Source organism: Styela clava, chromosome 5, assembly GCF_964204865.1.
Source record: "Styela clava chromosome 5, kaStyClav1.hap1.2, whole genome shotgun sequence".
NCBI lineage: Eukaryota > Metazoa > Chordata > Ascidiacea > Stolidobranchia > Styelidae > Styela > Styela clava.
In genome coordinates, this window is record NC_135254.1 from 12,140,865 (window position 1) to 12,257,220 (window position 116,356).

The 116,356-nt window shown below is 33.7% G+C and overlaps 2 protein-coding genes across 4 annotated transcripts; one reads left to right on the plus strand and one right to left on the minus strand.

The window, feature by feature from the left end:
• Positions 1-2,080: 2,080 nt before the first annotated feature.
• On the minus strand, positions 2,081-66,014 carry LOC120344167 (uncharacterized). 3 transcript variants are annotated; one of them, XM_039413266.2, is made up of 98 exons: positions 65,846-66,013; positions 62,165-62,180; positions 59,939-60,109; positions 58,408-58,556; positions 57,563-57,658; positions 56,591-56,760; positions 56,334-56,479; positions 55,553-55,761; positions 55,154-55,257; positions 53,963-54,182; positions 53,343-53,471; positions 52,999-53,107; positions 49,875-49,921; positions 49,390-49,576; positions 49,084-49,184; positions 47,393-47,518; positions 47,066-47,239; positions 46,508-46,729; positions 46,021-46,149; positions 45,230-45,341; positions 42,988-43,025; positions 42,336-42,437; positions 41,935-42,061; positions 41,325-41,589; positions 40,674-40,877; positions 40,194-40,424; positions 38,997-39,153; positions 38,363-38,492; positions 38,063-38,154; positions 37,434-37,487; positions 36,566-36,604; positions 36,382-36,423; positions 36,124-36,200; positions 35,547-35,675; positions 35,085-35,192; positions 34,599-34,729; positions 34,041-34,179; positions 33,507-33,693; positions 32,664-32,787; positions 31,614-31,716; positions 30,218-30,422; positions 29,656-29,821; positions 29,018-29,165; positions 28,767-28,848; positions 28,449-28,640; positions 27,507-27,767; positions 27,042-27,283; positions 26,165-26,457; positions 25,895-26,080; positions 25,476-25,560; positions 25,003-25,150; positions 24,791-24,927; positions 24,455-24,633; positions 24,233-24,373; positions 23,368-23,566; positions 22,650-22,883; positions 22,349-22,568; positions 21,836-22,270; positions 21,528-21,760; positions 21,060-21,343; positions 20,612-20,797; positions 20,196-20,280; positions 19,705-19,852; positions 19,495-19,631; positions 19,159-19,337; positions 18,932-19,072; positions 18,080-18,278; positions 17,360-17,593; positions 17,058-17,277; positions 16,543-16,977; positions 16,235-16,467; positions 15,766-16,049; positions 15,322-15,507; positions 14,943-15,027; positions 14,449-14,596; positions 14,235-14,371; positions 13,900-14,078; positions 13,673-13,813; positions 12,811-13,009; positions 12,186-12,419; positions 11,884-12,103; positions 11,370-11,804; positions 11,062-11,294; positions 10,594-10,877; positions 10,150-10,335; positions 9,773-9,857; positions 9,281-9,428; positions 9,064-9,200; positions 8,702-8,871; positions 7,862-8,002; positions 7,196-7,382; positions 6,515-6,706; positions 5,394-6,287; positions 4,668-4,856; positions 3,776-3,901; positions 3,237-3,288; positions 2,873-3,025; positions 2,081-2,779 (listed from the first exon to the last, which is right to left on the minus strand). In XM_039413266.2, the coding sequence occupies exons 1-98, from the start codon at positions 65,904-65,906 to the stop codon at positions 2,649-2,651; spliced, it is 16,980 nt and encodes a 5,659-aa protein (XP_039269200.2). In that variant the 5' UTR covers positions 65,907-66,013; the 3' UTR covers positions 2,081-2,648. The 3 variants fall into 3 exon arrangements, with proteins under 3 accessions (XP_039269200.2, XP_077968600.1, XP_077968599.1); XM_078112474.1 differs by lacking the exons at positions 11,370-11,804; positions 11,884-12,103; positions 12,186-12,419; ... (7 more) ...; positions 15,766-16,049; positions 16,235-16,467 and having other exon boundaries at positions 65,846-66,014; XM_078112473.1 differs by lacking the exons at positions 20,612-20,797; positions 21,060-21,343; positions 21,528-21,760; ... (7 more) ...; positions 25,003-25,150; positions 25,476-25,560 and having other exon boundaries at positions 65,846-66,012.
• A 44,826-nt stretch (positions 66,015-110,840) lies between these two features.
• LOC120344216 (gap junction alpha-3 protein-like) lies at positions 110,841-114,360 on the plus strand. The gene is made up of 7 exons (XM_039413334.2): positions 110,841-111,005; positions 111,855-111,952; positions 112,191-112,328; positions 112,805-112,835; positions 113,098-113,222; positions 113,615-113,751; positions 113,954-114,360. The coding sequence occupies exons 1-7, from the start codon at positions 110,885-110,887 to the stop codon at positions 114,267-114,269; spliced, it is 966 nt and encodes a 321-aa protein (XP_039269268.1). The 5' UTR covers positions 110,841-110,884; the 3' UTR covers positions 114,270-114,360.
• The last annotated feature ends 1,996 nt before the right edge of the window (positions 114,361-116,356 follow it).

A 116,356-nucleotide genomic window follows, 5' to 3' on the forward strand; every position in this document is an offset into this window, starting at 1 on the left:
TAATCAAGTACACGATGCGCCGAACAAAAACAGGTTTCTAGAAATCGCCCCCTTCGACTTTTTCGCCCCCCTCTGTAGCGTTATCGCCCACCGGGGGGCGATATCGCCCACTTTGGGAATCACTGGTTTAAACTACAAGACTTAGTCGATCTCCAAAGTTTTCTAAAAAATGTACTATATTTATAGATTAATTTTATGTACGATTAACCGCTAATTATTTGGGCCGGAGTAATTTAGTATACCAAGCTAAGTGTAATATTAGCATAAACATTTATACTACATTAACAGGCTATGAATGATGCTATTTTACATCGCTTATCATTGATATATGAATGTATTCAGTCTATGAGCATGATTACATTCGTGAAGAACACTTGCCATCTCTTCTATGCGACAAAGTTTAAATTTATTACATGGCAATTTCAATGTAAAAACTCCGAGAAAATAATCGACACAGATTGCTCTTTTTCATTAGACGTTACTTCATTCGTATCCGTATTTATATTATGACTACAAGTTTGTATTTTTTGAGAATGCGAGGAAAATCATTACGGGATCACGATGATAATGGCCGCCATCGAAGAGTTCCTGGACCCGCCACTGTTTTATATGGGTATGACCAGCGTATGCAAGAAACACTGTTAATGTATGAACACATACGAAAGTGTGTTTGTATTTCAATAATCTGAAGACCTACATGTCTGTAAAGTGCTTTCGTATAACCATATCTACACTGTTTGAATGAGTATCATGTATTTCCATACATTTGCATCGATATGTATACATGTGAGTGTATGTCTGGCCATTTTACATGCTGGTATTTGCGCGTGATGTCCTCAATGAGGGTTTGGGAAATTCTTTGGGAAAGTCATTTGATCATGCAACATCATATTTATGAAACGAACTAAAAAATCAATATACTTACGTATATATGCCATTTGAAAATGTTGTTTTTTGTTCATGTAGTTAGCGATCATCAGTGGTTCTAGTAATGACCAGTGCATATAGACATACGTTACAAAAATTGTGTAGCTTTTGGGAATTAATGTACTCAACTCAACACATGAATACAGTCCGAATTAGAGTGCAATTACATGAAGGTTTGTAAAATAGAGTATAATAAATATTTTTGAATTGACTTGAGGAATCAGTAAATTTTACAGTTAAATATGGGTTTAAAAAGAATATTTGAATTCTTGGTATCCGAAAATATTCGTTTCTTGGCCGTCTTCTACTTGTTAACAGGTGTCATTATATACAAAATAGCGCACCATTTTTTAATAGAGAATGAACCATTATCTATAGGTATTTTCCGTTAATTTCCTCAGCCTATTGCTACACGCGGCCATAGTTCTATCTATATCAGTATCATTTTAATTTAGTTAGGCCCATATAAGAACATCAAGCCTCACAGTTGTTAAAAACCTAATTTAGTTAAGCATTATTGTTAAATTTCAGAACAAATCTGTAACCTCGAAATGACGTCAGATGTTGCAAGACGAAGATCTTATATGTCTGATAAAAACTGGCAAACAAGTTTTGACACGTTAAGTGTAGATAATGTTCAGTAATTTAGTTGATAATGCACATGCCGTAAAATGTTCATTGGACACGAAATGTACATATGGATCGTGTTGATGTTGATCTTGTTACAGTGATTTCAAAGTCTATTTCTTCGTGTTTAAGATGTTTATTATATATGCAAAAGTAGTGTTTACTAGAGTATAAAAGCATCTTTTTCACTTGGCGAGATTGAGAAAGGTTGTCATTTCTAACCTGGTTAAGGCACTCCGATCTGTTAACGTTTTGTGTCGTTGCATTCGAGCACTTAGACCAAATAGTTCGTGTAATGGTCATGTAATTATATAGAATCGAAAGCTGGATAGAGCTCTTATGGAGGTCGCGATACGATTCCAATAATTTTCCCTTTGATTTTTATGTATAAAAAACTATCCTGTCGATTATGTCATTTACCGACGTTTCCGCCTCAATTTTCGTGATTTTTTTTTAAATCTAGACGCGAATTATACGTCTCAGTTCGCCGTAAAATTTCAACAAGACACAAATATGAAACACAAAATTTGCAGCTGCTGAATTTTATTACGTCATTTGTGACGTGTTTAAACAATTGCACTATATACCAAGAAATTAAAGCCCATTTCAATGTGGTACATACCCGGCCTAATAAAAACAATTACCGAAAATGTAGCAATATATCAAATAGTATTTTTGCTTGTGATGATTATAAGGTTGAATCAGACAATAAAAGTAAAAATATTTTCTTGCGATATCATTTCAGAATTACATATACAGTTGATGAAATCTATACAATAAAAATATTCAAAGCGGGATTTCGCAAATCTCATTTTTAATGTGCGTGTAGTTTATCCATACGCAAATAACCACCAAATCAGAATGACAAAATCAAGGAAACTATAGACTAGATTTATCAGTTACATAACTTTTATTGCATTATTTTAGAGTTTCTTCTTTAATATAATGTACATTACAGTAACGCGATCAGTTAATGGGTTAATACACAATGAAGCATATATACTAATCAATGGGAAATTCTACATCTACAAAGCACAAACTATACAAAGAATATGATCAGATAATACAGAGCAAACGTTTATCATCTTATAGTATTATGGGCTGATGTCACTTGTACATTTGCAAGATCCGGCTTTGTTGATTGCTTCCATTTTCTGAGAGCCATCTTCACAGTTCATTATCACCACCGATTCTTCGATAGTCGGCTCGCAACAAGCACACATAACTGTCATAACACACAAAAAAAGATTTGAAATAAGAACAAACCAAAATAAATCTATATCAGTAAATAAATTTATATTTCATTAGTCTATCTTACCATCAGATGTTCCCGTTTTGTAATTAACAGTAACAGTGTTAGGGCAAGCCCCCTCACAAACTCCGATATCTATAGCTTCAAGAGACCAACAGTTTAATCCGCTGATTGTTGCCGTCAAGTTTTGTTTTTTTTCAACACGTTTACACAGCGTACCTGGGAAATAATAAGTAATTGTCAAATCAGTATTTTGTAAAAAAAAAAGGCAGGAGATGGTTAGGTATAACATTTGTACTTTCATTGTTACTGAAATACAGTCGGCACCACGAATTAAAAGGTTTGCATGGCCAAATGATGCATTTTAATAATTGGCCTGTAGACAGCTAATGCAATGGTGATTCGTTTAACAATGATGATAAACACTTACATTCCTTACAGCATCCGTCATACTGATCTAATCCTCTGACAACTCCACCACGCTGGAAAACAAATGAAATATTGAAAGATAAATAACATATTCTTCTGCAACACATGTTTGTCACACGTAGGTCGGCTAAATAAATTTAATATTTATTACAAAGAACCATAGAAACGAGGCAAATATTGTTGAATGGATAGAAATCAATTGACTGCATAGTCATTTTGATATTGTTCAGGTCCAGATCTTGCACATATATATTTATTTATCGTTTTATTTCATTTTTTAAATTAGAGTCAAATGAATCTATTATTCCGTTTTATAACGAATTATCACCAATTAAAATAATACAATATATTTATGCAATTTAGACTCTAGGTATTAATATCGAACACAAAATGATAATATGGTGATTATATATAAATGGACATTGAGACTGCGTGTGTTTTCACAGTTTGCAGAGTGTGCTCATCGTACGGCAAGCGCAGTTATAAATATAGCGATGGCATTTTAAAAACTACAGCAGTTGCCTTGATATATGAACTTACTCCTTCGCAATCGGCGACATCCACTGGTTCGCAGTCAAATCTAGGACGATTAGTGATGGTGGGACATTGACCTTCTCCTTCAGTACATGTGTATACATTGCATTCATTTGTCCAAGTCTGATTTGTCTGAAAATAAAATTATAGCTTGGTTACGCTACCATGATGTGACAGTGATTAAGCAGTAGAGAGTACAGAGAAAGAACAGCAAACAAACAGATATACGCTAAGACAGCGGTTTTTCTAGTTGTGTACATTAGCATAAGAATGCAAACATTAAAATAATACAGTTTAGTTACTTGCATAAGGATTTGGACATACACAAATTAGGTTTTTTCCCACATGCTAAATTCCATCCGAATTGAAAGATTAAAATCATTCGAAAAAAAGGAATTTTAGAATTACACTGGGTGGCACATCAATTTTGGTACATTTTAGCAGTAGTAGCATATACAAGTTTGATCAAACGTTCTGAACAATGTATGGAAAGAGTGTGCAACTTTTGTTACAGAAGAAACAGATATAAGTAAACTTTAAATTTAAACAAATTTAGTGAAGAACACATTTTTATAACATCAGGTATTTTGCTAACTAGTTTTGCTAATACGACAGTGGCACTCAATTATTGGTATACCTTTTGCGACCCAAAAGTAATAGATTGGTCACACGCATCAGATTAACTGAACTAAATGCTCGTTTTGCGGACACACTATTCAAAATTGGCACTTCTATGCGGGCCACACAATTTTTACTCTTGGGCAAATTTGGCCCGCGGGCCGCAGTTTACACATCCCTGAAATATTAAAAGCGGGGTTGCGCTGGTCATGCCACCAACCGCTTTTCTTGCATGTGTAGGCTGCAAATGATTTTTTTTTTCAAACAAATCAGGCCTCACCTTTCTTATAACAGCATCGCTGGATCTACAGTTGACACATCTGCATTCATATTTTGGACAGCACGTTGTACCTCCTGGTACTTCATATCTTTCATACAATTCATCATCGCAAGTAAATCCGTAATTCGAGCATTTGGTAGAATCACATGTACAGGTGAAATTCAGGCAGCATGGATCTGAACTTTCCAACTGTCATATAGTAATTTGATACTTTATTTATCCATACTATACAAATAAAAAATAGACCACATCTTGGATATGCAACTCCATCCATTGTAGTGGTTTTGAAACGGTGGGGCGCCCCCTACAAGGAAAGCGTAGACAATTTTTGAGGGGGCGTGAAGCTAATTGAAAAGAAAAATATATGGTCGATTTTATCTTGTCCGCCTTGTTTAGGATATCTATATTTGTTTATTGTTTAGAGATTGCAGGGATTTGTTGTCAATTTTATTATATTACTTTCGACTAGCCGTTAATTCCAACCTTTTGTTTGCTAGTTATTTTGAGGTGGGGTGCAAAAACAAAAAAATTCTAAAAAGGTGGTGAGGCTTAAAAAGTTTGAAAATTGCTGATTTATTGTAAAGAGGGTAACTGAATCTATATTCGCAAGTATTGACTATGGCATATATCACAATACTTTTAACTATTGTGTCATATATCCACGAGTGATAAATTGCTTTGGCGGCAAGAAGTACAGAAAAGTGCAAACTTCGTGGTTTTACTCACCCTATGTTTGACGAAGCCATCTTGTTTACATTCAAAATTTTTTGACATTTCACATATATCTTCTAAATCAGTATCATTCCGACAAACACAGGTATAATCCTTACAGCAATCTCCAGTATTGGGCATCACACTTTTTTCTATTGCCATCTGGCTAGGTAAACAATTGGCTGAGGAAGGAGGGAGGCAATTGATGGAAGTATCATTGCATTCGCATGAAAATTCCTCACAGCAAAGATTATTTTCCATGAAGTTACCAGTGGCTATAGCATGTTGATAAGGGGTTTTGCACGTTTGTGATTGAAAGTTTTCTTTGGTTTGACATTTGGTTGATGGGTCATCTATACCTAATGTACATTTATCGTCTGATCTACTGCAAGATTCCTTGACAGCACATCCCGAATGAAGTGTTGTCGTCAACACCTGTCCAACTTTTATGGCAGATCCATTTTGTGCTGTACATGAGTCACATCTACATCTGTAGTCAAAGCAGCAATATTGAGTATCAATAGTTTTATTTTGTAACATCTCCGCAATAAAACCGGGGTCGCATGGGTATTCGCATTCTTTGCATTGACATTCATAATGAGGACAGCAGTCAATAAAGTCAATTAGAGTTGATTTTTTGCTAGATGGACACTCAATACCATCATAATTTTCGCATTCGCTTCTCAAAACGGTATCATTAACGATGCATTCACACTTATATTCAGGACAGCATTGATAAAGTGATGGGAGTTGTTTAGCCGTCTGCAATGGCCCGCAATATTTTGTTGGGCATGTAGATTTTTCTGTATATATTGTTTTTACAGTATGACAACCATCTGTGCCCTTTACCTCGGAACAAACTTTTGTAACCTTACAGAACTCATCAGTTGCATTCCAAGATGTTCCAACCTGAAAATTGTGCGAGTAAAAACAAGTGTTAATTTCTCGGAAAGTTGACTTTGTTAATACTATTATTACTAGCATTTGGTTATTCATTCGGCTTTGTTTAGCCTCATTCAACTTGAAACCATTTACAGTAATAATAGGCTGAAATGTAGATTTTTTTATTTCAGTTTTCAAGTAACATTAATTCAAGGATAAGTGATATCAAACAAAAACAATTTTTTTTCAAATACCTCCACCATTCCTGATGGCGTTTCACAGTGTGTACATATACATTCTCCACAACATTTGGTGTCTGGGTCTTTATATGACATTGCGTATCCTTCGGGACATGATTCCACACAAGATTCTTGATATGTCTTATTTTGTGAACATTCACATTTTTCTTCTGGACAACATTCCTCTGTATCAGTATATGTCTTTTTCTGCATTGAAGATTTACATCTATTATTTCCATGTATGTAACGTACTTGCCAAAAAAGTGATTTCATAACAAGCCATTTTTTATAGTGAACGTATTTTTGTTTTAAGCAAACTGAATACCAATCAGATTAGGAATTTTGATAGGAGTTGCAGATGGCAGCATCATCTATCTGACCAGTCAATTTAATTAACATGTATGAACAAAACCCCTGGACGTATTCAGGTTAATTTATATGTAGTTGGGCACCAGTGAAGAAGCTACCAAACTAAAGTTACGTAAATCAAACGTCCATATTTTTGATTATAATTTAAAACATAACCAGTTGAAAAAATCAAACAGAGAGCGATGTGTCAGTGTACAACATTGTTCGGATGTCAGGAATTTCATTGATCATGACACGATCAATTAAAAATTGTCTGCTTGAATATTTTTGTCCTTGATTGGCTCTGTACATAGTAATCATAACTCAACAATTAGAATTGGTTCTTACCACATCCTGATAGATGTTGCATTCCAAGTTGCTTTCGTTGCATGTTTTATTACACACACATTCATACACTGGACAGCAGTCACCGTCTTTCCAACTTTTAATTGTGGGAACTTTGAATTCTGGACATGTTAACACTGGCCCGCATTTCGTGGGGTCACAGCTACACTTGCAGTCACAAACATTTTCACTGTTGACAGAAGATAAATGTAAATTTTAATTGGCATAGAAGTGAAGAGAACTCGCTAATTCCATACCAATCATTTAGAATAGATATACTGCATATTTTGTTCAGATAACATATATTTAAAATAACTTTCAAATATTCAAAGGCATATGTTAGACAAAAATATAACATATATAGAAAGCACATAGGACTTAAAATGTGTCAAGCTAAAACCTAAGAGAAATATGAAAGTATCGAAGAAGAAATGAGTAAGCACGCATTTCATTTGTGAATAAACCTGACCTTCAGTTTTTTTTGCTTTTTTAGCGACCACCCTTGTATATTATGGTGTCATCAAAAATTAAATTGCTAATTTGCAGAGCGCTGCCCAATTCGAAAAAGTTTTTGATGAAATAATTGTTTGATTTTACTAGCTTTATATCACAGTGTGAACCATTTCTTATAGTGATTTCTGATATTTGTTTCCTATTTTGAGGTTATACCTTGTCTTTGCAACCCAGGTCTCCAATTCGCACTTCACACCAGAGCAATCACAAGTACAATTGAAGTCAGGGCAACAATTCGTGGATGTAACCTCTGCTGTTTTTACTCTAGTATAATTTGCTGGGCATTTGTAATTTTCGCTGAAAAAGTAACAAAAAAAGAGTAAGCACTTTAATCGAAAAATATTTAGCATGTATTTTGATGAACGTTTTATAAATTGGCATCCATAAGACTCTTTAGACAAGTGAAACATTGAATATCGCTATTTTATTTTCATCTTATATGTTTTTTTTTCGTGAAAATCTAACACGGCAATGGTTTTCTAAATTTTTAAGAAACCCCTTCAAAAACAACCTTCAAAGTAACAAGAGAGCAAAGCTCAAAAATATGAACACAATTTCCAATAACTACCCACAGTGAAATGTGTAGAGAACAACCTTGGCAAATGATAAAATAACAGATCTCATAGGATTCATGAGAAACTTGGGAACAAATAAAAACAATAGGCTTCTAGCGCCAATAACAATCGATCACTGAAACGTTTACAGTAGTTAAAGAGAAAGGCGATATTTGAACAGCCTCAACAACAACAAGAAAAAGTAATTTTCTAACAAAAACAACATAATTAGAAAATAATACATAGGTCTACTTCGTGTCTAATAATACGAGAGTGAAGACTGCTGAAAACATGATTATAATATAAACCATACCGACTTATAGGCCAGAGGAGTGAGTAAACCCAGACATGAATATTAAATGATTGTTAGTTACAGACAAAACTGTCATCAGTTGAAGCATTGAACAAATTTTGTTAACTAAAAACATATAATTTCTCATACTCTTTGTCGCATTTTATTGTTTCCTTATCTTTGCAATGACAAGCCATTTCAGGACAGCATCGATGTTGCAGAGTGGAACCGGATTGAACCAATTCCATGTGTGTTGGGTCGGAACAATGTGATGTGTTACTTTTCCATCCATCACATATGTTTTTAAGTTCTTCGAAGGGCTGAGAATTGTAAAAGACAGTTCAATCACAAATTAGTATAAAAAAGTTGAATTGAAGTTTGACATTAAACTTAATTCTAGATTTCAAACGAACTATTAAAACTTGTATTTGGAAAATTACTAAACTTGTTAAATCAAGAAAAATACGATTTTGAAACATTGTTGAAACAAAATGGTAACAATCCTCCCATACCTTGCATGCACAAGTTTCTGCATCACAGCATTTCCCAGGAATCAAAGTTGTTGTTTTATTCTCAAATTCTTCATTGCAATCTTTTGTAGGACATGGATCTCGATTAACTTTATATTCAGGACAAAGTTTACCTACAACTGTAAATAAACAACGTATATCAAATTATCAATTCTTATTCCATGAAAAGACAGTTTTTATAAAAATGTTCAAATTTTACCAGCAACGCAGGTGTAGTTTTCACAATGATCATTGCCTTGAACAGTAGTACCAATGTCAGATTCTCCGAGATCTTCATCAAAACATTTTGAACAAACACATTTTGATATGGGACAATCTTTGTTCTCGCAACTGTTGGTATCATTCCGCTGTATTAAGAAGTACAATAGACACCTTTTAGCAATCGAAAACAATTTTTGTATATCTCCACACGTTCAACGTTAATAGAAATAATTAGAATAATGTGGATAAAAATATTCCCAAGCATTGTTGCAATAAATTACCAGCACAAAGTACAAAATTATCTGAATTAAATTAAATGTACCAATAACCAAATATTATGGCCAGCAACGATCATGAAAATTTTGACTACTTAAAGAGGCAAAAATTGAATAAAAATATTTAAAGTTATTGAATAGCACAAAGTTTTTTAGAAGCAAATCAAACCATTTCTACTTCTAATTTAAACTGATTGATTATGATTTAAACCAACCTCATAGTTGGTTTGTACTTCTGCAGGATAAATGCAATTATCATTTCCAGGAGAGTAGGTATCGCTACAGGAATTGTTTTGACATCTAAATTAGAAGTTTTTTTTTAGAAAATATATGTAGCAACTTGAAATGAAAATGACTAGAAATATTTTGACTCAGAACAAGGACAACTCTGAAAACGCATCAAACATTTTTTTGAATTAGAACACACATTGCTTTGCATCAGCTAGATAATGTTGGGAATTGTTGATCCCTAGTACGTTGAATATATTAAGCAAAATCAAACATATAAATTTGACGATTATAAATACCAAATAATGTCTAAATTCAGAGATATTAAAATGAAAACAACCTATGGTTCCATTTTGAGACTTACGTGTAAGTTGGACAACAATAATCCATCCACTGACTTTGATCAATTGCTCCTCCTTCTGGGTCGATTGTTACCAGTGTTTGATAACAATCACAGGGTTGTTTAGATGGGCAAGATGGCTTTTGTTCAGATATTTGATAGCAACCATCTGTGAGTTTGATATCTCCAGTACAAGTATAAAAGGTACAACTGCAATAGAAAAAATTATGTAAATCTTTCGTATTCTAACACAAGAATAAGTTTACATATAGATTCTATATTTTTAGATAGACGTAAATATGAATTTTATGGGCATTCGCGCATAGTGAGATTCTAAAAGAACAAATTATTTGCATTCCACTTGTAGGAGATTAATCACAAAAAAAAACAATAAACGCATCACTTTGTTGTGACAAACGAAAATGAAAAAAGAAAAACCTAATGCCAGATGTAAACCATGTTACTCACCCATCTTCTGAGTAGACTCCCGGTGCTCCTATATCGAGAAGCTTGTCACCATATGCACAAGATGTACATTCACATACTTTGTGTTCGCAACACTGGTCAACGTTGGGACAATCTTTGAATGCATTGACCCTTGCGTCAGTTGAATTTGCAACCGGAAGAGAAGCCAATGAGTATCCATCTTGGCAACTATCTGGGATTTTCAGAATGTCAGGACATAAAGTGTTATTGCACTTCACTTCTTCTCCATTATGACAGCAAATCTCATTCTGTGGATATGTGTATACGTGCTGAAAAGAGAAATGATGATAAAACAGATGCAAATAATATTAGAATAAATACTTCAGTAAACTTGATTTAAAAGAGTCGTAAAAGGAAAAGCTAAAAATATTTTGTGTGAGAACAAAAAAAAGAAAGAAAACTACTAAAAGATGATAGAAAATCTATCTAAATACAAATAAAAATACTTATCTTTGAGGCGAAAATGCAATAGTCCGGTATCACAATTTCGGGTACTTCAGGGCACTCCACTTTTACACAAGATTGTATTGGACAACAATTTCCATTACAGGCAGCTGTTTCATTCATAGGTCGAGGTGCATTTATCAATTTTTCACAAGGTCCACAAGATTTTATGGGACATAGTTCAGGTTTACATTCACATGTTGTTGAAGTAACACACCCACAAAATGATTTGGAGATTTCTAAATTTTGGAAGGTATTGTAAATAAAGTATTGCATTGATATCAATGGGATTGAAAAGAAACTAAACAACGTACCTTTGTCTGTGCAGCCTAGCGTTGTTTGACAATTTGACTCTGATGCTGGGCAACTACATGAATTGTTGCATTGCTTTTCATAATTTTCACAGCAAGGTTTATCCACGTCACTTTCCCTTACTCCAACAGTTTCACATAGTGTAGTATTGTAAGTTATATCGCTTTCATTAATGTTATCCTCAGAACAAGGTGAGCATATACATTTATAGTCGGGACAACACTTGTCCGAGTGTGATTTTCCCCCTGTTTGATCTTTATCAAGCAAAACAGCTGTGTAATAATTTGGACAAGAAGCGCTTGATAGGCAAATCCGATTTTGAATTTCACTCAAGGGATCCGAGCATCTACATTCCCCGGGACATCGTTCTATTGTATCGTTTTTCGACAGAAATTCCAATGGAGAGTGGCAAGTCCAATTTTGCGAAGAGCAAGGTTCTATTCATGAAAAAAAGACCATTAAAAGGACACTCATACTTTTAGTTCAAAAAGTCATCAATATATTTGATATACTTACTGCAACTGAAATCAGGACAACATCCTTCTCTGGGCAATGTTTCAACAGCATAAGAGCTTTCGTTACACTTTTCATTTTCGTAGCTACTGGCGGAGGTGAAATCGCAAGATACATTTCTCACATCTGTTATTATTTTATGACAACCGTTTGTCAACAACACTTCTGAACATCTGTGGTTTTTCACTAAGCAATTTTCCTTCGTTTCCCATGTAGAACCAACCTAAAATTTACAAATGTTCATTTTAACGATTAGCCGATCAAAACAGAGAATGATGAATGTTTGTAAAAATATAGATACATACCAACTTAGTTTCATTTTTATCAGTAAAGCAGCTGGAGCATTTGCACTGTATATCACAGCACATTCCTTGTGTTTGCGATGTCATTACTTTTTCCACATATGGTGTGTAACCGTCCTCGCATTTGTCTGGTTTTGTGGCATTGCACAATTCATGTAATAATGTAGAGTTAGAGTTACATCTGCATCTTTTTTCTTTTGCGCAGCAATCAACTCCGAGATTCTCGTACCAATCATACTGAAGATTGAGAAAAAATTAAAGCGTTGAAGGCTTTGTGTAAAAATGAATCAAATGAACCAGCAATACTAAACATAACTTGTACCGAAATATTTCTAACTTCAACTCATCTAGAAATCAAAAGTTGCTATCATGCTATAGATTATAGTGCAATATAAAATTTCTAAATCATGAAACTTGTATAGGTATTATTGCTATTATTGGCCTATGTATATAATGCATCAAGACTGAAACATGTGAAATTCATCTCAATTTATATATGGTATGAATACTGACTACCAATGGAAATAAAATTACATTCATAACTTATTGATAGAAAACTAGTTCTATCACCAATAATCAATATTTATTTCTCTTATACAGTAAATATATATATATTCATTCATTTCACCTCAATTTGATATTCATTACAATCTGCCGATGGAAGAGCTGGGCAGCTTTCTTTGACACAAACACATTCATACTCTTTACAGCAACCATCGTCTTTCGTTCCATTTTCAATACGTTCTTCATAAATTCCACAACTCTTAATATTTTCGGTACATTTTTCTGGTTCACATTTGCATTGGCAGTCGCATTGATCAGTTAAACTAAAATATTTGTTAAGTTTTAAAAATGCAACTGAATACAAATGATTTCTGCAAATCGAAGATTTCAAAATGTTTCGTGCACGCTATGTCGTTAATGTGGTAATTATTCAATGTTAGACCGCGATATTTCTTGAATGTGTAGTACAGGGTTGTCCAAGGTTGTAGGCGTCGGGGCCACAATTTTAATTTTGTGTTGTTCACGGGCCACATTAGTCTCAAGACATTTGATTATTATTTATCATGAATCAATATTTTTATATCAACACTTATGTTGCTTGTTGAAAGCTCTGACATCTAATGTTTCGTCACCCAATCTGTTCCTTTTATTAGATTTTAGACAATTTACAACGGAGAACATGCTTTCATAAATGAAGTGCTCTCGAACATCGACTGTCCACCGACTGTCTCAGCTTTATAAGTCACAAGTAAAATCAAGGACGTTAGTGATGTGATAATGTGAGAAGATTTTTTCGGTGATATTTTTGACGAAGCAATACAAAATCTATTTTTTTTATTTTCACCAATTGTTACCTATATCAGCTAATGTGACGCGAATCACGGATAACGATACAGCAGGACACATGTGGCCCACAGACTTAGGTTTGGACCAACCTTGTGTAGCATTTTCATTTTATGATATTTTCAAATAGCAGTTTGACTTACGCCTCAGCTACCCAGCTGTCGTATTTACATGTTACATTTGAACAGTCGCAGGTACATTCATAATCTGGGCAGCAATTTGACTCTGTGATGGCTGTCTTGAGACTTCTCCTCTGATAAGGAGATTCGCATAGATAATCAGTCCTACAAATAAATAAATAAATATTATAGATAAGTGATATTGAAGTAAGTTTTACTACCATAGAATAAGAATAATTTCATTTTTTTACCATTTTGGACATTCGTCTTTCAACATCTCATCGCTTTTGCATACACACTTCTTTTCAGGACAGCATCGGTGTGTTTGAAACTTGTCCTGTTCGTCCTCTAATACCATGTAATCCGGATTTTGACATGAACTTGTATTTATTTTCCAATTGCTACAAACGTCTTCTAACTTTTCATATGGCTGAGAAATATTTAAATATAGCTCAGTATTTATCGCTATCCCATTTGACAAATAATGCCCAACTATTATCAAACGTTCACAATTATTATTGAAATCAAAATGTTGCTGTACGTTTTTATTGCTTAACATTTTTTAATTCTATTTTTTCACAGTTACCTTGCACTGACAGGTCTCTTTGTCACAACATTCCCCAGGAATTGGAGTTGTTGTTTTATTCTCAAATTCCTCATTGCAATCTTTTTTAGGACATGGAACTCGATTAACTTTATATTTTGGACAAAGTTCACCATCAACTGTAAAGAATACATATATCAAATTATCAAATCCTTGTTCAGCAAACACATTTGTTATATAAATGTTCAAACCTTACCAGCAACGCAGGTGTAGTTTTCACAATGATCATTGCCTTGAACAGTAATACCAATGTCAGATTCTCCAAGGATTTCATCAAAACATTTTGAACAAACACATTTTGATATGGGACAATTTTTGTTCTCGCAACTGTTGGTATCATTCCTCTGTAATAAGAAGTAAAATAGAAATGTATTACAACTCGAAAACAATTTTCATATATATCTTCACACGTTGAACGAAAATAGAAATAATTAGAATAAGGTGGATAAAAATATTCACAAGCATTGTTGCAATAAATTACCAGCACAAAGTACAAAATTATCTGAATTAAATTAAATGTACCAATAACCAAATATTGTGGCCTGCAACGATCATGAAAATTTTGACTACTTAATGAGGCAAAAACTAAATACAAATATTTAAAAGTATTGAATAGCACAAAGATTTTTAGAAGCAAATCAAACCATTTCTACTTCTAATTTAAACTGATTGATTATGATTTAAACCAACCTCATAAGTGGTTTGTACTTCTGCAGGATAAATGCAATTATCATTTCCAGGAGAGTAGGTATCGCTACAGGAATTGTTTTGACATCTAAATTGAAAGTTTTTTTTTAGAAAATATATGTATCAACTTGAAATGGAAATGACTAGAAATATTTTGACTCAGAACAAGGACAACTCTGAAAACGCATCAAAATTTTTTTTGAATTAGAACACACATTGCTTTGCATCAGCTAGGTCATGTTGGTAGAATTAGTGATCCCTACTACGTTGAATATATTCAGCAAAATCAAACATATAAATTTAACGATTATAAATACCAAATAATGTCTAAACTCAGAAATATTAAAATTAAAACAACCTATGGTTCCATTTTGAGACTTACGTGTGAGTTGGACAACAATAATCCATCCACTGACTTTTATCAATTGCTCCTCCTTCTGGATCGGTTGTTACCAGTGTTTGATAACAATCACAGGGTTGTATAGATGGGCAAGATGGCTTTTGTTCAGATATTTCATAGCAACCATCTGTGAGTTTGATATCTCCAGTACAAGTATAAAAGGTACAACTGCAATAGAAAAAATTATGTAAATATTTCGAATTCTAACACAAGAATAAGTTTACATATGGATTCTATTTTTTTGTTGGAACTAAATATGAATTTTAGGGGCATTCGCGCATAGTGATATTCCGAAAGAATAAATCATTTGCATTCCACTTGTAGGAGATTGATCACAAAAAAAAATAAATAAACGCATCACTTTGTTGTGACAAATGAATATGAAAAAAGATAAACCTAATGTTAGATGTAAACCATGTAACTCACCCATCTTCTGAGTAGACTCCCGGTGCTCCTATATCGAGAATCTTGTCACCATATGCACAAGATGTACATTCACATACTTTGTGTTCGCAACACTGGTCAACGTTGGGACAATCTTTGAATGCATTCACACTTGCGTCAGTTGAATTTGCAACTGGAAGTGAAGCCAATGAATATCCATCTTGGCAACTATCTGGGATTTTCAGAATGTCAGGACATAAAGTGTTATTGCACTTCACTTCTTCTCCATTATGACAGCAAATCTCATTCTGTGGATAGGTGTATACGTGCTAAAAAAAGAAATGATGATAAAACAGATGCAAATAATATTAAAATAAATACTTCAGTAAACTTTATTAAAATAAGTCGTAAAAGGAAAAGCTAAAAATTATTTGAGTGAGAACAAAAAATAAGAAAGAAAACTACTGAAAGATGACAGAAAATCCATCTAAATACAAATAAAAATACTTATCTTTGAGGCGAAAGTGCAATAGTCCGGTATCACAACTTCAGGTACTTCAGGGCACTCCACTTTTTTACAAGATTGTACTGGACAACAATTTCCATTACAGGCAGCTGTTTCATCCATAGGTCGAGATGCATTTATCAATTTTTCACAAGGTCCACAAGATTTTATGGGACATAGTTCAGGTTTACATTCACATGTTGTTGAAGTAACACACCCACAAAATGATTTGGAGATATCTAAATTTTGGAAAGCATTGTAAATAAAGTATTACATTGATATCAATGGGATTGAAAAGAAACTAAACAACGTACCTTTGTCAGTGCAGCCTAGCGTTGTTTGACAATTTGACTCTGATGCTGGGCAACTACATGAATTGTTGCATTGCTTTTCATAATTTTTACAGCAAGGTTTATCTACGTCACTTTCCCTTACTCCAACAGTTTCACATAGTGTAGTATTGTAAGTTATATCGTTTTCATTGATGTTATCCTCAGAACAAGGTGAGCATATGCATTTATAGTCGGGACAACACGTGTCCGAGTGTGATTTTCCTCCTGTTTGATCTTTATCAAGCAAAACAGCTGTGTAATAATTTGGACAAGAAGCGCTTGATAGGCAAATCCGATTTTGAATTTCGCTCAAGGGATCCGAGCATCTACATTCCCCGGGACATCGTTCTATTGTATCGTTTTTAGACAGAAATTCCAATGGAGAGTGGCAAGTCCAGTTTTGCGAAGAGCAAGGTTCTATTCATGAAAAGAAAAGACCATTAGAGAACACTCATACTTTTAGTTCAAAAATTCATCAACCTATTTGATATACTTACTGCAACTGAAATCAGGACAACATCCTTCACTGGGCAATGTTTCAACAGCATAAGAGCTTTCGCTACACTTTTCATTTTCGTAGCTACTGGCGGAGGTGAAATCACAAGATACATTTCTCACATCTGTTATTATTTTATGACAACCGTTTGTCAACAACACTTCTGAACATCTGTGGTTTTTCACTAAGCAATTTTCCTTCGTTTCCCATGTAGAACCAACCTAAAATTTACAAATGTTCATTTTATCGATTAGTCGATCAAAACAGAGAATGATGAATGTTTGTAAAAATATAAGTACATACCAACTTAGTTTCATTTTTATCAGTAAAGCAGCTGGAGCATTTGCACTGTATATCACAGCACATTCCTTGTGTTTGCGATGTCATTACTTTTTCCACATATGGTGTGTAACCGTCCTCGCATTTGTCTGGTTTTGTGGCATTGCACAATTCATGTAATAATGTAGAGTTAGAGTTACATCTGCATCTTTTTTCTTTTGCGCAACAATCAACTCCGAGATTCTCGTACCAATCATACTGAAGATTGAGAAAAAGTTAGAGCGGTGAAGGCTTTGGAGACAGGTATAGGAAATAATGAGTAATTTTTTTTTTTTGAACAATGTTTAAATGTATCATCCATTTTCCATCAAATCAAATTTCATGTTTTGTGTAAAAATGAACCAAATGAACCAGCAATACTAAACATAACTTGTTTCGAAATATTTCTAACTTCAACTTATCTAGAAATCAAAAGTTGCTATCTTGCTATGAATTATAGCGCAGTATAAAATTTCTAAATCATGAAATTTGTATAGGTAGTATTGCTATTATTGGCCTATGAATATAATGCATCAAGACTGAAACATGTGTAATTCATCACAATTTATATATTAGGTATGAATACTGACTACCAATGGAAATAAAATTACATTCATAACTTATTGATAGAAAACTAGTCCAATCACCAATAATCAATATTTATTTCTCTTATACAGTAAATAAGAATATATTCATTCATTTCACCTCAATTTGATATTGATTACAATCTGCCGATGGAAGAGCTGGGCAGCTTTCTTGGTCACAAACACATTTATACTCTTTACAGCAACCATCGTCTTTCGTTCCATTTTCAATACGTTTTTCATAAATTCCACAACTCTTAATATTTTCGGTACATTTTTCTGGTTTACATTTGCATTGGCAGTCGCATTGATCAGTTGAACTAAAATATTTGTTAAATTTCAAAAATGCAACTGAATACAAATGATTTCTGCAAATCGAAGATTTCAGAATGTTTCGTGCACGCTATGTCGTTAATGTGGTAATTATTCAATGTCAGAACGCGATATTTCTTGAATGTGTAGTACAAGGTGTTCCAAGGTTGTAGGCGTCGGGGGCCACAATATTAATTTTGTGTTGTTCGCGGGCCACATTAGTCTCAAGACATTTGATTATTATTTATCATGAATCAATATTTTTATATCAACAATTCTGTTGCTTGATGAAAGCTCTGACATCCTATGTTTCGTAACCCAATCTGTTACTTTTATTAGATTTCAGACTCTTTACAACGGAGAACATGCATTCATAAATGAAGTGCTCTCGAACATCGACTGTCCCAGCTTTATCAGTCACAAGTAAAATCAACGACGTTAGAGATGTGATAATGTGAGAAGATTTTTTCGGTGACATTCCTGACGAAGCAATACAAAATACTATTTTTTGATTATCACCAATTGTTACCTATATCAGCTAATGTGACGCGAGCCACGGATAACGATACAGCAGGACACATGTGGCCCACAGACTTAGGTTTGGACCACCCTGGCGTAGCATTTTCATTTTATGATATTTTTAAATAGCAATTTGACTTACGCCTCAGCTACCCAGCTGTCGTATTTACATGTTACATTTGAACAGTCGCAGGTACATTCATAATCTGGGCAGCAATTTGACTCTGTGATGGCTGTCTTGAGACTTCTCCTCTGATAAGGAGATTCGCATAGATAATCAGTCCTGCAAATAAATGAATAAATATTATAGATAAGTGATATTGAAGTAAGTTTTACTGCCATAGAATAAGAATAATTCCAGTTTTTCACCATTTTGGACATTCGTCTTTCAACATCTCATCGCTTTTGCATACACACTTCTTTTCAGGACAGCATCGGTGCGTTTGAAACTTGTCCTGTTCGTCCTCTAATACCATGTAATCCGGATTTTGACATGAACTTGTATTTATTTTCCAATTGCTACAAACGTCTTCTAACTTTTCATATGGCTGAGAAATATTTAAATATAGCTCAGTATTTATCGCTATCCCATTTGACAAACAATGCCCAACTATTATCAAACGTTCACATTTATTAATGAAATCGAAATGTTGCTGTACGTTTTTATTACTTAAAATTTTTTAGTTCTTTCTCTTTCACAGTTACCTTGCACTGACAGGTTTCTTTGTCACAACATTCCCCAGGAATTGGAGTTGTTGTTTTATTCTCAAATTCCTCATTGCAATCTTTTTTAGGACATGGATCTCGATTAACTTTATATTTTGGACAAAGTTCACCATCAACTGTAAAGAATATATATCAAATTATCAAATCCTTGTTCATAAAGAAAGTTGTTATAAGTTTTTTAAATCTTACCAGCAACGCAGGTGTAGTTTTCACAATGATCATTGCCTTGAACAGTAGTACCAATGTCAGATTCTCCAAGGATTTCATCAAAACATTTTGAACAAACACATTTTGATATGGGACAATCTTTGTTCTCGCAACTGTTGGTATCATTCCTCTGTATTAAGAAGTATAATAGACAAGTATTACAACTCGAAAACAATTTTTGTATATCTCCACACGTTCAACGAAAATAGAAATAATTAGAATAAGGTGGATAAAAATATTCACAAGCATCGTTGCAATAAATTATCAGCACAAAGTTCAAAATTATCTGAAATAAAATTAAATGTGCCAATAACTGAATATTATGGCCAGCAACGATCATGAAAATATTGAGTGCTTAATGGGAAAAAAAATTAAATGAAAAGATTTAAAACTATTACCAAAAATATTTTTTATGAAAACATCAAACCATTTCTACTTCTAATTTAAGCGGATGGATTATGAGTTAAACCAACCTCATAAGTGGTTTGTACTTCTGCGGGATAACTGCAATCATCATTTCCAGGAGAGTAGTCATCGCTACAGGAATTGTTTTGACATCTGAATTATTAAAAGTTTTTTATTAGAAAAAATATATATATATCCACTTGAAAATAGAATAGCCAGCAATAGTTTGACCAGTGATAAATACTTGGCTTACTTTGAATAATTTTCATCATTTAAATACATACAACTGTAAAATTGCAGCGAAATATTATTGACCTCTAACAAAAATTATTATGCATTTGAAATAGTCTGTTGAAACATGAGAATCCTCACGTAGTTGGATATATCATGCGAAATTAAGAAAAAAAATTTGACAATGATAAATACAAAATATATAATTGCTAAACTCATGGATATTAAAAATTAATACAATAGTGTGACTTACGTATGAGTTGGACAACAATATTCCATCCACTGACTTTTATCAATTGCTCCTCCTTCTGGATCGGTTGTTACCAGTGTTTGATAACAATCACAGGGTTGTTTAGATGGGCAAGATGGCTTTTGTTCAGATATTTCATAGCAACCATCTGTGAGTTTGATATCTCCAGTACAAGTATAAAAGGTACAACTGCAAAAGAAAAAATTATGTAAATATTTCGAATTCTAACACAAGAATAAGTTTACATATGGATTCTATTTTTTAGTTAGAACTGAATATGAATTTTAGGGGCATTCGCGCATAGTGATATTCCAAAAGAATAAATCATTTGCATTCCACTTGTAGGAGATTAATCACAACAAAAAAAAACAATAAACGCATCACTTTGTTGTGACAAATGAAAATGAAAAAAAAGAAAAACTTAGTGTTAGATGTAAACCATGTTACTCACCCATCTTCTGAATATACTCCTGGTGCTCCTATATCGAGAAGCTTGTCACCATATGCACAAGATGTACATTCACATACTTTGTGTTCGCAACACTGGTCAACGTTGGGACAATCTTTGAATGCATTGATCCTTGCGTCAGTTGAATTTGCAACCGGAAGAGAAGCCAATGAGTATCCATCTTGGCAACTATCTGGGTTTTTCAAAATGTCAGGACATAAAGTGTTATTGCACTTCACTTCTTCTCCATTATGACAGCAAATCTCATTCTGTGGATATGTGTATACGTGCTAAAAATAGAAATGATGATAAAACAGATGCAAATATTAATAAAATAAATACTTCAGTAAACTTGATTAAAAAAAGTCGTAAAAGGAAAAGCTAAAAATAATTTGAGTGAGAACAAAAAAAAGAAAGAAAACTACTAAAAGATGATAGAAAATCTATCTGAATACAAATAAAAATACTTATCTTTGAGGCGAAAGTGCAATAGTCCGGTATCACAATTTCAGGTACTTCAGGGCACTCCACTTTTACACAAGATTGTATTGGACAACAATTTCCATTGCAGGCAGCTGTTTCATCCATAGGTCGAGATGCATTTACCAATTTTTCACATGGTCCACAAGATTTTATGGGACATAGTTCAGGTTTACATTCACATGTTGTTGAAGTAACACACCCACAAAATGATATGGAGATTTCTAAATTTTGGAAGGTATTGTAAATACAGTATTACATTGATATCAATGGGATTGAAAAGAAACTAAACAACGTACCTTTGTCAGTGCAGCCTAGCGTTGTTTGACAATTTGACTCTGATGCTGGGCAACTACATGAATTGTTGCATTGCTTTTCATAATTTTTACAGCAAGGTTTATCCACGTCACTTTCCCTTACTCCAACAGTTTCACATAGTGTGGTATTGTAAGTAATATCGTTTTCATTGATGTTATCCTCAGAACAAGGTGAGCATATGCATTTATAGTCGGGACAACACTTCTCCGAGTGTGATTTTCCTCCTGTTTGATCTTTATCAAGCAAAACAGCTGTGTAATAATTTGGACAAGAAGCGCTTGATAGGCAAATCCGATTTTGAATTTCGCTCAAGGGATCCGAGCATCTACATTCCCCGGGACATCGTTCTATTGTATCGTTTTTAGACAGAAATTCCAATGGAGAGTGGCAAGTCCAATTTTGCGAAGAGCAAGGTCCTATTCATGAAAAGAAAAGACCATTAGGACACTCATACTTTTAGTTCAAAAATTCATCAACATATTTGATATACTTACTGCAACTGAAATCAGGACAACATCCTTCTCTGGGCAATGTTTCAACAGCATAAGAGCTTTCGTTACACTTTTCATTTTCGTAGCTACTGGCGGAGGTGAAATCACAAGATACATTTCTCACATCTGTTATTATTTTATGACAACCGTTTGTCAACAACACTTCTGAACATCTGTGGTTTTTCACTAAGCAATTTTCCTTCGTTTCCCATGTAGAACCAACCTAAAATTTACAAGTGTTCATTTCATCGATTAGCCGATCAAAACAAAGAAGATGAATGTTTGTAAAAATATAAGTACATACCAACTTAGTTTCGTTTTTATCAGTAAAGCAGCTGGAGCATTTGCACTGTATATCACAACACATTCCTTGTGTTTGCGATGTCATCACTTTTTCCACATATGGTGTGTAACCGTCCTCGCATTTGTCTGGCTTTGTGGCATTGCACAATTCATGTAATAATGTAGAGTTAGAGTTACATCTGCATCTTTTTTCTTTTGCGCAACAATCAACTCCGAGATTCTCGTACCAATCATACTGAAGATTGGGAAAAAGTTAAAGCGATGAAGGCTTTGGAGACAAGTATAAGAAATATTGAGTAATTTTTTTTTTTTGAACAATGTTTAAATATATTATCTATTTTCCATGAAATCAAATTTCATCTTTTGTGTAAATATGAACCAAATGAACCAGCAATACTAAACACAACTTGTTCCGAAATATTTTTAACTTCAACTTATCTAGAAATGAAAAGTTGCTATCTTGCAATGAATTATAGTGCAGTATAAAATTTCTAAATCATGAAACTTGTATAGGTAGTATTGCTATTATTGGCCTATGTGTTTAATGCATAAAGACTGAAACATGTGAAATTCATCACAATTTATATATGGTATGAATACTGACTACCAATGGAAATAAAATTACATTCATAGCTTATTGATAGAAAACTAGTTCTATCACCAATAATCAATATTTATTTCTCTTATACAGTAAATATGAATATATTCATTCATTTCACCTCAATTTGATATTGATTACAATCTGCCGATGGAAGAGCTGGGCAGCTTTCTTTGACACAAACACATTCATACTCTTTACAGCAACCATCGTCTTTCGTTCCATTTTCAATACGTTTTTCATAAATTCCACAACTCTTAATATTTTCGGTACATTTTTCTGGTTTACATTTGCATTGGCAGTCGCATTGATCAGTTGAACTAAAATATTTGTTAAGTTTCAAAACATGCAACTGAATACAAATGATTTCTGCAAATCTGAAGATTTCAAAATGTTTCGTGCACGCTATGTCGTTAATGTGGTAATTATTTAATGTTAGACTGCGATATTTCTTGAATGTGTAGTACAGGGTGGTCCAAGGTTGTAGGCGTCGGGGGCCACAATATTGATTTTTTGTTGTTCGCGGGCCGCATTAGTCTCAAGACATTTGATTATTATTAATCATGAATCAATATTTTTATATCAACAATCGTGTTGCTTGTTGAAAGCTCTGACATCCTATATTTCGTCACCCAATCTGTTACTTTTATTAGATTTCAGACTCTTTACAACGGAGAACATGCATTGATGAATGAAGTGCTCTCGAACATCAACTGTCCACCGACTATCTCAGCTTTACCAGTCACAAGTAAAATCAAGGACGTTGGTGATGTGATAATGTGAGAAGATTTTTTCGGTGACATTCTTGACAAAGCAATACAAAATACTATTTTTTGATTATCACCAATTGTTACCTATATCAGCAAATGTGACGCGAGCAACGGACAACGATAAAGCAGGCCACATGTGGCCCACAGACCTAGGTTTGGACTACCTTGGTGTAGCATTTTCATTTTATTATATTTTCAAATAGCAGTTTGACTTACGCCTCAGCTACCCAGCTGTCGTATTTACATGTTACATTTGAACAGTCGCATGTACATTCATAATCTGGGCAGCAATTTGACTCTGTGATGGCTGTCTTGAGACTTCTCTTCTGATAAGGAGATTCGCATGAATAATCAGTCCTACAAATAAATAAATAATATAGATGAATGATATTGAAGTAAGTTTCACTACCATAGAATAAGAATAATTCCAGTTTTTACCATTTTGGACAATCGTCTTTCAACATCTCATCGCTTTTGCATACACACTTCTTTTCAGGACAGCATCGGTGCGTTTGAAACTTGTCCTGTTCGTCCTCTAATACCATGTAATCCGGATCTTGACATGAACTCGTATTTATTTTCCAATTGCTACAAACGTCTTCTAACTTTTCATATGGCTGAGAAATATTTAAATATAGCTCAGTATTTATCGCTATCCCATTTGACAAATAATGCCCAACTATTATCAAACGTTCACAATTATTAATGAAATCGAAATGTTGCTGTACGTCTTTATTACATAAAATTTTTTAATTCTTTCTTTTTCACAGTTACCTTGCACTGACAGGTTTCTTTGTTACAACATTCCCCAGGAATTGGAGTTGTTGTTTTATTCTCAAATTCCTCATTGCAATCTTTATTAGGACATGGAACTCGATTAACTTTATATTTTGGACAAAGTTCACCATCAACTGTAAAGAAGAAATATCGAATTATCAATTCCTTGTTCAGCAAACACATTTGTTATAAAAATGTTCAAATTTTACCAGCAACGCAGGTGTAGTTTTCACAATGATCATTGCCTTGAACAGTAGTACCAATGTCAGATTCTCCAAGATCTTCATCAAAACATTTTGAACAAACACATTTTGATACGGGACAATCTTCGTTCTCGCAATTATTCGTATCATCTGTCTGTATTAGAAATAACAATATTTGGCGTCATCACTCAAATATTTTATATTTTATCTATTTTGTGCATAGATTTAGTAAAAGTAATATTGCATTCAAAATAGTTTGATTCAATAATTCACAAGAATATTCGCTCCGAATAACCAACATAAATTATTTGATTTTAATGAAAGCATCAATTAACAATTTAATATGTAACAAGTATCATGAAAATATTGGCAGCTATTTGAAGCAAAAAATTGTTTTAAATAAAAAATTGAAGAAGCCACACACTTTTACAAACACATTTGTTTATCGATATTTTGAATTGATTATGATTTAAACCCACCTCATAAGTGGTTTGTACTTCTGCAGGATAACTGCAATCATCATTTCCAGGAGAGTAGTTATCGCTACAGGAATTGTTTTCACATCTGATTTAAAATACAATTTGTTCATTTTCAATATAATAATTGCCTCATATAAAAGTAGGAGTACCGTATGTAGCCATGTTGTCGTAGAAACTCTTCTCATTAACTAAGTTTCTAAATTGAACAATGTGAACTGCATAAATTTTCCCTCACATAAAATTTATTCTGTTTATGGTGTAGTTAAAGAAAACGTTTTGAAATTTGTTGTGAATAATATATTCGCAAAATTTGCACCAGTATAATTTCTTTGTGCCTGAACCATTTTCCACTTGCTGAAACTTTTCCTGACCGAATAGAAGAAAGGTTCCCTATAATATTAAAATATTATAGAACCTACGTGTAAGATGGTACGCAATATTCTCCCCACTGACTCTTATCTATTGGTCGTCCCTCACGTGGAGATATTGTGCTCATAGTTTGATAACATTTGCATTTGGGAAATGATGGAGAATCCGGTGTCTGTGTAGTATACTTGTAACATCCATTTTCTAGCTTAGTGTTGGTACATGTATATAATTCGCATCTGAAAAAAATATATATTTTTGTTAGCAATGTAACACTGTTTATGCGAGACATTGGTGTAAAATTGCAAACCTAATGCATTTACCCGTCGAACGAATATTTTTCATCTCCAATGGCCAAGCGGCTTCCATCGGACAACATGCATGAATCGCAAACGCAAATTCTGTGCGGACAGCATTCGTCAACTTTAGGGCAGTTGGCGTAATCGCGAATGGTCGAAATTGATGAATTAATCGCTGAAAGGGTCACTAATTTATATCCAGCTTGGCAACTTTCTTCTGCAAATTCATCACTGCACTTATCTGATAAACACTCAACACCGTATGCAGTACCACAACATTCTTCCAAATCTGTCTCAGAAAATCCCGTAGTAATTCTCTGAAAATTGCAAAAATAAATTCAAATAATAGCTTTGAAAATAAAATTCATTCAATTTTATTAAGTTGTACCGTTCATGTTTAATTCAAAATATTTTCATTCAGTTCTTCAATATTACTATTTTATCATCATTTATATATTAATCTAATTTTCCAAATTCATTCTCCTCTATAATTCAGTGGGTCCCACACTTTTTAAGTCACGCCCCTTTTAAGAATTTGTCAAGTCTCGAGCCCCACCTTAATAATAACTAGCTTACAAAAATCTACAAATAACAGATAGTGAGGCGAAAGTATGTTTTATTTAAAAACACGTTGAAAATATGCGAATATAACGTAAATATCTGAAAATAAGGCGGACAAGACCAAATCAAACAAATATTTTAATTTATAATTTGCTTCGCGCCCCCTCTAAAAATTGTTCACGCCAACCTTGTGGTGCGCACCCAACCGTTCCAGAACCACTGTACTGTATTTTGAATATATAATTAAGAAGCTATAGCATCAAACGCTCATGGCCATTTATTTATATTTTGTCAAAATATTTGTTTTTCCCAATTTTCAAATAGCAATGCAACAACTCACCTGTATAAAAGGACAAGAATCCGTTGGATAATCGGGCATCGTATTCTGTATAGGATCACACGGAATCTTGCTACAAATTTGTTCATCGCAACAAGACCCATTGCAATATTGATCCGGATCGATTTCAGGTTTTTGCATTGTTTCAGTAAAACATTTCGGACAAGGATCGAAGTTTTGAGGACACTTTGTTTCATCACACACACAATCGTATCTTTCAGTACATCCGCATAGTCCAGATATCACTGCGAAAGATTTATATAACATTAATTTGAATGGTTCAAAAATAAATCCGCCATTCTTTATTGAAATCCATTAATCACTAATTAACCTATTATAGTGTTGTTGATCGCAAATCAATAAATTACAAACAAATAAATCAATAATGAGCAAATCAACAAATTACGGATATTCTGTATTTGCTTTACAGAATATTCACTCTAATCTTGTTCTTTTGGCGACACTTACTTTTTCCAGTGCAACCGAAAGTTTGATCGCAAGAATTTTCTACTTGATCACACTGAGGATCATCCGGGCATCTGCACTCATTTCGAAAGCATCCAGGTGTTCCACCATCAGTCGATATTAAAACTTTAGGTAAAACACAAGGCGGGTCGTTCACTGATGTACACACACATTTTTTCTTTGCGCAACAGTCGTCGGGATTCTCCCCCTCTTCTAAAACAAGTGTTTCGTAGGAGTTGCATACTGGATCTTGGCAATCACAACCTAGAGGCAAAAATTAAGTTATATGATGTCAGTAAAGTATAAAATAAAAGTCTTTATTTTCATCACAATTTCCCATTGAATAGCTCATTAATTAATTATATCAGATTTGAATTTTGATAACTTCCCGAATTGTTATGATATAAATGGTAAAAATAAAGGGGTTGCAGTACACTGGTGGTTGAAAGCGTTTGACTCACAATTTTGACATTGCAGGTCGAATATCGTGACCTTAAATACAGCGCCCACAACCCTATTCTAAATATGTCAAATTAGGTGGGTAATGGCAAATCATGGAGTTTCCGATCGTTCCAACACATTTACTAGAATTCATAACGAATGCATATTGGTTACTGTGAATTTTGTATAGTTAATTAATCACTTTATCTTGATAGTGCGTTTGAATGAAACCTACGATTTTATATATTTTTGTTACTCGTACTTTGTATGAACTTGTGTTAAGGATGTATTCCATTATCTACTATTCGGAGCAATTAGGTTATAGATTTTGCATACATTTTCATATGGGCTGGGGTTGGGCAAAATCCTGGTGGAATGTTGTAAATGAGTATTCGGCGTGCTGTTATAAATTGTAACTAAAATCGTAAATAATCAACAAAATATTTTTGAATCGTAAAACTCATATGGGCAATTAATAAAACTGGAAATAAACAAAAAACACACATCTTTCTTCCACACATATATTGCTGTTTTCATCCTGTAGAACAGTGCCATCGGGACAGGCACAGCCACTTGCAGTTAAGGTTGAGTCGCAATCTCTTTGTAACAGCGATAAATCTTTATTTGAGCAGGTTCGCATGAGCTTGCATTCGGGCACACATTCTTCAAATTCTTGGCCATTTGGACATTCTGTGCCTGATTTTATGATGAAAAACACGGGAATCAAATTTTATTGTAACAATTATTATTTCTGTACAAATTCTAAGTAGGAATTGTAAAAAAAATTCAAGAAATATTTTTGAATCATGTATTGTTACTTACTGCAATTGAAGTCTTTACGCCACTTTACACAGTTACATTTCTTTGCATATGTTGCTATTGCATCCGAGTCACACACTGAACACTATAAATAAACAAATGGGAAGTGCTCAGATATACGAAGACGAAGGTCAAAGTGCTTCAAAAGTGTTCTAATGGATCAAAAAATAATACCCTGATAACATATTGATTTCGAACTTCATTTTCAAAGAAAATATTATTTGATTTATTAATTTTTTTGTAAATAAACTTACTTTTCTTGTTAATTCATTATCTTTCATACAAGACTCATAGTAATTGTCGACTGGTATAGAGCAATTAGCAAAGATATTTGATTTCAACACTTCACACGAACTTTTGTTACAAGGTTTTTTACAGTAATCAGGTATGTCATTTCCGTGTCTAAAAATAAAACAAGATTTATATAATACAACTTCGGAAAAGTAATCATAAAGGTTGTGTGTATTAATTACAGCGTGGTCATGAAATCAACTTATGCATTACAGTCTGACTGCCAGTGTTCGTTTTTAGTATCAGGTACAAGTAAGTACAGTAAGAAAAACTTACTGTCACCGTTATCGGTACTGTTTTAAATACCCTACGGTCCACACAAAGTGATCAGAGCACTGGACGTATCAAGTTCATATCACAGGTGAGATATCATGTTCCAATTCATACAAATCAATTCACAAAGAGGAGTGCTAATCTATGAACATTCCGATTATTTCAAAAATACCAGCTTTGTACGTTGCATCGGCTGCCTGCTCAGAGTCGTTTTCGGATTATATTTGAAAAGTTTGTTGTAAGAAAGATTGGAAAAGTGGAATAAGGGAAAATCTATTTCTATGAGTTTTTACTTTATATAAATAATAAGGTCAGTCTTAATTTATACCTTGGATCGGTACAATTCCAACATTCTTTGTGATCAGGAGGATTACATGGCAAGCACTCTTTGTCTGTTGCGTTATACTGCCAACTAGAAGTGAAATCTTCAAGATCAGTTGTGTTAGTTCCATTTTTTGTTTCAAAATCATCGTCCCTGGTATTAGAACACGTACCTACAATAAATATTACGTTGTTAATAAATACAGATCTAGAAATACCAAAATTGTATTTATTATATTCCATGGTAATAAGTATTGAATAGTTTGATAGTGTATAGTCTATAATGCTAAAATATATTTTTGTATAATAGCATGTTCTAAGGACCTAACACTTTTACTGAATTAAAATAAAAAAGTAGAAAACAAAGTTTAACACGATAACAATGATTTTTGTTGAAGGCACATGGGTCCAACATTTTAAATATAGAATGCTGCAAATTAGCCTGTTGATTTGACCATAAGCAATGAATTACCACAGTACCAAAGAATATTGACATACATAATATAATTTTTGTACCATAATTAGAAATACGAGAACCAGAATCTGTTATGTAATTTTTTCATACATACCACACAATCCAACGGTTTTATTAAACCATTTTGAATTCATTGGTATTTTGATGAAAGTATAGCCTTGTTCCTCATGTCCCTTAAACTCGAGGACAAGACTGAGTTCAGCAATTTGCAGGCGAAGGTAGAAATCTGGCATTTTTGTGACTCGAATTCCACCAGATTCCAACGGCAAAGCTGTCACTTCTTCATCATTGAGATACACCTTGAAAATAATATATACAATCACAATTTTCTGCAGGTTTCATATCACTAAGCCAGAATACATTAAGATTATCAGGTTTTACGAATCATAAGACTAAACGAACCAAGTGTTATAACGTGCACTGTCAATAAATTGCTTAGATCGGGTTTTCATTCATACATAAGGCGCATCTGTCTATATAACGCAACGAGTACTTTACTGCTTTTGATCGTACGCAATAAAACCCGATCCATACATTAGGTGCATCGACCTAAAAGGAGCACGATGGATTTTTGAGTATAAAAGACCATTAAGTGCTGTTTATGTCCGTAAAATATGGTAATTGCTCTTTAAAGAAATAAAACATGGGTGACACCGGTCTCTTTTTTAAATCTGATGCAGTTGTGGATTCAAAAATGAAGAGAATATTTGAATAGGGCACGATAAATGTTTCAAATACTACTTCAGAATCTCTGATTATTTATATTATTTGTAAGAATTTGGTTTACTATATTTACAAAAAAGAATTAGTAAAATTGTAATTATTGTCATTAAATAAGATTAATGGGTTGGAGTGTGGTCACAATTCTATTCCGTAAAAACAACAATTTTCATCATGTCTTATTTATTCAAAACGGTCACAAACTAATTATCTCTTTTTATAAGTTGAAATCAATTTATTGTTAGCACTAGCAGTTCTCTGTAATATAATATTTGTACAATTGTTCACATTGAAAATGAATTGAAACATTAACATTACAGAAAAAATTACTTGTTGGCTTTTGTCTAGTTCTGAACATAAGGCATAAGTAAATATATATATTTATCTGTAATGTGAAATGTAAAACATTCCAATTCATTTTCAATAAGAAAAATCGTACAAAATATTTATTATAAAGACCTGCTAACAACTAACTGATATTACCAAGAGATATGTGCTGTTCAGATGTGCTATTTGTGATTTTTGATTGATATATTTTTGGACAATTGTACAACCCTCAATTCTTAGTGGTTCAAATATCTTATGTCTCACTTTCACAAATTTTATTCTGTGATACAAGATATTAGAACCATTCAATAAAGCTGCTTTGATTCTCGCTACAATACCTTTGCAGTCAGTGTATACAGATGCACTAACATACAGGAATGAAGAAAGAGGCTGTAGAACACGCTAATGTAATCAACTATATAATCTTAATTTTTATCACTTACTATATTCCCAACCGCAAGTACAACCTTTGTTCCTTTCCATATAACTATGATTGACTTCACGCAACTCACGTCTTGCATAGTGGGAACACAATCTTGATTATCCCTGTGCCAGACAGAAACAAAACATGGTTACAAGTCAGGCATTCACGAGAAATCAAAAATTTTCATGTTTAGTGAAATATATATCGACGCGCTCGGCGATGGAGTCTCGCGAGATTTTAAATAATCATGGCGTTTGAAAGTTGAAACTGCTCGAAAAGATTTGAAGCAATTTTAGACATTGGAACTTGATTCTATTCTTGAAGATTGATAGTCCAAACGATGCACGATAATTGCAAAACGCAGCGGTGTTGTAATGGTCAATGCTCTTTTTGTTTTGTTTTATCTGCGTTTATAACTTTATGCAAATCGTTGTAGTGCCAGGTTTAAGCTATATACAGTTTTAGATGCACCTACTGCTTCGTTAAATTTTATCAAAATAATCAGAATGTTCAGATGTGGGCTATTATAAATAGGTTGTATGCGTGGTCTATTAAAGTATATCATAATATCATGGCATTGACAACACTATGATATAAAAAAAACTATTGCAGATTAAAATTTGAAAATTGGAGATACCGGTAATTAATTATTGCCGGTTTCTGATGTGAGGAAATCGAACAATTTCACATTATCAGAAAGTCACTAATCAATAACATCTACATTTAACAGTAAAGAATGCAAAGTGTGAAATCAGTGCAGTCTGTATTATCATAAAATATACGAAATGTTTTTAAAGGTTGTGAGTCATTTTTCCTTCTGTTCACCGAAAGATTGTACATGGAAATTATGTACATCACTGTACCATTGTTGCACGCTGAAATATTGATATACCTCTGAAATTAGGTAAAATCAAGGGAGATTATCGGTTGCTACCGGGGATACATTAGGCTAGGCTTATAGAATGTCACTACATGAATATAAAACCAATACCAAATTCATTCGAAGTGTTCGAACTGGTTATCCCTCGAGGAATTAACTCAACTTTGTGTTGTTTATTTTTGTACTTACGAGATTATCTCTAAATCGTCCGTATCTCGACTTTTCACAAGAGTATAATGACACATTCCTTGAAATGAATACCTCTTTCCGTCAAATGAAATATAGTGAGGGTCACCATATACCGTACACTCGCCTGGAAAATTGAGAATGAAATCATTTATCCTTATTTTGAAATGAGAGTTCAGAAACGGCACGGTGAATAAATTTTAATGAGATTATATCGCTTACTGAAAGGCAAAGAATCTTCCTCATGAGAAAATCGAATGCAGCCAAGTTGAACAATGTAATTGAAAACAATAAAAGGTTGAATTGGTAATATGAATTCCGTTTTGACAAAAAATGAAAAATTTGCACCCACAATAGATTGGAGTGATGTTTGAACATTGAGACAAATTAGTGTGAAGACGTTTTGTATGATCAATATCTTCCAAAACTATTATCTTCCAAAACAGAGGTTCTCAACCAAAACATGAGTTTACAACCAGGTGTGAGTTCGAGTTGGGTGTAAAAATTAATATTGATAGTGCCTAAATGGCATGTATGTGAATTCAACGCAATCAGTTTCAAGCATCCACGTTCACAATTATCCATTGATTCATTTTTTCAAAACCCAATTTTGCCCAAGATTATTATAAATTTTTTGTAGAAAAAAATGTAAAATATTTGAAGAGAAAATTACTTTTGAAATTTGTAAAAGCTTAAATAATGGAATAATGAAGAACCCCTTGAGCTGAAACGTAATCATTACATTAATAAACTGTGCTGCAAATCTGCTACACTATTTAAATCATTTGTTTAATCACATTACTATTCCTTTAAAATATAAACGATAATTTAAAAAAAAATCTTTACATTTGCATTGATGAGTTTTACAGCATCCGGAATCATCAAGAAATGAAGGGTAATGAGTAACTTCATCGTTCGTACATGGTTCGCTTGTGGGACATTCAATTTCGTCCCGTCGCACTATTTCGCACGCAGCATCACTACATTCGCAGTACTCGTCATAACAATTTTCTTCATTTATCAATGAACCATTCTGTTGAAATTGTACACGTTTTATTTCAATATTACTACATAAGTATCACCAGATCATTGCTCAAATATATTAAACGAAAAACAAAATAAGTAATTTCAATATATGCCGTTGGTAATGTGCTAGATTGTCGGAATATAGTGCAAAAATTACGAGTGATAAAACTTTTATATTAATCTATCAATGCCAGACACTAAAAAAGTATTGCTATGGAGACATTTCTGTTTATTGCTATTCAAATTTGAGTGGCGCGGTAGTTGATGGGGAAATCTAATTAGGTTATGAACAACAACAATTCCGTGGGTGACATCGCACCAATAAGGAAAATTTTATTTGTGTTAAATATTTACCACATATTCCTCTCCATTGTATCGGCAAGTTGGCAGACATTCTTCGACTGTACAGCACTCATCCGACAAATCCTGGTTGATTCTTGTACCCGCGAAACACGTTTTATTTGCTGGGCAAAGTATCGAGTTGCATTCACAACTAAATTATTAAAGATTATTTAGTTGCTTTTATTCTCTGTGGAGAGAAAAACAATTTGACTATTAAATTATGTTCCTCCAGATATGAGTAAACTGAGTTCAAATTTATGTTTGTGTTCAAAGTTTTTGAAATTATTTTAAATGCATCGAATTCCGCTGTTTTCAGTTTTTTTTACTTTTCATTTCTGATTTTTATTTTTATTTATTGTAAACTTTGAATTTCAGCACAAGAAATAATAAATAATGTTATTGCATTGAAAACGGTTTTCTACTTCTATATGTAGCTAGGTAATTTTCCAATTCTGTAGAAATACCATTTACACATTGAATAAAAATCTAGCATATATATATTGAGTTTTGATTCATGTGAAGCTCAGTGTCTCAGTGTCAGTTATAAAATTGAAACAATTGAAGTCTCACTTGTATTCAGAACAGCACTCTCCAGTTTCCGTTGTTTTTAAACTTTCGTAACGTCTACAAGATGGTGGTTCACTGCAATACTCTCTTTTGTCATGTGTTTTCTCAGCTTCGCAGGTAGTTGAATTACAATACTAAATAAAATAAATAGTTTAATAAGTCAATACATTTGAATCATGTTTTTACATATTTTGATTTTAGGGTCTCACATTGTCTTAAATGTATTAAATTTTTAAAAAAATTTGTCAAAAACTGTGTAAAGAAAATATACACTTATGATATCAAACATCAATCAAACATTGGGCAACATTATTATTAGATGGCATGATATCAAAAGGCAATGTAATTTGTGTATCTATAAGATATTTTCAAATTCATTCATTAGTTGATAATTCTTCAATGTATATAAACATATTTGAAGATGCAAAAAAAAGCTTCTCACATGAGTCAATTTTTCATTAGTTCGTATTACAATCAATTAAAACATACCATTTCAATACACCCATTATCTTCAGTCCAAGAGGACCCCGCATTGTACGACTCGTCTCCAACAATGCACCTTGCACACTGGCATTCTGTACAGCAATCTCTAGGAACCTATGTTATTTAAAATAACCTTAATATGATTCTAAACTTATAAAACCTAAGCAAAAACGAATCATTATCAATTTTCAATGCAAGATACAAAGTAAACAGCTCTAAACAAAATCCACTCGATAGAACAAAGTGACAGCAACCAAAAGAACTCTGTCAAAGATACATATTACTGAATATTGGATTATTCTTCAAACATTAATTGCAATATACTTTTAATTGAATAACTCTAATTATAAGTCGTTGATTTGTGAGGCTGATATCTAAACTTGAAAAAAACTTTTCAAAAATTTGGAATCTATTTCAAATGCAATAACCGAAATTCGGCAAAAAAAATTGTAGGGAAGCATATTGAACCTCATCTTCCTGTTCCGTGCAAGTTACATCTGGACATGTTCGTGAAACACTAGTCACGAATGCACAATTCCCTTCGTTTAACTTGCATTTGTAGTTCAAACAGCCGAAATCCCTCGATTCATTGGCATTCTTAGAAAATTAAAAAAAAAATCACGGTTACTGAACTCATAAATAATTAAAGACAAAACGTCAATAATATCCGATAATAATATTGAATCCAATGTTCGTTTTCAAAAAGGAGGGATTAAGTTAGAGCAATGCTTGAATATATGAAAAGAAAGATCGGCCATTGGTACCGGTTCGCCATAGGCTTGGAGTTGCCTTAAAAGATAGGTGGACAGGCGTAATAAAAAGTTTTAGTCTTTTACTCAATAAAATGACAAAATTTCGGGTGACATATCGGTTCCTACGAGCACCGGAAGAAAATTTGATATAAAAATAACAGGGTCTGTGGAGTTTTTTCAAAATTTTGATTGAAATCAGATTCTATTTAACAACAACACAAGAAAGATGTAAAATGGCAATTTAACAAAACTATTTGTAGATCAAATTTGTGTTTCATAAGCTGCCAACTTACCAACACATATGCTATATCATCAAACTTAATTGTGCAAACTGTCTCGCATGTTGAGGTTGTCGTTTCTGCCGTCGTTACTGTAAGAGTGTAAACAATGAACATTTTCTCGATTATTATTAATAACCCTTTTTTCTTGTTCACATATTATATGGAAACTTATTTTGACTTCTTGTTCGGAATTATCTTGTTGTACTGACCTGATTAAATTTTTAAATACCTTGAATAACAATTTAGGTATGTAATAGAAATTTTTTTTACCTTCAGAAATTGGGGAAGTTGTTGTCGCTATCGGCGTAGTGGCTGAAATCAACAAATCAAAGAAGTGTTACAACTATTATATTTTATTGAAAAGTTTGCTCACGAAAAAAGAAGAATCACCACAAAAATTTTATCATACATGAACAAATCTTTTTTTACTAAAATAAACCTAAACAGTACTAACCTGAAGTAAAGCCAGGCGTCGATATCATTGGAGTTGTAACTGTATGAAATAGAAAATGAACTTGAGTTATGTTGTATATACTGTAATTTACTGGTATTTACGTGCGACATAATTTGCAAATCAATATCGTTATCTGTTTACAGACCAGCTGCATTTAACGCATGGGTGAGCAAGGTTTTCAGACCAAAGGCCGAAATTTTCGCTCACCTAGACTGACGGGCCATGTAAGTGTGATGTAGAAGGTTACATTTTATGAACAATATTTACAGTGTTACAAAAGCAAAAGTGGAAAACAATGAGCCACGTGCCAAAACTAAAATTAATCGCAATCTCAACAAATTCGTTGAGCTATTTTTTAGCTAAAACATCAAAACTTGGTTTTAGCTTGATTGTGGCACAGCTTCGGGGAGCCAGATTGAATTACCTAACGGGCCGCATTTGACCCGCGGACCGTATTTTGCCAATGTATTATCTGACAGATGATTGATAGTGCTAACGTACTTGAAAAATCTTACAACAATAAGTGCACTGATATGTTGTTACTTTACTAAATTCTGCTTTTTATTAGATGAACCATGCTTTTTCACTTTAGATATTTAACATTTACAAATGCTGTAGTTTATTTAGAAAATTCTTGTCGAGTCAGCATCAGATTTGAGTTGAATTGAAAACAGGAAACACTTCCGCGAAACGAATGTATTAAAATTTTGTCACTGGGAAAATTCCTACAATTAAGTTAGACGAATAAAATTACACGAAAAGGATTACACTAAAATGACCAGCCTCAGCCGAATCCACGAAAGTTGATGTGATCAACATGCATAGTGCGAATACATAAAAAAAACATTGTATAAAATATATAAATTACCTGTAGAATATGTCGTGGTGAAACTGGTAGTGTTTGAAACGCCTGTCGTCGAAACTAAAATAAAAATAAAATGTTTTTTTTTAAACAGTATTTTAACCCAGTGTTTTTCAACCTATTGGTCGTGACATTTATAAGAAAAATCTGAAAGTTACTGATTTTATTTTGTAGTAAATTTTATTGATAATCTCATATTTGGTATTGAAGTGTTGCTCAATAGTAATTGTATACATGGGAAGTATCACAGCACAATTTTTCTTAAAGCGACACAATGATTTCAGGACCTCGCTGATGGCATACCATCTCACTAATGCGTTTTAGAAAGTTCTGTGGAAATAAAGGTTATTCAAAATGATTGTTTTGTATTTGTAATTTAATTACGGGTTAGGAACCATGGTCCTAACATATATATTGACTGCTTTCTTGTCTTTTTGCATTTGAGTTCAATATTTTACCACATGAGTGTAGTTCTATCATGGAAGACAAATAAGAGTATTTTAAAATTTAATTTTGAACTTCATTGATAACGTTCGATTGTTGCAGTGTGTGTTTTATTTGTGCCAATGTCAACATGGATCTGAAAAATCCCTATTTACATCAGAGAGGTAAAATTGAAAATCCGAAGTATTTACCTATTACTGTTGGTCCGAAGTGGCATGGGGTGCACTTGTCCTCAGAAACACAAGTTTGGGCATCAGGATCAAATACCAAGCCTTCATCACATCTATGAAAATATCAACAAGTTTTATTCAAATATGTATTAGGATGGTAAGTTATCTCGTCAACGTTTGAAATGCTGTCCAGCAACTCATCATCATTACTTAGGCTAAATTTAGGACGTGCTAATTACTATTTTGTAATCACTAGATGAAGTCTCAAAATTGATATGAAATGCAGATCACAAGTTGAAAAACCCGTGTTTTGAATCTTACTTGGGAAAGCATCCTTCGAAACAACCTCTGGTACAACTGACGCAGCATGTTTTGACGCAATCTTGACACACATCGTACTTTATATCGCACAGATCGCCGTCTGGATCAGTAAATTCCTCGCACTCAACAGCTACAAAAATATAAAGTGCGATTATGCAAAAGGCTTAAACAAAGACCTCTTCTAAAGATTTCATCTTTTTTCTTTTAGGTTCCCGGGAAAATAGAATATTACGATAAAACATTATATACAATAGCTGAGCTGCAACAAGTTACATGTAACGTAACAATAAAAATTTAGCAATGTGACTGAATGACTGCTTTTCACTTTAACGTGAAAGTTCGAAAACCCGACTGACGTACTTAACTCGGGCCCGTTCGTAACCGTAACCATTTTTCTTAGTAGAAACTGATACATAATCAACTTGGCTGAAAATCGAATAGAATAAAAAATCATTATTTATCTTCGATAATCGCATCGTTTTTACAATTGATGACTTGGCATAATCGTTTAATGTATATTTGTTTGCCAGCAACAATTCAAGCAAGAACGTCGTTCACAATATTACTCGTTTTAATTTCAATCTCAATATTTTAATTCTAGAAACTAATTTAAAAAAAATATTAATGAACATACGGCAACTTGTTAAAGGTCTCCAATTAACCTTGGCTCCTTTACGTCCACAAGCGTTAGCGTAGGCAGCCACAGAACTACAAAAACAGTCGCAATCTGTGTCAGCTGTGCATGAACAGGTTTGCTCAACACAAGTCTCGTAGAATTCTCGAACTTCAATCTAACGTATGAAAAACAAACAGGAATGAAATAACAAAATTGAAAAAATATTACAGATTTGTTTGTTGGAATTTAGAGTGGACGTGAGTCACCTATCAATTAATTTAGCGTTAGGTGATTAAAACTGATATTCGGTTTAATTTCCCGAATCCCGGGTTGCAAGTCAAATCGAGTTACGTATTTCTGAATTTTCTGTTGAATTTGAGTCCCAGTAAATATATATATGTCTGAATAGGTCAAGTTGAGACAATTCTGAGTCCAAATCATATTAAATCAACAATAGGCGAATATCCTCTCTAGAAGATTGCCCTGGTATATTCCGACGATGCCTATACTCAGTAATTAAAAAAACGAGAATATCGGTCAGAGACCGAAGACTTATCGATCGAAAGTTAGAGGTTCACCAAAACAGCGCTCCATAGTGACACCTTGTGTTCCATCACTAATTAATTATTAACTCGCTAATTATACGACATGATTCGCCCAAAATCAATAGGCTTCTGGTCCGAGATAAGATGAATGCACATGCAAAATCTGGAGAAGATTTATCGCGTGCATCTAACACACAGGCAGTCAGACATACAGACAGACAAACAAATACCTACCAACATACTTAACGAATAAAATCGATAAGTAACTGCTCCTACTTTAATTCAACCTATTTTCAGTTATTATTGTAATATCATCGTATTTTTTACTTTAATAAATGCCAACTTTAAAAAACATTTGAAATTATTTTTCGTCATATAAATAACATCTGCCAAGTCTATTTAAAAACTCTTGCCCTGAAGTTCAGTCGAAGGTCGAATATTTAAAAAGTATACTTATGGATTTTCGTATAGATTAAAATTGGTGTCACTAAAACATTACAATAATTCATTATATTATTAGAATTTTGAAGTTGATAGAGAAATGAAGAGAATTATGTATATTAAAACAACGAGTTTCATTTTAGTGAAAATGTTTTTAAGGTTATTCCGATAAAAAGTTTCAAGTACAATTAAATCTATAGTTAGTTTGCAAAACTAATGTGTGACATACAATTGAGTGGCATTTGCTGAAGAGAGAACTTTTCATAATGTTGCATTGTTGTTTTGCCTTCTTTTCAGCATGTTCATTGTCCTCACAAGCTGTCTTTTGTGACGGCATAATGTCGGCGCAAGATTGGTCAATTTTGTGCGAATTCACGAAACCGGCAGAATCCGTCAAACCAAAATCATTAGAGGCTGAATCGTCGAGATTACCACAAAGACCACACAGGGGTCGTTGATCCTGAAAATAATTATTCTATATGCTGTTTAAAAGTTCTACACTGCATTTTTGCAACCTATTTATTAACATAAAACTATCAAATATCGTGATTTGGAAGAGGCTATACTCAAAATATCATTACAAAAATAAACGAATGAACGGAGCAATAAAATTTTCTCACACTCGACTTTCAACAAAATAGTGTGTAATTTCAAAAAATTTAGAATAAAAGAATGCTTCAAATTTTTTTTTTAAATTTTGTGCACTTACTGTTATGTTTCTGGATACTTCGATATTAACAGATGTTTTACCGTCATAACTGATTTGAACATAGTACTCCGGGAAATCAAATTCTAAAACTTGGTAAAATCCAATACGCAAATCTTTTAGTTTTACATTTCCATACGCAGATGAGATTTTTGGAGCAGGTAGTTTTTGCATTGGCTGATCTCTTGACAAAATGAATATTTGATTCTGAAATAAATATTTATATCGGTATTTGAATACAGATGAAGGAATAGAGGCAATTTCAGAATTAAACAAAATGGAATTAAACTTTCGGCGATGTGACTTTTGACGACCGGTAATATTAAATAAAAACACTGGTATATTGTTAACTACATTGAGGAGACATTGCCAAGTAGCATAGTAGTTTCTCCAGATCAGACATCGCTTAATTAATTCTCTGTTTAGGTTTTTATTTTATTTTTTTATTTTTATGAGATATGTTGTAAAATGTATGAGTTGAAAATTAGTCGGTTGTTTCTAAAGGTAAACCCCAAGATATTGTATGAATAACCTTGTAGTAATAACAAGCGATAGAGCCACATATAGTTTTGTAATAATAATTAAATGCAATCATATAAATTCAGACATCAAAGTTTTCGTTGTTAATATTGAAAAGATTTAAAAATGACTCACCCCAACTCTAGCATGCAATGATATGTTACACATTGTATGTTCACTATCTTCACACAGATAACTTTTTATCCTGATATCAAAGAAATGTAAGTCCTTTGATGCTGTTGCATTCCCACAATCATCCGACATGAGTTGATAAGTACATGCTCCCTTTGAATGGAATCGCTTCTCATCGAATGTTTTATAATAGGCTCCGCTGGTTACACTACAAGTTCTTGAACACATTGTAGTTCTTTTGCAATCCCACATACCTTTCTTACAAATACTGAAAGTGAGAATATATTATTTTTTAATTCAGGCTCAAATATAAAATATGTATGTTACAGTCTTATTGATAAAATATTACATAAAATAGCTTTCTATTCATTTCATAAAGTATAAAGATATCGAGGTAACCACTTCTTCATTGAGGTATAACTGTGTGGTATGTACTATAGTAATACCAATGACAATAATAGCCATAGCTATAATTGTCATTTTGATTTAACAGTAATTAGGAAAATTGACCATTGGTACAATAAATTTATATATCAAAGCCAATTTTTTACAGAATTATACATGGACATATGTAGTTCAATAATATTAAATAGGATTTTCTGCAGCTGCTTACCAATGATCACAATCATCTATTACATCTTCCCCATCCTGATATGTCCCACCTTCATAATGGCAGCGACAGTCTTCTTTATTTATACATTTTCCTTGATCATACAGTGTTCCGTTCGGGCACACACAACCTAAAATTAAAGTCATTCAAATCGATAATCCACGTAAATAGAGGGTCTTACTCTTGCTGTACAAAATACAAAAATATTTCCTTATTAACGCTTCATAAGGTCAGACTTCTTTAGCATATTTCAATTTTTCATTGTGATATAATAATTATTTTTTGCATGTCGCACTTTGACTCGAACATTAACTTTGTTACGCTTTTCATTGGAGTCGTTTTGATGCCTGAAATATTGACATTTCAAAATTATAAATATTTTTTCAAAAGATTTCAACAAACACCTTGTACACATTCTTCACAGTTTGTTAATGTGTTTGAACATGTTGGTTGGCACCTCCCACCCTCACAACGTGAATATACCATGTCTCCTGTACAGTTCATAGCTGGAAAATAAAACTTGGTATTATTGGACACCATTGTACACATGGATCAGAATGATAAATTGCTGTTCTTGTCGATGTTGTGGCCCTGAATACCAACACAAATCGGTTTCAAATGTTCAACATTTGAAGATTGGAAAAATTGCCAAAAAGCTATTACTTTTTTACTTTATTTCATTTTATATATGATATGATATCATCCCAATCTTACTGTTTTGTTGTAGTTCATAGAAACACTTCATACATGTGATCTTGGTATTCGTCATGTTGCACTATCATTTTTCCGACAAACCCGGGTAAAATGACACCTAACAAGTCTACGCGTAGATCGTTTAGTCCCCTGATCTACCGCGGTCCGTCATTTGACCTTCGTATATGTCCATAAATTTAAGCATTGTCTCTTTTTATATTTCAACTAATCAGGTAAAATTGATATAATGTGGGAGTTACAACAAGAACAATATCAAAATAATAAAAGTAGCTAATATACATGTTACTACAATTGCATATTATCACCAAGGGCCAGTAATTATATTGAGTAACAAACACTTACATGGTCCAGTGCAGGTCACTTTGCCATCTTTACATTGGCTGTAAAATATCAATTTCTCATTGAGTAAACTCACCAAAACGTGTACACGAAATTTTGAGCACCATACTGGCATTCTGTGGCAACTACAAAGATTTATTGAACAAAGTAACGCGTTCTCTTTTCGTGTGAACACGTGTGTTTCAATTTTTACGCGATGTTTTCACTCTCACATTCCAAGTATAAATATAGACAAGGAGACACTAAGGCGTGAAAGCTGATAGTTCTGGAGGATGTTGAGGATCGGAACGGATTCGTAAATCACGAGATTACACTCTCAATATTGATTCGTTGTTTGATCAACGTGTATATATTATATACCGTTCAATATTTTTTCAATGTTATTCTAGTCTGGATATGAGGTATAGGTTCGTATTCTGTGTATCGTAGAAAACTACAAATAAAATAAAATAGAGATTTTTCAAGGTCTCTTCATTCAAGCAGGCGTTGGCGCTGAGAGGGAAGGAGGCGGCTACCGAGTCAGAGTCGGTCAACGAAGTTTATCAAATTCTGGTCAATCTTGGAATATGCTATCTAATCCCCATATCGTTTCAACTGTGTTTGTTGGTACAAGTCAGTTCACGAACTTGGGACAAACTCTTATCGGTCAAAACTCAGGTCAGACTCCAAAATATCAAACGAAGCAATCAACATTTACTGTCTACCCTTATCTAATCACTACACTGCTATGCTTCTATTCGTCTTTTTCTCTAATATTACATTAAAATATTGTTGTTTTTTGGATATGAAAATATGTTAGAATGCTTTGACGAAATTGTTATGTTATATACTCTATAGATTTTGTTTGTTCAATTCGCTCTAGAACCTATTTTTATTGCTTAGGTATCTCATACGAGACTTTTATATTAATCCCAAAGAAGAAGAAAGCCGTTAAGACGATTTAATCACGCGGTGTACCACGTCTTGCCCGATTACAAACCTATGAGGGGTATGGGATTTGTTCACCAAATATTTGTTCCAGATGTATGGACTTGCTGATAGAGCAGTGTTTCCCAACCCGAGTCCGCGGTCTCAAATGAGTCCGCGGAGCGTTTGAATGAGTCCGCAACGAGCCAGAAATTCACTGCGGACCGCAAACGTTTTTGCGGAATTTAACTATCAGCCAAGTTACGATTTATGTTAGAATTTACATAAAACATTAAAAGCAAGTTTATTCACATAACATTAATCGAGTCAATAATTACTGGTTACTGAGTAGGACTGGGCATATATTCGAATATTCAACTATTAGAATAGCTATTTACTATTCGAAAATTTGCTAACACACGACGCGACAGGTCACTTTGCTTCACTGCCTCCACATTCAGACATTGGTACGTACAGTACTGGAGCGCAGTATATGTTGTACGAAGAGCTCAGATTTGTCGAATTCTCAAAAATACGAATCAAAATATAATCGGGCACTTTACCACGCACGGATTGTCATGGCATTTTCTGAGTAGAATTGCTTTTGTTTCGCCAACACAACCGCAGATTACAATGATCACAATTAAATTAGTAATAATAAAGCAAGGCGATGAAGATGTATTTTCGATTTACTAATATATTTCAAATATATTTTTAATAAGTACTAAATCAAGCTGTACTTTCTGGAAATTTATAGCAGATAGTAGGATTTTTCTAACGGTGATAACAAATTCGCAAGATCGCTAAAAATATGTATCAAAACTTAATTTAATCGAGCAATATATTCTCACATTATTATGTTCGCAGATTGCCGTGGCATTTTGAAGAAATATTGCTTTCATCTTGACGTAAGTCGACGCAAACGCGACCACGAACACAATTAAATTAATATATAAAGACATTTCAAATTCTGGTTGTTGTCATGGATTGCATATTGTGCGACAGAAATGCCGTTATATTCTAAAAAAAGTCGGCTCTTTTAACAAACGCCTGATTGCAACGAATTTTGAGTACGATTGCAATAAACTCACTTTGAGTCCGCAAAGGTTTTCGTCGACGAGAAAATAGTCCGAGACCAGAAAAAGGTTGGGAAACGCTGTGAAAGGGGAAGCCGTAAACGACCAGCGGCTACGTTAACTCACTACGGCGGTTAGGAGTAAAGAAATCCCTTCACAAATTACTGATTCCTGCATGATTTGAACGCAGGGCAATCAGAGGTATCAAGTGTATTTCTGACGCTAAGCCCGATGCGATCGATAAATTATTTTATTGCACATACCACGAGTCTTTGCCAGAATCAAAGTATTCATTGGGTTGACGCCATGCCTCCTGGAAATAGCATCCACATTGACTTATTTCTACGCAATTTCCATGTGTGTCTTCAAATTTTCCTGCAGTTCAATATAGTAAACAGCCTTTTACACTTCTGCTCGTGTGCGCGCACAGTTTTATTTTTTACTGTATAGCATGTAGTATTACTGTATAGCACGGGTAGTCACAGTTGGATCCTATCTTTTCAGAAAAACTGATATTCGGAGGCTAAGCCTTATCTATCGATGCGCTACCTTCGTGTCCCTGTATTGGAGAATCATTTACTAAACAGGCTGAATAAAATCACCAGACGTAATTTGTAATTTAATCTATAAATTCTTAACAGGGTAGAATTTGAAGCATTACAACATCAATCAATCACACATCAAATCAATAATCAAACTTGGACCAAAGCAAAATGCCAATTATTGATAAGAGATGTAAATATCAAACACATGCTTTTCAGATGTTACTATTTCCAAACTGACCAACTATGTGATAATGTGGAAATTATATCGTTGTGGTTTTATTGCAAAAGTCAAAATCTTCCATCTTTAGTAGGCGCCTTATAGATATAGGAAGAATACTATTAAAATACGTAGAAGAGTGCGATAATTATTTACACTTTGTAGTTTTATATAGCTCATGCTAGGGAAAGTCTGTCACATGTTTAGTCGTCGAAAAATTGATAAGAAAAACACTTCATTAACTCTCATGACTTATATGTGACACTTTATCTCTGACAATTTTTATCTATACCTTCAGGGCAGACACATCCTTCCGCTTTAAGGGTAGTGGTGCAGGTTTCAGTATCACTGAGTCCTATACATGTTCGTCCACATGATGTTGTCCACGACTCATATATTTTACCTTCTGGGCATGACATGGCTGACAAAAAAGAGGGACATAATATGAAACAAACCCAAAATAGAGAATGAGGAAAGTGCTGGTAAACAAAAGATGAAATGCAGAATATTGAATTTTCCTCATATACACTTACGCAAGAGTAATATTATGCTCACATCTGTACTTGGTATTTTTTTTTGTTGTTCTCTTCATGATCGATAGATTTTGGAATTATTGTATAGTTTATTACATACTCTAACCAAGAGCATATTGCAATATCCTATTTGCTTGCAAACACGATGCTTCGGATGTTTGCATAAAACGTTCCATGTAAAGGGAACTGCTTTCTCTATTTTCAGGTTCACTTAGTAACCAATAAAGAAACACATTAAAGCCTTACGGCAAAGATTTTCACTCCTCCAATCTACAATGAAACTTTGCATTGCACACATTGTTGCAAGGACAGCTAGTGATGAACAGACCATTTCTTCTTTTTGCATCTCAGATGTGGTTGAGCATAAAGATGAGCGACAGAGCTTAAAGATTTCATCTGCGAATGAGTTGGTGGACAAACAGCGTTCAAATGCATCTGTTTTATGTATTGCATTGTGACATCTTGTCTCTATAAATAAATACAAAATTAGGTCATAAATTGATGAAATAAATATTAAGAAAAAAACTAGTAAAACTGTTTTTTAATATCCGACTGAAATATCAAAAAACAGATGCTTGAAATTGCAAGAAAGCAATAATTAAATATATAAACATGAAAGTGTCACCATGTTTTATAAAAAAAAATAATGTTTTCGTGAGTTAAAATAAAACAGCAACGGGTGAAATATCTAATACCATAGAAAAATTAGGTTGCGGAGAAAAGCGATGTTTTATCACATCACATACAAAAATTAGTTTAATATTTATTTGTTATGGGAATATTATTTCTAGTATTTTTGCGTACTGTCTTCATTTAGTGGAATACAATCTTCATTTCCAGAAGGAGGTTCTTCGTTGCACATCGGGTCAGTTCTCCACGACTCCGCAAAATTGTTGAGTGTTTCAACCATATTATTACTGCTTGTGAAATCGTCATTTGTTTTAGAATTGTAATTTCCCAACAGGCCACGAGGTTTAGCTGAAATTCAATATTGAAGCGTTAGTGTAAACTTAAAAATCACCGTTTAAAATTGTGCTTGCATTGACCTTCCTTACAATTTCTGTTGTAAAATGAGATACATTTTTTAACATTAACTATAGCAAGCTAGTAGTTGTACTGCAATGTACTCACACTGTAAAGAATTATCCAAATCGATCAGAAGAATGGGGCCGATGCTCCATCGGATTTCAATCTTCGACTTCACAACTTTTACAGCTACTGTTGTCGAAGTTAGCTGTTGAATTTCTAGTAGGCCGTCTGCAGATACAGGTGACGTTATGAATTAATAACAAAAATATCTAATGTATATAATGCGAATGATTTTTTCGGTATATTATTTAATTTTTCGAAACCAATAGAGGTAAGCTCATTTTCCATTTTCAATAAAAGTAGGCCCCTTTAATGAAAATAAGAAGGACTTTTTCGGTTGCTGACAGTTAGGGTTCTAGTTTCAATTCATATTTATACGCTGATAAATAGTACCACAGCCTTTGTAGTGAGTGAATTGCTGTTAATCGAATAAAGATTGTCTTTTAAAAGCTAAGACCAGTGGTTTTCAATCTTCTTAGTGCCCCAATAAAACATTCTACCCATCGCTATTGTAAAATATGTCAATCAATAAAATGTGAAACAACAATTTGATGCGGACACCCTGGTGGTTTTCAACGGAATATAAGTGAACCCCATTTGCATGGCTTGTATCCAAATATTATACAAATTCTATAATAGAATATTGGTCGGCAAACTGCACTCCGCGGACCGGACACGTTTTTTTTTTTAGTTGTACTCAACGCAGGAATTGGAGTTGCGGATAAAGTTCAATATCGGTTGTTTAAATGCGGAAATTGAAGTGGACCCACACGCTGCTGGAAAAATGTAAATTTGGCCCAGCAGAACATAACGTTTGTCGACTACTGATACAGACAATTTTAGTGTTTATTCATTCAGGTTCGAAGCTTCAGATACTTAACATTGATATCCTAAGTTTGAAACTCAAGAATAAAATTAATAATTACAAGAGTAGTTATTAACAAAGGTACTGTATATCATCGCATAAAAGCCGACCTCTAAAATGGTCTTATAACGGTGAATTTATAAAAATTCGCATATGAGCTGACTCTAAAAATTATAACACGTCGTACGCACCTATCACAGCCAGAATTGTTCAATTTGAATTTGATATTCAAATATTGATTTGAATATCGTTTTAGTTTTTATAAGGAAATCGAAAATCTCGCTAACAGTCTAGCCTGTCTCCACTTTTACAATTATCATATTTAATTTTTCAGCGTAACCGAAAACAGTCAACTGCGGCCAACATGAAAGAATTTGTATCATGCCGATTTGAAGTACTTATAACAGGTCAGGGATATTTTTGATTGAAAATATTTTACAATTTTTGTGTATATTTTAACATTGTCGAGATATCCTGGGTGACCACAAGAAAAAAATCTAAACCCAAATTGTGTCGGGATTAATTGTTTTCATTCTCCGATAATGACCAAGCATAACAGGAAATTTTTAGCATTTCTTGCGGTTTACAGCCTATGAAATAGCTCTTAATTAATATTATGTAAAGTTTATCATGAAATTTATTGCTAGCCTGGCGCCGTTATGGTTTATAATATTGTTCAGTTAAGTTTGCGGTTTTGAGTATTCATTCATAAAATGTCATTTCGTTTGAGTGCGATCAGAGTAAAGCGCGTATAAGCCTAAGTTTGTAAATCTTTTTTTCGAGACTTGAATAGCCTTATATGCGGGAATATACAGTAATTAAAATGGAAATTCTTCTTAATGATAAGTAACTGGTAAAGAATACCCACATTTGTGATATGGTAGCTCCATCCGTCTGCCTTCTATCTCAACAGAGCCATCTTTAAGCAATTTTACTCTCGGAAAGGAGGGGGAAATGATTGTCGCATGACTGGAAAACAATATTTTATAGAGAATTTGTTGATTATATATGATAGCAGATGGAATTATCGAGACTTGTTCGGTCAAATGAGCAAGCATATCGTAACAAAAAATGAACTATTGAATTTTATCACAGAAATATTGTATTGGGTTACTAAATGGCAAGCTGTAAAAAATAAATTTTGCAACTTTATTTGTATCAAAATCAAACTTACTCAATACATGTGAAATCTGATTCCATTCCACATTTAACGACGTCGAGTACAACTTCTAGAGAATCATCACCAACTTCTTCTAGAGAATCAGGTAGTCGAACAACCACGTATTCACATACGCCATCGTATGGGTAAATCACACCATCAAACGTGTAATAATATGGATTCCCAAATACCATTCCGTAACCTATAGTTTACAATGAAAAATAACACAATATAGCAACAGAGATGCACTTGAATAAAAATGCGGTGTTCCTATCGTTACATGAATTGAGTTTACAGATAGATTTTTTGCGATCGGACATCTGCCGTCGGAATTTTTTGTATTAACTCATAACAAGGATTAAAATAGCCTTCCACGTTGACGCACAACATCGTTGGAAAGCCCAGGACACAGACTGACAACTGATATTTGATCACATTATGCCTCTAACCCGAAGATGGAGACAATTTATTTATTGAAAGTTATAACTTTTGAACCTTACCATCACACGTTGTCTCCTGACAGTCAAATACTCCACCATTACAAGTGCTGAAACAGAAAAAAAAAATCATGAACTTCGTAAACATGCTCTACGAAGTCTATGCTATTGTTTTAGTCAAATAGAAATTGGTATTTTATGTAAAAATATGCATGTGTTAGTGTGTGTGTGTGTGTGTGTGTGTGTGTGTATGTATGTATGTATGTATATATGTACGCATGTTTATTCGTCTCGTAATAGTAGTAAGAAATAATAATATTTGAGACAGGATGCATACCCAAGACCTACTGGCCCAAAACACAAATGTGCGGCATGCAAACCTTTTGACGAATATGTTATGCAGAGAGTTGAGCAAAATTGGGCGAAGGGTTGGTGTGGTAAAAGTGGTAAGAAGTGTACAAAACTGTTTATACAAGGGGAGTTTATAAGACAAAACAATTAATATATGGTCAGGCAAGGAAAAGCATTTTAGTGCGTATGCACAGTATATATCAAAATTTGTTGCACGAAAGTAAGTAGCTAAACTATAACCTCTGAGCGCATATGATTAAGCATTTCCCAGACAACTGGCGGGCCGATCCGGGCGAAACTTGGCATGTAGCGGAGGGCTGTTACCAAACGGACACAAAAATTTTGGGAACGATCGGGCCAATAGAAGTGTGCCAAAACGGGCATTTAGTGGCCCTGGCGTGGCTACCTGTCAATCAAGCTGTCAATGAAGTCACGCTAGAGTGATTTTGGGGTTTAGGGGCCGTTTAGCTCTGTTTCCGGGGCCAGAAAGCGTTTGCCCGAGTATTGGGAATTTATCCAAGTATTATTGGGAGTGGGGGCACTGCTACCGCCCCCCCCCCCCCCCCCAGTGGTGAGAAAATGTGTAGAAAGCCACGCCCACTTAGGTAATATGGTTTTTGGGCGATTAGGACCCCTTGGAATTGGTTTTTGGGCAAAGTGATGCCTAAATCGCAAAGGGACTAATATATATAATATTTAACCACCTGAACTTTGGGAATTCCCCCTCCCTGTAACGCTCCAGTGAGTTTGGAATGATGCGCTTTAAGAATAATGATATTGAGGAAAAAAATATATATACGTGGGTTGAGAAAAATCAGTTTAATACTTTTTTCGAAAATTTTTTGTCCTCCCATCGCTCAGTCACGGTCTAGTGATTTTGGCCTTTTGCCGGCTTCTGAGAGGTCCTATCAGGAATCTAAGGGCATGGGCATGATCAGAAAAATTATTCAAATCAGTTTTAGGTGGATTTTTTTTTCTCCCACCCCCCAGTCACGCTACAGTGATTTTGGCTAGTTGCGGGCCTCTGAAAGGTCTTATGAAAAATCTGAAGGCATGGGCATGACTAGAAAAATTATTTGAATCAGTTTTGAGAGGAATTTTTTTTTCTACTACCTCCCAGTCACGCTTCAGTGATTTTGGCTCATTGCACACCTCTGAGAGGTCTTATTAAGAATCTAAAGGCATGGGCATGACTAGAAAAATTATTTGAATCAGTTTTAGGTGGAATTTTTTTTTCTCCCACATCTCAGTTACCCTCCAGGGATTTTAGGTCATACCTCGAGAATGGTAATAGATAGGGATGTTATATTTGGGCTATACAAGGTAATTAAAGTGAAGTTCATGACAAAAAAAATTCGTCACGGTTGCGTGAACACGGACCCAAAAATTGACAGAAATCGACTTCCATCAGGTATGATCAGTTTATGACGTGTTATTTAAACTACCTAATGAACTAAAGTGGCTGGGGGCAGCGCGCCGGACGAATTTCCGTCATTCGTCCGGCGCAACGACCCTGGTGCAACCATCAAACTCATTATATAACATCCGCTTTTTTATACTCAAACCTTTTCCTTACATTTCCCCTCGCGGGTAGCGAAGCGACCGAGCCTGGATATAAATAGAGACAACACGGCACCAAATAAACATATGTATATATAATGATGAAATAAAAATTTAGGCGTAAATACATCATCATAGAGTGGTGACTGGTGAGACCATATAATATGAATAGGCGGGATCTAAGAGGCAAATGTGCGGTTCTTATGCCTATATGGCAGGAATGGTGAATGAATTTTCGATGGATGGGTCAAAAATTATATTTTTATCGCTGAACAGAAGAGAGTGGGTCACAGATATTCAATCAATGTTTATATCTATATAACAAACTTCTGAATCAAATCTTATAAGTTTCTGTTAGAGTTACGATAGTTTTGGGCTTTACTTATGCAGCACTTCTATCAGGGACTTTTTAAGGCACTCGATTTTATGAAATTAGAGCACGAAAACACGGATATAAATTACCAAAAGCGTTTAGAATGATGCGGCAAATTACATTACAGTTCCAAAGAGTTTGGAGAGAGTTTCACTCTGGTAGTGGTATATTTTTCGATCAGCTTTCAACCACATTAGGGCACTTTTACACTGCCCCATTGTTATTTCAGATTTCTAGTTTTTTTATTTTAAGTCTGAAAGATTTTGTTTTCTCAACGGCATTGTAGGCAAGAAACTAAAATTAAATGCAAAGTAGCTTCTAATTCTCGTATAACACCTGAAACAGGCTGCAGACGCACTTCCAAAAGAGACAAGACGTTGCGAAAAATGAACAGATCAGTTGCATTGTAATGTCATAAACGATGTCAGAGCCAATGGCTGAATAACGGTACACAGCGGTGCAGACGTGCGTCCAAGATTAGGAGTTTTGAAAATTACCATATCGGCCCGGAAATTACCAACTTGCATATGAGCGATCGCAGCCCTGACTGCCCAATTGACCGTACATTATCATAGTTTAGTTATTGTTAGAATAATTTAAAGTGGGTTTTATCGATTTTTATTACTGATATGTTAGCATTTTTTATTTTATTCGTGCCTTGGCGGGTCACGAACAAAACGCGGTGGGTCACTTTGTGACCCGCGAGTCAGTGGTTCGCCATCCCTGCTATATGGTATGCGTCACTCAAGGGCAATAATAGTGTATTTGATAAAATATGGATATTCTTAAAAAATCATATTTGGGGCTCTCCATCTGTTGATTAGTAATGTACAAATGAAATTGGCACCTACTACGTTATTAACACATATAAAATATATATGATGTTATATAATCAATATTTACCAAGTTTTACACGGTTCTGGTAAAATGCTCCCGTTGGTATACTTTTGATCTCCGATATAACAAGAACATGTCTCCTGTTTAACGCAATCTTCTCCGTCGAGATACAATCCTGATTTATTAAAATATTTCAAGAAAAAATGCAGTTACGTACATAATATAGCACCGAACAATACAGTTCAATATTACGGTACGATTGGCTATAGAATTCAGAATAAAAGTATTTACACATTCGAATCAGCTCAATGTTAACTAACGTTGTGTTTAATAATTTATCGCCCTTCGTGGATGAAATTGTGCATTAAAGTTACAAATTGAGAACAAGTCATAAGTTTATATATACATACCGTCCGGGCAGGTACATCCATCTGAACAACCACCTTCGCATTCACTCGCCTGTGATTTTATATGTTTGCAAGTTTTAGGACAAAACGAAACGCATTCACTGTATATTTGATTTGACGGACACTCTTTTTCTAAAAGACATAAACGTAACTCACTGAATAAAAAAATGAAATAAATGTTCACGATAAAAACACTATTTTAGTGTTTTAAATTTAGCTCATTTATCCCTAGAAAATAAAAACATTGCCATTTTATATCAGTAAAGCTTGTGTATAAACGTTACATTACAGCTTTCTATGGTAAGTCATTGGATATTCGTGTCAGGATGAAAATCGCAATTCTAAAGGCATCACACGCAGTTTTGGACATTGAGGTAGTGCTCGAAATGACTCATAGTTTCAACACGAGAGGGCAACCCTCCATATATCAAATCACACTCTTGACTGGCAGATTTTCAGCAGATTATTGGACTAAAACGGTTCGAGTACATATTTTAATGATTTTAATGGAACCCGTGAGAACAAATGTATGAAGATGCAACAGTGCTGTAAATATCAAACCTAATAAACGTAGTAAAGTAACTTAAAATGTAAAATTTGGGTATATAGATATATAAACTTACGGCAGTAGTTGTTTCTCCATTTGAGATCACTAAGTGAGCCAAGTTCTATACAATCTTGAACATACTGTGTTAAGGAAGAACATTGACAATCTTTATTGGAATCCGTAAATCCGCATTCAGTAATGTCCCATTGGCACATTTCGAAATAGGTGGTTGAAAAAATGAATTGATTACATTCCGCAAATGGTGCTGTCCTTATGACTTCGCAAACTTTTTCTGCCTGTAAATAGAAAAATAAAGAATAAAATATTTCTATTTTAATGAATAGTTTCATGTTTCATTCACTCATTCAGGCAATGAATGCTATATATACGTTTTTTTTTTATATTTGTACAAAACGAAAAACAATTCAGCAACATCTATGAGAATCAATATCAGCAAAATGTTGTGCAAGAAAGAGACTCATTCCTTGGCTTTAAGCAATTTTAGAATTTGATTGTATCATGTGTGTAGGATTGAAAACCATCCGATAGTTTAATTCAGAGGCTTGAACAATTGTATTCAATCTAAAACATATTGAACCGACAATAAGAAGCCAGCCAGATTGTTCATTTGTCTATGTACAACCGCGTTATCCTAAGAGGAGATGAATTTCTTCCAAGAAGGGAGTTTTGTCGCATTTTCTGTGCAGCCAACAATATTCTTGATCCTAATCACTGTATCATTAAACCCATGAAATGGCTCCTGTGGTTTCCCTCAATATTTGCTATAAACTACTTGAACTGCACGAAAGTAAGAGTGTGACTTGCGGATCAATTGTTAAAGGACCAATAAAGATTGAACAAATAAACTTTTTATGCATAGTGAGAGAGGAATAAAATTTCTAAAATAGACCAAGGAAGGAAATCAACAAAACGGGTTGAGTACCACTGACCTACCATTTGTGAACAACACAAAATATTTCAATCTGAGAGGGGCTGCTAATGTTGGACAATCAGTCCATCGTGCAAATCGTTAGTTATGTGCAACGCTACATACCCTGCTTATGCTAGTTCGAATAGCATGACTGAGATGATAATGCCTAAGATGACTGACTGGTGGATCGTCGCCAGGTTTACCTAACCACTGATAGGTAACGACTTCGTTCACTATGCAATCCAATGCCCTGCCTAGAGCGATTCACTCATCCTACTATACTGTAGTCTGATTAGTATTTGTATTCACAATAAAATAAATTCGACTCAATCTTACGTAAGGAGGAAGGGTATCGATTGTTGTGCTCTCCACTTTACATGTTTGGTCTTGTGCCCATGAATTTAGGAACATTTCTAGTAGCTCTTTATCAGCTATATTATCTAAAAAAAAGACAAATGATGTCTATTAACTATTTAATTACCAACAAATTTAACTGCAGCGGTCTGAGTTAAAAGTTCTTTCTATTTTAGTGATAAGCTGATTAATTTATTGTCATCAGAATGCTGTACATATACAGATAGCTTCGAGGTTAATGTATAGGTAAATATATCATGGACATAATAAAAATAACTGAATTAATATATTGGAATTTTAGATGATGATTTCGTATAACAATTTGGAAAAGACAGGCGTTGACGACATGTAACTAACTTCTTTATCAAAATCTCTGCTTACCAGATGGTGTCTTCATATCATTTGAAGCTACGGTATCATAGTTTCCACATAAGCCTTTGGCTGTTCCGGAATATTTACGATCTAGTTTTAGAGATGTCCTTTCTCCTGTTTTGTCGACTTCTAAGCTGAATCCATCTTGTCTTATAAGAATTTTGCTATACGTCACAGTCACTTGATAAACGCCAACATATCCGGTGGTTTGATCAAAGCTATAGTGCGTACAATAGTGTAAAGATTATCACATAATTATATTTTCTTTGAATAAAATTTTCACTCCAACTCTGGTAGCCAGGCCTTCTTTTTGTTATTTGAGAATGCTTAGTCACCTTATATTCTTTTTAATAACATCAAAATTTAAAAATTCAAACTCTCGGCTTAGATTCGGATTTTTATATTGCCATCGTGGGTACGATTTTGTATAATTTAATTGATCATGATTTGAATCCCAAATCTATGAGCATTCAAATGGATTAAACAAAAACCTGAAACATATTTAATTTAGAGTCCCAGATAATGCTTGTGAGGTAATATTGCTGAGAGCCTTATAATTTCTATATCAAATATTGGATTCGGTAAATGAGAAGTGTTATTAAATTCTGTTTTAAACTATGCAAGTATGAACCAAATCATTCAAGAAATACCATTCTGCCTATTATCACTTTCTGAAGCCTGGGTGGTTTTGTCACATACGATAGCTATGTCTGCATAAATAGACGATTTTATTTTAAACAAATGGTAAAGTCCAGTACAAAAGTTATACATTATTTGAAAATTCATTTACCTTCCGTCAGTAGACTTGACCCCCATTTTGTTTTCTTGGCTTTCATCTCTTGTGATGTAAAGAACGTCGACTCCCCCTTCAGTAATTTTTATAGACTTAAGTGAACTCCTGCTTCTGATCGTGTTATTTCTCAGTTCAACCGTAATCTGTATAACAAATTTCTTTCGTTATAAATCTGTGCTATATAAAAATAATATTGTCACATAATAGACAAGCTTAACAAACTTTGAAATATTATGCGTAGTCATAGTTAATACCTTAAACTCTCCAAATTCGCTCAATGTGTACTGGCAAGAGCTTCTGAAATGATACTGCAGGTCGTCAAAAGTTCGGAGGATGGAATTTCCGTAGAATGCACATGTGGTGTACTTGTCCGGAAAACTTTGAGGATCCGTTAGTGGTATTAAAGAATCTTGACCAGGATAACCTAAAAATCATATACGTTTAACCAAAATTAACAAACGTAAATTAACGTTGCTAACAATCCTGGCAGTATTTTAATTCACGAACATGGATAGATATATCATGTTAAAAAAAAAACGAAAAACCAACATAATTGTATGAAATTAAATGAGATAAAAATATGACCTTGTTATGTCAAATTGATTTTGCCAAGATGATAATAAAAAAGCAAATCATTGCGAAAAATCGTGAACCTACGAATCATTTTGGAAAATTGGTGTTATGGTTAACGTTGTTATTGTTGTTGTTAAAAAAAATCGATTAATCCCTTTAAAACATTCAAAATAAAAATGACTTTTAGAAATGTTTTTTATCTGTTTTCACCCCCGTGAAAATAATGTGTTTACTACTCAAAACAATTGAAGATATCATGATAAACATCAGAATAAGTGTATATTTTTGATCCAAAATCAACAAAAATTAAAGTTCTGGGATCACATAGGTGGGAACTTGTACCAGACGAAAAATTTCCGTTGTTGCAGGAATTTGATTTAGTATAACGTAATATGAATTTTTCTATAAAGCCCCAATGAAAATATTGTTAAAATTTTAAAGAAATAGTTTTCCGCCATACAGCGATTTCTAGCACGATATGTTCTTACAACTATGAAAATCGAAAAATCTGAAACTATACAATGCATAAGTGAATTTCAGTGAAATGTTCTGGTTATTTCATTTTTTTGCGAATGATCAAACATTAGATATATAGTTATCAGATGATATTCAAGATTCGTAAGTTCAAAACAACAACATGGAAGGCTACTTACTGTATGTGCATCTGAATCCAGCGTAAAACTCAGGACAGGAACAGGTATCGTTTGAAATGCAACTTCCCCCATTTTCACACGGTGGATTGCAGATAGCTGTGAAATATTCAATATGAATAAACGAATAAGTGGTATCGAGAAATATTTTAAAATGAGAATGCTCGTGTTATATAGTAGGATACAATTTTCATACTTATCACAGGGGAGAGGAGAGCCTATAAGAAGGTGTATTTACATAGCGTACTTTGTTACTAGTCCGTATCGGGTAGGAAATTAGTTACCCAGCTATTTGTTTTAGATACATGTGCATGATGATAGAGGTAATTGGCGGCGAGGAGTCCAGTCACGAGGAGTCCCTTGTGGAACTCAAATCCGCGACCCCATACCCTACGTGGGTTCAAAAGTACAATGGTAAACGTATTCCTAACGCTTACAACGATTGGTATAGTTCACACGTTCATAAACTTACTTGTTCAAAAATTAAATATTTTCATTGAAACTATACATCCACCACAGCTGTGTTAGCCAATATTATGTCACTGTATAGCAGACATGGGCAGACTATGGCCCGGGGGCCAAATCCGGTCCGTTGGGTCAATCAATCTGGCCCACCTGATGCGCCCACAACCAGACTGAAATCAAATTTTTATGTTTTGGCTAAAAATAGCTCAAGGAATTTGTTGAGATTGCGGTTAAATTAAACTTATTGTTTATAAAATGTAACTTTTTACGTCACATTTCACACTTTTTACATGGCCCGCCAGACTAGGTGTGCAAAATTGTTGGCCCCTGGTTCCATAACCGTGCCCACCCCTGCTCTATAGCATCACAATTGCTATACTCACGTATGAGTACTTGTTCGAAGATAGTCTTGAATCCCCTTGTTTCTCGATCTGTATTTGACTCAAATATTAAAGTGGCACCATCGTAATACTTTCTCGTAAAGTTTTGTTTATCACAGAACTCTTCTTTCTCGATAGATAAGTAGTCCAAGCTTTTAAAAATTTGGAAATCAAAGATATTAGAAAAGAAACGTTTAAAAAAATGCATATATAAATATATAATATGGTGTCATAATCATATTAAAATGCGTTCCCCTCCGCTTTTGAGGAGACTTGTGCAAATTCTCATTTATCTGCAACATTTGCTAAGGGCATTTGCTGAAATGGGTCAAGATGTTTGGAAATTCTCAATATATATAACAAATACTCTCCCGCGTTCTGCTTAGCTGTTAAATATTCAAATGAATTTATATTTTTTGATAATGATGTTGACAAAACGTTTTTTTATTTCAACAAAGAATAGCTGATGGTACATTGAGCTAGTTTGAATCTAGACTTCGAAAACTCACAGAGTAACCTACGATATACATCTATAATGTTTTCAGGAATCGCCAAGATCAACAAATGGTTTACTTGTTTGGAAAGTATTTTCGTGAAATGATGCTCGTGTGAATAATTAGCTTGTTAACAAATCGTTTTCTCAGGAATCCAGAAATTCAGGATTTTTTATTTGACTGTCCCATTTGCCCATCCCATAATTTTGTGCTTGTCTTTACCCAAAATAGTGAATACAGAGTGTCTCAAAAGTATGTATACACTTTTAATTTTCATTGTTTTTCAGGTACTCATCATAGAGCATTCATTTCTTCAGACAACATAGCATGGATAAGTAGTAAAATTTAGGCATTCTTCGCACTTTTCAACAACCCACAGAATGACAAGGAGATTAAACAAAATAATAATTGCAAAATTACTGTTTGGCAAGAAGTAACCGAGCGTCTTTTTAACAGAGAATTTGGAATTAATTCGGCTCTGAATGTTTTCCTCAGAGCGTCCGCTCCTTGATCATTCTGATCTTTGTGCATCAACTACAGATCCAGTTTCCATAAATTTATGTTGAATTGCACAAATTTTTCGTCGTGTAGGAGCTGAATTAATTCCAAATTCTCTGTTAAAGAGGCACTGAGTTTGTCTTATTTATATGCTTCTTGCCAAACAGCACTTCATTTCACCTCATTTCATGGGTTAATCTCCTTGTCATTCTGTGGGTTTTTAAAAAATGCAAACAATACCTGAATTTTACTACATATCCATACTATATTTTCTAAAGAAATGAACGCTTTGTGATGAGTACCTGAAAAGCAAGTTAAAATTAAAAGTGTATACTTACTTTTGAGACACGCTGTATATAAAAGCAATATATATGTTCAAACCACTTCTAAGTTTACTGCCCCCTCCAATATTGATCCATATGTATATGACCCAGTTATTTTGCGTTGAAAAAAGTTTGTAAAAATCACGTCTTCATGACGAGAAATCTTTAAATACATGGCGTCACCAAAGCTTTTAAATAAAGTTTATTAACATATCTTACCATTTGCCGTCGTACGGTTCGTCTAACAGAAAATCATCTGTAGTGATAAGAATATAGTAGTTATCTTTTTTAGGAATGTCCCATTTGCAGTATTGGTCCGGAGGATAATTATTAGGATAACCCGGCGATTCAATTGTCCCACTCATTTCGTCATGAAGTCCTCCGCATGACCTGAACATATGGATAGAAAATATTAATAATACGCAAGTATACAAAAAAAATACATCAATTGTTAAAACTGAATAATTACTCGAAAATTTTAAAATTACAATAAACTCATTTGGATGTTAAGCTTTAAATTAATGGATGATGGATCACGCTGCAACGACTCGTCAAATGATGCCTTGCCAACACTCTCGAAACAGCCTAACGATATTAATTAAACGTGATGGGCAATTAGACAAATATAATGTCTGTTTCTGAAAATTGGACTCAAACACATTTGAAACCTTAATTCTAATCAGTGTCATTGGCGATAAAAATGTATTGCTTGCATCTAAAGCACCACAGCGTTAACTTTGTGTCGCCCGATGTTGGGTCGCGTCGTCATGCTGAACCTATTTAAGGAACTAAATTTTTGGGTTTGACGAGACATAAATTTCAAACGCAAGATTCTGCCTGACTCGATCTATAATCTATCTTCAGGTTGTGATTTTTTTCACCTTCTTGATCAGATTGGTATATTTTGTTTATGCTAGTTTGAATATTATATTTAACAACCAGAACAAGGATTTTAGAAATTCCCGACAATAAATATCTTTCTTTTAAAGTGTCGTATAATTGAAAACTTCAGAGAGTATTCTTAGCGTTATCCTGTGACATACACGTTCCGTCATAAGATGACTCTGTTGCTGTTAACTGATCAATTTGAAACATTTCGAAATATAATTTCGCAATGTTCATTATTCATTATTATTAATTTGTGAGGGTAGTTCTCCCGTCTTTCATGGATTGAATAACTGTAAAGTGCTCTCGAATAAAAATCATATTGGTGATGTATGGCGCTATGGAGCAGTAATTGCCACATCGTGATATGATAAAGTCTATCGTAGCACCGCAGGTCAAACATGACAGGAAAAGTCAAATGACGCCAAATTGATTCGTACGAAGCATTACAATTTCTCAAAACTCTCCGGATTAACGCCAGAAGTAAGATCAGAAGTGGATCGTTTCTTTGCATATTATTCGATTTAACTTTCGATTAGACTTCTAAAAAAAGATTCATTACTTAAATGTATATATATATTTATTTGATTCAAAATGAGTACAAGGAAGTGAACACAAAGAATTTCTATATTCCGGAAATAAACACGAGATACTAGATTGCAATTAGTAACGGTGGCAGTCCCTTTGTGTTTTTGACCAGTGTGATATTTTACCTCATACGCACATTTTTTTTTTCGAAATATTCGTGAATAAAAACTCTCAAGACAAATACCAGCTTGGTAAAACTTCAATTTTTCTAAATACACGTAGCTAGCAAAAGGGCAAATGTTTCTCCAATTTCAATGCGTTGGAATTGTGGGTCATTGAAGGAATGGTATTGAATTTTTAAGCCGCAAAGCAAAACATTATTTCATTGTCACGTTTTGAGTGTTGGTCCTTTGTGTCGTACAATTAACGAACCCATATTGTTGACTCGTACAACTGGAAATTAGATCGAATTGCAAACGACTTGGGTGCAATTTCAGTCAAGTTGTGTCAATGCGCGAGCGTGCCAGATGTTCTCGTTAATTTAAAAGCATGCGCCCGATGAAGTTGAGACAACATAAAAAAAGTTTCAGTCGGTAATGATCAGTTATACGATTATATCGACCTTTATAGACGTTATGTCACTACTCTCTTATTCGTGAAAAAAGTTAATTTGCGTTTGCCGTGTTTTGCCAAATTTCATGCGAATATTAAAATTTATTATTTATTTCGTAACATTATACACCAGAAGTAAAAGAAGTTATTGTGTACTCTTTTAAAATTGATGATAAGTCAGGCAGATACATATTTTCCGAGTCATTGGTCTTTGCCAAGCTCTGCTAGTTTGCAGACATATATTTTCTTTATTTTGCGGTCTAGGTATTACTTTCCAAATTTTGCGCGGTATTTTGTAATTTCACGCATTGTTCATTCCAATGCACAAACATTATTTTGTAAAAAACATCAAATATGTGGCACGTACGGTGCCATTACTCTTTTTTATTAAAATAACGACAAAAATAAAACAGTACTTACTGAGCTTGAACTTGAGCTGAAATAATAAAAATATAAAACAGTTATTGGTTATTCAAAATATGATTTCAAGTGCACAATTGAGATGGAAATTTGTGAAGTAATTCATTACCTGTTTAACATAACATGAATTTACCTGATTCCACGGGTAACTCATATAGATTGCATGCAAAAATACAATCAACACTAGATTTTGATAGTATGTATATATCAATAATATTCATGGATGTTGACGCGTTACCTATTTTTACTTATTGAATATCAGTTACATTTCTTAATAACACATTTGACTACATATCACAATTTAGCACTTGCATCCCCAAGCAAAAAAAGTATAGTGTGTTTGTTTGTAATACAATTGCGTAATACTACTCCATCTTCCCATTTGCAAAAGTATTTTTAAGCAAAAATGCGTTTTCAGCAAGGCCCGGCTAATCATGTTTCATGTTTGGCAATGAAATATTTTAACGCGATTTATATATCATCACCTTACCAATGCTGATCAAACCTGGCTTAAACTTAAATATGTGTCTGAGCGCGAAAGAATATAAATCGCTGGAACCGAAGTACCCCAGTAAAACTACTGGCGGAAGCGTAATATAAAAGTTAAGCAAATAAAACACCAGCGTCGTGTTTCATCGAAAAGGATTGTATTTGATACATGAGAATTTAAATCAAGCAATTGTTTAATTCGACACGTATAACTCGTCTATACTATAGTATGACGTCATTCACTGGATACGTGACAAGAAAGACATTTAAAAATGCTTTGAATTTATTTTTGGAAAATGTATTGCAGTTTAACATAAACGATTTTGTTTGTTTTTTATTACCCATTGATAGTCTTCCTTGTTTGTTAATTTCTATAATTGACAAGTGTTTAATTACAAACCTATTGTTTCTATTTAACGTTTATATATTCAATGCCATTCAATGTAATATTAACATAATAAAAAGCAATACGATATCTAAATAGCCCATTACTTCGAATATAATATGTCGTAAGAAAGCATTCGTCATTTCTAAATTAGTAATTTTATAGTCATTATATAAATTATATTTCTTAAAAAATGTTTTTGTATTTGATTATACATTAACCATCCCATAATGCTATTTTTGGGACAGTGATCATCTCATTTAAAATGTTCCCTTCAAGGCGTGACAAATAAATTAGAATGCAGTAACGTAAAAGCTCCTATTCTTCTAAACTTAAATTAAAATTTCACGCTAGAGTGAATGTTTTTTTTTGGGTCCAGTTGGAGCAATAATTTATTGCTTACAACTGCGTTTTCTCACATCGATTATTACGATGATAATCTTTTAAAATACAATTGCATGTGAATCAATTAATTAATAATAATTTGTAAAGTTTAGTTACAATGCTTTATCATTACAGCTTTTCATAGATATTTCATTAATCAAACCTAAAGCTATTTAGTCATTATTTTGATTTTTTTTGTTCAGATATTTCGTGTTTCAGAACTGAGCTCATAGATAGTATTTGACGCAAAACAAAAGTTTGGAGGTTTCAATCTATAACCACCATATCACTAAGGGTGAAATGAATTGTGCTGACTATGCCAAAGCCAAAAGAAATTGGTACTCTAAAAAACACATCGTCCCGTGAATGCTAATCTTGATTTAAAATTTATGACAAGACTTGAGATGATAAATATTAATATAAATGGAAATTTAAATATATTAAAGCCACCAAGTTTACCAAATCAAGTTTCCACACCCAAGACGGTCACCATAGCTGTATGCCGCAAACCCAACAATAAGTATCATAAATTTCATATTCGATCCCACACACGTTAATTCAATATTTTGTTCGTCGTTTTGAACGTGACGATTTGTTAAAGTTTGTCGCACAATTTACACCGCATCGTATTTTAACAATAGTTTTGATCGGGGCTTTCAGGCCACAATTTACAGGTAACTAGATTTCATAAAGGTGATTATATTCTGTATATCTATCTTCTCTATGTACGTGATTTCTGAAATAAGTTTGTTCAAGATATTTGTTTTTGTACGTGTTGTTTGGATGTGCGTTGATTGTTTATATTTCGATCTACGAGGCAGACAAATGGGTTGGCAAACGAACGACAATAAATTAGTTTGAGATTTGAATTGATTAACGTGCAAAATAAAACCGGCAATATAATACTAATAAAATGATAAGGCCGTTTTAATATTTGTGATGGTTTTCCGATACGCCCCAGTGACGTATGCATCATTTGGTCTTTCTGTGGATTATTTATTCATTAATATAATATTTGGCAATATGGGGCCAAAGTCAATCTAACTTTTCTCATATCACAGCTACCTTCGAAGATTTTCCATTATTGCGCAAAACATGCCAATTATAATGTTTATTTTTCCACGTTCGAACAATACATATACGAAAGTACGGCACAAACACTTCTACGCCGTCGAAGAATAGCTGAAGTACTATCCGAGTGGCATAGTTGGAAAATAAATTCAACGAAATATGCAAATAAGATGAATGACACAACTAAAGATGGAACTGGACTGTTTTAACATGAAAACCACACCGATTTCAAATTACATTTTGAATTTGGTAAAAGATTTCCACAAACATAAAACATGCACAAATTTCGTATTTTGGCATTTCTAATACTGTATTGCAAACATATTAGCGACCTTATGAAAACTCTCAAACGCCGAGTTTGTAAAGTTGTTCTTTGCGAATATCATCACGCAAAAGCAATTTACTAGAACACGGTGCTACATCACCCTACAGTACGATATGTTTGAACCGTGGATGATTCGAGTGAAAATTTCTCATATCTCAAATAACTCACGTTCCGCGCATTCTAAAGGAATTAAAATAAATACTTGAAATGAACTTTATCTCCTTTTTTTCATTGAATATTTTTGCCTTACGAAATAAAGTGTGTAGAATAGCGGTGTTCCTTTCAAGACCCAGCAGCAGTAAATGACGAATGGACCCCAATTTTCTTAATAGGGATTGTGATGTTTTATCGCCTTTAGTTTGGTTAAATTAGTGGTTCCCAAATTTGATTAACCGGGGGCCAAAATTAGAAGCGGAAGAATATTCGGGGGCCGGGAGGGGGAGAGCACGCAAGGGCGCGACTCGTGTGCAATCCCAATACCTATGCGTATAATTAAGATACCGGTATAATTGAATGCTTAAACTGATGATAATGACGTAACAACGGCGTATCTAGAACGCAAAAAGGTAAAAAAAAGTGTTAAACTATTTCATTCAAGTTCTACAGGACACATTAAATCGTTACGCGGGCCGTAAGTGACCGTGGGCCGCGGTTTAGGAACCGCTGGGTTAAATCTTCGAAGTTACGAAGCTAATAGTTTTAGAAAATTATCTTTGGAAAAATCCACTCGGCTTCACATAGGCACACGTACTCGAACAATTGAATGCAATTGTACCGTGGATAAGGTGGCGCGCATGTTGGTTTATATTATATCTTTAAGTTGTCATGCCATTACAGTTAAGTCCAACTACTAGCGAATAAATGCAACTTTGTGAATATAGGCTGCTATAGGATGTACCTGAGCATCTTTTTTAAAAATCTATACATAAAAAGAGTAAAAAGTGCAACCTAAATTATTACTCCAAAATGACTTGAACCAGAATATTACATTCTATATTCTTAAGAATTAATATTAAAAAGTATTTACCGTCCATGAGGCAGGACATTGCAATAACCATCACCACCGATATCGCGGCGTGGAAATCCATTTGTTCTTTATTCTCTGATTCGCCTCACCCAAAAGTCAGATTTGTGTTTGCTTCGTAAAGCACAAGTTACAATGGCAATTGCTCTTTAAAGCTCAACTGTAAGCTTAAGAATAAAGTAAGTTATTTGGGTTCCCCAGTTTTATATGCTTCCTTTCTATTTGACTAAGTGAAACTAAATAAAAGAAGATGGCCTTCTTCTTCTCCTACTTCCGTCACTCTTAGACTGGGACCTTGTGTTGTTTTTACACGGGAATTATTATTTTTTGATTGTACGCACGCACGCACGCGCCAGACGCATGTTAGTTAGAGAATTTCATTTTTTTTCTCAGTTTAAAGGTAATGTCACTCAAGATTCAGAGACAATAAACAATCCCCTTCCAAGTCGCTACCATAAAAAAATACTCAAGAAAAACAACGCATGTAGTTTTATAATAGATCTTTAAGTTATCATGCCAGTACAATTGAGTTGGGAAAGTAAAATATACTGAAAAGTACATATAAGGATTATATCGACTTTTGGGTAATCAAGAAATCTTTAGGCCCCTCACAAAAGTCTGTTTTTGTTGTTAATTTCGGTACATATTTTTATACCACGTACGAAATGTTTTCCATTTGGTAATCTGTGAAGACATGCATGGGATGATACATAAGAATTTTAAGTGACGCAAATCGAAGTATTGTTCTCAGATTTTGGAGGCTTCTTTAGTATAATCTGCCTCATATGTGGCATGATTCTTACGACCCAAATATATTTACCTGTGTCACTGGCACGGAATTGCTATCATTGGGAATGTCTCAAGTGGTTCGGAGATCAAAACAAATTATTAAAAGCAGGATTGACGTTTACTAATATCTCATAGAGAGGTAATGGAGCAAACTTTGTATTTTCTGAAATTCGGTCTAGACTGGATTCAACTTAACGGAGACATAATATACCCAATATACATATTTTTATCAGATGAGGCACAAAATAACATGAGTCATTAAAAAGTTTCCAAAAGATTTATCAAAATAAACGAACATTATAAGAAAGATACTAATTGCAAATATTAGACTTGACGTCGAACCTTTATCATTGTTTCATTTCTCAAGATTTCGTTGTTTACTCGCTTATTAGTTTTATCAGAATTTGGCTTTTTCTAACTTTGAATTTTCGTACTTTTGAGCTTGAAACAAACATGGTCATATTTGATTACAACACGGGTATTTTCACTACTTGGGATAAAATTGCGTCAACATTGTCGAAACCGCAAAATGGGGTCATTTGTTTGGAAAGCATTCTTTATCGAGCGTGAAGATTGAACCGAGTCTCCTTGTCATCACTCGCTAGTCACTTGGAATTTATCTCAGATTAAACGTTGCATTAGTAATGATTTGACACGAACTGATGTTGATAGACCTGATTGTTTTCATTGTTAAACTATACAAATGACCATGCTAACTTGAATTGAAAGTAAACTTACCTATAGCTACGTTATTTGGAATTCTCATGATGTTAAATTATTACTCGTGGTATACTCATGACATAAAATAATTGGGAAAGTAGTCTTTCAAAATAGTTTGAGTAATTTATAAGAAACATTGTGATAAATATTGATTATAAGTCATGTAAACTCGGAGAGCTATAGGAAAAATGAAACACACAATCCTAAAACAAACTCTACAACAGCATAAATTTAATATTATCACTTCAAAATTATTCCATCTTCTATTCATAATTTTGGAATAAAGCAATCCAGACCATAATAAAATTCATATTGTATAAATTTTGTGAAGGCGCAGATGGAAACGTAACTTTGAATTTGAACTCTTCAAGGAATCCGTGTTGGTAAAACATGTAATAAAGTTATACTTATGACATAACATAGCTGCAAAACTTTTACGATGCCAATGTGAAATGACCAGAAAACTTGGTTGGATACAGATAAATAAGCCATTTGTAATTCCGGTATGTATTTACGATTCAGTGATTACACAAACCTCGAAAACTTCCATTTCGTCAATCAACAGTTTGACTAAGCTCATCTTTAAGATAACATAGACAGCAAATATCAAATGTACACATACGCCATTGATTAAGGTATTTGTTTGATTTGAATTACATTAGTCATTATTAAATACATAATACATTTACCGGAAAATACAAATCTCCTATCGGTTCTGGGTTATTATTCGTATTACCTACCAAGAAAACTCTTTAAAAAAATTTTAAAATCTCTTTTGTTAAACCACATTCTTTCCCGCAGTATTCCAAAGTTGTTTGCATCGTATAACTTAACAATATTAGTAATCAGTATGTACGTGAAATATTTGTTTAACATGTTGGCGGTCGAATCCGAAAGATGCTGTCTCTTACACAAATTGATGACCTTGACATTCCGTTTGATATCAACGAAAGTCAAAATAAATGTCGTATGAAAAACAGCTTTTGAAGCTGCTAACATAGTTGATATCTAACTTTTATTCCTGACATAATTTATAGTTATTATGCGTTTTTTTGTTTCAAACAGCGCGCAAGACTAGTCCGTAAGTCACTCATATACGTAGGAAGCTCCAATTTTGAAATTGTCCGACTGGGCTTTGCCTCACAAATGTGTTGAACCTGGGATTAGGCGGTGGACTAGAATTAAGCAATCCTTACATAGTCAGCTGCAGCGCTACGACTTACTGATAAAGTTTCCACCTTCTACTTTTATGAATTTGTAATACAAAAACATAACTATAAATACTATAACACTATAAGTGAATGTGAATTTTCAACAAATTCAATATAATTTTTCTTAAATGAATTGCAGTAAATCTTGGCATATTATTATATAAATTATTATACCTAAAGTAAATAAAAATGTTTCATGTTCACCAAAAGGTAACAAGACCAAGGCTATGTCAGAATAGGTGCAAGACCGATAATAAGCTAATCATTTCTAATGCCGGTCAATTAGGTGAACTGCTTCATCTTTCAGACGGTTTACTCTGCATATTTAAAATATTTCGGAGGAAATAAATGCTCGACTCTCCGGTTGTTGCTTTAAAGTAGTCAGACGTTAAGTTTTTGTGTTGTTCATTCAGAGGGTGTAATCATACCTTGAATCCACGGCCATTTTCATATACGCCCAATGAAATTTCACAAGTATGAGTCATAATCGGATCAGCCATCATTATAAAAAAAACTTTTGGGTTTCTTGTTTTCAAGACCGTGAACGTCTTTGTCTAATATTTGATAAATGAACAGAACTATAGGTTATATGAGCTGTTCTCACGTCTCACCCTATTGTCCTGACAATGTGCATTAGCAAATATCTCGAGGTTGGGATTGCAGCTCGTATTATTGATTCGACTCGAGTTGAATTCGAGTAACTATTTATCAAAGATTCGAAGAGAATCGAATCTGAATTTAAATGTAATGTATGTGGCTTGCACTTGACTATCCACCAAGGCTACTTATATCAGTGATTGACTCGACATGAACCCGACCCGACCGGAGACTCGAAAGACATGTGATTCGTGCCCCCCCAATAAAATAATAAAAAAAATTGAAAACCCACGGAGCCGCTAGCTGATACGGTCTAATTTGACAATTAAAAAATTCCACAAATTCAATGTTGCCGGTTGCGTCATTCTTAAGCTAACGGAAAATAGATTACGGGTATCATTAACTGTATAAAAAATTGTATGCATTGCTTCATTGTTTCGTCTATCTCCATTTTGTCGTCGTATGTTTTCGTCGGATTTCTAGTTATATGCCAACAACAAAATCAAGGGAATCGTTAATTGCTACGACCTGGCTCGAGATTTTATTCAGTAATTTGTTAAAATTAAGGACTTCATGTAATTTTTAGGTGCAAGTATATGAGATATTATCAAAAAGTACCAAAATATCTCAGGTTTTCCACCAAAGACGTACCCGACGTAACTATGAATGGTCTATTTGCTATCAACGATGACGATCTCGATTCAATTTTCACTGCAGACTTTGCAGCATTGCGTTTATCTTTGCAACCCTGAGTAAAACGAGTGCATCGTAGTCTTATTGTTAGGCAATCAACCAGATCAACGAGGAAGTTGATTTATGCTTTTAAGATATTTTCTTGAAAGTCATTATCAACTGAATTGTGTATATTGTTCAAAGTTTAAGAGTATTTCTAAAAACGAAAAAGTATATTCCATATGAACAACAAAAAAAGTGGGCAAGTGGTTATGATGTTTTGCCTATATGAGCATAGATTCATAGTTATTTCACACATAGCAATACTCTACTAAATAGCAATTAGGTTATCTGCTTATCCATATTTTCATTATGTAATATTATGACTATGACCAACTAAATAAACATAGCCTACAGTTCATCTAGTTGATTAATATGATTTTTAATTAAAATCACTGATAATAGTTGTTTCTTTTTCATGCTGTTATACACGCTCTTATAACAAATGTTGGGTAAAATCGAAGTACGTTTGTGAAAAGGTCCCCGTGATTTTTGAGGGGTCGGGATCTTCACGAATTAACTTTGTCGATCCCAAACAAATATATTACGAGATAAATGCCATGGTATGTGGTAGAAATGAAGCGTGTGTCGGAACCCATTATCCCACCACATGAATATATTGGAGTCTGATACTATGACCACAGCACCACAATAAATGAAGTATTTTTTAATTTTGTGTCTGATCGAATACAGATATTTTGGCCTGAGATTTTGAAAGAACTTTTAATATTCCCAGATTTGTTTTAACTAAATTTGAACCCCCGCCCTTTTAGACCAGAATCTGAATAAACTTCCTCCGAACTTACCCAATAAATTTTATAATGACATTTACGATGGCGTCGCAAGTACGTTGGTTTCAAGTTCAAACACACGGAAATGTGGCATGACGTCTAGACTCCCATAAAATAGAAAATTAGTGGGTGTTGCTATGTTACTTACAAAAGAATTTTAAGGAATATTTCAATTGAATACACCATTATAAAGTTACAATATCACATTGTAAAGTAAAGTAAATAATATGCATGGGGTAAATATAACACATTATTCTGTTCATTTCGTGACTTTCTTTGTATGAAATAAAAGAAATTTTTGCATAAATTTATTAATGTGTATTCCTTTCCGCATTAAAAAATATTAAAATAATATTTTGACACTTGTTAAAATTTTCTGATAAAACTCGATGAAAACTTATATCATATATGTTTGGGTACAACGTACATATTCTCTTTTATTGTGATTGCGTGCTAATTTGATTTTGAATTATTTTATATCAACAATTTTATATCCATTTGAAAATACAAAAGACCATATACTTCGATTCTTTAACCTAAGCAATTTGAGTCCAATGTCAAATCTTCATTGCAAAATATACAGCTGCTTGACGCACCTGCGCAATGTTTAATTTAATGATCTCGAAAGTAGTGAAATTTTATGAAGTTTTCTTTTAAATGATCCCCCTTCAAAATACTTTTTAGGGCGGAGTAAAATTGTTCTACCCATTGTAAAAAGATTGGAGAAAGTAAAAGTTGTTTATCCAAACAAGAAAACGTTTTTTTCATATTTGGTGGTTGCACGTTTTGCGTTATTTTGTGCGTCTCTGACTCATGCAATTTTACGTTCGGCAGACGACCGGAAAGGAATTTTGCAAACCGATTTGTCTTGGTTGGAATAATTAAATTATTATGTTTTTTCCGTATAAATCGTGTGCGATAACAAAATAAATCGTGCGTAGAATATATATCGATGAATATTCAAATTTAACAAACAATAATGATATGACAGGATGAAACCTATTAACATTTCAAAATGCTTCATTTTGTAAATTTAGCACAAACAATTCTTCTAAGAGAGACTGTAACTCGATGCTTGCTTTCTTACAATTGGAATAAATAAGGTTTTATATGTTTGTATTCGCACTCTTTTCAAGCATCATTTACCATGAGTCATTTACCACCATTGGTACGAGTGAGGATATACACTAGCAGTCACTGTTATAGTAATTATGATACTCTGTTTGAAATAACCGCAATCCTTTGGGTTCAGCATATTATCAATTTTGTTACAAACTGAATTAGGTTGTTAGTCTTGGAAATCAAAGACTAAAAAATTGAACCATATATATAAAGTCTAAAAATATAATTAATTACTAATGAGAGTTAAAATCAATCATGGAGTAAAAACCTAAATAAAGTTAATTAAACGTGCAACAAAATGAAAGTCTTTTGCAATCTGGGCACGTGATTTCATATTGTCTATAAACATGAACAAATTCCCCCAATCCATTCAACTGTTTAAATTTAATCCCAGGAACTAAAATTGTCTGATCCTAGTATTTATCAAACAATCGTCGACTTATATTTTGTAGATTGGGACAAAGACAAAAAAAATAGTGTTTATCCAGAATACCATTGTTATTTATGAATTAAGTTTGATCATTAGACAGCAGAAGTCTTTCCTGGGCCATCGAACGGCTCAACCACAGCCGTGTAAGTCTGGCCGATCATAAGCTTCCCGTTCGTGTTATCAGATCGTGCTTGAATGGATTTAGCAACAACTTGAATTACGCAATAAGTATGGATAAAAATGCAATACAGAGTTTGAAAGCGAAGTGACTTTCCGTGTTCGTGCAGCGATCCGGCTCAAGCCTGTAAAACATTTACCTTTAATAAAGAAGGCTAGAGTCACCAACACATAAGAAATTACCAACACAAACCAATCATAATATTAAAATGATATACATTAATGTAGGAATACTTTAGTGGAGCTGTTTTTCTTTTGTCTCAAACTCATGAATGATTTTTGCTTGAGGTTACTCTAAACATGATGCAAGGGCAACCAAAAGCGGTGTAATTTCACCAGACCGCACACCTGTTACCTAACTCGTCCTTGATTGAAGCTGTAGTAATGACGTCACTGCTATAGTTTTTTCAAAGAGTTTTTAGAATGAACGGCATCCGCATTATACTTGACAAATAGTTCCAAGTTTTTACCAGTAATCAGGTGTACTATAGTAAGTACCGATCCCATTAATTCAATCCCTATACTTAAGCTACAGTTTTTTAGTTTATTCATCTGAAATTCTATGCCATTAGGAACAAAAGCCAGCACGTTACCGTTTCTGAATCTCGCCAATCCCACCCCCACTGTTTATAATCCAAACATTGAGGATGCTGCCTATTGTTCAATTTTTGGAAAAACAGTAAAAATGATATAAAAATGTTTGATTGAACTTATTTCCTTTCCTCTTCTTAGTAAAAAAATAGTGCATTTCACTTTACTTTCTAGGTTCTAGAAAGTTAAAAAATTGCACTATAAATGACTATATAAAACAGATAGTATTCTTGGTATTAATACGTTGCCTCTGATTACAATATTATCGTCACGCTAATACCCGAATTGCGTAAGTCATTTTTAACGATTTTGAGTTTTTTATTAAATAGGTATTTATGTAATGCTGCGCACCTGTCTGTCAACTCAGATTTTATTTTAAGAATTCCGAAACCCATAAAAATGCAGATTTAGTATGACATGCACATTTTTGCAATTGTTTCGTCATAAAGAATTATCCTTGTTACCTCAGGACTATTGTGACGTCACGAGGGCAAAGTAACCTCGGCGAAGTATTTTCGAGTTTTTGCATCTCGGATTCTAGCTTAGCGCGTATTAATTTGAATTTATACTAAAGTATAAGAAGGCGTGCACTTGTGATATTCACTGTCCGAGTCCAATTCATCTTGGTTGGCTTTTGTATTGGGTGCATTGCTGTTTTATTCTTTATATTTATTCTTAGTCTTAATTCGGTGGATGTGTAGAACGTGTTATATTGATGAAATATATATTTTTAAACATAAAAAATGATGTAATTGAAACTGATTAGCTATTTTGGGGAAGAGACATTGTAGATACTGAGAATTACATTCGTTTTTGGAATGTTTAGTTTTCAGGACCGGTGCATATAGTAAAGTTGCAAAATTGCGTATGTCCCCAAGTCATAGACACATTTCTGCCTAAGTCACAGTGCGCCATTATGACGTCACTTAACTGCGTCATACAAATTAACTTAAATCCGGCTACGATAAAAAAATTGAACCATGGCAAATTATTGACTCTCAATGGCATGAAAATATCATTAGGAAGTATTTTACGTTTTTCTCAAAACTGCTAAAAATGACTTACGCAATTCGGTTGTTAGCGTGACGTTATGTAATTAAATTGGGTTAATATATCCAGTAATCGCTTCGCTTCATTTTGAGATTATAAACTTGGAAGTATATATGATAAACAGGCGATAAAATAATTGACAATAACAGATTACAGAATCAGGAGAGGGAACAAATCCCTATGGTAAAAATAAAACGAACAAAATTCAAACGCAGAGGCATGTTCATTCACCTTAACGCATATTATATTTTCATTGAGGCAGCATTGAAGGTAAGTATCATTTGAGTGCAGTTGACCCTCAAGTACCCCGGCTGATATCGAATTTCAGTCCCCGATAGCGGTTATTGAGTCACACGTAGTTGTTAGCAAAGAAATTCCGCCGGTACGAACTTATCAGTAGCATTTCTTTTTAATGCATTCTATTAGATCGTTGTATCTAAACTCAGTAACAAAAGATGATTTATACAACGATTTCTCTCAACGCAGAGGTCTAGAGAAATGAAAACACATTTGAATGCATGGGTGCATTTTCAGCGACCTTTAGCCAATTCGTAGCCTTTTTTTTTATATTAATGAGCGGTTTGGATCCGTCTAAAACGCAAAGCAACACTGTAATATAAAGCATACCATATGGATTGTAGAGCTACATTGAAAATGCTTATCGCCCGCAATTACCATAGACGAAGATTTTGATAATACTAAATTCGAATGATTTGGTTCGACGCGCAATGTTTGCCGCTTTAAATATTATAAGCTTGAAGGGCATAACTAATGAAAAAGTCGACTCCAAAAGATCATCTAGGGGAAAGAACATTTGATATTATATGTTTGCATGTTATGTATTTTCCCATAAAAAATTAGGGCACGGAACGCAGATCCCCTAGCGGCTTGTTTGGTAGTAATAAGTGGGTTTCGTAGTAACACAGAGAGTTGGCACACCTTTGTCAAATTTGCATTTAATTGTAAATTATCTTATTTTCATCTTACAGACTTTTCATTTCATTGAAAATCATTCCATAGAAAGCACATTCACAAAAGTTTATGCTCGACAGGGGGCACTGTAAGAATCAATCTTCTATATCCAATCTCCTTGAAGTTGTTTGCGCACTAAACATCGAGTAGCAAGATGTCGTAAAGTACTTTCAGAACTTAGCACATAGTACATAATAACATGTAAATGCACAAAACGCGTTTAAATGAAACCAGTGGCTCTCAGCAGTATGTTAATTATACAATGTGTTATCGATCAATTTTTTCTCCAATAAAATGAACTTTGTCTGTATATGAGCTGTTGACGCTAGGTGCTTTCAAAACAAAATTCTAATGGTACCACACATGCTTGGCAATGTGATATAGAATATGATGGAAAATTGTGTAATTTAGAAGTTCATTATATTTCAACCCCATCCCTATTACTTGTGTATACGAAGATGTGCTATGAGGTACTTGTATTTTCAAGAAGCGTAATTGAGTAGAATAATCATCGAATCGTGATGTATTCCATATCACTTCACATCTCGTGTTGAACTGCAGGTATTTATTAGAAAGTCATACGTAATAGTGAAATTTTTTTTGTAGTCTCCTGTCTAAGAAATAGATTTGTTTCATCCGTCTTTTTCTTCTACACGGGTACTTGGACATGGTCATTTAACCCCTGATAACGTTAACAAGCGATAACAATATAAATACGTCTAACGATCTGGCCGCTAGGTCATCGCGCTGAAGATTTAACTTCGAATTAAAATTGACTTTCAAAAATTTAAATTTGAATTCGGAAAAAGAAGGAATCACCAAGATGAAGGTTTTTGAAAATTTTTGCTAACAACAAATTTAATGGTTGTTCAGTTCGATAGTCAAAGCTTTCTGCACAGACGTAATTTTCCTGTTTATATGGATACTTGGTATATATTTTCTATTGTCTGCCCTGAATGATAAGTTTGATATCACATTTGTTCTGCAATCTGTGGGTTGGAGCTTTGTCTAGCTCCGGTTTACGCAGTAAATATTTTCCGACAAATTTATTTATTTAAATAAAACTTTTATTGTTGTTAATTCGAGCGGTATCTGGGTTCCTGTGAAAAACAAAAGTGTTGTTCAGTCCAAAATGAAATTTATATTTATTTTTATAGGCACATACGATATGACAGTATTGTTTGTGAATATTACTTACGCAACGTGGTTATAACTTGCGTGCTTGTCGCGCACGACATAAATTACGGGAACGAGATTCGGAAAATTTTCCGAATCTAAAATAGATTTGGAATGTTATGAGGCGTTAGAACATTGAAAAAAATTTAAATTTTGTTTTTATTTTTTGTGCATTCAAAGTTCAGAATGTGTAGTTGATTCGAAAGTCGGGTTGTGTTTCCTCAAAACGGTGATACCTTTAGTCAAATTATTAAAAATTAAAATTAGAACATGTACATTTCTATTGAGTAAATCAAAAGACGCGTGGTATGAACCATATGATCTCACTGATATCAGAAACAACATTGTGGTAATATGTTTCAAACTAGCGCTGGAACTTTAAAGCTATATATATTTATGCGTAGATGTCATTTTCCATCACAAGAGCATAAGTCTCGAAAACTATAAGCCGAATCATATCGATAAAGAGAGCAATAATAACAACCAGAGATAAGAGTTATTAGCATTGTCCTATCAATGTTTACCTGATCCTTGACCCCAGAAAAATTTTCAGTGTACTTTACCATAGCAAAATTCTAGATATTTTTTTTTTGAGAGTGTTATGGAGAGTTGACGCTTAGACCCTGGTTTACATGCTCAAAGCCATCATTTTCCTTAAAAATATTCAACCACCTGTTGCTTATAGGTACTGTTAGTCACTTTTAGCCTAGTCTATTGCAGCGTTACCCGGACTAATTTTTGAACATTGTAACTAAATTAATGCTCCTCTGAAGACATAATGAAAATAAAGTTACTTTAATTAAAACTAATTTTTGGAAACACCCATGAAAACTGACACATAAGATGCAAAACCAGGAAATGGAACGTTTGAATATTTGTCTGAGTGAAAGAAGTGTCTGAGCGGCTACAGACATTGTAATTGTTACGTCATTGTTGACTAACTTATGATTGGTCATTGTTACGGTTATAAGATGATCACCGATGCACTTCGTTGTAAAATTAGAGTTGTTTGTGCTGGAATCTAAAAGAGAAGCGTGATTAGTATCACATGGGGATTTTTGGTGGACCTATCCGGCATAGTGATAAATATAGATTTTTCCGTGCAGATTACCAAAGAAGAAGAAGACTTAATATTCATTACGGGAGAATGAATGCACAGTGTGAATGCTAAAATATTCTGCAAATAATGTGTTTTTGTATTTTTTTGCGTTTTCATATCGGCTCTTAAAAACTGCGAATATGTACCTGAAATTTTGAAAATTGTTTTATTTTTTATATTTTGCTTGCACCCAAACCATTTGTCATGCTAGTTTATTATGACACAATATCAAATAGCTCTGTCAAAAAATCTTTTGATCTCCTAGTATTAGCCGTCTATAGGAAAGTATTCACCCACGTCGTTTACGACGGAAGCTTCAAAAACTCCCGATTTTCGAGGAAGCCGAATTCGACGAACAAAAAGGAAAAACAAAAATTCCCAGAAATGCAATTTGGTCCACATCAGCTGGTCCGTCCATTTGCATACTTCTAAACCTTGAAAGTCCACGATTAAATCAAAAGAATTGATCAAAAAGTGTGTTTTTTTATTATACGTTACTTTTTGCAAGTGACTAATTGGTGACGATATCGTGCCAGGTTAAATTTCACAGGAAGAAGAATTAGGGGTTTTGTTTCTGAGATACAATCTTGAAATACGATCAAAATAAAAAAAAGAAAGCACTGATTCTAGATAATTATAGAAATAAATTTCCAAAAAACAATTAGTTTTGGGTCAACAATCAGGTCAACAAAAATGTAAATAATTTAACATCTACAAAGCACTGTATAGTTGTACAAAAATATTTGAAAGGTACAAAAAATTTGATTCCTGTGTTACATTGAGTTTATTCATTTATAGATATGAAATTTTATCTTACTTGTTTTGTTAACTTCTTACAAAGCAATTTTTAAAGGATCGAGCAATCCAGTATTAAATTATTAATATTTGGTTATGGTTCGAGCATGCCAAAACATAAATATTTTTAATGTTGTTTATTATTTCGAACATCAAAATAATCAGACAATTTTTTCTCTCTTTTTTTAAACTTCTCAAATTCGGAAGTGATGATAAAGTTTTCTATTGTTATTGATCGAATATAATTTAATTCAAAAATTTGATGAGTTCAGAAGCGTGGTGAAATCCATTAGTTTTATGAATCGCCATTTTGTAGAACGAAATTTGCATACAAAATTTTTTGAATGAAATAAAAAAAAAATTTATTTCATTATATGGTTAATGTTTCTTATCTTAGAAAAAAAAATAATTGTTTTATTTCGTATCATCACCAGGTGAAACCAATTCATCGAATAATTACCATCCTATTATTTTTTATATAATTTTTAATTTACAACTTTACGACATATTTATATCTTAAAGTATGGCGTGAAAGGAAATAAAATTACAAATCATTTGAAATTCAATGCCAAATTTCAGACAGATATTGGAATAAAAATATATAGATATTAATGATGATATACTAGGATTCTATTTTTGAATAAAAAAAAAACAAATTAAAGGATATTTATTCCCAAAAATTTTATTACTCTTGTAGCACCAAAATTACATATTTGTGTATCCATGCTCTAATCTTAGTTTCAATTTTTTTCGTAAAATAACATCTAGTAATAAATATTTTAGTAAGTTTAAACACGAGTGAAATATAGTCAACCACGTACGTTAAACTTTAGTAAACATGACGCAATAATTTTTGATAAAAAAAAGTTAAAGTCCTATTTTTATTATCTTCACCTATACCTTTTTTAAAACAATTTGTTAAAATAAATTGCTATAGTTTGGGTCATTTTAGCATATCCGCATTTTGGTTTATAAAATAAAGAAAAGATTTAATTATAGAAAATCACGTAAATATATCTTTGCATAATAGACTTTTCGGATGTTACAATCATTTTATAAATCTAGATGAAAACGTAAAGCTAGCATTACCGTATTCATAACGTGTAACAAATAAATGTTTTGAGCGCTTAATTCTAGTTTTTTTTTTCGATATTTTAATCTCTGAATTGACCGTAGTAAAGAATTGGTCCTTTATATGACGTTGGTGAATCATTTTTCATCGAAGAGTCGATCCAAACCGATAAATACGTCTCGGTTCTATATCTAAATAGAACAATTTTTGTATGGGCATTTTTAGCTTCTATATTTGAAGGTGAAGTTATTAAAATTATTCAACGCAAGTTCTCTTGAGACTATATAACTCTGTCTCTATTTAGCTCGAGTGTTTTTCCGGTGCTATGTGTCGATCTAAATATTCATGTCGTGACTTAGTTTTCTCTTCAATCTCTATTCTAAACCACTTTCATTTTGTTCACCGCAAACATTTGCAAACTTCTGACACAAGATATTTTTAATCCTATTAGAAAATAACCTTAATATATATTAATAAATTTAAAATTGGGTTTAGAAAATTTGGACCTTGAAACCTTTAAACCCATATGCGTTTGAATAACGCAGTGAAGTGGTAAATTGTATACTGCGGTATAATTTTCCTAAAAATATTAAATTTGTAAGGAACAACATTGGCACATGTCGACAAGCTTAAAACGCAATACACATTTCAAAATATGAAATAACGTGTTAACATTATTTTATCTGACAACGATAGCGCTAAGTACTTGATCTATTGGACTGAATGAGTCACGCAAAAAGTTATGTAAAAGTACCCAAAAACAAAAAAAGAAAGAAAACATGTGTGTCGACTGACATACCACTCTGATACTTCGAGCACCGAATGTTCATCTCTGATCTCAACAGCAGGGCAAGCCGAAGATAGAAAAATTCAAGTATTACTAGAAGATTATAAACAGTAAATGTGGATAACATATATATAATAACTCGGAAATTTGTTTTCTTGCCTTAATTACCAGCATGTATATCCAGGCATATTGACAAAGTGAAATATTACTGGAACATATGAATGTAGAGCAGTTATTTTACGTTAACTATTTTTGCGACAATTTTCGCGTATTTTTCCCCATTATTTATGCCGTGACTCATTTTTCATTTTCTATCGTTACTGTAAACCAGTTTCGTGCTATTTAACCCAAATTGTAGATGAAAATATTTTTTATCGTTACAAACCTCTTTAGGAATAACCCCAATCCAACCCACATAGAAAAAAAGCGGCAAAGTGTGAAATCGCATACAAATTTTTTTTTTCATTTTTGCTAATATGCCCTTCCATTTCACATATATATATGATAAGCACGATTCAGTCGACAACGATGTTCCCTCCACAATTTTCAAATCAGCTCTCATTCATTATCCTAATTCTGATCCTCGACTTATCTAGATTTTACTTATGAAAACATTGACTAATTCTCTCAAAATGCAGTCAATGACGTAGCCCAGAAAAATGCTGTTTCTATCGCCGTAGGACATGTCAACGACTGCTCCCAATAAGACATAAAACACATAATAGAGTTAGGCAAACATAAAATTAAGTTTGTTACGTGATCGCTCCAATTATTCATGTTTTTATTGCCGTGACTTTCAACTAGACGCTAAAATGGAATATAATTCAAAGCGTATTCTAGATAAATATCTAATATTTATCACTGACAATTTAGAGGCCCGAATGAAATAAATATTTCTGCGACGACATTGGTTGACTTTTGTAAGTCTTACCTGCTATAAAAAAAAATTCATGTACGAGGACCTCTTGTGGAAAAATGTTTTCTATATATAAGTAATTATGAAATATGATTCAAAAAAATTGAGCGGTTCCCAAAGGGCGTAGAAATCCCGAGTGCAGAATTCAACCATATTTCTCAAATCAATCAGTCTTTCCATTAATGATCTCATATTTGATGTGAAAATGCTCAAGTTCTAACTCAACACTATAGACAGAATTTAACATTCGAATTTAGCGCTGTAAGTGCACCAAATAATGAAGTGGATAAAAAAGCTAACTTCTCGGTCAACGTTGCAACAAAAACTAAAAACACGATCACTTGAAGCAACAATGTGTGAATTTGATCAGGATTGTTAAAATAAACATGTGTGTGGTCAGGACTTCTTTTTAATGTGTTTGTGATAATAAAATTCTTCAAAAACTGCACCAAAATATCAGATCGAAGCCGGTATCCTACGCTTTAAGATACATAGCAAAACCAGTCAATTACCACTCAAATCAAACACACCACAAACATGGTTTATAATTTCTTCAATAGAACTTGAAATTTGAATAAGCTTGCATTTTTAATTGAATGGAACTACTTTGATTTATTCAACTTATACCGATGGTTTTTATTTCATAGCGATTTTAAAATGCAAATGAATTATTTTACTGTATCGATACACTGGTTAAATGCGCAGCTCTTAGCTAACTCTGTGGCCGCAATGGCGCCCGCAAGCCACAATTGCCCAATGCTGTTCCAGGCCAGGTTTTTGGTGAATAAGCCTGTGCTGTAGGCTGGATAGTGCTCTGGATAACAGTGGAATTCCTGCTAAAGAGAATCTTTTCGGTTACAGAAGAGATTGGTATCCACAAATTGAGGATGAGGTTGCTTGTCTTGATATTGGTGTGATAGTAAGCAGTGATGCAAAATCTATAAGTATCACGATTTGTACCTGCTAGCGGTAAGTTAACAGTTTTGGGTGGGTAAGCCTGCAGATGGTGAAATTATGCCAACAAAATCTTTTTTTGGTTTAAGCAGAGTCTGATAACCGTATTAGATTGACAAAGTGGTAGACAATCCTAAAATCTTGTCCAGAATATTTACCTCTCACTTTATTTTACAGTTTTAGTTTAGGTCCTTTGAAATTTTTTTCTGTATGGGATGTAATTGCCGATTCATTTCCCCTCCCCGTAATGCGATCATTTTCTCCACAATGTTTCTAAATACTTTCTATTCGCTGCAGACATTTCATTTCTCCATCAACTGACTCCGCAAATGTATCCCTGTGTTAGTGGGGTAAATACAATATAAAATGCTGATTAGCCATCATCAAAATTCTCGCAAATGGTAACACCAACGTTCATATCCTAATAGACCCTAATTACGCGTGGAAAGGGGCTGCAGCTCAATGATCGCGTAAAAAAGTTTTCGGGTGTGTTGACGCGACACCTACTTTTATTTTCCAACTTGGTGTCACCAAACTAACCCGATTATTTGCTTCTACCTAGGACAAAATTAAAAATGAAGAGCATACCGACTAATTAGCGACTGAACTGTTGGTTGTGCAACTTGGAAATCGGGGGATTTCAGCTACAGGATGGTCGTTAGAAAACCAGAAAAAAAAATCGGTAACGCAGCTAGACATCTTGTCAGCCCCCAGGTCGGATTTTCACTTTGGAAAAGAATACTCACTTTTCTTTCTGAAAGCTGTTTATTGCTTTTTTCCATTATTTGGGTTTTAAAATAGAAATCAAATAAAACCTTATTGGTATGAATATTTCCTTAACCCCTGAAAAGTTTTTTCCAATACTTTATAATTGCAAACATTTCAACGCTAATTTTGTGAACTTCCTGTGAGTTGGCGCATACAAACCTGCTCACATGTTCAAAACAATCACTTCTATTCAAACACAATCAAAAACTGACAAAAACACGCGAAACTACCAAAAAAAGGTAATTTTTACAACCCGCTTGTATATCTGTCTGAGCGGCGGCATTAATTCCAATTATTATGTCATTATTACCTTATTTTTGTTTTGTAATTGTTACAGTTTTAAACAAGAAAATGATGCTCGAGGAAACACACATCAACCTAGAATCTGAAATAAATAATAAATACATATCGAAACAGAAATGACCGAGCACGCATTTTATTCGTGGTCTCATCTGACCCTTTTCTGCTTTTCTAACGACCATCCATTACGTCATGAAGTTGGAAAACTTTTGAGGTTATTTGAATGTGAACGGGGAGAATCTATTTCTCCAATCTGAAAATGACCGAATGGGTCCTAGTATTGGGAACATGGTGACAATATCAGGTATTATCATTCCAACGTCATGAACATCTCCATATCTAAGGCAAGGATGCATATCCCATATTTTAGGCAGTGTAGTATAATGCGGAAACAACAAACCGCCCACTTAACATTGTGATTGATCATTTTAATTTTTGATAAAATTTGTAATTTATTTCAGGTCCGGGTTATACTAATTTTCAGATGACCTGAAATTTGAGATTTTCAACAGTTTGTCTTAAAATAAAGAACCGACCGTCTTACTGTAAAATCATGTTGGAAAATGTATTCAACGATACAACTGCTACAGAATACATTTTGTTCTACATTGTAATATCTTGTTTGATATTTGTCTACAAAATTCATATGTCGAGAGAATTAATGTGCTGAAATATGAAAAGCATATCAAGTGCTACGTACACGGTTGTCCATGCGGCATATTTTTCTGTCCCATCACATAGCAATTTATGCCTGTCCCATGGAATTCTAATTGGAATACAATTCGATAAAAATTGGTGGATTTTGGTCAAGTGTCTTCTAAATAGGACTACATATACGAAGAGACATGCGTAACAACAAAATTAACTGACTTTGTTAAATTTAAATTCCCAACTATTATACATGTGTATATCATCCCCATACACAAAATATATTGTTCCATCCACATACCCGCATCCTATTGGAATATCGCGAATACGTCACAAAAATATACATTGCAATATCGACGTAACATTCCAAGCTTTTGAAAAATGGACATGTACCGTCAGGAATGGAGCAAGTATTTATTTTGACTTATTGCAGTGCTGGGGTCTCCAACTCAAAACATGTCGCGGGCCACTTTTTGAAATTCATTGACGGCGCGTGCCGCAAACCAAGACATTAGGTACAAAACTGATATATACATAAAAATAACAAAAGAAATCTGAATGTATTTGTTTATATTATTCCTGAATCTTACAGCAAAACGAGACATGAAACATAGTTATTTACTTGTGGTCGATATTTGGATTCGATGACCTTATTTTGCGTTGGTTTGTTAGTCTTAAAACGGCATGCTCGTCCGTTAATCGTGTGCGGAGGACTGACTGCTAGCTTTTGTAGTTGAAAAAAACTGCTCGCAAATATAATACTGTCAAACATCGCAAGTATGCGACATGAATGTGCAATTAGCTTTGCAATAGTTGACATAGTACTCTTTTATTTTTTTATGAAAAAATCTCAACCACGACGCGGGCAGAAAAAAATTGCCTCGCGTGTTGGAGACCCCTGTTGTGGTTGATCATTTTGTCAGCTTTTTTGTATAATCATAATTTCTTAATTTTAAACAAGCTTCCATCAGTGATGCCGCGACCTATTAGTTCTGTGCGACTACTTCTTTGTTGAAAATCTCCATCGCTATGAAGATTCGAATTCGAGGTTAAAATTGACTTTCAAAAATTTAAATTGAATTCGGAAAAATAAGGAACGACCGAAATGAAAATTTGTGACACGGAATGCCAACAACAGTTCGACAGTTGTTCAGTTCGACAATTAAAGCTCACCGCACAGACGTAATATGACTGCTTCTATGGATACTTGGTAAATAGTTTTCTATTGTCTGCCCTGAATGATAAATTCGATATCACGTTTGTTTCTGCAATCTGTGGGTTGAATCTTAGTCTAGCTCCGGTTTACGCAGTAAACATTTTCCGACAAATTTATTTATTCAAACAAATCTTGTATTGTTGTTAATTCGAGCGGTATCTGGATTCCTGTGCAAAACAAAATTATTGTTCAGTCGAAAATGAAATTTATATTTATCTTTATACATCATTCGATGTGACACTGTGAATATATATTACTTACGTGACGTGGTTAACACTTGCGTGCTTGTCGAGCACGACATACATTTCGGGAACGAGTTTCGGGAAATTTTCCAAACCTAAAATAGATTTGGAATGTTATGAAGCGTTAGAACATTGAAAAAAAATGTAAATTTTGTTCTTAACAAAACCTCGTTTTCGCATTTTTGAACTATATTCGCTAGTTTTCAGTTGTGTTCCGGAAACCTAAATATAAATCAGATAATTTAATGATCACTTTGTCTTCCTAGGAGTTTTGATTTAATTGCAGTAATAAAAAATTAGTGTAGAAATAGCTGTGATAGACTAGGCTAAAATTCTTCACCGGTACTTTTTAAAGACAGATTGTTGTATACGATGAATCATATTGGTGGTTTGAAACACATACCCCGTTTTACAGGCGCCAACTCGCGAAAGCATTTTTAAAATATCCCCGAAAATTTTGCAATGATGAAGTATAGGAAGGATTTTTCGGGGGTCAAAGGTCGTGGAAAGGTCCATTAGGATCATCCTATGGATGTTTCCCCGACCCTTAACCCCAGAACATTTTTCACTGTATTGTAAGTAAATTAAAGCTCCTCTGAAGACATAATGAAAATAAGGTTACTTTATCTGAAACAAATTTTTGTAAACACCCATGAAAACTGACGCATAAGATGCAAAACCAGGAAATGGGAGCAGTGTTTACAACCACGATTGAATATTTGTCTAAGTGAAAGAAGTGTCTGAGCGGCTACAAACATTGTAATTGTTACGTCATTGTTGACTAATTTATGATTGGTCATTGTTATGGTTATAAACGAGGAAATCGTTGTTCAGGGAAACGTCCACTACATGGGGTGCGGAAAATTGAGTTGACTAAGTCGGAGCGAAAATATTCCGCCTATATTAAAGCCAGAAGACTTCGACGTTTAACAGCCGCTTGTGCAACAATATTCTTGTTGAATAACGAATGTTTGAAGCGACCCGCAAGAATTTCAACACAGCAAGTTCCAGACCGCGAGACAATCTAATCTCACTCTCGTCAATGAAGGTTCATCCTAATAGCTTGTGGAAAAAATATAAATTTGTAATACTTGCACTCGTTACTGTCTGCATGTACAATCAAGTTTATAACTGTCCCTGGTTTATGATATCGCTTTTGCCCAGTGTTTATTCCACATCAAATTTCAAGCAATAATTCTACGTTTTTGAATTTGAATAAATCAAAATAATTCCAGTTGAGTTTAAACTTTTTCACTAAATGAGTCACCGATGTACTTTGTTGTAAAATTAGAGTTGTTTGTGCTGAAATCTAAATGAGAAGCGTGATTAGTATCACATGGGGATTTTTGGTGGACCTAATCGGCATGGTGATAAATATAGATTTTTCCGTCCAGATTACCAAAGAAGAAGAAGACTTTATATTCATTACGGGAGAATGAATGCACAGTGTGAATGCTAAAATATTCTGCAAATGATGTGTTTTTGTATATTTTTGCGTTTTCATATCGGCTCGTAAAACCTGAGAATATGTACCTGCAATTTTGAATTTTTTTTTTATATTTTGCTTGCACACAAACCATTTGTCAAATTGCTTTGTTGAAAAATCTTTTAAATTCCTAGTATTAGCCGTCTATAGAAAAGTATTCACCGGCGTCGTTACGTCGAAAATCTCAAAAAGTCCCGATTTTCGAGGAAGCCGAATTCGGCGAACAAAAATGAAAAACAAAAGTCCCAGAAATGCAATTTGGCCCACATCAGCGGGTCATCCATTCGCATACTTCTGAACCTTAAAGTTCACGATTAAATCAAAATAATCAATTAAAATGTGTGTGTTTTATTATACGTTACCTTTTACAAATGACTAATTGTTGACAATATCGTGCCCGGTTAAATTTCCCAGGAAGAAGAATTAGGGGTTTTATTTCTGAGATACAATCTTGAAATACGATCAAAATAAAAAAGGAAGCACTGATTCTAGATAAATATGGAAATAAATTTCAAAAAAATAATTAGTTTTTGATCAACAGTTAGGTCAACAAAAATGTAAACAAATCAACATCTACAGAGCCATGTGCACTTGTACAAAAATGTTTGAAAGGTACAAAAAATTTGGTTCCTGTGTTACATTGAGTTTATTCATTTATAGATATCACATTTTATCTTACTTAATTTGTTCACTTCGTAGGAAGCAATTTTCAAAGAATCGTGCAATCCAGTATTAAATTATTAAATTTTTGGTTATTGTTTGAGCATGCCAAAACATAAATATTTTTAATGTTGTTTATTATTTCGAACATCAAAATAATCAGACATTTTTTTCCCTCTTTTTTTAAACTTCTCAAATTCGGAAGTGATGATAAAGTTTTCTATTGTTATTGGTCGAATATAATTCATTTCAAAAATTTGATGAGTTCAGAAGCGTAGTGAAATCCAGTAGTTCTATAAATCGCCATTTTGTAGAACGAAATTTGCATACAAGATTTTTTGAGTGAAATAAAATAAAAAATTATTTCATTATATGGTTAATGTTTCTGCTCTTAGAAAAAAAAAACTTGATTAATTCTGTATCATCACCTGATGAAATCAATTAATTGAATAATTACCGTCCTGTTATTTTTTATTTAATTTTTATTTACATATTTACAACATATTCAAACCTCAAAGTATGGCGTGAAACGAAATAAAATCACAAACCATTTGAAATTCAATGCCAAATTTCAGTCAGATATTGAAATAAAAATATATAGATATTAATGATGATATACTAGGATTCTATTTTTGAATGAAAAAAACAAATAAATAGATATTTATTCCAAAAAATTTTGTTACATTTGTAGCACCAAAATTACATATTTGTGTATTCATGCTCGTAATAAATATTTTAGTAAGTTTGAACACGAGTGAAATAGTCCACCAATGTACGTTAAACGTCAGTAAACTTGACGCATTAATTTTTAATAAAAAAAAGTTTTAAAAAGTCTAATTTTTAACATATTCACCTATACGTTTTTTAAAACAATCTGTTGAAATAAATTGCTACAGTTTGGGTCATTTTAGCATATCCGCCATTTTGACTTATAAAAAAAAAGAAAAGATAAATTTGTAGAAAATCACGTAAATAGTTCTTTGCGCAATAGACTTTTAGAATGTTACAATCATTTTATGAATCTAGATGAAAAAGTAAAGCTAGCATTACCGTATTCATAACGTGTAACAAATAAATGTTTTGAGCGCTTAATTCCAGTTTTTTTTTTCGATATTCTAATTTCTGAATTTACCGTAGTAAAGAATTGGTCTTTTATATGATGTTGGCGAATCATTTTTATGTCATTTATATGTTTTTATGTCAGTCTTATTTTTTCATCAAAGAGTCGATCCAAACCGATAAATACGCCTCAGTTCTATATCTGAATATAATAATTTTTGTATGGGCATTTTTAGCTTCTATATTTGAAGGTTAAGTTATTCAATCAATCAATCAATCAATTTTATTCGGTCACTCTGATACAAACAAAACACAAAACAACAACAAAGGGACAAACAAAATACAGAGGACCTGGAGGACGGGCATAACTTAACAAAAAAGTTAAATACGTACAAGTACGTGCCCGTCCCCCAAAAACAGAATAAAACAAAAACACGATGTAACATCGGGCAACAACTTATAAATTAAAATTAAAATGTGAGACGTGTATGTGCTTTTCCTATACAGATATATGGATTAAAACACTCGCTGACGAAAAATGGTGATGTTATTAAAGTTATTCAACGTAAATTCTTTTGAGACTATATAACTCTGCATTTATTTAGCTCGAGTATTTTCCCGGTGCTATGTGTCGATGTAAATATTTATTTCGTGAATTAGTTTTCTCTTCAATCTCTATTCTAAACCACTTTCATTTTGTTCACCGCAAACATTTGCAAACTTCTGACACAAGATATTTTTAATCCTTTTTGGAAATAACCTTAATATATATTAATAAATTTGAAATTATGTTTAGAAAATTTGGACCTTGAAACCTTTAAACCCATATGCGTTTAAATAACGCAGCGAAGTGTAAAATTGTATACTGCGGTATAATTTTCCTAAAAACATTGAAATATTGAATTTATAAGGCCCAACATTGGCACATGTCGACAAGCTTAAAACGCACTACACATTTCAAAATATGAAATAACGTGTTAACATTATTTTATCTGACAACGATAGCGCTAAGAACTTGATCCATTGGACTGAATGAGTCACGCAAAAAGTTATGCAAAGTACCCAAAAACAAAAAAAGAAAGAAAACATGTGTGTCGACTGACATACCACTCTGATACTTCGAGCACCGAATGTTCATCTCTGATTTCAACAGCAAGACAGGCCGAGGGTAAAAAATTCAAGTATTACTAGAAGATTAATGTAGAGAAGTTATTTTACGTTAACTATTTTTGCGACAATTTTCGCGTATTTTTCCCCAATATTTATGCCGTGACTCATTTTTCATTTTCTATTTTTACTGTAAATCACCTTCGTGCTATTTAACCAAATTGTAAAAAATGAAAATATTTTTTATCGTTACAAACCTCTCTAGGAATAACCCCAATCAAACTCACATAGAAAAAAAGCGGCAAAGTGGGAAATCGCATACTGCAGAATGATTTTATTGACATCTGGAAATATTGCGTTTGTAAGACCTAATAATGGATTATAGTGGACAGACTTGTTGAAGAACCAAAGAAATGGAATAACACGCACTGTCATTTACTCGAAATAGAATAATATATTCATTTCGTTGTGAAACGTGATCATTTATTCATCCCAGACCGACAGGGTGCTCTATTCAGCCTAATCAAACTGGGCTGGGTTGCAAAACAGCTTGATTATCCGTGAAAATAATGTATAAATAATGTGCCAAATCCTTGCTTAGAATCGCAATTATTTAATTTAATAATAGACTCAATCAAGACGTGACATTTTCTCTAATATGCCCTTCCAATTCACATATATATGATAAGCACGATTCAGTCGACAACGATGTTTTATCCACCATTTTCAAATCAGCTCTCATTCATTATCATAATTCTGATCCTCGACTGATAATTCTGATCCTCGACTTATCTAGATTGTACTTATGAAAACATTGACTAATTCTCTCAAAATGTAGTCAATAAAGTAGCCCAGAAAAATGCTATTTCTATCGCCGTATGACATGTCAACGACTGCTCCCAATAAGACATAAAACACATAATAGAGTTAGGCAAACATAAAATAAGTTTGTTACGTGATCACTCCAATTAATCATGTTTTCATTGCCGTGACTTTCAACTAGACGCTAAAACGGAATATAATTCAAAGCGTTTTCTAGATAAATATATAATATCTATCGCTGACAATTTAGAGGCCCGAATGAAATAAATGCTTTTGGGACGACATTGGCTGACTTTTGTAAGTCTTACCTGCAATAAAAAATACTTCATGTACGAGAACCTGAAATGTTTTCTATATATAAGTAATTATGAAATATGATTCAAAAAAATTGTAGCGGTTCCCAAAGGGCGTAGAATTCCTGAGTGCAGAATTCAATCATATTTCTCAAATCAATCAGGGTTCCCATTAATGCTCTCATATTTGAACTGAAAGCACTCAAGTCCTAACTCAACACAATAGACAGAATTTAGCATTCGAATTTAGCGCTGTAAGTGCACCAAATAATGAAGTGGATAAACATGCTAACTTCTTGATCAACGTTGCAACAAAAACTAAAAATACGATCACTTGAAGCAACAATGTGTGAATTTGATCAGGATTGCTAAAATAAACATGTGAGTGGTCGGGACATCTTTTTAGTTGTTTGTGATAATAAAACCTTCAAAAACTACACCAAAATATCAGATCGGAGCCGGTATCCTACGCTTTAAGACCAAAACCATGGCATAGTGAATAGTCAGTCACTCAAATCAAACACACCACTAACATGGTTCATAATTTCTTCAATAGAACTTGAAATGTGAATAAGCTTGCATTTTTAATTGAATGGAACTACCTTGATTTATTCAACTTATACCTATGGTTTTTATTTTATAGCGATTTTAAAATGCAAATGAAAATATTTTACTGTATCAATACGCTCGTTAAATGCGCAGCTCTTAGCTAACTCTGTGGCCGCAATGGCGCCCGCAAGCCACAATAGCCCACTGCTGTTCCAGGCCAGGTTTTTGGTGGATAAGCCTGTGCTGTAGGCTGGATAGTGCTCTGGATAACAGCGGAATTCCTGCTAAAGAAAATCTTTTCGGTTACAGAAGAGATTGGTATCCACAAATTGAAGATGAGGTTGCTTGTCTTGATATTGGTGTGATAGTAAGCAATGATGCCAAATCTATAAGTATCACGATTTGTATCCTGGTAGCGGTAAGTTAACAGTTTTGGGTGGGTAAGCCTGCAGATGGTGAAATTATGCCAACAAAATCTTTTTTTGGTTTAAGCAGAGTCTGATAACCGTATTAGATTGACAAAGTGGTAGACAATCCTTCAATCTTGTCCAGAATATTTATCTCTCACCTAATTTTGCAGTTTTAGTTTAGTTACTTTGAAATTTTTCTGTATGGGATGTAATTGCCGATTTATGTCCCCTCCCGTAATGCGATCATTTTCTCCATAATGTTTCTAAATACTTTCTTACATCATTATTACCTTATTTCTGTTTCGTAATTGTTACGTTATTAAACAAGTAAATGATCTTCGGGGAAACATCCATCAACCTAGAACCTAATATAAATAAAAACATATCGAAAAAGAAATGACCGAGCACGCATTTTATACGTCTCATCTGACCCATTTTTGCTTTTTTAACGACCATCCTGTATAATCAGCTTGGCGATATATTTTACCAAATATTTGCGAACGAACTGCAAGTATGTTAGTAACTTTTCAAGCAGGAGCTAGTCAATGTTTTGTAAAATCCACCACGCAGTTGGAACTTCGTCAAACATCCATTGTAGACAGTAATCACAGTCACATCACAGTAAAACGTTGTATTTGACTAAAATTTGTTCAATTTATCAAAAAAAAAGAAAAATAAACTATATATATATATATCATAACATTCATAAGATTTTTACTCTAAAGATCGATAAGTATGTTGATAGGTATTTGTCTGTTTGTCTGTCTGTTAGATGCACGCGATATCTCACGAAGGCGACGTTGAATATGCTCCAAATACATGTATATTCAACATATTTCGGACCAAAAGCCTATCAATTTTGAATGAAATATGTCAAATAATTAGCGAGTTAATAATTAATTAGTGATGGGAGACGCGGTGTCACTATAGTATAGGGCCATGAATCGAAACCGCAGTTGCGATCGATAAGTCGACCAATATTCTCGTTTTATATTTGATCCATTGCGTCATGTAGCTAGAAAACTTTTGAGGTTTTTTGAATGTGAACGGGAAGAATCTATTTCCCCAGTCGAAGAAAGATCGAATGGGTCCTAATATTGTGAACATCGTGACAATATCAGATATCATCATTCCAACGTCATGAACAACTCCATTTGTTGTGAAAATGAGAGCAAAGCCCAGGAAAAGTAGAATGACGTGAATAGATGCATATGCACTTGCTCGCTTAACTATAGGCATTATTTTTCTTCGCTCATCTTCGTCTTGATGAAAAATTTGATAAATGAATAGACCAAGAAGAATAACTTGCATGAATAATGAAGATACAGAAGCAATTGAATTTGGCAAAATATCCGAAGTATTTTTTTCAGCCATAAAGAAGCAAGGATGCATATCCCATATGTTAGACCAGTGTTTTTCAACCGGGGTGCCGCGACACACCGGTGTGCCGTAAAATAATGTCAGGGGTGCCGTGGGAAATTCTCCAATTTGTGTGTCTATGCGGTGTAGCGCAGAATGTGGCAGCAGTAGGTGGCGATTTGCCTTTTTTTCCTTGTTTTATTCGATTACTATTCAAGATGTCCAATTCAACATCTTTCTTCAAAGTTAAAAAAGCTTATATTAACAATATAACACTTAAATTGTGAATATTAGGTCTTTTCCCCACATTTTAAGCTGGGGGTGTGCCGCGGGATTTTCTCATTGAAAAAGGTGTGCCTTGGCTCGAAAAAGGTTGAAAAACACTGTGTTAGACAGTGTGGTATATTGCAGAAGCAACAAACCGCCCACTTAACAGTCAACTAACAAGAGTTGTTATATATTTCAGGTCCGGGTTATAGTAATTTTCAGATGATCTGAAATTTGAGATTTTCAACAGTTTGTCCGACCGTCTCATTGTAAAATCATGTTGGAAAATGTATTCAACAATACAACTGCTACAGAATACATCTTGTTCTACATTGCAATATTTTGTTCGATATTTGTCTACAAAATGCATATGTTATGTCGAGAAAATTAATGTGCTGAAGTCAAGTGCTACGTACACGGGTGTCCATGCGGCATATTTTTCTGTCCCATCACATCCCATAGCAATTTATGCCTGTCTCATGGGATTCTAATTGGAACACAATTCAATAAAAAATGGTGAACTTTGGTTTAGCGTCTTCTAAATAGGACTACATGTACGAAGAGACATGCGGAACAACAAAATTCACTGACATTGTTAAATTTAAAATAATAACTAATATACATGTGTATATCATGCCCCATACACAAAATATATTGTTTCATCCACATACCCGCATCCTATTGGAACACGCGAATATATCACAAAAATACATTGCAATATTGACGTAACATTCCACGCTTTTGGAAAATGGACATGTACCGTCAGGAATGAAGCAAGTATATATTTTGACTTATTGTAGTGCAGGGGATTCAACTCAAAACATGTCGCGGGCCACTTTTTGAAATTCATTGACGGCGCGGGCCGCAAACCAAGAAATTAGGTACAAATTGATACATAAAAAATAACGAAAGAAATCGGAATGTATTTGTTGAAATTACACCTGAATCTTACAGCAAACGAGACATCAAACATAATCATTTACTTGTGTTCGATATTTGGATTCGATGTTTGACCTTATTTTGCGTTGGTTTGCTAGTCTTAAACAGAATGCTCGTCCGTTAATCGTGTGCGGAGGACTGATTTGCTAACTTTTGTCGACATGAGTGTGCAAATAGCTTTGCAAACTTTACTTCGGCCACAATGATCTGACCGAAACTCGTTAATTTCGTCACAATGAACATGCTAAATGAAATTATTGAATTAAACTTACACATATATATAGTTGACATGATACTATTTTAATTTTTTGTGAAAAAATCACAACCATGACTCGGGCAGAAAAAAATTCCCTCGCGTGTTGGAGACCCCTGTTGTAGTTGATCATTTTGGTATAATCATAATTTCCTAATTTGAAACAAGCTTCCATCAGTAGTGCCGCGACCTATCAATTCCGTGCGCCTACTTCTTTGTTGAAAATCTCCATCGCGCTGAAAATTTGAATTTGAGGTTAAAATTGACTTTCAAAAATTTAAATTGAATTCGAAAAAATAAGGAACGACCGAAATGAAAATTTGTGACACGAAATGCCAACAACAGTTCGACAGATGTTCAGTTCGACAATCGAAGCCCACCGCGCAGACGTAATATGCCTGCCTATATGGATACGTAAATATTTTCTATTGTCTGCCCCGAATGATAAATTTTATACCACGTTTGTTTCTGCAATCTGTGGATTGAAGCTTAGTCTAGCTCCGGTTTAAGCAATAAATATTTTCCGACAAATGTATTTATTTTAATAAATCTTGTATTGTTGTTTATTCGAGCGGTAGCTGGGTTCCTGTGAAAAACAAAATTGTTGTTCAGTCGAAAATGAAATTTATATTTATTTTTATAGATTCATACGATGTGACAGTATTGTTTGTGAATATTACTTACGCAACGTGGTTAGAACTTGCGTGCTTGTCGCGCACGACATACATTACGGGAACGAGTTTCGTAAAATTTTCCGAACCTAAAATAGAATTGGAATGTTATCCCAGAAGCGTTAGAACATTGAAAAAAAATTTAAATTTTGTTTTTATTTTTTGTGCATGTAGGTGGAAGTTCAGAATGTGTAGTTGATTCAAAAGTCGGGTTGATTTTCCTCAAAACGGTGATACCTTTAGTTAAATTATTAAAAATTAAAATTAGGACATGTACATTTCTTTTGAGTAAATCAAGAGACGCGTGGTATGAACCATATGATCTCACTGATATCAGAAACAACATTGTGGTAATATGTTTCAAACTAGCGCTGGAACTTTAAATCTCTATATATTAATGCGTCGTAGTCATTTTCCATCACAAGAGCATAAGTCTCGAAAACTATAAGTCGAATCATATCGACGAAGAAAGCAATAATAACAAGCAGAGATAAGAGTTATTAGCATCATCCTATGAATGTTTCCCCGATCCTTGACCCCAGAAAATATTTTACTGTACTTTTTTACCATAGCAAAATTCTTGATATTTATTTTTAGAGTGGTATGGAGAGTTGACGCTTAGACCCTGGTTTACATGCTCAAAGCCATCAGTTTCCTTAACAATATTCAACCACCTGTCGCTTATAGGTACTGTTAGCCACTTTTAGCCTAGTCTATTGCAGCGTTACCCGGACAGATTTTTGAATATTGTAACTAAATTAAAGCTCCTCTGAAAACATAATGAAAATAAAGTTACTTTATTCAAAACTAATTTTTGAAAACACCCATGAAAACTGACACATAAGATGCAAAACCAGGAAATGGGAGCAGAGTTACAACCACGTTTGAACATTTTTCCGAGTGAAAGAAGTGTCTGAGCGGCTACAGACATTGTAATTGTTACGTAATTGTTAACTAATTTATGATTGGTCATTTTTACGGTTATACACAAGGAAATCGTTGTTCCGGGAAACGTCCACTACATGGGGTGCGGAAAATTGAGTTAACTAAGTCGGAGCGAAAATATTCCGCCTATATTAAAGCTAGAAAACTTCGACGTCTTAACAGCCACCTGTGCGCTATGAACTGCCATTGGACTGAATGAGTCACGCAAAAAGTTATGCAAAGTATCTAAAAACAAAGATAACATGTGTGTTGGCTGACATACCACTCTGATATCTCGAGCTTCTAATGTTTGAAAATATTCAACTCTGATCTAAACAGAACTCAAAGAGAGTTGAGAAAGACACTTTGATGTACTTCGCGTTTACTTAATTTTACCTGCTAATCGAATGTTTTTTATGACAAGGGAAGTCAGAATCTGTTGTAAGAATGTTGAACTTCAACTTACGCTAGTTTCACTGTCACCTCAATAGTTGATCTTCTGCGACATATTGAGATAGTTTTCAATTGAAGCTTGCACAAAAATTTAAACAAAAAGTTACCAACGACCACCTAAAACTTATGTAAAATAATGGCTGCTGCAACCATTGAGATGCTTACTGATGTTGGCCACCGAGCAGAGATATGAGTGGTTGTTGTTATCCCTGTTCGGTCTGATGCTTGAACAACAATATATTTTTTAACTGCAAGAAACAATCGCTTCTAAATTAATATTATTTGAAGATAAAAGTGAGTTATAACAAGCTTTCGCTTTTTTATTTCAAATTTTGTTGATTACAAGAAAAAAGCGCCACCATGCGGGATTAAAGCCGATTCATTTTGAAGAGCTGCTTCTAAATTTACTGACAACCAATGTGACACAAAAGCAACATATGACATTTGCACAAATGCAATCGATGACAGAAAAATAAAAATAAATAAAAACGCTTCTCCATTAAAAATATGCCTGACAAAAATAGACATAAATTGTATAGTAAAATAATGTATAAATTGCTCTTTTTCACGACAATTAACGAAATATTTAGAAATATCAGTGTTGAAGACAGTTAGGTTTTGTCAGAATGACTGTTAAACTAGTTTATTCATAGCTTCTAAATGTGTTCATTTTAAAACATTGTTAGCATATGCATCAATTGTATTACATTGATTGCATGATGCTGATGAATATTAATGAACATATGTCCTATAGGGGTCGCTATTACATTTTGATATTTTGGTAATTTTCTAGATAGTATTATAGTAATATTATAATATTTGTACCGTAATAGTTTTTCGTGGATCGTATTTACCTGTTTACAACACAGTAAGCTTCAGAAGACTTGACGCATTATTTTAAATTAATCTTACGCATTATTTAAAATAAAATATTTTGGTCCTATTTTAGTTTTTTAAATGCATGTTCTAAAAAATAGTCTCAAATCAATTTTGTTGAAAAGGATGTTGGACTTTTAGACAATTTAATTTAGCCGCCATTTCATTTTATACAAAAGGAAGCCATGTAAATATTCAGACTTTCTATTTAGAAAATATATTTCTTTGGAAGTTATTGACTACATTCTTTCTATTGAACAAGTATCAAAACAAAAACTTTAAACTAGCATCGCTTACATGAAGATATTTTAAATTGTTAGTGAGAGTGTTGGCGGATATATATCCATATTTTTGAAGAATGAAGATTCGGTTGTACATGTTAATATTTTTGTTTGATAAGACTTTGAATGATGAATCGTTTCTCATCGCGAAGCCCGCACTGAGAGTTGCGCGTTTTCGAATAGTTTTCCAAGAATCAAAGAACAGCCAGATATTTCAGTCACCACCTTATGCGACACCTGTATTTGCCAGGATACATAGCAAAGGTGTGACAGATTCTAATACCGATTGTGAATACGGCACTATAGTCTATATATAATTCGAGGAGAAGATGATGAAGTAGAAAGAATCAAGTATCAGTAGATGATTATAAGCAGCATCTGCCATGCAGAATAATGACACATTTGAAATGTAAAAAATTTATTTTACGTTAACTATTTTTGGGGCTTAAAATTATCCTGTATTTATTGAAATTAGGCATTTGAGTCTAAAGATTCATGCGGTGACTCATTTTTCTTTCAAACGTCAACTTAAACCACTTTCGTTTTGTTCAACGCAAATTATAGGCGCAAAATATTTTAAATTCTCACGAATCTCTTTGGACCAAAATTCCATTAGGTTCAAAGTGATCTTCATAAAATCGTGTTGTTCATGCGTTCAAACGGAGATAGATTCAACTGGATTGGGTTGTAAATAACAACTTAAGTATCCTTGCAAACAGTACAAATAATGTATGCATAATTTGACCAAATTCTAGTTTAGAATAGCAGTTAATCCATTTAAAAATAGACTTCATCGGGAAGTGATAATTCCTCTAATTTGTCTTTTTATTACACGTATAAATAGACGCGTTTCTAGGCGCTGCGGTATCTGCCTTCGTTTTTAGATTAGCTCTCATTCATTATCATAACTTCTGATTATGAACTCATCCAGGATTGTCTAATGAGTACATTGAATAAACTACCGTCACCAAATAAAGAAAATTCTTCAAATACACTCGAGTAAGCCTTCCGACGAACGATAGTGCTCGCGCCTCATCCCATCACAAAATCCAGATTATATGAAAGCACTGTCTTTGAACATACCATTTTTATTGTTATTGTTATGAAAAATATCACTTTTCCTATCAACTACTGCGCCAGGAATTTTCAGAGCTCAAAGATTGTATTGTTCTCTATGAGCTTTTTTTTTACAAAAATTTCTATGGGCTCTATTGGATTTGTTATTTGTGTGCGATGACAACATCAAAAATTGCTCACCTTGTGGCGGTTCCGCGATTGAGTGCATTAGTGGTGGTAGCCTAAAAGTCTCATTGCGCGCAGCGCATTAGGAGCAGCGCATTACGCACAGTGAGGCCGCATTAGGAGCAGCGCATTGGGCACAGTGAAGCCGCATTAGGCGCAGCGCATTGGGCACAATGCGAGATCGTATTAGGAGCAGTGCATTGGACACAGAAAAGCCGCATCAGGCGCAGCGCATTGGTCACAATGCGAGATCGCATTAGGAGCAGCGCATTGGGCACAATGCGTGGTGGCATTAAGAGCAGCGCATTGCGCACAGTCAGGATTGACAATTCATCCATCCCTTTTATCATTGTTTATGGAATCTATAATGACAAGCTAGACACGACTTTTAAAAAGTAGCAACAGTAATTCGACTTGAATTGGAACTCGAATTTGCTGGAACTCGGCTGATGATACGTTACTGTAATTTGCTCGTTGCGAGCATCGCATTAGGAGCACCGCATTGGGCACAGTGAGGCCGCATTTAGAGCAGCGCATTGAGCACAGTGAGGCCGCATTAGGAGCAGCGCATTGGACACAATACGTGGTCGCATTAAGAGCAGCGCATTAGGCACAGTGAGGCCGTATTAGCAGCAGCGCATTACGCACAGTCAGGATTTAGCAATATTTATGGAATCTGCAATCGAATTTGCTGGGACTCGGACCGGTAATATGTAGCCCCAATTTTATGGGGTATTCCATACATCCCATTCAACAAGGCTTTGAATAAGAAATTACTAATACATCTGCTATGCATTTCAGAAAAAAGTTAGGAGTGTTCCCATAAATATGTATGATTAATTCACATGATGATATCAACTTTCCTTCATCCTGAATTGAATGCAATTATATCGTTCTTAACCTCGATGTTTATGCGAAATAAAAACAACAGCAGTGGAAAATGATATTATGTTTAATTATACCACACACATAACATAAAGGAAAGAGATTTGAACTGTTATTTATTAATATTTTTTTCTAATCACTTATAGTCATAACATATTTTAATTCTTTGCTTATATCTTTGAAGTTTATCCTCAGATGTCTCAGCTCTGGAAGGAGTTTCTTCTGATGATATTTTAATTGTTTGACCATACGGCGGGTTCTTTTATGAAATTTAGGTCCATGTTCACTTCCACCTTCATGCATCAAAACCCCAGCTGCGTGAACCATTTCGTGTATTATTATTCCCAACCTTTTCTCCCTAGATTTGATAAAAACGATTGAGAAGTCTTTATATATCGAAACTTATTTATCCGTTTCCTCTGGCTCATTTTTTGACGACTTCATGAAAATGTTTCGTAAAGTATCCTGTATGTATGTATCCCTGTGGATTCACAGTCGTCGCAAGTCCATTTCGAATCTTCTTCGTGGTTTACTTCAGGAGGTTCTATTTGACATTTTCTGTGAAACTAAGTTCCGCATGCCACGCATTTATGCATTTCACCGTCGTCAGGCATACGGCAACCGCAAAACATGTCACAAAACCATGTAAATGTTGGGTTTTCAAATTCAATCCTCGATTCACAGCAATGTTGAAATAAAGGCTCCATCTAATGATTCTTGAAGCAATTAAGTTGAACATGGTGTATGTTTTGTTGAGTAGGCTACCAACCCCTCTCATTGAGTGAGCACTGTTGTACCGGTAGCCTACTGTGACAGATTGAATACCCGTACTATTTCGTTTTTGCCTTCATGCCCATGTATTTCAGCATTGCTCTCTTGTTCTGATTGTATTGACTTTAACTATTTGCGAATCCTTGCATTGAGTAGATTATTCTAAGAACATATATGTATCCAGGAATCAGCGTGGTCATGACCCGCTAATTGATCGACATGCAGATTCCTAGTTCAGCCAGCTGTAATATTCAGATAACAGTTTACACCTCACATTTGCAATAATGAGTAAACATTGTCGTACAAATTCACAAAAACCTACCCCAAAACAAGTTCGTAGTAATACTTTTATGTCGACCTAACTCGACCGAGAAGGAGTTTAGAGACGAAACTGGGAAACCTCTGCAAGTATGTTAGCAGCTTTTCAAGCAGGAGCTAGTGAATATTCTGTAAAATTCACCATGCACTTCGACCTTCAAACATTCATTGAAGAGATTTTTGCCGTATTAATCATTTCATGTTAAATATAAATTGAAATTCAATAAACAATATATATGAATACAAGTAAAATATATATTTGACTGAAACTTATGGAAAGAAAAGAAAAACATCAACAATATATATATATAATACCATTCATAAGAATTTTCCATATTTAATCCACTATGTCATAAAGTTAAGGAACTTTGGGAATTATTTCAATGTGAATGGGAAGAACCTATTTCTCCAGTCAGAAAAAGACAGAATGGGTCCTAGTATTGTAAACATTATGACAACATCAGATATTATCATTCCAACGTCATCGACAACTCCAGTTGTTGTGAAATGAAGAACTATGCCCAGGAAAAGTATAAGGACGCAAATCGATGCCGATACACCTGCTCGCTTAACTAAAGACATTATTTTTTTTTGCTCATCGTCGTCTTGATGAAGAATTTTGCAATGTCTCCGATGCCGTAATAGAGGATAAATAAACAAACCAAGAAGAACAACTTGCATGAAAAATAAAGTTACAGAAGCAAGCGAGATTGGCAACAAATCCGAAGTATTATTGCAGCCATAAGGGGGCAAGGATGCATATCCCATATTTTGGACAGTGTAGTATATTGCAGAAGCAACAAACAACCCACACAATATAGGAAGTATGCCGACACTTAGAAATCTTGTATACTTGTTGCTCAAATGGTGTAATGTGGGAATCATATATAAACTTCTCTGTCTAAACCAGTAAGCTGTAGACACAAAATTCACGCTAATAATCACGGACAATATCTTTGCTTTTTTGATCCCAATGCAATTAATATCGCTGTAACGTCTCCATGGCCACATGGTATTGAATTCTAATATGAAACGTACAAAAGCGAAGACTATCGACAAGAAGATCGATAAATTCATTGCAATCATTTTCCAATCTCGTGATGTTGAAGATTCGGTCTGTGTTTTCTTCCACATTTTTATGTGGTAAATTGTCAAAGATAGTAAAAGATAAACGGTCGCAATAGAAAAAGTTATCGATAGAATTTCCCGTATCAAGTATGTCTGTCCAAGATCACTGATAGTCGACGTTTCGACAGTTTTGCTTGTCACTCCGTCTCTAGAAGTCTTCTTGTCATATGCAGTCACATTGTTGACATGTAATTCAACATGAAAATTTTCTCCTGCTTCGTTCATTTTTGCATTTTGAAGAACAGTCTTGCCTACTCTAGCCAATATGATTCGAACAGTCCAATATCATGTCGACGTTAGAAATAACATCTTATTTTTATATTGAGGGAAAACCGAAAAATAATAAATATTAATTCAACAAAAACAAATGGACAAAATAGCTACAAGCTCAAGTTCATCGTTATACTCAAACATACTGGATTTAATCGTTTTTTTAAACTATATATTTTTTTTAATTTCTCATCATAACAACGTATTAATGGGGTTACTGTTTTTGCATAAAAACGCAATTAATTTTATCACTGATAAAACAAATTAATATAGTCCACTCTGCTTTGACGTTTTGGAATATCCTCTTCAAAATAAAGAAGGAGATAAGTAGCTTTAGGTCTTTCTCTTCATTCCATGTAAGCTAAAGTTAGAATTATTTCCAGAAATCTGAACTGAAACCATCCCAAATCTAAAAACTAGAGAATGAGTTATTTGTAAATGCCGTAATATTGTGTTTTAAGTACAATGTTTATAGTTTAGACTAGTTTATGCAAAACCTTCAAAATTTCGTTTCGTAAAATCTCATAAAAACGTAAAGGTGGATTTATTTTTTTGAGTTGGCGCCGTTTGTTATGCGTTGGATTGAAATGAAATTTTAATCACAAAATAGGCATCATATTATCTGTCATAATATGGTACGAGCTACAGCACTATATCTATAGATATCGCATGGCTCACCAGGAAAGGTATTTATTCTTTGAACTGCTGCCTTGCAAACAATACCATAAAATATCTCATTTAGAGCTCATTCCGTGCAATAACTGTTCCCTAATAAAACGATTGCTGACATTTTAAAAACATACACACATGCCTACAGATATGTCATTTATTTACAAAACATGTAGGTGCAACATAACCAGTCAGTGGGCGATATGTTTGTATGTTAATTTGACTCATTTGTGGGATTTTTAATAATACAGATACACCTAATACCACTGGTTACTGGACTGTTGTATATGAATCCTTCGTTGAACCTGTTTTCGTTTAGTATGACTTTAAAACATTTTTCATCGTGAAGGCAAACTTATGAATGGCTGGTTTTTTTTTTCTGGTTCGGAGTCCAATTGTTACTTTGTTAACGATATCCACGACTCCAATTCGAAGGACAGGCTGAAGATAGAAAAATTCAAGTATTACTAGAAGATTGTAAACAGTAAATGTAGATAACAATTATATAATACCTCGCAAATGTGTTTTCGCGCCTTAATTACCAGTATGCATATTTTGCCATATCGGCAGAATGAAATAATATTGAAACATTTGAATGTAAAGAAAATTATTTTACGTGAACTATTTTTGCGACATTATGTATTTATTGAATTCGGGTATTTTTCTCAAATATTTATGCCATTATATCATTTTCTATCTTTAATATTAACCACTTTCGTGTTGTTCAACGCAAACTATAGACGCAAAATATTTTTTATCCCAACAAATCTATTTAAGAATAACCCCAATCATATAAAATTTGAAGTGATCTTCATTACATTATGTTATCCAAGCCTCCAAACCGCCATAGATGTAAAAAAGCGGTAAACTGTGAAATTGCATACTATGCGGAATTATTTTCATTATAGTTATGATATGGAATAACACGCACTCTTATTTTCGAAATAATATCATATATTCACGGGATCATTTTTCATCCAAGACGGACAGGATGCTTTATTCAGCATAACCAAACTGGGCTGGGTTGTAAAGAACAGCTTGATTATCCGTGAGAATGTATGCATGATTGTGTCAAATCCTAGTTTAGAACACGATTAATTCATTTAAACAAAGACCACATAGTTCATGATGCGGTGTTTTGATTATGAGATCTTCAACAAAGAAATAGGATCACAGAATAAATAGGTCGCGGCACCACTAATGGAAGCTTGGTTTAAATTAAGAAATTATGAATTTACAAAAATGTTGACAACATGATTAACATGATACACTACAATGAGCCATAAATAAATTAATGCTGTATTCATGACGGTACATGTTCATTTCGCAAAAGCGTGGGATGTTACGTCAATATTGCAATGTATTTTTGTGTGACGTATTCGCGGTATTCTAATAGGATGTGGATGGAATCAGTGGCTTTTACTGACTGTACCTACATATTGTAATGATTGGGAATGTACCGTGGTCATACGAAGCACTTTATTTGGTTTTCCTATTTCTGCACATTAATAATCTCGATATGGCATATGAATTTTGTAGACATTGTAGACAAATATTGCGATGTAGAACAAGATGTACTCCGTAAAAGTTGTATCGTTGAATACATTTTCCAACATGATTTTACAGTAAGACGATTGGTTCTTTATTTTAAGACAAGCTGTTGAAATCCGGTTTTTGTTTTCAAATTTCACAGCGCTAAACCACTACATTCACGAAACGTTTGACATCTAACCTCGGAATGGTATTTTCTAGAATCTATTTTTTTATATTGCTTATAGAACTTACTCATAGCATACTACAATGATAGTTCATTACCTTTTATTGACAGGTATTATGTGGAATCTTGCGACTTAGTCATATCTCCCACTGGCTGGTTATGTTCCACCTACATATTTTGTAAGTAAATGACATATCTGAGGCATGTGTGTATGTTTTTAAAATGTCAGCACCTGTTGTATTATGGTAAAGATATTGCACAGAATGAGCTTCTAAATGAAATATTTCATGGTATTGTCATTGTGGTAGAGGTGATTTTCATGGATAAGGGGCGGGAGTGTTCGGTAGAAAGTAGTTCAAAGAATGATTAAAAGTCTTTCTTGGTGAGTCATGCGATATCTATAGATAGTGTTGAAGCTTATACCATACAGAAAATAATACACTGCATAACTAGCGAGTAAAATCGTTTCGCAATCCATGCACTTAGAAAAATAAATATACCTTTACGTTTTTATGAGAACCAAAATTTTGGAGATTCAAAATAGTCTAAAATTTAAACATTCTATTCAAAACACAGTTTTACGGCATGCACAATATCCGATATTCTAATAACTTATTCCCTAGCTTTTAGATTTGGCATGCTCTCAATCCATTAACAACATTGTAATTGCCGAACTCTAAGTTTTTAAATTATTTAAATCTTCAAAAATACAGCTACCATATGCCGATACTATCCCGATTTAAAAATTCAATACAACCTATTGCACGTATTTAAGAAGATGTAATCAAACAGATTTCTGGAAATAATTTTGATTTTAGCTTACATGGAATGAAGAGGGGTCCTAGAGCTACTTATCTCGTTCTTTATTTTAAAGAGAACATTCCAAAGCAAAGTAGTCTACATTATTTTGTTTTTATCTGTTATTAAATTAATTGCGTTTTTATGCAAAGACACTAACCCCATTAGTACGTTGTTATGATCAGAAAATTTAAAAAATATAGTTTGAAAATTCTTGATTGAATCCTCTATATTTAGGTGTTACGAAGAACTTAAACTTGTAGCTATTTTGTCCACCTTTCTATATAATATACATTATTTATTGTTTTTTCCCCAATATAAAAATAGGAAGTTAAGTCTAATGTAGACCTGATATCGGACTATTATCGAATCATAATGGCTTAAGGAGTCAACGCTGTTCTTCAAAATGCGAAAATGAACGAAGCAGTGGAAGCAGGTGATATTTATCATATGAAATCATACGTCAATAATGTGACTACATATGACAAGGAGACGTCTAGAGACGGAATAACAAGAAAAACTGACGAAACGTCGACCATCAGTGATCTTGGACAGACATACCTGGCACGGGAAATTCTATCGATAACTTTTGCAATTGCGACCGTTTATCTATTATTATCTTTGACAATTTTCCACATAAAAATGTGGAAGAAAACACAGACGGAGTCCTCAACATCACGAGATTGGAAAATGATTGCAATGAATTTATCGATCTTTATGTCAATAGTCTTCGCTTTTGTACGTTTCATATTAGAATTCAATACCATGTGGCCATGGAAACGTTACAGCGATATTAACTGCATTTGGATCAAAAAAGCAAAGATATTGTCGGTGATTATTAGCCTGAATTTTGTATCTATAGCTTACTGGTTTAGACAGAGGAGTTTGTATATGAATCCCGCATTACACCATTTGAGCAACAAGTATACCAGATTTCTAAGTGTCGGCATACTTCCTATATTGTGTGGGCTGTTTGTTGCTTCTGCAATATACTACACTGCCCAAAATATGGGATATGCATCCTTGCCTCCGTATGGCTGCAATAATACTTCGGATATTTTACCAATTTCAATTGCTTCTGTAACTTTATTTTTCATGCAAGTTATTCTTCTTGGTTTATTTATTTATCCTCTGTTACGACATCAGAGACATTGTCAAATTCTTCATCAAGACGAAGATGAGCGAAGAAAAATATTGTCCTTGGTCAAGCGAGCAAGTGCATCGGCATCGATTTGCGTCGTTCTACTTTTCTTGGGCGTTGTTTTTATTTTGACAACAGCTGGAGTTGTTGATGACGTTGGAATGATAATATCTGATATTGTCACCATGTTTACAATACTAGGACCCATTCGATCATTTTCAGATTGGAGAAATAGATTCTTCCCGTTCACATTAAAATAACCCCAGAAATTCTCTAACTTCGTGGCGTAATGGATCAAATATGAAAAAAAAAATTATGAACATTGTAAAATATATATATTGTTAATTTATTCTTCGCTTTTGACAAGTTTAACAACTTTTGTATTGAACATGATTTAAATAAATTACGTCTGCTGACAAAAATCTCTCCAATGAATGCTTGACGAAGTTTAAACTGCATGGTGGACTTTACAGAACATTGACTAGCTCCTGCTCGAAAAGTTGCCAACATACTTGCACTTTGTTTGCATATATTCGTTAAAGGATATCGCCTAGCTTATTATAGTTGAAGTTCGCCGAAGTTTCACAACCAACAGTTGAGTCGCTAATGAGAATTTTTTTCTAATTTGTCCTAGGTGGTATCAAATAATCGGGTTAGCTTGGTGACTTGGTCTTTTGCTTTAAGCTTTGTCAAATTAAAGTAGGTGTCGCATCAACACACCCGAAAGCTATTTTACAACGACCATTGAGCTGTAGCCCTTTTCCGTGCGTATTTAGGGTTTAGGACAGGAGTCGGCAACTTACGGCTCGCGGGTGAAATAATCCGGCCCGTGACGCTCCATTGAATTATAGCGACAAAACGGCGGCGGTTTTATAATCTACTGTAGATTATTTTCTTCACGTAACAGAATTTATTGTGAACAGCTACTCGTTTAAAACAAGCCTACAATTTAATCATAGTTAGACAAATGGCAACACACAGAAAAGTTGTTGCTGAGTGTATGGGTTCAATGGCGCTGAAAATATACAAATGGAGCTCCTTGAGATGCAATGCGATGAGGAAATAGAATTCATATTCTATTCGAGAGTTTTATCCCTGCTAGATTATTATAAAAAGTATCTTCTTGAAGGAAATGTCTATCCAAATTTGACGAACCATGCGAAAAAAATCACATCGATGTTTGGAAGTACATAATTATGTATGCGACTAATTATTTTCGAAAATGAACACTACAAAAAACAAGCGGAGAACTAGGATTAGTGATACCCATTTATAGAAAATGTTCTTGGCTTCATTCATAGTACTGCCGATGTCGGAAAGCTATCATGCATGATGCAGCAAGTGTCACATTGAATGTCAATTGTATTTTTTTTTCTTTTAATAAGACGACTGAGCTGAGTTCACGAATTGCCGCAGTCTTCGGGCGCTGTTTCGTTCCTAACTTTCGAAAAATTGTGCGGCCCGCCAAGACTTGCAACCGTTAATTTTGGAGCGAGCGACAAAGGTTGCCGACTCCAAAATCTTCTAGGCTAGGAGATGATCGTTGGTTCTACGACTTGCGAGATTTTTGGTGATCGCTAACGGTCTTCCGGCCACGGTATTGACATGATATTAAGTAACGAAGTAGAAATACATTTGCGAAGTCAGTTGAAGAAAAAAATGTTGACAGCGAATGGAAAGTATTTAAGAGGCATTACGGAGAAGTGATCGCATTACGGGAAGGAGACGAGAACCGACAGTTACGTCCCATATAGAAAAATTCCCAAGTAACTAAACTTAAACTGTAAGATGAAATGAGAGATATCTTACCTGGACGAGATTGGAGAATTGTCTACCACTTCGTCAATCTAATACGATTACCAGACTCTGCTAAAACCACAAAGATGTTTTTGGCAGAATTTTACCTGTTTAATCTGCAGACTTTAACCACCCATGGCTGTTGACCTACCAGGATACAGATCCTGATATATACTCGTAGCTTTGACATCACTGCTTACTATCACAGCAACATCAAGACAAGTAACCTCATCTTTAATTTGTGGATACCAATCCCTTCTGTAACCGAAGAGGTGCTCTTTAGCAGAAGCACAGGCTTATCAACCAAAAACTGTTGATCTGGAACATCAGTGGGCAATTTTTGTGGCATGCGGGCGCCATCGCGGTCAAAGAGCTAGAAAATATTTTGACAGTGAAATCAACAAACAAAAACTAAGTGAGGAAGCGGTGAAAAATATATTTTCATCATCCAAAAGGTTTTTCTCCAAATACTCACAGAAATATACTATTCCTCAATACAATGAATAAATTACAGATAAATAACATATTCGAGATAACAGTCCGGTTAAAATAACACTAGTATTATACCGTCGACAATTCAAATAATGTGGGACATGTTGATATCGGCATTATCTTGTTTCGGAAAGAATATTTCATCAATTAAGAATAAGTAATTTTAGGCTCGTATCTGTATATATATCTTTGCAATATAATCGTAGCTATGAGGAAAGGGTGCATGGCCACTGAGCCTTTCCTCTGAAGCAAACTGATTTAGTGGAAGCTCAGACCTTGCTTCAATCAAAAATAAAGTCATAAAATTGGTTTGATGTTGTATGTAGTTTGTGAATTTATTCGATTCCAAAAAGTTCTTTACATTCTACACAAAGCTTAACCAAATAACTCAGGAGTAATTATTTGTGAATAACATATCTGAAACAGAACACTTTAGACATCGTTATAGAGGAGAATGGGATTCGTATTTTATTTTACATTCTGTGTCACTTGATCAACATTTCGTAACGTAACGATATCGTGAAACGCCCGAAAAAGCAAACAGTTTTATTATTTCATTCACATATTAACTTATACGCCAGACTGTTCAATGTTTGCTTTTTACAATCATTTTCAAAATTTTATAGATCTGGTGTTGAGCTACGCAAGGCTTAAAACTTTATAGTAATTCAGGCGTATAATCGTGATTCGGGGTGAAGAAATGAGCAAGTAATAAGCTTAAGAAGTAAGCATGTTAACGTTTTGAGTTATTTCGTGTTATATATATTTGTTGTTTAGTGATTGGGAAAATAATGAATAGTGATTAACAGATTTTTTTTATAATTCAAACTGTACCTTGTAGATTTGTTTTTATTAGATAAATGGAGTGATGAGAATTTAAGATGAGGGTGCTAATTCATATTGTTAAGTCTAAGTGCGCAGAAAATACTGCTTGTGTTTTCTAGTAGAGAAATGAGGAGTAAATATAGGTTGTCTGTTAATGTAAATAGTCTTGACAATTGGCGAAATAATTGCTGTATATTTGTTTACAGTCTAGGTATCTACAGTTAGGTATCGAACTAAAAACGTTTTAACACTAACATACTGTACATAAATACATTAAGATGGATTTAAAGCGAACAACTCATGTCGATGTGACATATAGTTATATACGAGTGCTATTTTGAATGTCAATGGAAAACATAATCAGACATTAATTTACTAAAACTATGCGAAAGATGGCTTATACATATTGTCGGGAGTCTTTGAATAAATATTATTTATATTTTGTAGAATTTAATTTAAGTCCTTAATACAAGGATTTATTTATTATGGTCGTAAGGTCGACACTGACAATTGAAGCGAAATTTTAGCAAAAGGAATATATACTTATGAACAAATACTTTTTTTATTGGTCTAAATTTTAGGTTTTATCATCATGCCGCTAAAGTGAATCATGTTATGTTAAACCACATGACTTGAGAACTACTTTGATAGCAGTTGAAATTGAAAGAGAAAATAAAAACCTCTGTTAAAAACATTAAAAAATCGAGAGAACTACACAAATCAAAATACATAGAAAACTGGAATCCTTGAAATAGCAATAAAGTATTTGGTATTAATTATATATATAGATACAAATATATACCGCAGTAAATACTGGCATAATATTTTCATTCGTCATTAACATTATTGTGTTTAGTATTACATTAACGTGCATAAATTATGGTATTAAATTGTCATATCTTTTGCGTCCATTGAATACTTATGTAACTCAAATAGTACCAACAATATCTACATAACCAAAACATTCAACAACGACGAGTGGGTTTGTTGAGCACTTGGTCGAATCGCAAATATTGACCGCGAATGTTTATTTTATCATAAGGTTCCAAACTGTTGCCACATAAATGGCCACTCATGTCATATGGTATTTAGTAAATGATCTACAGTACTTTATCTAAAGATATAATTTGGCCACAAATAACACTGGGCATTTTCATAACAGTTTTGCGTTCAAACGCATTCGCTTGATTGAAGGATTGCGCTTGCTTTACTCTTCAATCAGAAAAGAATCTGATGTCAGTTGTAAATGAAATGCAATAGAACGATTTGCGCAATAGGTTATCAGATATTGAAATGCAATTTGTATTTGAAACTGAATTAAGTAATAGGTAATAGGTTTTTATAACTACTACAATATGATGGTCAATACTTTAATTTTTCTGTCTCGTAGTTTGTAGCATTTTAGAATAAACCTAAATTACAATCATGGGTTGGCATTTGATGGAAAAATTGATTGAACAGAGTGGAGAACATTCAACACTAATTGGAAAATTTTGGGTGACGTCAGTCTTCATTTTGAGGTTGCTTATAGCAACTGCAATAGCAGGTAAATCATACCAATTTTATATTCTGTGCAAATTAATGTAGAAGTCACACCGTATAGAGTGTAGCTCACAGTATATATATAGTTGTACCGAGAAAGGTCTTTGAGTAAAGTGATCACAATAATTGAAAATATGTAATACCATGACCAACACAGAATTGTAATTTTTCCCTAATGAAGTTGTTTAGAAGTTAATTCGATCTTAATGAGATAAATATATTCTTACTTTTGCTGTGCTATAAAAACAACTTTTATGTAAATTTGGGATTATTAGATTACACATACGGAAATGCTACACATAATTGAGAACATTCTTCTTAAGACTTCGTTTATTTACTCGGATTTCAATCCGTCCCTTAGTGGTCCAAGTCCAACACTGTTTACTATGGGAGATACCATTTATTAATGGAGTCTTGTAGAAAAAGGAAAAATAAATTGCTTGGTCGTGTCGAAAACTACTTTAAACATGAACGCTAATATGTTTTCACCCTGCTAAGTAAATATATTAAATACCAAATAAAAAAAGGTTGATCCCATTTTCATACTTGCTATAACTAGAAATTGTTTAGGCTATAAGGTAATTTCAACTGAAATTGAGGCCAATAATTTATTTTTACCATTGGAACGCAGACAAACACAAAATGAATCAATGAGTAGCATACATTTTAACAGGATCAAATAATGAAGAAATAACATGGATTGGAATAGAATGTAGACTATTGTTCTAAGAATATTTTTATTGTCGCACGGTTTGGGAACCACTAGTCTGAGGACTTGATGTTTGAATAAAATATCAGTGATATGTGGTTAAGAACTCATACACATTGTAATATATTCTGTTTTATTTTTCAGATGATGTATGGAAAGATGGTCAAGATGACTTTGTTTGCAACACTTTGTCTCCTGGTTGTCTTAATGTCTGCTACAACGAATTCAGTCCCGTTGTTGTGGTATGTATAGTGTTTGTAATAACATAATTACGACGGATGTAGATAAAAGTTGTTTTGAACGTTGTTGTTCAATCACGAATCAGAATAATATATGATAATATGAAGTTCTGATCCGAAAGAGCACAATCTTGACAAAATGACACAGATTTGATGATGTCAAATTTATTAAAAATTGAAGATGATTTGAAACATTTTCAACTTTCAATCTAAAAGAAGTTCCAACTCTTGTACTTTGTAGAGTCGTTACTGGATGCTGCAGATACTTTTCACCACTCTTCCTTCAATGATCTTCATTGTCTACACAGCTCATAAATTGGATCATCTTCAAAAAGTCATAAAAGCTAGAAAAGCGAAGGCCTCGGCTTTAAAAAAATTGGTATGATTTGCAGTATTTGGTATTGATAATATTTCAATTAACATTAATATGAACGAACTTAAAGCTACTAATTGTCAACGTTTTCTCAAAAATAGGAATGTATTACCACATCTTAGTTTACATTAAGTTGAGGCCTAAAAATGCAAAAAAAAACAACAACATTTTTTCCCATTCAATTCATCAACACGGTTTGGGATAGCCTACAAAACTCCATGGGTGAGGTGGTATGTATGGGAATTAAACAAGAGATTTTTAAATTGGGATACCAGCACTTTTAAAACATCGCTCTAATAAGTATCTAAGTTCGATTTAAATGCGACATTATAGCAGCATAGTATGATACTTGGTTATTATATACACATTTCTATTAATTAGTGAATTCACAAAACCCTAGGATCAACAGCCTTCTATTAGTTTTACTTGATACTTATATGTGAACCATTTTCTAATATATTAATGAAATATTTTTTTTTTAGAAAAAGAAAAGAATTGCGGAAGGAATAGAAGGTTGGCATTTTAAAATGTCTATAGCAGAAAAAAGTTTTGTACGAGGGATGGAAACTAAAATATTAATAATTAATGATTTCCATCATCGTTTTACTTCTCGGAAGATAATATTGAATAATAATGTTTAAACTGAATAGTATTGTAGGTTTACTTTTGACCTTCCTTTTCTTATCTCACTGCAGAACAGTATTTTGAACATTTCGCATTCGCGATATGATTCCATCTGATTATTGTTCGTTTGACATATTATTTCCAAATTTAGCAAGAGAAAACAACCTAAATATCGAAGACGACGACGATGATGATGACGACAAGGATGAAGAAATCGTCGCGACAAAACTCTCCGTAAATGCACCATCAAAATTGTTTCTTGCTTACTTCTTCGTGGTAAGATGACTTTCTTCATTAAGCAATGTGAAGTCTCATAATAAGACACTCTATTCATTACATGCCTCTATTTTGAACGGGACACGACTATAAAACTTGACAACAAATTCATATTTAGTTAAAATCCAGGGCATGTTATGAAAAGTGTATGACGATGCTCTAATTAACTCTACAATGTCATCGAGACGTAAACATGATAATTATTTCAACTTGATTTAATAGAGTATAAAATAAAGCGAAAGTATCTGAAAATTTTGGTTTATATACCATCTACACATAAAATTTCAAACACTTTCTCCATTTCGTGACGTTTATTACGCCATCGCTTTTGTACAATATGCTATGTCGTCTTTTAATTCGCATCCTCTTATTTTGTGCAAAATATTTCTCAGGTCTTGTCTCGCACCATAGTTGAAATTGGTTTTACTATTGGCCAGTATTATCTTTATACTTTCAAATTCATGGTACCCGAGTTGTGGCAGTGTCAACATTGGCCTTGTCCAAACGTCGTTGATTGCTTTGTTGGGAGGTGAGTGATGTATTATCTTGTAGCAATATGCAAAGCACAACCAAGTTAATATTTAATCAAATAGTATTACATAATAAAATCAAATTAAGTTTTAACAATCGTCTGCGCTTATATTCAAAAGAATTTAAAACAGATCATCCACGAAAACAGTTTCTGGAATATTTCGTTCGATTAGTAGATATAAAAATAAATTTCGTTACAGACCAAAAGAGAAATCAGTTCTCATTTGCGTATTTTTCGGAACCGGTTGCATCATGGTCATGCTGAACTTGTTGGAACTTTATCACATATCAGGGAATTTCTCAAAAGCATGGAAAGAGAGGGATGATGATATTACCAAACACGCTGACCAAGGGCCCAGTTTCGGTGGTATTGATGATTACGACTACAACGAGTGGGCTCCCGGTGCTGACTACATGGAAGATGAAATAGAGGGATATCCTAATGCATCGGGTTTACCGAATATTCGGCCTTTGCCATACGGTAGAAGGTTCCGACGAGGAAGGCGCTACCGTTGAAATTTCTGTACATTTATATTTATAGCATATATATGTACTGCAGTAACAACATGTTCTAGCAACCCCAAATATAGATTTGTTTGATACCTTTTTCCTGGTTTACGGAATATTTGAAAGCAACTATCAAATAGTCTTTTTAGTACGTATATTAGGGTTGCCATACCGTCCGGAAAATTCCGGACATGTCCGTAATTTAGGGTTAAATTTTGCGTCCGGGAAGAATTTAAAAAATGCCTAAATGTCCGGAATCCTGAATTTTACTGCATCTGCAATCGTACTGTGCACACTGCTAATACAGAACATTGGTATTCGTACCATGCGCATATTTTTTACTACGAGGTCATGAAAATAGTCATGCACTGTCCGGAATTTTGCCTTTTCAAATATGGTAACCCTAACGGCATTGAAAGATCTGTTAATTATTCATTATAATATATATGCATATGTTATATGCATATATGATGGCATGTTGGTTTCATGTAATTGGCTACTCGCCCATTATTCGATGAAGCAAACAATACAAAATGTTGTCGATGCTAAGATATTTATTCTTTAATCGATGTATATTCAATTATCACATGACGATTCAGGCACTTGAGTGTTTGCACAGTCAACAGATCTGTTCCTGATTTGGATCAAAAATCAATTTTCAAAACCTTGAAACATATATAAATATCAAAAGAGTCTTTAGAAACAGGATAAATTTATATATATAGCATTATATCACAATTGCTTGAAAGCCTATCTTAATGTCTGTAGATATTGATTAAAGCAAAATTCCCATTGCAATTGGGCGATTGATATAATTTTAATTCTGAGGCAAATTGAAGTTGATAATATTCTATCCAATTTATATTTGGCAATTTAAAATTTTTTTAAAGCTTTTCCACAACTACCAGACAAACAAAATTCTAGTTAGACTCTAAAATTCTTCGATTCAAACCTAAAGCATTGAAAATACACGACATTGATGTAGTTATATATATATATATATATACAAACAAGTAATTCATAGTACGAGTGGATAAAAGAAAAATGCAATTTGAGTAATCAAGGGATATTTCAACTGTACACGAGATAATAATATAACACTCGGAATAAGAATGCTTTTGAGCGTAAAGATTATTACAGAAAGAAACACCGTCAAGTCGATGTAACTGAAATAATTACGTAACAAGAGATGTTGAGCGAAGTGCTTCATGTTATTTTGAAAGCACCTTTAACCTCACTTAACCCCGGGCCAGACAAAATATTCTCATATCTTAGCCGACACTGATCTAGAATTGGAATAGCCAGCCAGTTAATTGTTCCGGATACGTGGACTTAGGTGGGGCGGATGGGGACTTAATCTTCCATCAGTTGCGTGAACCACCCGGCGTCGACGAGGGCCAATCAAGGCTGCATAATTAACACACAATTGCCGTTTATTGGTTTCATTAACTCTGCTACCAACTAAAAATCATTGCATTTGACTTGTTTATTGTATCTGGATTTTGTACTTTCCACAATAAAATACTACTGGTGATTTGAACTTTGCGTTACTCCCATCGAGTATTACATAAAGGATTTACATATAGCATAAGATAAGTTAAACTATGTCGTATTTCATACGAGGGAATCAATATGGATTCTACACCGGGGAATATCCCGATAAATGCTGCTAGTGCACAAGCTATCGCTGTCGAGTCGGTATTGTGTGCATTGCACCACCACGTATCATGAAAGCGGATAATTTTAGGGAAGTGGTTTGCCCAGACAACAATATTATGCTATATTTCGTCATTCAGTTGGGACTATGGTGCAATTCCTAAATGTGCATATATTAGGTAATTTTGAATGTGGTATATAATTTCTGCGTACAATGTTAGCTAGCATACTGTATATTGATATATCAGTTGTGTCGGCGTTCATTTCGGAAGACGAAACGTCAGTCACATGAAAAAAAATTAGATAACGTACTACGTCTTTTTGCTTGTGTATTAGAATGAATATTTGAACTTTCTTATAGGTTAATTAATGTATGCTAAGCGTAAGTAAATTATTCTTCCGTTCGTTATGTTAGTCGTTGGTTCCGACCCAACGGTTCA

Coding starts and splice junctions, on each gene's coding strand:
- LOC120344216 (XM_039413334.2), top strand. CDS start 110,885: ATGGGTTGGCATTTGATGGAAAAATTGATTGAACAGAGTGGAGAACAT. Junction 111,006..111,854: donor TATAGCAACTGCAATAGCAG/GTAAATCATACC, acceptor TTTATTTTTCAG/ATGATGTATGGAAAGATGGT. Junction 113,752..113,953: donor GTTGATTGCTTTGTTGGGAG/GTGAGTGATGTA, acceptor ATTTCGTTACAG/ACCAAAAGAGAAATCAGTTC.
- LOC120344167 (XM_039413266.2), bottom strand. CDS start 65,906: ATGGATTTCCACGCCGCGATATCGGTGGTGATGGTTATTGCAATGTCC. Junction 47,240..47,392: donor TTTGGATAATTCTTTACAGT/GTGAGTACATTG, acceptor ATTGAATTTCAG/CTAAACCTCGTGGCCTGTTG. Junction 36,201..36,381: donor AACTTCCCCAATTTCTGAAG/GTAAAAAAAATT, acceptor ACACTCTTACAG/TAACGACGGCAGAAACGACA.